The following is a 144,179-nucleotide window of genomic DNA, read 5'->3' as shown; positions in this document are numbered from 1 at the left end:
TTCAGCTGATCCATATACTGTTTCATTGAAGCCAATTCAGAAATGCAAGACTGGCTACCAGGAAGCAATTTTTAGGTAAGGGAAAAGGCTGCAATATGTTGAATTACACAAGAAGTGTACTAAAATCAGTGGCTGCAGTTCTTATGGAGTGATGAATCCAAATGTAAAACTTTTGATTAAAATCGTTATCAATATGTATGGAGGAGGTCAGGAGAGAAGTACAACAGTGAGTGTCTACACCTATCTTTTAAACACAACGGAGGCCCTGTCATGGTTAGGGGCTGGATTTCAGACAGTGGTGTTAGAGATCTTGTCAAAACTGTTTGAACTGTGAATGCAGACGAGTACTGTCAGCGTTTGAAAGTGTCTGATTGGCAACAGCTTCGTTTTTCAGCACGGCATTGATCCCAAACATATTGTCAGTGCAGTAAAAGATTAAAAAAATGCACAATGAAACACTTCCAGTGATAGTCTTGCTTCCCCAGAGAATGGGCCTCAATGTTATTGAAGCAGTGGACAATCATCTTGGGAAAGAACAGAATAAAAGGCAGCCACCATTGAAAAAAAAAGTTTTGAATGACCTTCAAGAAGCCTGAAGAACTATTCATGAAGTCTACTTAAAGAAATTACAAGTAACTTTGCCTCAGAGAATTCAGTGGTCAAACTACATATTGACTTCCAAGTTAGTTAAATTATAAAAGCTCAATTTTAGCCTTTCTGTGTATGTTTGCACATCCCAAAAAACTGCATCAACTTCCCATTTCCTGAGCAAAATGAATAAGAAATTGAGTGTTGTTCAGCATGGTTGAACTTGCATTGTAGTGCAGGACTCAAAACCTTAGTGAAACAAACAAACCAAAATACAACAACTAAGCTCTGAAAGTAACCCAAACAAACCTGTTCAAAATAAAAGGCAGCATGGGTGGTTGAAAGGTGGAGAAGTTTATGAATCCTCTATCCAGATGGCAGCCCTATGTTGGCTTGGCTCCCTATGAAGCTTGCAGCAAATCATGTCTGAGCTGTGGAGTGCTGCTCCGATCAAAGCGCCGGTTATACTGTCCCTCACTCCTTAGTAAAACACACTGTGCAGACCTTATAAAAAGATAGAGAAATACATCAGCACCACATAACAGCACAGAAATTCAACAGCAGTCACAACACTATATGTTAGAAAACTAAATAAAAAATTATGTTTTTAGCTCACACCGCTTCGTTTACATTTAAAAAAAAATCATAAGCATAATCACGTAAAACACCCCAAACCTCCTTCAGGTATGAGCTCTCTTACACTGATTCTTAGGCAACCGAGCCTTAAAGAAACGGGCAAAATTGGTTCCAGTTGGCCGGATACTACACATCATTTAATATATTCCAGTCTATTACCACTTTTGTTCTGACACCTCATTCTTTTCCACCAATATATGAGAGGGTCATTCAATAGCTGACACCTCTCTTCCATACCGTAGTCACATCTCTGTTGCTTTTTGAGCATGTGTCACAGCTGAGAGGCTTGAATTTCAAGAGATAGATTTGCTGACAGAGACATACCATCACTCCTTGCAGTGAGGCTAGCACAGGAAATGCTTCACTGTAGAGGTGCAGTAGCCTTGTCACTTTAATCTGAGGTAATTGATCATGGCAGACAACAGCTGATGTGTGCAAGTCAATTGTAAGGGGCAAAAGGATGCTGCTTATTCAGATAAAAGATCTCTAGCATTTCACCAGTCACTCCCATTGATACGTTGATAGCATGATTGACAGCAAATCAACCTGGCAGAAAATACATTTAAATGTTGGACAAACATAATCGTGGATATCGTGCATCATTTGTAACTGCATAACATTTCCTCATTAAAGCATGCAATCCCTAACCAGACACTAGACAGCCTTTGGAGAGTCATTTAACTGTCAGAGTGCAGGTGCACAGGGAAAACCATTCAGAATTATAAAAAAAAAACAACAACACACATACCCTGGGACTTCTCAAATGCCACTTAGCATTCAAGGACTTTGTGATTCATTAGTAGCAGCAGACTGGTTAGATAGAAGCATCTGTTATCTGGTTCCAGTCCTTATGCCATCAATGTCACAAATAATCACATACAACAGGCGGCTTGCAGCAACAGGTCTTCCAACATCCAGTAGCCTTGTGCATTGCATTATACTATTCTGGACTGTTTTCATACAGACCTTATTGGTGTTTATTTAAATGACAGTATTACATTTTCCTCTCTGTTATTTTTTTTTATTTTTAGCTTTAATTTTTAAAGCTAAATATATAAGTACACCTATTAGAAGGAAATTTGTTTCAGTTTTTATTGGACTGCAACTCAAACTGTCACTGACAAAGTTGCCATCAGTTAATCAGGATCTGTTCTGCACTTAATTAGCTGGTGGATGTTTGCTGAACACGACCAGCCGTTATACACTAGTCACTTTAGGTTTCAAAAGAAGGTTTAACCGATAACTGCTCAATACAACAAAAGGAAAAGAAAGAAAAGGAAATAAGAGCTGCATTATTTGTGTCCCTCAAACCCCCAGTGCTATTGGAGGGGAACAATAGCAAAAAGAAAAATGAGAATATTGTGAGCAAAAAATAGCATAAAACATCAAGTCAGAGTTTGGAAAATTAATAAGAGGCTTTTATTTTGCTAGGTTAAAAACATTAAAAATAGACCAAAGTGTATCAGCTTGCACCTTCTTCGGGGTGTAGAGAACCCTGTAGAGAATACTGGAGGTGCAAACTCACTCAAAAAAAAGGCCAGTTAAAAAAGGCCTTTTATTACCTTTTCTGGCTGGTGTTGAATATTTCTGTGTGCTTTTTTGGTGATAATCCTCATACTTTTTCTTCATGAAATTATATTTTAGTAGCTGTCTTTTAATTAATGATTAGATACAATCTGTGTATGCAAACCCTTAAAAACTAGATGTAACATTACAACTTTGTCTTTTCTATCTCTGTTGGAAGTATTTGCCTCAATACACAGCATGTTATACAACACCACAACACTAGATTTTGCAGAATTACAACCAAATATAATATGAATCCACACATTGCTGCTCATTCTCCATGACAACCAATTATGTATTGGACTAGAAACTACAAATTAGGATATGGCAACGTGTTTTGAACAGCCTGTTTATTGGTTATTGATTCCTCGGTCTCTATGTGGGACGGTAGGGTAAAACAGGAGGTGGGGGGTTTCTGACCCATTTCAACATGCCTGTTTTCGCTGAGAAGAAACACCATAATTACCAGAGACCGTGAACTTGACAGTTGTTCTGTTTGAATTGTGGAAATGATGGAAGTGAGGATGGAAGAGCAAAGCCTCCTGTGGACATAATCACACTCTTGTAACTTAAAAATTATTGTGAGAACACACAACGGGCAACATGTGGTGAGGAATGGACAGCTCTTCTAAAATGGGAAGTAGGATTCTATTTTTACATAAGAGGATCATCATTATTGCTGAAGCCTTTTAGCCACTTTCTCTTCTGCACAAAAGAAAGGACAATGCTTCGGGGTAATCTGTAAAATTGATTCAATTTAAATTAAATGTTGAAATATTCTGTTAACTTTATTTTTAAACAAGAGGACCGTTTTTTTTTTCTTAGTTTCCAATTAATCTTTTTTTTTTTCAGATCTCATCCTCTTATTCTTGTACTACTTCAACTGTGTTTACAACTGCTAACTGCCATGTCAGTCAAGAAGCAAACTGTTCCACTTACGTCCATGGCTTTGCTTCACAGACACCCCCTCATCAGTCATAATTTGTGATATCAGAATTAAACATCTGGTGGTCCGCCCATCCAAGCTGTTTTCAGTGTTTTTGATGTTTCGCTTCAAGTATCTTGTATCATGTACGCAGCTTAGACACACCTTACCAGCTGATGCTTCTCTCAGAATCTCTTTGTTTTCCTTTTTCCCCCCCTCTGATCCATATGGTTACAATACAACTGGAATTTACTGACACATATAATTTCCCTATCATTGTTGTAGTTTCATTTTTTTGATATTTGCTTTAGCCCGATATTACTGTAAATCTCAACAGGAGAGATGCTCATTTGTTTGTGGGTTTTATTTTCCTTGTTTTCTCACTCATTTTTAAATATGAACCAAAAAATAATCAGAAGTATTATAAATCCTACTTTCTGCAGGAGAATGAAGACAATGAACATAACTGCACAAAAAGACACATTAAAGGCTATGGGGCAAGATCTGATTTCCCAGATTTAAATTGCCGTGGACACAATAGCAATTTCATGGTTGTTCAAGTTGAGACGGTGCAAGAGATCTCTCAGGCTTGTCGACCTTTATCTCAGCAAACATCAGAATCCCTATACAAAAAAGCAGAAAATGAGCTATTGATTTTCCTTTTTTCTTTTGCCCCCTCACTTTCTCATCCCCCTCCGGTATTGTCATTCAATTCTCTAAATGAAGGTCAACATTGGTTTCCTTGTCACTGCCACAGAGACGTGGCAGAAATATAGCAATCTGTGTTTTTTGAAAGAAAAGGGTCTTTCAAAATAGGAAGGGGTTGCTTTTGTCTGTAGGGTTTAATTGGCTCAATAAAACTTCTCTTTAGAGCACAACAGTTTTCAATATGAGCAAGATGTGCGCACACACCATATGAGCAGCATGCCCGCATACTGGGAGAAAAGAGGAACTTTCAAAGTAAACCAGTGAACTAACTAACTAAAAGAAGAAGAAGTCACTGAAGACAAAATAAAGGTTTAGATTCATGATTAATATAAAGAAATAATGTCTGGCAATGTCAAAGCTGGAAACAGTTAAATCATTTTGTACACTGGTGTTAATTAGTCAGGCTATTTTCTATAGACTATCTCTCTTAAATCTATGTCTTTGGAAATGCCTTTATATACGAAACTGCCCCAGGAAATACGGATAACACTAAAAATCAATTATAAACTTCTATATTCATAAGCCATTACGTGTATCTGGAGTTACTCTCCCAGCAGAGGCTCTCTAAGATGAAACCCTTGTTACCTGTCTTGTGTCATGTTGTGCATGTAATCATCTTAGCATCTTTGCTATCTAATATCACTTGAAAGAAAAGAACAAAATCTGATGTTTTCTCGCACTCGTTCGTACCCACAGTGCAAGCCAAACCACAACATCCTGTTTCATTTTACCCGAGATTGTTTTTTTGTCATCTGATAGGCGGTGGCAAGTGCTCCTGTCATGTTGTTAGGTACATCAGTGGGATCAAATGCTTCCTTAAATCTGCAGTGACATCAGTGCATTTGACTTGGCATGCCTCTCTCATCTCAATTCATCACCTCCCCAAGGTGAACGTGCTATCTTGCCAACTCCAACTCAGCGTACAGTACAGAAGCCTTTTTTGCATATTCCTCACACTTGTTTATGGTTTAGTGAGCAGGTCACTTCCCCTGCTTGCTTGAACAGCTGCTTCAGTGATGACCTCCCTCTTCCGAACAGGGCTTGGAAGACTACTTGTGTGCTGCTCCCTGTCAAGTTCTCCTTTGCTTGTGAGGCCTGCAGGTGACCTCACGCACAGCATTTACTAGGGCCATATGAATAATTTATCCTTTGAATTTAGCCCAACTCTGACATTTCGATGTTTGATGCCCACAGGCTTTGGCATTAACAATATAGATAGTGCTCCTTTCCTCTGCGCACCATCAGATAGAGTCTCAAAGCACAGCCAGTGCGCTCTGTATCAAAACCATGGATATCAGGCTTGCTGCATGTTCCACACTCTGGATTCCTCTATTATATTAACTCTTACTGCAGTATCTCGCTCTATACAATGGAATTCTGTATAGGATTCAAACATTTGGAGTGAAAATATTGTGCCTTATCTGTGGGAAGACAAGATAAGACCGATGTTTTATAATTACCATAGGGCAACTTTAAAAGAACCAAAAAGCAAAATAACACATCTAAGAGGAATATTGATAAAAAAAATAAAATAAAATACAAATAGAGCAAAGCAGATAATTTAAACATCAGGTACACAAAAAAAGCAAAACAGATTCTAAAGAACTGACTCTGGGTAGGTATGTATAAATTCTCTGAATCTGAGTCTGGCTAAATATGCAATAAGAGAAGAAAGAGCAGCGGTAGTTAAAGCAGAAATAAATCAAGAATTAAGAAGGAGCTGTCTGAGGTGGAAAGGTGGGTGGCTGTGGCTCAGGTAGTAGACTGTTTGTTGGTGATTCAGTTCAGCTCCTCCCATTCCTCATGCTCAAGTGTCCTTGAGCAAGACACTGAATCCAAAGTTGATCCTGATGAGCACCAAGCACCACACATGACAGCTGTGTGTAGTAGGAGGTAAAAACCTCTATTTCTTTCAATGCAGTCTTTATTTAAACCGCTCAGCCCGTCTTTACAGCCGTAAACTGAAGTGCCCTGGGCTCAGTCGCTGGATTAAACATGAAGAGTAGTCTGTTCCATATACAGTAGCTCTCTTTTAAACTGCACTGCCCTCAGTCATACAATGTCTCTTTTTTGTTGACTCAGACTCGTATGGTGGTGTACACACACAGGTACTCGTTGGTCTGCAGCATCTTCACTTCTTCACCCTGAATGATGACATGTGTCAGTAGCTTCTCGGTCTGTCGGAAATCCACCACAAACCCCTTGATCTTACTGACATTTAGCTGCAGATGGTTCTCCTTACTCCACCAGACACCCACTATAACGAAATCATCAAAGAATTGCCGGAGGCTGCAAGATTCAGAACTGAACCTGAAGTCGAAAGTGCAACTAGAAAATCGTGAAGGAAAGTGACCCTTTTATATTTATGTGGGTAGTATTTGTTTCCTCGATGATCTCTACAGCTAAATGCAAATAAGACTGCCAATTAAAGTGCAACAGTGCACTGCAGATATTGCACTGTAAATTACCAATCTTTCTATCTTCGTCACAAAACTGCATTACTAATAATTTTTCAGTTATGTTCTTAATGTTTCTGACATTACTATGGGAATGGTAACAAATATTTTTTTTATGATGAATGATTAAATTCATCTGAGGATGGATAAATAAGATTCTCCAAAGACAAGTGTACACGCTGCTTTTATTTGAAGTGGCAGAACTAAACACATTTTCATCAAAATTATAAAGTCTTACAGTATATACTTTTCTACACCCAAGTCTAGCTCTGCATAAATATAGAAGAGACACTCTTAAATTTACAAAGGTAGTGGATCAACCACACACTACATCTATAGGAGCTGTTCGGACGTGGAAACCATGCTATAAAGCTCCTGGTGAACAATTTGAATGCCAGTGCTAATGCTAGAAGAGGTTTGGGACTCAATTACAGATTGTTGGTGATTTTTACACACCATGCTTTATAACATTACAGAGTCTGCTCTTTTATGGCTGAGTTTCTGTGTTCCTAAACATGACCCCTTTATTGCTATCAATATCACTTAAAGTTGATCATGAAATATCTAGGAGGGAAGAAATTTAACAAATTGGCTCGTTGCAATTGTGGGATCCTAATGCAACACCATGCTCCGATGCAGTATGATCAAGACATTCTTTCACAAATTTTTGTAAAGACCTACTATATGGCTAGGTGCAACTCCTGAACTAGATGTGGCCCAATACTTTTGTCCGTATAGTGTGTTTGTAAAGTGTAAAATTAATGGTAAATTAACTATTATTTTCAGAAAGATAATCACAGATTACAATTATTCAATGTGCTTCTACCAAAACAGGCTCACTGATTATTATACATTATTTGTACCCTCATTTCTTCCAAGGCACCAAGGTAGAATAATTACAATGTTATTGTAAGAAATTGCCATCTTTAAAACACTGTTGAGTTTCTGTCATGGTTTGTGGTGGTACTTCAGCCAGTGGTGTTGAGGATCTTGTCGTGGATCCAGAAAAGTACTGCCAGATTTTAATCCACCACGCAGTAATATCTGTAAAGTGTCTTATTGGCACCAGCTTAATTTTTCGGCATGGCAGTGATCCAAAACACACTGCAGTAAAAGCATACCTGCATAGAAAACCACACATAGACTGGCTTCCCTAGAGCCCAGACCCCAACATCAATGTGGGAGAGAGGAAAACAAAAGTTGCCAACATCCAAAGAAAGATTTTGGAATGTCCTTCAAGAAGACTGGAGAATTTAAAAGAAATTACAAGAAAGCTTGCCAAAGAGAGTTCAAGCTGTGTTGAAGAATAATTGTGGTCATACAAAATATTAACTTTCAAGCTTGTTGCAGTTTTAGAAATTCTGCTTTTGGCTTATGTGTTGTATTTCCTTTTGTGTTTGTGTATGTTTCAATTAATTGCTGTATCTTTTTTCCATTTCCACTTCTTGTCTGCTGTTCCCCTTTTGCAGACGAAATCAGATCTTAAATTCTGTTTTCTGTGTGCTTTGTGCATCCATCTTTTCAAAGTTTGAATGTAGCTTGGTTCAAAAAACATGTGACTGAATACTTCAACCAAAATATGGCAGAAATAAACACACTTCATTACTAGTCTTTTTTTTTTTTTTTTTACATGTACTTCACCTTGCAAAGCTAGATGATTTTTATCAATCAAAAATTCCCATTACATACCCAATCTACCCTCTCATACAAAGATAGAATTTGATCGACTGCTTGCCACCTCTTAAACTAGCAGGCAATTGGGTGATAAAATGAAGTTCAGTTTGCTTCAAGTATCTGCCTTGCATCAATAGCAGGCGGCCCCTGACAGGCTCACATGGATTCTTTTCTTCTGTGTTCTTTATATCTAATAAAACTCCCACTCAGTTTACTTTCTGAAAAGACTTTGAGGGACATTTTCGAAAATGTTGGGCTCTGGCATTTTCTCAGATCCCCCACCACCACTATCTCCCGGCCCCCCCCAAGGACGTCTTCTCCTGCTGCCAGGACCTGTCAGGCAGGAGCATCTCAAAGTAAAAGGGTGAGAGGACACCAATTAGAAAGCCATCCTCAGCCAAGAGAGCCAGTGGCACAGCTTGCCACAGGAAGTGGGATGTCTGACTTCCTGCATGGGGTCACAGCTGTTTGCGGGGAGGTTACCGCTACAAGCCAATATGCGGTACAGTTTAGTGTCTGATGAGGCAGCCCTCATTTGAATAGCAAAGAACCATCTCAATGTCACCAATAAATTTACATGATTTCTGTCTTGCTACAGCTGGGATCAGAGTGGGAACTTTGCTGAAATTAGGAGAGCATGACAATGTCAAAAGAGCGGGACCAGTTCATTTCAAGTTGGCTAGTTTTGAGGTAAGGATTAATATGTCATTTATATATAGTGTATAGTAACACAAAAATGCAATTACTATTGTTTCAACACAAGAATAGCATGTTGTGTACCTACTGAGTATCTATTATACCTGTAAAGCGGGAAATATATAACATAAAAAGCATTTACATGGAGTAGAGAGAATGGGAAGGAGGAGATGGTGTCCAGAGAATTAATGGAAATTTTGCAGTAACATGGTATATGCACTCTTTTGTGAGGAAATTCTTTCCATATAAGCAACAAATAGGTGCTTCTATTAATGCAGCTTATTTAAAGTAAATTCAAGTGCTTGAAAAGAAGCTCTTTTTTGGTATATGAAGATGTTTCACCTCTCATCCACAGGGTTTCTTCACTTTTAAAACAACCAACAGAGAGTCCCAGGTATTTAACCCCTTATGAGGGTTGCACCCTTGGAGGTGGTCCTGAGAGGTGCTGACCTACTATTAGCCATGTAAGCTGTCACATGATTCAAGTTTATCTGAAACCCATACACAGACCAGTACTTACTCTTTAATGCCCACCACCAACGACACAAATTCGGGGCGATCATGACCCAGCACCACCGGACAGAGACTACCAGGACCTGGGTGACTGAGAATCTGAATAGTCATATTTAAAGTACATACATGTACTGGAAATATTGTACACTGATGCTGCAAACATTATAAAACTTCCTCTAAAATATTATTTGTGTGAGTAGTTCTTTATAGTGGTAATAATCCCAGTGATTCTATTTCACAGCAGACGAGAAGTTTCTAAGATAACAGATGGTTAATTTTAGAAAGAACCTCCTTCAACATGAGAGTAATCAGAATCACAGTCTCAAGGCGGCTTCTCTACAGCATAAGAGAATCTCTTATCTTTACCTGAGTTGGTGAACAACTGGAAGCGTGGCAGAGATGAGATCCTGTGATTGGCTCCTGCTATGAGCAGCTGTCTAGAATGCCCATATTTGGTCTCAACCCAATTACATCCTCTGATCCCCAGTCACTGGGCTGATGCAGTCAGAACCATTAATCTCCCTGGCTGAGTACCACGCCATGTGTTAACAGCCAAGAAAACCCCAACCCCCATTTCATTGCCAAGCCCCACCACCAAGGTTGAAAGTCATGCCAGTCATATTGACTTTTCTGACTCTTATATTCCCTTGGGCTCATCAAGATTATGTGCGAACCCATGATGACTGTAAAAAAAACATAATGTACAGTACAAAGAAAACATTTCATTCAGCCCTGTCAGCCTTATATTAACGGACCAAAGTTCAAACAGGGGTTACAGCATGTGCTTTCAGAGTGTAGCAGGTGATCTGTGATGGAGAAGGAAGAAGGGAAAAACAAACACTTTTGAATCTGGGATGTTAACAACAAAATACCTTGGAGCTGTGTCAGAAACCAATTCCAGCAAATCATTTTCAAAAGGGACAGTAGTAAACAGTAGGCAGTTTTTTGCAACTGCCTATTTCAGAGAAACGAAAGGCACCTTTAGCTCATGGTCTACAAATGGCTCTCTGGACAAAGAGAAAAAAAGAACAAAAGAAACCAAAGCATTTTTCTCTTTACTTTTTGCTTCTACAAATCTTCTATTTCAAAGACTAAAAAAGCTTCTGATTTTAGCTTTTGGCTGTCTGTATCTAAAGCAACCAATAAAAACAAATCTATCAGATTCATTGTTTTGACCACTGATTGGTTTGTATAACTGCGATTAACGGTCTTAATGAAGGACTAGAAAGTAAGGCTAATGTAAAATTAGAAGAAGTGGTTTAATCAGGGTCTGAATTACATGGACTCTGAGTTCCAGTTTGGTGAGCTCTTTTTGTTCACAAAGATTAAGGGAGGAGTCAGGCAGGCCCCCATTGTTCCTTTGAGAAAAGAAACTCATTTGCTTTCAAAGATAAATGTCTTTCGAGCATAAATCATGTCTCCTAATCCCTTTACCAATGACACATAATACAAACTGTGTCTCATTCACAGATGAGACAAAAGAGACGCAGAGTTTGTAGCACTGTGCTTCCTGCTGAGGACATTCCCCTAAGATTGTAAGATTAACATTGATTACATCATGTATATTCATCTATCTGCATGCTGAATAGACATCTATTCAGCATAAACATTTAAGAAGTGAGGGAAATAGGAATCCTGATTTTTTTTTTTTTCTATTCTATTCATATTTCTCATGGGACACTTAGAACTCGTTTTATTTTTACATTGAAATTTAAATTATTATATTTTGTTTTGTAATTTATTGAATAAGAATAGAACACTTTTGGCCAAAATGTTAGTGTGACACATTTTAATAGGCCATCTACCACCAATTTTAACTTTGGTCCAATGTGGGTCTATTAAACACCTTTCTATTCCAGTCTTCAAACACCATATGAATCAGTTACCCAAGGGAGGCAGTTGACATTTAGTTCTGTGCATGAGTGTGCTCCATTTCTATTCCCATGACAATGGTGACTTTAGAAAACATGCAAGCATCTGAATTTCTAAATGAAAACAGATATCAGCAAGGAATAAAAAAAGATCCCTTGTGAGCTTCTTCTTCAGTAGGAAGAAGCTCTTAGATTTATCTGGTTTTTAGAGCATCATTGTGTGTGGTGTGTTATTTCAAAAGCACCACAAACAAACAAGCGGTTATGTTTAGGTTACAAAATGGCTTTGTTAGGGTTGGTTTAAATATGCCCTTTCATAACATATGTAATAAATCAATATTTCTTAACCGAGTATTTTAACCGTAGTATGATCCCAGTGGATACGGTCTAAGCTGGGGAAACAGAGCTCTGTACTCTAAAAAAAGATACCTACATGCCCATGGTATCTTTGCATTATTTGGATTCACTTATCGTAACATCAGGACAAACGATCAGTTTAAGAACAGACTTAGTCTTCCAACAAAAAAGACTAAACTATACTATATGAAGAGGTTAAACATATCATATAGACAGAAAGCAACACAGCTGCTGCAGACAAGGCAGCATCATGAGTGTGTGAGAGGATAAGCACTATACTGTAGTTTAGTATTAAAAGTGCTGTATGCCCCTTGTTCCTTGGTAAGACTGGACATACTGATGAAGTCTAGCCTATTTGAAGCCAGGAAAGAAAGCTGGTAAAAGGTCAACTGTGTAAATTCACAACTCTGTCATTAAGAGAATTATAAGAAAATCAGATGGATTACAATCAAATATTAATTGAAATAAATATTTAAAAGACAGTTTTAGTTTTTATTATTTCAACTGCAGCCTTGGTGGTGTTTAAGGGTGTGAGAGAAAGTAAAGAATAAGTATGATGCTTAGACAATACAAAGAAATTTGATTCCATTAAAAAAACTTTAGACTCTCCTAATATATCCATAGATGTCCATGTGGTGTTCCAGGAAAGGTGACTATGTTTCAGAGAACCGATTGGTCAGTAGTGATCTCATACCTGTTGAGCTCTAATCTTGAACATAACCTGTTCCAGAGAAGGTTAGGTTAACAACATGGCAGTAACAATGGCAGTATACCCCAGTAACAAGTGAGTGGCCTTCATAGTTGAGAAACCTTGGGTTAACCCTGAAGTTATCTGGATAAGTAGAAATTTTGCTTTGTCAGACAGACCTCTGGTCTGGTGTCACACGGAAGTGAAATTTTCCTCTTTGAAGCTGTGTTAAAGATCAGGTCAGCGAACAAACTGTTTTCCGTCATGAATAATGCCGACCAACCTCTGCACCTCTGACAGACTGATTTAGCTTCCCCACCAGAGAGAAAAATACAGGAAATCTTCCATGCCTCAAACAATAACTGCATAACAGTGCGACCCATCTGTCAAGGAGAGAATCAGCTAAAGTTTCATTTTAACATTTTATTTCCAGTTTATATTCAGTTTTGCATTTTTGATTTTGAAAATGCTACTTAAATTATTATTATATTATTATTATTACAGTACATGTCCTTGCTATTCTATTATTTGGTCTGTTCATAGTGTTGGTAAATTGCTTTACTTAATCACACTGAGAAAACTAAAAAGAACCATGGGAGTGGTAGATGCTGTTTACATAAATAAACACATCAATATGGGAGTCATTGTTAGTTTACGTACCACAAAATGTACTTACATCTGTGTATGGTAAAGAGACTACATTGTTTAAAAAATAATTGTACTTCTACACTCATCAGCCAGAGACTGTCCACCCCCATCAAGTATATAACAAAGAACTGTTATGTAAGATTTTTTAATCTAATCTAGTAAAACAGCATTTCACAACTTAACTTTCATTATGACTGCATATCTAAATATGTTATGGTTGTCCTGTACATATAAGTATATATATATATATATATATATATATATATATATATATATATATATATATATATATACAGTCAAATTAACTTCATAATTAATCTCTCAAATTATGTAATGTATTATTGTTACATATTATCTGATATTGAAATTTGGAGATATCAAACATGGCTCAAATCCTACTGAAATAGAAACGACATGATACTTTCATAAGGTGTTCCAGGTACATACAGTAAATGCTACAGATGAGTCATTTTAGCTAGTTAATAGTGGTTGCTGGGCAACATGATGTCATCGTAATATGTGATATAGAAAAGAACCTTCAGCAGTCTAAGATGTACCTGTGTACCACCATTGGTTGCTCAGCTCATGTAGGAGGGGTTCAAGGGCAAACAAACAGACACAATTTTAAAATATATATATATATATTTATTTAAATTTATTTCAGTTTTATTTATATAGCACCAAATCACAATGGCAGTTGCCTCAAGGCACTTATTTATTTATTTATATATTTTTTCATAATAGCTGCAGTAAAAATCTTTGAATTTTCTTTAATGCACTGCAGTGGGATAAAGAGAATATATCTTATTTATTTCAGTAGGAAAAGCTGTAAATTCAAATGTGAAGGTGAAATTAGGACCTGAGGGAAGTATTCAGCACTAAAATGTCTTTAATTAATCATATTTAAGCAGATGAAATATCAAATATGAAAAATGTAATGATTTTTAAAATTGCATACTGTTAGTTTGAGATTTTTCTTTAAGCAAACAAACAAAAACAAAAATATGATACCATCAAAATAAGGATTAATTGTGATGTGGCGACTATAGATACATTATTTCTTATAACAGCACCTGAATGCTTGTCTGGATGTTTTCATGTGAGCTCTCCATCTTTTGCTCCAGACTTAAACAATGACAATAAGACCTCAGAATATAAAATCAGTGTTCAACATATATTTACTCAATAGGAAATTACTGTCTGTAACCTGGCATGACCTTAGCTGTCACACTAAAATAAACACCACAAGGTACAGTGATTTTATTGAAAGCTTTTTGCAATGTTATGTCTTTTCTGCTATAATGGAGCAAGCAAGTTTTTTGTAATATATTAACATTAGTGTGTGTTAGTGTGACTTTGATATCTGTTTGTGTCTGTGTGCACTTAGTTAGTTCTGAAGGATCACATTGTTTTCGAAGGACCCTGTGTGTGGTGACAACATCTGCTTTGAGCGGGTGATCCATCTCCGCTTAGCTGCCATATAACAAGTCATGAGGGATTTTATTTAGTGAATGCCCAACACAGGGGGCTCCATCATAAAATTTACTGTCTCACAAGGGCATTGTAGAGGTTGTGCTTTTTACCTTCTAGTGCTCAACTTTTTTAAGTAATTGATCCAAAAAATACAGCAAATATTTTCCATCTTGAGCATAAACTGTTTGTTTCTTTGTTAAATTTTGTACATTGTAAAAGCTGCATTTTTTCCCTTACAAATAAGATATTCTCTGTAGTATGTGGTAATAGCAAAATATCTCCTGCTGGTTATTGTCATTAGTGTCATCTACAGCTGGTGTACATTTCAGCATGTTTGCACAGAACATAATAACAGTGTCAGAATTGCACTTTCAACAGTGGTAGCATAGCAGGAGTTAAAAGTAAGCTTTCATCCCTTCTTTGGAAAGAAGACTGTTTTTTAAATGCCCCTGGCTGTCTTCCAAGCTTCTAGCCTCAAGCCCATGGGTCTAACAAGCATGATGCTTTGAGGATTGACTTGTGATTCAACCCAAATTTACAAGCTGATTACTATGCAGACACTGAGACAAGTCGAGTACAAAAATGTGCTCCTTATTTTTTACCAACAATCTTTTAGATGTCCAGAGAATGAAATGGCGTGGATGTGTGTTTGTATGACTGCATGTCTGCGAGAGCATGTATTTAATGGGCACCAGCTGAAACTTTGATGTAATTGATAAAAGAAGCTGTTCTCCTAATCCTAATGGCACAATTCCTTATGATCCTTTATGCACTGACTTGCAGAAGATCAAAGAAACAGAGTTTTGCCCCAGGCAATAAAATATGTATTAAAGATGGGTTTGAAGGATATATTAACAGGATATAAATCATGCAATTTATTCAATTGATAAGTTTGGCATTGCCTGTAGTTCTCGAGTTATTTTCCTCACACACACACGTACACCATAATTCTCCAATAACAACTAACCCAACTGCTCTTTGTTATACCCAGGAATATACACTTTTCTCTGCCTCTAATGAGATGTTTTTCAAAGTAAAAGCCACTGTAGGCGTAGGTCCATTACATCATTTGTCAAATGTTCTCAACTGCATGATATTTCTGGAATCCATAAGAACTACATGTCAGCATAATTTGGCAACACTTTCTGAATGTGGTGTTTTTTGTCACCTAGACAAAGCACAACATCAGACATGAACCGTAACCAATGATAAAGTTCTCAGCAAAGTTGGAATCTTCTCCCCAGTTAGGATCCATAACAAAATAGAAGCGTCAAGAAAATCTAAATGTGTCCAGATAAGTGCAAATATAAGGACAAAATCCCCCCAAATACAATTATGAAAGACAACTGTAACTGTAAACAAATTACTTGTTTGGGTGAAAGATTATCCATCCTCTGATTAAAGAACATAAAATGAGATGGGGTCAGGTGGCTTCACTTCAAATGAAACTTGTGAATAAGGAAGCAGCAAAAAGTAGCAAATGAGTTAGAGGTCACTTAATATTCCTATATAAACACGATCTGATTATCAAGACACAAAAGTTGCCCACTGATACTATCCCCTACACATGCAAACACACACTACACGGGGAAGAGGCTTCTTCTTCCATTTTATCAGTGCTTCACTCAGACCATCCCACTTAAAACTCATTGATTCCCATGCAGCTATGACTGGGTTTAGAATAGAAAATGCAGCAAGAGACTGACAGTAAAAGATTTAGAGCTTTGCTGAAAACACTCAGGATTTAAGCCCTGTAAGCCCGACCCTGGCATCACCCATGCTGTATCCACAAAAAAGTAGCTTCCATTAGAACTAAACTGTGTGTGAGGGTGAAAATCACGAAGTCACACAAAAGGCCCGAGTTGCAGTTTTGTCTTTGGTAGAGTGATTCTTGTGGCTGAGGAATAGAGTGAGACAACTCCTGGTGAAATAGGGTGCTGCTCCCTCACAGGTGATCTATAGTTTGTCAGCACCAATCAGCCCGGAATGGGAGAACAGTCCATTCATCTGCTCATGGCTTATTGAAGAGGGTGGGCTGCTTTTGAATGCCTCAAGCTCACTGCTCCTTCCAGAGGCATTATTGGATTGAGCCTATTTATCTTCCTCTTTATCACTTGAGAATGCACTTTTTGATTTATACGTCCATATGATTCTTTTCAATGTGAAGAATTCGCCTATATGCAGCCCTTGGGCTAGAGCTCCTGATCATGACAAATAGTTGCAATGAATATGTCTTGCTAAATATCAACAGGAGGTCTCCACAAAACAGATGTAGATGGCATCACCTGAGCAGTTGTTCCAGACTTCTGTGTTTAAGATATGGAAGACTTTATGCTAGGGAAAAAAATAGTTTTTCTTAGATGCTCTGATATGGAAACATATCTGTATTACTTAGATTTGCATTAACACAAAGGTTTCAAGGTCAGCTGAAAAATCTGGTAAAACACAGCGATAATAACCAGAGCTGCAGAGTGGTGTTAGAGTAGGTCTATTGTACCTATACCCCAAGATGCTTTAGATTACATGAGTCCTAGTTTTATTGTCTCAAATCCAGCTGTTCGCCTTTTTGCCTGAATGAACTAAAGCATGTTACCCATCTACATGTTCAGTCAAATAAAGCAACACCTTTCACCACGGGCAGAGTGAAAAAGACGTTAATACAACTTGAATTTTGCTGACTCATAATTGGTGGTTAATACACTGTTAAATAATGTGTAGTTTGGGCCAAGCAATTTGGTCAAAGATGTGCTCCGGTTGAGCCAATAATTCCCATAAAACACAGTTAAGCCATGCTTTATTGGTTTCCATGGCAATTCTTGTGGAAACCAGAGAGGATGTTCCTGTGGTCCTGTTTTTATATTATTAGTATGTGCTATCCTTCAAAAAAAAGCCTTTGACATGGATGTGTTTTGACCCTCTGCATTAGTCACATGACTATTTGTTATAGAATAGTAGGATTTTTCTCAGTCTGTATGTAAGCCTGATTTTGATTCCAATTTAGATATTCAATTTTCAAGAGGAACCTGCTTTTAGATTTCAAAGCCAACACTCAGATTCAGTTAAATGTAAAGTTCCCAGTTAAATCAGCATGTGTAACAACACGTAATACCCTCATGTAATAATGATTACACTTTTAATATAAAATTTGCTAATTCTAAATGTAAGTGTGTTTGTCTGCATACATCAACATGTATTTTTAATGCACAGTACATGGGTGGACTGAAAAACAATAGACAGCAGTAGTAAATTAGTGTTCAATATTATTGTTTAACTTTGATTTAATAAGTAATTCATTCACTGGGATTTATGATTCTTTAATAATGTGTCTCTAGAAGAATAATCGAGAGAAAACAAACCAGAGATGCTAAATAAATAAAATAAAATATAATAATTATAATAAAAGAAGACAAAGAGATTTATGTTAAAGTCAATATTCTGCTCAAATACATATTTTCTGACAGTTGAATTAAAACAGAGTCACTGTCCTGCATCTTTCTGTTTTTGATGTTTTCTTTCCATCCTAATAATAAGTTGTCTAAACCACCTATAAACCTTTAAAAAGAAAACCAACAGAAATGCCAAAACTGCAGTTCAGAGTCAATCTCCTCAAATGTCCATGTTAAAATGCTTAAAGCAGAGGTGAATTATTTATTTATTTATTTTGGGGAGACTCATTTAAACTCTATTAAGTCTCAAAGTTATGCATTAGATGTGGCTGCTAACTAGCAGGTGGATGCTGACACAGGCTATTTTGGCCAGTCGCTATCTGCTCTCTATCTTTTATTTACAGTCTGTACATGTTACTCATAATTAAGTGCACCTAATAAACACACACACACACACACACACACACACACACACACACACAAACACACAAAGCTGTTAAGAGTGGTCTCTCATCTATTAACTGATTTCTATTTATAGTCTTGTTATCTTCCAAATTTGGAATGCGTTCATTTATGATGTTAGCTAAACTGTCGTCAGTCCTCAGCAGGCATTTTCAATCCTGAGCCACACCATGGCAACCTTCATATTCCGCGTGTGCTTGCTAGAGGATGTTTCTAGGCAGAGAAAGACAACCAGTGTGTTTTGTCCATGTCATTTTCAAGTAGTCAGGGTAAAAGCATGTTCTTAAATTCAATTCAGCTGCTTTTCTGCTGTTGCAGATTTCAGTTAAATAAATTCCACTCTGCCACAGTTAACAATTACATTCTGTGAATCTGTCATTTAACCACTTCTCACTACACCACATATTTCTTTTAGTATATTCCTTTTGTGCAATTCAGCACCAACTTTTCAAAGTAATTTCAGATTCCATCTTAAAAGAGTGGAATTTACTGCAGTGCCATAAAAGCAAGCACTACCACAGAAGCACAATGCATGTTCAATAAAACAATATGAGATCATAAAGAGTGAGCATTAATGCATCTCGGAGGCAGATTAAATGAAAATCATGGAATCAATAAGGCTTGTAATAATGTACTCTGACAGGCTGGCTCTAAAATGTGGCAGGCACTTTTACATTTCAGCAAGGCATACCATGTGTTCTCAAGAAATAAACCATACAACTGACGTGACTTTAGATAACAACAGTTAGCAAAGAGATATGTTTGTAAAATAACAGCAGTCTGATAAGGAAGTGTTTTCAGGTTTTTTTCTTTTATTAATTTTTGACACGACACAAATCTAAATAAATGTTACCAATATCAAGTTACTTGCAACAGGACAAAGGTTCTATTTTTCCAGTATGGCAATTCAGAGACTACAGAGAAAGCCAATGGCCAAGGCCTTAGTAGGGCATTATGTGTGCAGTACATACAGAACTTTCAGTAAAAGATAATTACTCAGATGGGAAAAAATGTTTAACTTTATATTCAACAGGTTTGAAGGTTTCTTTGTGGATGACAGGAATTTAAATAGCCGCTCTTTTCTCAAGGTGCAGAGCTGAGATAGAAATCCACAAAGTCTTTCTAAATCTTCATCATCTGATGCCAAGAGTTATCAAAGCCCTTTTTTCCGTTGTCATGGAAACCTTTTACCCTTTACATTTCCTATTGTCGCTTGTGTTTTTGCCCTTGTCCATCTGAATAAGGCAGAGTTCTGCTGGTATTCACCATGAAACTCTTACAACATGTTTGTAAGAGTTAATGAAGTCTTAGACATACAAGTGGGACCTTGGATAATCTATCTATCTATCTATCTATCTATCTATCTATCTATCTATCTATCTATCTATCTATCTATCTATCTATCTATCTATCTATCTATCTATCACAACTCTCAAAAAGCAAGAAGGTGCCACATACTTTAACATTTCAGCAAGGCTTACCATGTGTTTTTTTCTTCTCAAGGAATAAACTATACAACTGAAGTGACATTAGATAACAAGAGTTAGCAAAGTGATATGTTTGTAAAATAACAGCAGCCTGATAAGAAAGGGTTTTTTTTTTCTCTTTTATTCATTTTTGACAGAGCACATGTATGGGTCAGGAATTTAACATATAGAAATCCAAGTATATGTTACCAGGCACTGTTTTAAAAGAATTATCCAGTTACTTGTAACATGACAAAGGTTCTGTTTTTCCAATAACACAATTCAGAAACTACAGAGAAAGCCGATGGCCAAGGCCTTAGTAGGGCATTATGTGTGCAGTACATACAGAACTTTCAGTAAAATATAATTACTCAGATGAAAAAAATGTTTAACATTACATTACATTCAACGGGTTTGAAGGTTTCTTTGTGATTGACAGGAATTTAAATGATGGCCGCTATTTTCTCAAGGTGCAGAGTTGGGATAGAAATCCACAAAGTCTTTCTAAATCTTCATCATCTGATGTGAAGAGTTATCAAAGCTTTTTTCCGTTGTCATAGAAACCTTTAACTCTTTACATTTCCTATTGTCGCTTGTGTTTTAGCCCTTGTCTATTAACTGAGGTAGAGTACTGATGGCATTCAACATGAAACTCTGACAACATGTTTGTAAGAGTTGAGGAAGTCTTAGACATACAAGTGGGACCTTGGCTTAGGTATCTATTTATCTGTCCAGCTATTTATCTATCTATCTATCACAACTCAAAAAGCAAAAATATGTTTTGTTGAACATTTGTATTGGCATTTCTCTGCCTTGGAAAGAAAAAAACTCTGGGGTTCAAAAATCTATGATCACAATGACATGAACAATAGTTAAGCTGAAAGACAAATGTAACAATGATTACATTTTTTGGGAGTAATGAGCTAATGCTATGATTCATGGCACGTCCCGTGGAGATACATTTGCATCTCACACTGTCTGAATGGTGTTAGCTGCCTCAGTTGAGAGGAGGTTATGACTGAACACAGAATGGCTGCTATGTATTATATGGACATCAACACCCAAATTGGACCAGACAGCTTTTATCTATTCACTGAGATGTCATGTATAAACTCACACTGTGTGCTAAAGTGAATGCTGAATTTACAGGTTTCCAGAAAGAAGGCTAATGAGACATCCACTTAAGCTCCAATGACAGTAAAAACTAAAGCCTCATTGATGTCCATTTGTTTTTCAGGCCTACTTGCCCTTCTGGCCAGTAATTTTCCACACAGTTTTGTCAAACTTGATACCTCTTGGTCTACTTGAGCAGATTGTTATGAATGCTGATGACAAGCAGTGGAACTGTAAGATCTGCACAGTGTTGATTTGCCACTGCAATCAGTGCTCTCCCAATTAAAGCAACAATCCCTTGTTTTAAATGTGGATTTAAGTTAGAGGAAGGGTAAATTAGATCATTTTAATGAAGGTATGACAGAAGTAAAACATGGGGATAAGGGATGTTTGAGGATAAGAAGCACATTTTTTTTTTTCTTCTAAATTTCTAAAAAGACTTACCTTTACATAGACATCATCCATGCTATGGATTATTTTTAAATAGAGTAACGGAGAAAAGTAAACTCTAAAATAATTAGTTCATTAAAATCTCTCCTATATTATATACAGTGAAATATATAAGAAATAAAGAACTATTACATGTGAACTAGTACATGCCAAATGCACAGCAAGACAAAATGCACATGAGGGATGCTTTGGTCTCAACAATGCTGATTTATATCTGTTCTCTGCAAAGGAGACACATGCTGGTAACAGGTGGATACAATGCACCGGTGACCTACTTTTCTCCTAAGAAGGGGAAAAAAGTCAACATTAAAAAATTCCACAGTAATAGGAATTGGTTACTTTGTTCTTCATCTCAAAGCTTTCTGTGGCTGCACCTTTTGTTCTATTCCACCCACTACATTTTAAAACTGCTCTACCAAAAGAAAAGAAAAGAAAACAAAACAAAACAAAAGAAAAGAAAAGAAAAAAAGAAGATACTGTCAAAAAAGGCTGTTTTTATGTTGACTTTATGAACTGAATGATTGTACTCAGAGCTTACCAGACAGTGACATTTACTATAACACATACTAGAAATGCTACAACAAAAGCTACATATTGCTTTGTCAGTTAAAAGCTTTGGATGTGAAAAGTATAGCAGATACTGCATTTGTAACTTAGCCCCAGTACAATAGGAGAGTGGACAGTAAAAAAGTAATATAAAACTCACAGCAGTACCACTGAAATAAATCCAAAAAACTTTTCTTGTGAAGCCTTTGTGCACATGGGCTGAACGCTTTATCCAAGTGTGTGAATGGAAGACTCTTGTAAAATAACATAAAGGTCTAATCAACAAAATGTGTTTGATTTCATGACAACTTTATGATGTTAGACTGGATCCTGGTGCTAATTTTCCATTTTGTGCAAATGAGTGTTAATCAAAGTTGATCATGTTACAGATTTACAAGTCACAGTTTTAATCTTAACCAATTTTTGCTAGATTTTGTTCATTGCTTCGTCTGTGAGATAGAAAAAGAAGGTGACTATAGAAATTGGGTACAGGAAAAGCTTTGGAGAACTCAGCTCAAGGGTAGATGCAGACCTGGAGATAGTTGCAGGCAGGGGGTCTATTAACACTTAGGGGAGCCAAGCTTGACAGCTCCTTACTCATCTGGGCCCCACAGGGAAGCTTGTTCTCGCCACAGCACTGTTGTGATGGTCAATACCAGTGCTTCCAGGGACACCTGGATGTGGGCTGGGATGCTCGGTCACTGTTATGATCCTGCTCCATCTGGGATTTGAACCAGTACTGGTGCAGCACATTATTTTGGTTTTTCTTTGTTTCTTTCATGTATATTTATTTGCTGAGTTCAGACAAGTAAAGGAATCAGCCTTTTGATATAACACCACCAACAATGCGTGTAGATTTATGTTTGGCTTAAATGAAGCCTGTGCAAAGTAATATGCAGTAATTATTAGATCATCAAGAAGATTGTCCTCATTGTGCAGATACTGCTGGGGGCTATCACACCATCAATGCAATAATGTCAGTGTATGCTAACTCAATTTGCTCATTTTGCCCTGTATATTACAGATGTGAATGGAGAACAATGAGGTAAGTTCTTGTTGCTTGTTACTGTACAAAGCAATGCAGCCCTAATGAAGAAGGATTGATTCTTGAAACATCTTTGCATGAGTTTGTTTTTGTTGCTTGCTCATGTTTGTCCAACTTTGTTAAACTTTTTTTATTCAGATTTCCCACGATGCATTTTTAAAAATATTTATGCTATTGTCGGTTTTTGTAGTTTGATTAGCTAACATAAATTCTGAATTAGCCAGCTTGATGCCAATGGATGGTGAGAACCGACAGTACAGTTTAAAACACTAGTTAAGGTTCTCTAAAAACAATTGGGGTGCTTTGATGTAAGACAGCATACTTTAATCCACACATAGCATCTTTGTGTTTTACTATTTCTACTTACTTTTGCTTTCCCTTGCAGCTCTACTGGGTTTCGCCACTGCAAATCACTTGGTTAGGTTTATGAAGTCATTATGGACTGGCAAATAACACCAGTTTATAATGTTAACCCTGCATGTTGTAACATATTGCTTAAGGGTACCAGTGCTTTAAATGCCAAGTGTCCATATGCGATAAGTTGGCTGTCAGACTAGTCTGACTATTGCCAGTGCATCAGAACACCAATGCCAAAGGACACCTTGTGTGTGCTCTGTTGTGTTACTGTGTAGTGGCAAATGTGTGATGGTAGGACATGGTGCCATGCAGAATTCTGGATGTATGTCTGCCAGTGAATGTCATTTGGGGATACTGGAGAAATATATGAAATAATCAAAGATGAAGACTTTACTTGGTCACATTTATATTTTAACTTTAACTGTGTGACAGAAGCTATAAAGTACAAAAATGTCTTTGTAGCGGAGTGAAACTCAGTGATATATATAATAAACTATTAAAACTGCCTGCTGCAGCCATGCTTGGTGCTTCCCATCTGTCTTTTATCTTGGTTGTTTTTGGTGCTTCTTCCATTTCAGTGGGGGACTCTGCATTGTTCATTTCATTTTCTCATTTTTAACCAGTTGCTAACAGAGTGCAGACGACCACTGGGCTGCTGGCTTGTTGGAGAACTTCTCAGTAACTTTGCAATGTTTGAATTCCCATGAAATATTTTTCTGTATAGATGGAAAATTACCCACACTGACAACAAATCAAGTTTAAGACGACAATAGGTTTGACAAAATCTGAGTATTTGATGACTGACATGACATATTTTCATGTATATGCAAAATACATGAAAGGGGTCCTAATCAATACTGTTGTTGCATGGCTACATTACCATTAACTTGATCATAGGACATATTCAGTAGTATACTTTTGGCATGTAAAAATTGTGTGTGCTGTGACAAATGATCAAAATTCAGTGTGCTGCCAGGGATACATACAGCCTTCTACAAATAAATAAATCACCAAGGTCATGATAAAATCAGTTTAGGGCAGGGGTCCAAGAAACTTTTTCTCATGTCTTGGGAGATGAGGGTATGAAATTCAGACACTTAGATGACATTTTGGAGGTGGTACCTATGAAGACAGTTTGCCAGACCCATGGCATGAAAGGTGTGTGCCAAGTTTCAGCGCTTTAAAATATAAACACAAAGTACTGATGCCATTAAAACCGTAGGAGTAGATTGAAAAATTACAACCCGTAGAAACGGCAAAAATGGCACTAAAATCACCAATAAATTACAAAATGTGGACTTCCTGTTTAGTTTAGGGCATGGCTCCAAGGTTGTTTTTTTTTATAGCATCTTGTTATTTTACACATGTGAACCAAATTTCATGACACAAAAACACAGCAGTGGGGTTCGTCTTTTGCAACTTTCATAGGGGTGCTACAGAGCCGTTTTGCTCCATCCATGTGCGAGACCCATAAAATACTGAAATTTACAACAGACCTGGACTGAGTGCAAAAAAGGTTTAATCCTTCAGATAAGCAACAATTTTTTGTAAATAATAATTAGCAGTGCAGATACAGTGGGTCCTTCCCAACTGTCAGTGCTCAGACCCTGAATAGCCAAGGTATCAGCTAGCCATATTTTTTTCTACTTTGTCTCATCGTAAAGATAAGTTTCTGTGTGTGTGTGTGTGTGTGTGTGTGTGTGTGTGTGTGTTTCTGGACATGTATGATATTCAAGCGCATATACGTGTGGGCGATATTTTACCTTGAGCCACTGTTGCAGTTCCCAGTCCCACAATGGATTCGAAAGGGAGTTCATCCTAGTGTCATTCCAATCTATCTCACCAAGCTGCTCCAGGAAAACTGATATGCCGATGAATATTTGCTCCCATCCTTATGTAGATGGGTCTTAATAGACCCTGACAGCTGTGTGGCCATTATTGATGTCTTTGTGAAGCATAATGAAAGTGAAATCACTCCTCAACAATAGGTGGCAGCTAAATGGTGAAAACATTCACCCACACTGACAAGTTAACGTGTATAAAAAAAAATCACCCCACCATACCTGGGCTGGAATCATTAGTGAACTCGGAGCATCAAACTCATTTTATCTGAGGCGCCTTATGGAGATATCAATCTCATATGTGCAATGAGAAAGAAGATTTTTTTTGTTGTCCGGGAGGATTCTTAATGGCAAATTCCTGCACAGACCTTTGTAGCTGAATCTTGCACTGAACTAAACAATAATGCTCATTTGTAAATTTCCTCCATATTTCACTGGAATGCTGGTAGCAGCATTGAAATTCTGGACACCTCCTAGCTATGGTCATTGTTAATTAAGGCGGCTGTGTTCTGACTTATTGACCCCCTGTAGCTCAGGGGATTTTGATGGGTTATGGAAGAGCTCATGGAATCTGGCCCGTGGCCCAAGTTCTTTCCGTTTTGGTCAGCGGCAGTGTTTGATGCATGGCAATTTAAATCCTCTCATCTAATTAAATGTGATCTGCACTTGTGCTAAATGACTTTTTTTTCCACTCGCTGAGAGATATCAGCTGCCTCTCACACAAGGTGACATTCCACTTTTCCATTATGCAGGATTATAACAGGTAGGTAGGACTTGGAGGATATAGTGTATGTAGAGAGACGCTACCACACTGGAAGCCCCGTTTTTATTTCTGGTGAATAAGTAATGGTGATGAGCAGACTGCCAGGCAGGGATTTGGGGCTTAATTCAAAGCTTAGCTTCCCCATCTCTCGTGTCAGCACAATGCAAAGTTCAGTGAAAAATCATTAATAAAATAATGCCATCAGTCAGTCAACAGTCAACTTAGAAAAGCGGAATTCTAATACCTTTTCCGGTCAATATTTGAACTTCAAGACCCAGCAGAGAAGACAGAAGTGTCAGTGTTAGTGACAAATGTCTGTATCAATATAAAGAAGTTATTTATTTATTTTAGAAATAAACTGCTCTAATTTTTACAAAACCACAACATTCACATAATACCTACATTAGATTAAATTGCCTATGTTAACTATTAAAATAAAATGCAGCAACCATTATCGATTAAAATTTGGCTGATCTCCCTCCCTACTAATAAACCATGCCTACCTCTCAAGAGTTTCCTGTTGTCTTTCTGCCTTTCTATTCTCCCTTCCTACTTGCACTTGAAATTCATGGGAGACCGCATTCAAAATTGGTTACTATCAAACTTGAATTTCATCTTTGAGAAGAAGACAAATTCATGGGGAGCCAAATCTGCTGAGGAGGGCAGGTAATGAGGGATGATTAGATTGGTAGAGATTGGAAAGATTAGGTTGGACCTTCCACTGATGTCTCAGGACATTATAGTAGAACTCTGCTTGTGTAACGTCCTGGGAGACAAATTTACCATACACCACACTGTAATCAATGTTGAAAAAAAAACCTGACAATGCTCATATTCACAGTCCTGACCTGATTCCCCACATTTGATTTTTTTATTGAATTTATTTTATTGATTTTATTGAAGACTGCTGTTTTGGCCGCAGAGCTCTAGCGACACTTTATTGGTTGACCGATGTGTTGTGTCTTGTGGGGCTTGGGGTGGCTGTAACTCAAGAGGTAGTGCAGGTCATCTACTAATCAGAAGGTTGGTGATTCGATCCATGGCTGCTCGAGTATGTATGCCAAATATCCTTGGGCAAGATGTTAACCCCAAGTAGCTTTCCGATGCTCCACTGGAGTATGAATGTGTGTAAATGTTAGATAGAAAGTACCTACATAGAAAAAGCATAGGAAAAAAACGCTTAAAATGCTTGTGTGAATGAGGCAAGTTGTATAAAGTTCTTTGAGTGCTCAGAGTAAAAAAGTGCTATATAAGAATCAGTCTATTGATATATATGTGGCTTTATATGGGCAATTACTAACTAAAAGCATGATTTTATGAAATAGCACACAGTTATGACTAGGGATGGGTACCGGTGTCATGGCACCGGTTCTGACATAAACGGTAGTAACCAGACCGAAAAGCAGCGCACATTTCGGTGCTTTATTTCGGTGCTTTTTTTTCCTGAGCTGTGATACACTTCTAGCCAATCATTTTACGTTTCCGAGGATAGTAGGCGGGTCCAGGTACGTACGTTCTTTTAGAGCAGAGCTACAGATTAAAAATGCCCAAGGCGAAGCGGTCAAAAGTCTGGCTGTACTTCACAGCAAAATATGCAAACTCAGCAGCCTGCAACAAGTGCTTTAAGCTGATACTGTGATACTGTCAAAGGAGGTAACACCTCGAATCCGATGAAACACCTGGCGACGCATAGCGTTTTTTTTTAAAAAGCCAAGAAATGCGCCGTATTTGATAGCTTGCTGCGAGACCTCACACCGAGCACATCTACTGCGGGTGTGGTGCCTTTTATCAGACCCGGAGTTAGCAACATCCCCAAAAACAGGAAGAGCAGAGTCCTGGCCCCTAGCCCTGCCAGTGTAGCAGAAATGATGACGGATGATGATGGCAGCAGCAGCCGTTCTTCTCTGCGTGAGTAGCTTAATGTTGTTCGTGTGTAATTTACGTTGAGTAGGCTCACCACATTATTACATTAATGCAGGTAAGGTGAACTAGCAAAAAATCATCATAGCTACATGCGGCTGTCTTCTTGTTTGATGGCAGATACTCCCTTCACCCTGGCCAAAAAGGCTAAAATGACCAAAGAAAAAGAGGGAAACGGCTAAACATGAGAGGTTTTTGGATAAAGTTTGTGTTTTTTCCATTGTTTAAGCACTGCTTCCAGCCAAGAGTGATACCATATATGCCCCATAGCTGCAGAAAAGGCTAACATTGTTATCTTTTTACAAAAACCAGCTGAACATGAGAGGTTTTTGGACCAATTTTGTGTTCTCCATTCTTTAAGCACCGTTTGAGCACCGGCACCGTTTCAAAAGTACCGATTTGGCACCGGTATCGGATAAAACCTAAACGATACCCATCCCTAGTTATGACCTAGAGGGTCTAGGGGCAGAGGAGGCATCATATAATTAGCAACTTAGAAAATAACCGGGGGTTGAAAGAATGAGTCGGAACAACAACAACAAAAAAAAAAACATATCATACCTAATTTTGGTATGATCCGAGCTCAGGCACTAGGCGACTGAGCAGCACCTGAGCGAGGGGGGAGAAGCTGCTGCCTGCGAGTTTGCTGCAGACAGAGGAGAGCTTAAGTTTGACCAGGTACCAAAGCAAATCATTCGTACTGTACAAATAATGTAAATATGACGGTGTATCACAAAAGATTGATATCAAACTGATCACTTGACCCATATTAAGTTACTTGCTCTTCGAGTGAATCAACGAAAAGCCGAACAACAACAATGCTGTTTTTTTTTAGAGAGTCTTAGCTTACATGTGTGTTTATTTCATATTTTCAGTTGTTATCCTCCACTAAACAAAGCACTCTAAACCAGTTTCAGTAATGTACTGATATACAAGAATGGACATCAGGGGCTTCTTTCAAAGAAAAAACCCAGGTAGATGTTATTTTATATATTATGCTTTGTATGTTGTTCAGTATATTTCTATGCAAAACAAGAGGAATACACAGCAGTATATTCACAGTTAAAACCAGATATTTACATACACTTTAGGGAAAAAACAAAAACTTTTTTTTTTTTACTGTTAAACATCAATTTAGAGTAAACATGTTTTGTTTTAGATAAATAAATATTGAAATATCTTTTGAATTAGTTAAATGTCAGAATAAAGAGAGAGAGGGAGCTGTCTATTTTTTATCACTTTCATCAAATTTTAAGTTTATTGTTAATTAATAAGAAAACTCCAGACGATTCCATTCTGAGCTTAAGAAGCTTCCGATAGTTTTGTAGGGACCGCACGCTTAAAGTACGCATTTTGAGTGCGATTACGTCACCGCCACACGACGACGGCTGTCCTAATTCGAAGTGTACTTCAAACGCATACTCCAAATGCGCCGTCGATTTCCCCAAATATCAAGCAGGGTCCGGTGCACGCTTCGTGGTCCCATATATCCCACAATCCATAGCACGGCGGTGGGTGTGGACAGGGCTGGACTGGGACAAAAAATCGGCCCGGGCATTTTGACTAGAGACCGGCCCACCAAAAATGTGACGTCATTCAGGGGTAAAACCGCAAAGGATTCTGGGAACTTGTGGCAAGAGACATGCAGGCTTTCAATTGAACTCAGTTACACAGCGATAAAAAGAAACACAAAAAATGGCAAGAAGCTGTTGTATTATTAAATGCAATAGCCGGTGTTGTGCCAAAAACCGATTTCCGGTATTTGCCAAAAACTGATTGCTCGTATTTAAATTGCTATAAGTAACTTGTTGGGCTATAATATGTGAAACATATGTCAAATGCATCCCTCATGGATGACATAAAGTCATCTCTCCATCTCCATCTCTCTCTCCTGCTCTTTTATTTCTCTCTCTTGCTCCATCTCTCTCTGCTGCTCTTCTGTCTCCTCTGTCACAGACTCCACTTTTGGTGATAAATCAGCCTGGTGCAACATGTAAGGATTGGCACAATTTGTTAAGATTTTGAGGAGTTTGAGAAACTAACCTTAAGCATAAAATAAAATTTACTATCAGTAACTTCATAGCACCCGCCCAGCAGTATATAAACTCCGTCATGCTGGCTAGTACGCAGTACCAGTTATTCTAAGTGACTGTAAAAAGTCAGCACAACAAAAACAAACTACAACTAAACTTGGTTTATATCTGACACAGATAGACAGCAGGTCATAACTTCTTACCTGAAGTTCAGTTCCTCTGCCACTATGACCGGGGCGGCCGCCTCGGGTCTCTCCTCCTCTTGCCTCCCCTTTCCCTTATCCACCTGCTGGCCTCCACCACTTGCTGATGTTGCTAAATCTGTGGAAGCTATGCCATAGCTACTGCCAAACAATTCAGTTATTTTTACACATTTGGCAGCGTCTGCCTGAAGGGCTTGTTTCTTTTTGGCCCTAATTTTTTCTGCACCTCCTTTCCTTTTTTTGTTCTCCATTTTCTTTAGTTCGTCTATAAGATTGCTAAACGAGGGGGAGGGTGCACCCGACCTCCTCGGCTGTAATTGGTCCAGCCCAGAGTAGATCATGACCAATTGGCCAATCCAACACCTTTCATTATTTATACCCTTCCAAAAAAAAAAAAAAAAATCGATCGGCCCATAAAAACAAAAAATCGCCAGCGGCCCACCGGGCAAATGCCCGGTATGCCCGATGGCCAGTCCAGCTATGGGTGTGGATAATTTTGCCGCAAAATACGGCAGAAGGGAGCGGCCGAGGAGTGAACTGTCAAAAGTTAGTACTGAATATGATGTCACTTATTTATGTGCGAATGTTTAATAATGAAGAACATTAAAAGATTACTGTTGGCCACATGTCGGCAAGGTTATGTGACATTAGTGATGTTTGTACTTTCAGCGTTAAGTTGGTTTTAAAGCCTCTACTTCAATATATATATATTAAATATGTATATATATATATATATATACACCCAGCACGCCCCTGCGGGCGGTTTATCCTTCAAGCTCGGGTCCTCTACCAGAGGCCTGGGAGCTTGAGGGTCCTGCGCAGTATCTTAGCTGTTCCCAGGACTGCGCTCTTCTGGACAGAGATCTCCGATGTTATTCCCGGGATCTGCTGGAGCCACTCGCCTAGCTTGGGAGTCACCGCACCTAGTGCTCTGATTACCACTGGGACCACCGTTACCTTCACCCTCCACATCCTCTCGAGTTCTTCTCTGAGCCCTTGGTATTTCTCCAGCTTCTCGTGTTCCTTCTTCCTGATATTGCTGTCATTCGGAACTGCTACATCGATCACTACGGCCGTCTTCTTCTGTTTGTCTACCACCACTATGTCCGGTTGGTTAGCCACCACCATTTTGTCCGTCTGTATCTGGAAGTCCCACAGGATCTTAGCTCGGTCATTCTCCACCACCCTTGGGGGCATCTCCCATTTTGACCTCGGGACTTCCAGGTTATACTCGGCACAGATGTTCCTGTACACTATGCCGGCCACTTGGTTATGGCGTTCCATGTATGCCTTGCCTGCTGGCATCTTGCACCCTGCTGTTATGTGCTGGATTGTCTCTGGGGCATCTTTACACAGCCTGCACCTGGGGTCTTGCCTGGTGTGATAGACCCCAGCCTCTATGGATCTTGTACTCAGAGCTTGTTCTTGTGCTGCCATGATTAGTGCCTCTGTGCTGTCTTTCAGTCCAGCTTTGTCCAGCCACTGGTAGGATTTCTGGATATCAGCCACCTCCTCTATCTGCCGGTGGTACATACCGTGCAGGGGCCATCTTCCCAATATATATATTGGGAAGATGGCCCATATATATATATATATATATATATATATATATATTAGTACAGAAATGAAGCCCAACTATCATGTTTTACAGTCCCGTGGTCTCAGCCTCAGATACTCAACTAATCAAAGTGATGTCATGACAAAAATGAATGACCAACCAAACATTTTTTCTCCTTCATTTATGTCACACAAAGCTGTATGAAACATCTCTCACGGTTAGTATCATGGTTGCTAGGCAACCTGAACAGCGTGACGAAGGCTAGACCGTCCCATTTCACAAGCCTCACACTTCTCGTACTTATAGTACGCACCGTACGTAGTACGCGTAGTGCGCGTACTTCAAGCGTGCAGACCCTGAATTGGGACACAGCCGTAGAGTCCATTTAAGTAAATTGGTGGCACAGCGGTGGATGCACATAAGGCACCCCCAAAACACAGAGCCTGTTTCTGTGACATGGGAAAATCAAGAGATATCAACCAAAACACCAGGAAAAGAATTGTGGAGCTCCATAAGTGTGGCTCAATTTTGAATACAATTTAGATGCAATTTGCAATTAAGAAATACAGATAGTTTCTCTCTTTACTCTTAAATGTAACAAATATGTTTTTTATATTTCTCAATCTAAAAAAAGAAACATTTAGTCTGCTTTGATGTTACAATTAAAAAAGTGTTTGTGTTTTTATCTGAAGAGTATGTAAATATCTGGTTTCCACTGTATATTTGATGATGTTGGTGTTTGGCTTGATTGTCAGCACAAAGAAGGAGAGAGAGGAGCAGAGAGGGAGAGAGAGGAGCAGAGAGGGAGATGGAGAATGAGGACAGAACAGAGATGGAACAAGAGCAGGTGAGACACACATGTTAGTCAAATGGTTGTTTGCCAAAACTCATCAGAACATGTATCTAGTACCTAATGTATCTTTTTAGATACCATTTGTTACTTTTCAAATTCTATATTTATTAAGTTATGCAGGCTTGTTTGCACAACAAGGCTAAATAGTTATATAAACTTTTCTGAATCTAAATAGTGTACTTTGGTAGAATTAAAAAACAAGTGTAGTGCAGGTCTATGATGATTTTTAGTGCTTCTATCATCTAGTTCTGATTCTGGTTCTGTTTTGGTTAAGTCCTAAGTAGTTCTGATTTTGAACTGTTGTAGTCCTGTTTTAATTCCGGATCAGTTCTGGGTCTGGTTGAATTGGGGTTTAGTCCCTGTGTCTTGATACAGCCCTGATTTTGTTGTGCCTTGCTGCTTAATTAAAAAAACTAGCTTAAGGTGTCCTGCATATGTGATATATACTTTTTTCCTATATGAAGTCATTCTTTTTTGAACAAAACTCAAAACACAGCCTAATAAATCTTTCAGTCATTTCCACCTTTCCACCCCCATCCCGACATGCATAGTACCATTTGGGCTAATACCCAGGTGTATAAAATGTCTGGTTCTGCCTCTGGAGTCAACAGTATCCATGACACACAACGTAACGTTCAATAATGTGTCATGCACAAAGCATCAGCTCTAAGAGCCGTGCTTAGAGAGTGCTTTGTAGTGAATCAGAAGAGTCGACTCCCATTGAGCAAGAGCTGGCTCCTCACTTAATTTCCTTTCGCTGCTCAGCTCTCACACAGTGGCTCAGCTATGCTCCAATCCCTCCATATTGTGGCCAAGCACATGCGAGGATATAGGATAATATCATTATGTGAAAAACAGAGAGGGTGAGAGACACGACAGTCAAGTGGAGCGTGCGCCTGTCCTCTCAGTAAGTGAGTGAGACAGTAGACAGCGGTGAGGAGGGCTGTGCGAGTGCATCGCAAAAACACATAAATATGCCTGACATCTGTAAACGAAGCAGCATCTGGCTGCAGTTTAAAGACTTTTTTTGTCTCGGTCTTGGTGTTGGTCTCGTCTTGACTTGGTCTTGGTCTTCTCTTGGTCTCGATACCCTCTGGTCTTGGTATTTTCTTGGTTTCGGTTTAGGCGGTCTTGACTACAAGTCTAGGTAAACCTACCCACAGCTCTGTGTGTGCTTGTATTTTCATGTATGCTGGCAGACGGTTCCCTGCACATGGCGCAGCTTTATATTCATCTCCAGACCACAGCAATCAGGATTTTCTTTTCTTTTTATTTGTGTGTGTGCATCCTTTTGCATCACAATCATGTCAATAGCTAAGCTTTAATGACTGCTTTTCTTGATAATGGGACCATAGTGATGCTGAAAACACTTTTTCAGGGTTGCTGCAAAAATAACTCTTGGAATTATTAACAATAACTGTTTTCTTGTCTCCACATATCAGCAGCAGGTTGACTGGCATGGCCTTCTGAGCTTTCTCGCTGTTTGGCCTAAGGGGCAGTGACCTTTCACAGTATACCGGTTCTTGTTGCTCTTTTGGTTTGGCAACTGAGCAGAAAAGAGTCGGCTACCTGGCTTGACCCAGCTACCAAAGACTCTTCTCAACACAAGTCCACACCCACTGAAAAAAAAACATAAATGTAGAGAAAATATCTAACTTAATAATTATTAATGCTTTTTTAATTTGTTTTTATTTATCCTGTTTTAATCATAATAGAGATTAACAATACAAAGCAATAATAATAATAATAATAATAATAATAATAATCAGTCTTTGGCAGAATTTTTCACCATCCTTCTGTTCATTTACATATACACTCATCTTTTTCCAATATGTTGTAACAAAAACCATCACATTAAATCAGGTTCAGGTTTTAATCTCTTGGTCACTTGTTTAGTGAAAAGCTTCAAAAGTATCTCTATGCAGTAGCATTGGCACTGCAACTAACCTGCCTTACCTTACCTTTGTAAATTATCTTAATATCTTATATATATATATCTATATATATATAGATATATAGATATATATATTTATATTATATCTTAATTTTCCAAAATCAACTCTCATTTCAAACTGGTGGGTTGAAAGTGGACTTTTTTTCTCTGAGCATTAAAATACACTTACTGATATTTAAGTCACTAAACTAACAGACACACAAAAAAGATTTTATTTCCTCATATATGCATTGCAATTAGTTAACTCACACTACTAACCTGTTTCATACAGAAAAATTAGGATATTTGAGTTATGTTCCATCTGCAGCCTCCTCCTCATCAGAGGCATGGGAGCTTTGCAGGAGCCTACTGCATTCACTGTTACTTGTGGCCATGTCTCCAATTACATCTCCATAGCCTGAGCTAAAAATCTGTGCAATACTGCAACAAAACACCCCCAAAAAATTCTTAAGACAAATTATAACTGTGTGCACATTTATTGGTGTCACAATATTATTTATTAATAAATAAATAATAATAATAATACTAAAAACAGCTCAAAGGGCAATGCAACAAACAGCTGTGATTCTACTGTAGAAACATGGTTAAACGGAAGCTACAATACTTCGAGTCAGACATCTCATCACTGCTTTTGTTAACTGTTAATGAGCAGTCTCTGGCTGCTTGGTTGAAGTCAGCATACACTCCGTTTAAGCATCACTCTGGGTTTTGTTACTTTGTGTTTGCATCATGTTGTCCTTGCAGATGCTTGTAAAAAGCCACTGCTGTATCAGCAGCCATGGAGTTGTTTGTATCCTGGATGCACTTTGCACTTTACCGATGCGCTCTTGTCCTTTTGTGAATAAAATGAATTAATGTTCACATCTGCTCTCCTTGAAAGTTTAACACCACTATACCATTTTCCTTCTCCCTGCAAACAAACTGAGATCACGTAGTTGTAGCTCAGATGTGCAATGCAACATATGCATCTTCTGCTGGGAGAATAAAATAGTAAATTTAATTAATATTGCCTTGATGGGGCTTTGGCTGCCAAGAAAGTTTGTTAGAATTGCTATTTAATTATTATAGGCTTTTTAAAAGAATTTCAGGAGAAAGTCCTTTCACATTAAAGATGGGATCAAAAGGGTTTCTACTGTCATGGACCATTTCTCCTGAAAGAAACTTAAAATAAATTAAATAACTGTTTAGTTCTAGAGACATCAGTAGTAAAACAATATGACAGCTCACTGGATATATATGTAAAGAATTTAATGATTTAAATTAGGAGAATTAAGAGGCAGTAGCCAAAGTCCTTTGGTGAAGACACTGTTTACTGCAGCAAAGACAGAACAGGAGCTTCCTAGACAAACACATCTGCAGATGTCAGAGCCTGTAACATCTCTTCAATTTTCTGTTTTTATACAACAACCATAACAATATCAAAGTTGTCATGGTGACCTAATGGTTTTCCCCTAACTTCTCAGAACATGTTTCAAAGTGTTGCTGGCTTAATACAACCATGTCCAAACTGGGCGTGCGGAACCCTACCTCCCATATTATCTATCTGCACCAGAATTCTTTCCTTTCTGTGTATGAGTGTGTGTGTGTGTGTGTGTGTGTGTGTGTGTGTGTGTTACCAAATCTACTGCTGACTATATATGGTGATATAACATCCAGCTTCAAAACACTTACTGTAAAGTGCAACCCACAAAAAAAGAAAAAAAACCTTACTGAGCGTGGTCAAGGGAAAGGCTACAAGACCTTCTCCAAGCAGCCTGGCTTTTCTTTGACCACGGGTGGTAATATTGTTAACAAGTTTCGAGTCTGTGGTACCGAATTAACCTTCAGGTATGTGGTTGCAAGAGTAAAATTGACCTCAGATTGAACAGCAAGATACTTCAAATGGTAGAAAAAGAATCAAGGAAAACTTCAAATCTGATAAAAGATGACCTCAAAGATCAACTGTGGCCAGTTGCATTGTATGTTGCTTTCTGAAGGGGACTTTTCTACATGGAAGGCAATTCAGAAAGATCTCTTTAAAAAAAACGCAGAAAAGGAAACATTAAACAAGCTCAAATCTACTTTAAAAAAGTCAAAAGATTTCAGGGAAAATGTCCTTTGTAAAGATTAAACACAGATTGAATCATGGTGAGTCGCTTAGCTTTATGTTTACAGCAGAAGAGAAATCATCTTTCGAAGGAAAAAACAGGATTTTAAATAGGGGACTTGCTTAATATGAGATTCTGTGACTGGCACAGAGTATCTTGAAACTGTGCTGGGCAGGATGAAATCAGAGGATTATCGAGGCATTCTGGGGTGATACATACTGCCCAATGTCAGAGAGCCCTGTCTCGTTTAGAGGTCTTGGCTACTACAAGAGGATAATGAATCTTATGAAGATACATCCAAAAACATCCAACTCTTTTGAAGTGGTATGCGGTTCTGATGTTAATCCAAATTAATATCCGGCAACAAGCTGAAATTTGCTGTTGGGAAAAGGCAGTTAGCTAAAGAAGACTGGACTAGATTACCAGTTGACAAGCATTTGATTACAGTGCTCAAAAGACTTGATATTTTTGTTTTTCATTTTCTTGTGTTGTTAAAAATTGCATTTTTATTTTCTTTGTTTTTAATCAGCATCTGTTATATTGAAAAAGGAATGCACACTGACAGAAACCTACTTCAGGAGAAAATTTGGAAATAAGTGGAACGGTACTAAAACATTTGGACCACATCTACTGAAGAACAACCAGCTTTGATCTTCACCACAAGGCAAGATGCAGGTTAACAACAAATCAGTGAGCCTCCCAAACTTTCACTAAGAGCATCCTGCAAATGCCGAGGATCAAGATAAGGGAGCCCTTATCTCCAGCGTGACCAATTAAAAAAGACACTGATCCTTCCACCTTTGACCTTTCAAGCCTCTTGGCGCTCAAGAGCCTGCAGCCCAGAATGTCTGGTTCACATCCCACTGTGGGCTCCATCAACAATGCGGATTAACTTTAACCCTCTCATCACTGACCTTTAGAAGTCAGTCAGCCACTGTGTTTGGTTGCCATCAACGTTAACCTTGAATGGGATTGCATGCAAGAGGCAATTCACTTAACAGCCATATGTAAGTTACGTCGTCATTTTTTTACAATTTGTTCTCGTACTGCTAAAGGCCTCTGCACATACACAGTGATTTCCCTGTCAACCATCACTAATGGGGAAGTGGACATCTCAGGCTCTGGATGCAAAGATAACCTTAATATATATTTCTCACCCTGTAATATGTCCGTCAACAACATCCGCCGTTCCTATTGGTAGCCACTTCAATCGCTGGCCCACCGACTGAGCATTGGTAATTGTTATTTTGCCTGTCAATGCTACAACTGAGCCACCACATCACTGCCACTCTTTCTGTGTTTACGCTCCTTAATACCATTTAAGCATCACAATTCCTGCAGGCCCTTTCCAGCCCATTTGACACATTTCTCAAGTCACTAGCAAATAAGATGGTGTGAGTACTTGCTTTGCCCTCCACAAAGAAAGAGTATTTGTATACCTTTTGTGAAAGAGCATCATATTGAAAAGGGGAGGTCTAAGCAGTGCCTCAAACAAAATACAGCCCTCCTTTACCTTTAGCTCTAACACATCTACACAATGCAGTCAATCCTCCCACCTAGAATTGTGACAGGGACAGTGACAGAGAGGTTGTATAATTTGTGCCGGGAAGATGGCATATCAAAATGGGATACTCCTACAGTTGTTTGTGCGCTTTCCTCAAGAGGTGTTCAGGCCTCAAGTACTGTTCACTGCATTCCGGGTGGAGGAGATTTGTGGTTGATTCCCATGCTGAATCATCAGCCTTTACCTGCACAGTGTACCACAGCTTCTAAAGGGCTGTGCTTAGCATTAAAGGAACTTGGATGAGACGCTTTCTGTGTTAATGTACTTTTGAAGGTTCAGAATACTGGCCAAGACTGGGCCATCTAGTTCTTGGCCAGCTTCTGCTAAGGAGAGGATTGGAGTGACAAATCATTACTGGCTGACCTAATGCTCTGTGTCAACTGGGATTTGATGCAATGTGTGGGGTCAGGAAGCCCCCTTAGGTATAGCAGGATAGATACTGCAGATTAGAGTATCACTGCAGCACTGAATGAAGCCAGTGGCCTCAGCCATTTAAAGAAGTATGATCCTATTAAAGGCTGATGGCAATAGTCCTAGGGTGTGTTCAGAAAGAGTGCAATCTGAGTGTAATGTTGAAGCTAAGACACATGTGAATGTAACCAAGTCATATTTGCTTTGGGTGAACTGGGATGAAGACATATTTAAGGACATTTTTGTTTCACCTTGAAAGTGAAACTCACGTTTAACCCAAGGTTGCATGACATTGTATAAATACATGGAAATAAAAAGAAGAGCAAAGTCCTTTAGAGAAAAGTAGAACAGTTTGACATCAGTCTGAGCTGTCTTAATAACACAGTCAGGGACAGTGTGTAGGTTAGTAGGTAGCTTCAGCTGATTTTCTTACAATTAAGTTTAGCAGGACAATGCTTCACTTTGTTAAAAGGCATTAGTTCTCAAAGGCAATGTAAGTGTTAGTGTCAGTGTTTGGTTATATTTTAGCTACATGCTAAAACAAACATTGACAGAAATGTTTGTGTTTAAAAGAAAATCATACATTGTAAAAAAAAAAAAAAAAAAGGTATTTCTTTAAAAATTTAATTCAAACTTTCATATATTTCTTATTCCTTACAAGCAAATTGAACTATTTCAACCCTTTTTGATTTTGATGATTTTGGCTTAGATGTAGCTTATGAAAATCAAAAATGCTCAAATTAGAATATTTCAGATCATTTCGATTTTCATTTTTATTCTCATAACTTGGTTGGAGCTCTTTTGACACAAATTACTTCTATGCAGCACGGCAAGGAGGCAATCAGCCTGTGGCGCTGCTGAGGTGTTACTGAAGCCCAGGTTGCTCTAATAGTGGCCTTCAGTAGTTTTTGGTTGGGTGTTTCTCATCTTTTTCTTCACAATAACTTGGAGATTCTCTGAGGGATTCAGGTTGGAGGGGCTGGTTGGCCAATCAAGCACAGTAATAACATGGTCAGCAAACCATTTTGTAGTAGTTTTGGCACTGTGGGCAGGTGCTAAGTGCTGCTGGAAAAGAAAATCGGAATTTTTTTCATAAATCTTGCCAATAGATGGAAGCATGAAGTGCTCCTGGTAGATGGGAACATTGACTTTGGACTTAATAAAGCACAGTGGACTAGCCACCATCAACACCAGGAGATAACATGCTACTCCAAATCATCACAGACTGTATAAACTTCACACTGGACTTCAAACACCTTGGATTATGCACCTCCTGACTCTTACTCCACCAAATCAGAACTCTAGCACCTTTACTTCCAAATGAAATGCAAGATTTCAATATGTTGTCTTTCCTTACTTTGGACCACTGAGCAACAATGCTGTTCTTTTTCTCTTTAACTCTTGTGTGCTGTTCATATTTTCATTACTCAGGAAATCTTACTGCCTGTGGTGGACAAATCAATGAACCCATAACAATTTATATAAAAATACTTAATACTTCATCTTCGCCACCATTTTTGGGGGCCTGGTTGCACCACATTAGCAGTCACACGAGGCGGCTGTAGTGAGAATGCCGTTCAGCACCACCAGACTTTAAATTGATGGTGCCGCTGTAGCTCACCTGGTTGAGCAGGTAAGTCTTCACTACTGAGCCTGATTTGAATCTGCCCTATAATATTTCCTCTGTGCCTGTTCTTCTCACTTTCACCCTTTGTCTGTTGTCTGCACTGTTCTATCAAATAAAAGCAAAAGGCCTCATGCTCTGAAAAATCTTCCAAAAATCCTCTCTCTTCTAAAATCACTGAGGTCCTCTAATCAGAGAATCATTTTGTCATGCTGATGGACAAGGAGCCACACATGCAAAGCTATTTATTCGCTGTGTCCCACCACTGATTTGCAGCTGGGATAGAGAGTGAGAAAATAAAGTGTTTCCCACAAGACAAAGACTAAAATGTGCGGTGGAAGCAAGTGGGTGTAGGTGCTTGAAATTTAACAATGTTGGAGACTTGCGCAGGAAAAAAAATAGAAGAAGAAAGACAAAACACACCTACACACACGTGCAAACAAATACACACTACTCACACGGCAACAGCAAGGCCTGTAGCAGAAGGGCAGAGTAAAGGGACACAGCATGTCCATTATTTAATGAGATAGATGGGTCCAGTGGACCTAAACACCACATGTTTAATATCAGTGTGTATGGGAGGGGTTACAATGTGAAGACATTGAAAATATGTTGTTTTAGGTTTTCTTCACAGAAAATGAACCAAAGGCAAGGAGTCCGAGGGTTTAAATAATCCGGCTCTTAAGTCTAACGTCATTAGCCATTTCGATTCCTAAATTCAAATAAACACTGTGGTATAACTGTGAGGTTCGAATGGCCCAAATTCTTTCATCTCCAATAAAATGTTCTGTGTGGCTGCTCTCCCAGCTGTTACAATAAAGTTTAATGACCAGGCATCCGTGAAAAAGAGGATTTACGAGTTTAACAGAGTTTGAAGTTAGCAGGAAGTTAGCTCGCTAGTTTTTAGCTAAAAATTATATACCAAGTTCTTACCAAGGGATTTCTAAAATAATAATAAAAAGTACAGTTTACTTTATCACTTCAGACATAAATGAAGACAGAAAACAAAACAGCAGCAGTGTTTTTAGGATTATTGAAATTATAATCCTAAAAACATATAACTGTATATATAGCGCTACTTGATGGTTAGCTTCAGAGCTATGGTTAAGATAATATAAACAGATTAGCACAGCGAAGATGGCGAATGAACATGAACTTTTTCTGCCTCAATAATAGTTAATGTGAGAGTGCTCAATGGGCAGAGACGAATGCAATCATATGGCAGGGAAAACATGATGGAAATGGACCAAATTTCAGTCAAGAGAACACCTGTGATGATTCATCAACAACGTGAGGTTAGTCATTAATATGCTGCTGCATGGTTTGGATTGCTTGCTATGAAAAATCGGTGATCCTCAGCTTCGTGTACCCTTTCAAATCTTATTTATCCTCAGAGTGGTTAGTTCTTTTTTGAAGCATTCAAATGTTTGGTGTCTGGCAAACTGTGAGCTTATTGGCTGTAGTTACATTGTAAGGTTTTAAAAAGTGAGCTTAAAGATGCAATGCACTTGAACAGTGCTAATAAAAAGCCATAGACTCCTACAGCGAACATGGATTATTTTTAGAGGCTTGTTTATATTAAATAAAACAAAATACAAAACCATTACAACACGTTTAAAAGACAACAAACTTAGCAAAAGGAGAAGGAGCTTTGACTTGAAAGCAGGGTTGAGATGTCATCACTTAACAAGCAATATTAAATTTCATATTTTGTCTTTTGGTAAACATTTATTTATTTATTTATTTATTTTGTTTCACACATGGTACAGCAGTAATTCATTTCCCATACACAACCTTCCTTTCAATTAAAGTAACACTGTTTCTATGCATGAAAAGGAGCAGGAAGAAGAATAAATTCTTATTGACACCCGCCCCCTACCTGTGATAATACAAGTAGGCAACCAAAATTACATTCTGACAATATTCTGCACATAACAAAACAAAACAAACCAAACAGAACAATATACTCAACAATGAGCAATACCACTAAATATCAAACTAAAAGGATAATTTATCTACAATTGAATTCTATTATTTTCAACTTCTTCATATTGGTTTATCATTTTATTCTTATAGCAGATTTTAAATTGAGAAACATTTGTACAACACTTAAGATGATCACTGAGAGAATTCCAGTTTCTTATGCCTATGACTGTTGGACACATTTGCCTTTGTGTGGTTCGAGCAAACCGGTGCTTAAAATAAAACTTCCTTCTGCCGTCCCCATTTTCTGAACACAATACAAATAAACTTTGTAACTTAAGAGGTAGTGTTTTATTTTTTGCCCTAAACATAATAGTTAATGTCTGTAATTTCACTATGTCTTCTAGTTTTAATAATTTCGATTTTATAAACAAACTATTAGTGTGTTCTCTATATTTAACATTATGCATAATTCGAATCGCTCTCTTCTGAAATAAATATAATGGTTTCATATTAGTCACATATGTATTCCCCCATACTTCAACACAATAGCTCAGATAGGGTAGAAACAATGAAAAATATAATATTCTCATTGTCTTGTAATCTATTATATATCTTACATTACCCAGGATATAAATACTTTTAGCCAACTTTTTTTTAACATGTTCAATATGTGATTTCCATGTTAACTTGTCATCCACTATTACACCCAGAAAACGGAATTCTGTCACTCTTTCAATTAATACTCCCTCTATAGATAATACTATCTCTTCCTCCTTTACACGGTTTCCGAATATTATAAACTTTGTTTTTTCCAAATTTAGCGATAACTTATTTACATCAAACCATTTATTTTTATTTTTTTCATTTCAATAACCATAATTTTAGCCAATTCTTTCAAGTTTTTCTCCGGAACAATAAAAATTTGTATCATCTGCAAACAAAACAAAATTTAACATTTTTGACACATCACAAATGTCATTTATATATAAATTAAAACAGGTCCAGCAGAGTGGAAGACCACAAGGGTTAAGACACTGGCATCACCTGTTATTAGGAATACAACAGTTACATCCCTTTCCCCAAGATAGCTACAGATGTACTGATGCTCTGTCTGAGACTGTGCTTTAGGAAGAGCCCCAATCAACTCCTCGTGATGCTCTCCCAAGTCCTTGAATTGCCTTTTTTGACAATCTACACAAGGCCACCCTCATCCCTGTTGCTAGTGTACCTTTTCCCTCCTTGTCAGCATTAATGTTTTGATGCAATGCTCTGTGAACAAACAGGTTTTTCACCAATAACCTTTGGTGCCCCCCCCCCCTCCAAAAAAAGCAATAAATCAAAGAAATATTGTTGTTTGGCATCTTACTAAACCTTACTCTACGAGGAAAGTCCTAGTCCCAGAGTCCTAATCCTGTAGAATCAATGAGTTGGGGTGTTGGTGCTATTGCCCCACCAATAAACACTGAACTATCATCGGTACATTAATGATTACATAAGAGCTGTGATGCAGAGAACAAGTAATCTTTTGCATTTTGATGGTCATTGTTCAGCAGCACATTTCAGAGGCATATATGTGCAGTTTGTTCAAAGACCAGAATATCAAAGCTTGTTGGAACCATGGAAAGGGTAGTCTTTGCCTCACAACACCTGTCAGTTGCCTTTAATCCATTTCAACTAATATTACATCACAAGACAACATTTTGAAATAGACAAAAGGAAAATTTTCAGTGAATACGTCTCTGTTTTTTTACAGTTACGGTGTATTATTTGATGTGGCACACCTTTTCTTTTCCTTTGGTGCTTCCTGTCACTGTCCAGTAAAGGAAAAAAACAAAACAAAACTTGGTTATCTTGATCATCCTTGCTTTTTTCCAACTTTACATGAACAAAGCAGATTTTTATTCTCTTAGGGACTGAAATACGCTGTCAGCAACAACAGAATGGTTACCTGATGCACAAAGCTCTCTGTTGTTATAAAACCATTTACACAAAGCAAATGATGCTGACTAAATGGAATGGCAGTGTAAGACTAACTCAAAGGAGACACATCAATTGAGTCAGAATGTGTTACTTTTTAGCAGCTGTACATCCGACCAAAAGCACTCTTAGCTTGAAGTGTGCTTAGTGTCACTGCCAATTTCGAAATGAATACCCTCTCTTAGCGTCCGATACCAACATTAGTAGGCAATTGGCTAGAGTAAATGGGAAAGTGGATAAACATTATCTATTGCTTTTATACAAACATAAACAGTCTGTTCACATTAGTGCTACAGCATTTAACAAGATTACTTCTCTCAAACTAATACCTCTAAATGTTAAAAAGAGGCAACACTGGGAAGAAAAAAAAATGGAATTATTAAAATCAAATTAGTAATTTTAGTTATTGCTTGAACTTTGAATGACACTTGTTTTTTAGTAGTTAATGTCATCCAGACAAAGGGAAATCAATTTTAATGAATGGTCAGGTTAATTTTTCGCAGAGAACCTCTAAAAACAAAAGTGTTGGTTCTTCACATGGTTTGATTAAACTTGGCTGTCTCTGAGCATACTAATGTGATGAAGTGCACCAAAAGTGTCTATGCTTGATTGCAATGCACTGTGATTATTTTTTAATAGATTTTCATCTTTTACAGTTGAAAGGGGAAGTTACAGCTGACACATATTTATGTGATATTGTCGGTATTGTTGCACTTAAAATGGTCCTGAGACGTTTTTGGAGGCAAAGGATTTGAATCAGCACAGAGTGCCCAGGGAAACAAAACAAATGATCCTAATTCTAACAAATTGTTGTAATGCCAGTGGGCTTCTTCCCAGTGGTTCTTTTTATAAATTGGGACATAATGCAGCAGTAAGTCAAAGCATCCCTCATTTTTTATGGGACAAACTCGATGATCTGTGTGCCGAGTGTGGGCTTGAAGACACACACAAGTACACTCAGACTCTTGCAGGCACATGCAGACACTGCACCTGCAGAATTGTAGGACTAGCTCACTGGCGATAGTGGGAGGGGATATAAATGGCCCATAGCGGACCGTTCCCAGCGGGCAGATAGTGATAGTCAAGCAAGTTCAAGGTATAATCTCCGTTGGCCCATGAGGGGGACTAATGAGTGACTGGAAGAACGGGGAGGAAGATGATTATACTTTACATACTAACCTTGGCAACTGGGCCTGTCCTTTAATGACGGCATAATTCAGCGTTCACCTTGGGAGACTGCCATGGGTTTTGGTTTATGAGGTCACCCAGGTAACCTCAATCATTCAAGTGCACGCTCTGTCTTTGCTTCAGTGACTTCCCTCAACACACACACATACCAAGGCACGCGCACTGCCCCCGTGTTAGAGATAGGCTGCCTGCCGCCGCCACCACCAGCGGCAGAACAGGTTAGATCACAATCGCGCTTTACTATACCCCCGGTCTGAGATCCTTGTGCCGGGCTGACTTGTTGTTACGAGTGGATTGACAGATGCGCATATAACTCAGGATTAATCTTCCAGTAAAAAAGAAAAGAAAAAAAATGAGAGAGAGTTTGACTGTGTATGTGTAAGTCCACATGTGCCTCGTATAAGTGAATAAATTTGTCAACTAATTAAATGTATCACATTTTACTTTTACTTGCTTTTTTTAAAAATGTTTTTTGTGTTGTTTCTTTTGTTTTTATTTTGAAAATATCTCACAGAGTTAAGATAAATGTAATCACCGGATTTATCACTATACTCCAGTCATTTGGCATTTTGCGTCACCTTTTCAGCTGCTATCTTCTTACATATGGAAAATTCTTTAAGCACAGAAGATGTGAACAGAAAACGAGGCAGCTATACTTCCTCTGATCAATAAAGAGGTTTTAGCTGAGCCACAGCGAGCTGACGCCATAAATCTAAAGATTTTAATTTTCTGCTTTCTAAATGGTACTTTTAAATCTTTATTGTGTGATTTGTTTATTCTTGGTGCTGCAGTGATTTTACTGCAATTTTATTTACCTTTTAAGTTACAATTTTTCTGCTGCTAGATCTCTACCCCCGACCATTACTAATTGATACTAGATCTTATTACATATTGATCAAAAAGAGGCTGTGCCACGTCCGAGAACATCGTCTAATTAGATGATGTATATTTCATATGGCTCTTTTGCAATACAATACAACACACTGATGTATTAGAATATCCATTATTCATACAGAACGCCAATACATTTGACATATTTATTTTTCAGTCTGCCTTGGCAGTCAAGCTATTTCAGAAGATGCATGCATTTGACTCTAATTTTTGGATGCATTGTGCGGGTGTGGCAAAGTGGATCTCTTGTCTACATTATTAAAGGCCTCAGATGTGTTTTTCCTGTTTTCAGCTGATGGAAATATATTATCATGAAGCTGTGGAGAGCTGGAACGGCACATTGTATTAACAGCTCCCGACTTGCTCTGGTGCAAAGTACAGGATGAGTATGCTTGACTCTACAAATATTGCCTGTGCTCCCCTTGTATACTGGAGAGGAGGCAATGCTCGCATGTCTGTGTGGTGATCAGAGCAGAGTTTATATTTCAAGTGTGTGAAATCATCATTCGCACTTGTTATGTTAAGTCTGTGACGAGTGCAGAGATTCAAATGACCAGAGGGTTAACATATAGGGGTAAAACATACATTTAATGGCAGCAGTAAAATGAGGATTTAGTCAGCAAACAAGGCGGCTGTCGCAGCAGCAAAAAGCACAACGAGTATATTCTGCAATAGCTTGGATAAAGCAGGTTTTCATGTGAAAAGTTGCAAAATTGATCTAGACTGCACTGCTCAGACTAAATTTTACAGCTGTCGACCTTTGTCCAAAGTACAAAGGTTAGATTTGGATTTTATTTCAGTTTTCAAAAATCCTCTTATGTCTAGCATAAGTTATGTCTAACATGGTAAACAGCTTACTGGCTGTGTAACTTAGGAGTGATGTGACTGATTACAGTCACATCGTGGCAGTGCATGACAGTTACACTGATGGCATTCTTTGACAATGAACATACTGTACAGTGACAGTGAGTTTTGTGAGAAATTACAGCCACTCTATCATTCAATCTTCTGCCTTCTCAACTACACTCACTACTTAGTCTTGTCAGATTTAGCCATGCAGAGTCTCTTTAATGACGACTTTTTGAATTTACTGTGAGCTTTGATGTGAGTTGGCAACTCAGACTGCATTCAAGCACCTGTCACTATTTCACATTCGGAAGAGGGAAGATGGGGAGACAGACAGACTGAGAGACCAGCAGGTGTGTGCTAAGCCTAGCAGCGTAGACAATATACTGTAGCCAGACAAAAGCTTGGAAACCGATACGGGCAGCCATCGACAAAGATGTTGTTATTATTATTGGCAAGTGTTAGTTCTCAACCAGAAGTCGTACTTTTATTTGGCCAAGGTTTGGGCAAAACAGTGGAATTGATCTGGAATTGATCAAAATGCCTGTATGGCTCCTCTCATCTAAAGGGGATTTCATTGATCTGCCAAAGTCCTTCTCTATAATTGCTTCAGTGAAGTGTAGGAACAGCAGTTTCAGGTGGATAGGTATCAGAGGAAAGAACACAGCTTGGACAATTTACAGATCCTTAAACTTAAAAAAAAAAAAAGCCCGACCCACCATCCCCACCCACTGCAGCCTAGACTCCATCCGTTACAGGCACATCGGTAAATGCTGATCTATAAAAAGAGAAACTTGATCACCACAGTCAAATCACCCGAGATAAAAATTGAATTTTTTTAAAAAACACAACTTTAAATTATATATTCTGATACAGCTGTAAGACAGACAAATCTTGTTAATCCATATTATCGCCTCATCTCTCTTATCTAGATGTATGCATGCAGGCTTATGTCAGTCTGTAGGTTTAATGTTACTAGACTGCCACCTAGTGAAGGCTCACGAAAGGTCCCCACACTTTCCACAAGAGAAGTGAATGATGGATCGATTCAGCTGCTTTGAGCAAGGTGTCAAAGCTTGTCTTTTACAGACTCTTTTGATGGCAACACATTTAGGATCTTAGTAGCAGTGACACAGTGAATGATGATTTGCATAAATCACTAACAAATCCAGACACTTGGTTTCTTTGTGATACATTCCAGTTATTATAAAAACTGAACAGAGAGTTTTTGAGTAATTAAAACTGCAGAATGCTGGTAATTTTTCTGTCATTGCAGATTAGTCAGAATATAAGTTATGGATGTAGACATCTCTATTTAATAAATAATGGAGGTCTGCAAATCTATGATCCTCTGCACTCAGCTCTCCCTTCCTCCACTTTCCAGTTTTTCTTCGTCCTTCCAAAGAATGCCAAGAAATTTACTGCCATTAGGGCAATCTGCAGCCAGTGGATGAGTTGTCTAATGTAGAAAGCAGAGCCAATGGCTGTTGTTAAGCCTTCAGAGAAAGTGAAACCCCTCAATTACTTAGCATGGCTTTTAAAAGGTACATAAACCTCAGTGATTTGGATTTCTCATGTGTCTGAATCATTTTCAAAATACAAAGATGAAGGTTTCGCCAGTTGAATGAAAGAAGGAAATATTGAGGAGTGAAATGGAGCACCAATATAAGAAAGGTCACAGACCCTGTATCTCCCAGTGGAACTCTTACCCCTCGTCTAAAGCACTGCTTTTTTATCCTTCCTCAGAAAAGAAAATGCATGTAAGAATTTGTATGAACTAGTTTATGGTTAGTTGAGCTTTTTTTTATATCAGAAAAAAAGGGAAGAAAATCAAAAAGAAAGGAGAAGACGGAAGCAAGACATTGTGATGATTTGTATTTTCCAGCCTGTCCCTGCCACTTGGCAGTGCAAACAGAGATTTTGTGTTTTTTGGCCAACATTTGAGCTTAAGTTGACAAGAAGAGAAAGAAAGAAATAATATGTAGGTGGTTTCACCAAGAGACGAGACCATTTTCAGTCATGCTTGAGGAATTTGGAAAAAATTTTTATGTCTCTTATTCTTCATCAGAAGCCATCAGATTTGGATCGTTTTTATCAGACCGTACATTATGTCCCCCAAATATGCAGATGGCAGTCCCTGTCTTGTAGAACTGAGTAATGACTAGGCTGGGTAAGTATTGTTAAGGGACTGTTACAGCAAACCCAATGAATTGCACAGTGGGGGCTAATTGAGAGAGAGACAGACTGGGGCATGATTGCTGCATTCTCCAGAGATGGTTTTGTCTGAGGCCAGGCGAAGGAGAATGTCGCCTTGTCTTTTTTGTGATTACCATGCATCAAAAGCAGATTACACTCATAAGTATTAGTAGGTTACAGATATTATTTATTCAAAAGCAACATTGCCTGGCAACTGGATTATTCTCTTAAGACTAATCAGACTTCTTATTCATTTACTATTCATCTTAGATTCTAAAATGGATATTAATAATAGATGAGCTATAGAACGACAAAAAGAAAAGGAGAAAATAACAGTGAACTGTCATAGCAGCTCTGGTTTTTCAGTGTTGTGCTGCAGTGATGGGTTATTTGTGCAGGCAATGGGTTATTTTTGCAGACTTAAATCAATTAAAGCGCTTTAAGGGATGAATTACCCAGCTTTTTACTGTAAGCATATATTCGGGCAATCTATTGAACAATGACATTTGTATAGACATAATTTAATGAACATCTGGTTTTCAGTGGATGCCTAATGATTTCACATTCATCTTCCACTAAATGGCTAAAGTGCACACAATTACGTTTTTAATTAGCTGTGAATATGTTTCTGTCAATTGGAGTGATTCATCTCTGAAACATGAAATGAATCACGTGATTTCAAAAAGACTGCATTTGTTCTGATTTTGGAGCACTAGAGTATGTCTTCTGGGTTAAAAGTTCTGTCGTTAAAAAATAGGTCTCTTTAATAATTCTTGATATTGCTTTGTTCTCCCCTCTGCAGAGGAGACAAGGGGATTATCTTAAAGCAATATTCATTTTTCTCCCAATTCACAACATGAAAAATTTGGAAAGAACTCACACATATATATATATATTTTATCATTGTGCTTTTCAGCTGATAAAGAAATGTCCGGCTCCCTAATGAATACTGTTTGGCACTTCCCAGTCTGCAAGACCTTTTAGACTCCTCAGTGTGCTGCTGACAGTCATTTCATCTGGCCCGATCACTAATTCCTCATTAGAAATGATGAGCTTCTTCATCACCTCTCTTTGCAAAAGGTTAGGCCTGGGCCCAGAGGAGGGGAACGGAGTCCTTCACTCTGGACCTGACGGAAAGCTTCACAAGGCTGCAGCTATTGATTGGGGGCTTCAGGTTGCCTCTCCACCAATGTAGGGGCCTGCAATGCAGCATACTAAGCTGATGTGTAATCAATGACTCATACCACAGCCGCACTCTGCACGGACCCGTCAAATTATACAGTAGTCATCCAATATCTGACACAGTGTGTTTTTAAAACTGCCTTCCGGAAGAATGACACACCAACTTACACAGGTAACTGCACACAAGCTAAAGCCGATGTGAATACGTGTACAAAATCGTGCACACTCTCAGACACAAACAACCACTGAGTCCTGCAGGGCTACTTTTGATTTTTTTTTTTTCACTCTCTCTCTGTCCAGATGAAATGTTTATCATCTCAAATACTCTGTGAAAAACATATACAAGTTATAAAATCCAACCCCCTTTGGATACGGTTGCTTTTCGAGTCTAATAGGCAGCTGTGAGATGTGGCCTGTCTATGCACTTGGCCTGGCAGCAGCTCCAATGTGCCCTCCTCCTCCTCTTCATGGGGTTTAATGATATGCACAAGCACACTCCGGGGCCAGCTTCCCAGAGCATTTAATCCACAGAGATATGATACTATGCTGGATGTTGTGTCATCTATCAGAATCTCTCTTCTCTTCTTATTCTCTTCACTTTTTCCCTCTTTCCCTCTATAACATCATGCAGTGCTGAAAGAGTTTGATCAGATGTCTACGATATATTGACCTGTACAACTATCTGTGTTTTCAGCTGATAAAGTAATGTTACTCCTTTTAAAGTTTAAAGACTGTAGCTTTTATTGTATTGTTTTACTTTGACTCTGTATTCAGTGCCAGTACTTATTGCTGAGGTGCTACTGAACTAAGCTCCCCGGAGATACCTTTTAGTAAAAGAGTGGGCTTAGTTCCGTTATCTCTTCTCATTTATAAAGTTTAAATGTTAGTATGTAGTTTTCTTTTCTTTTTTTTTTCCCTTTTGTCTACTAAAGCTTAGATGCTCTCACCGCTCATTATAGCATGTTAGTGCTCAGTTTTTTCTCAGTTTCTTCTAAACAAATGTTGGGACCGGTGTAAAAAAACATCCCAAACATTGCCTTCTGTGCTTTCACCTCTTACATTTGTGGTGTTTGGGCTGGAACACTCTAAGAGCTCTCAGGTTACCCTAATATTATGTACTGTTAATGAGTACTAAAACAGACATCTATGTCTGAGGAAATATCACTTATTATCACTTTAGCTCTGTGCTACTCGTTGTAAGCATCACAGAAACTGCATTAGCTTCATGCTGTAAAATGCTTTTACATTTATCAATATAAATTCTCCAGATCAGTTTTGTTAAGGCAAGAATGCCCATCAATACCATTCTTTATCCATTACATGGTCCATTACATTGTCCCTATGGCTTCCTAAAAAGCCATTAAGTAACAAAATCTCATGGAGGAAACCTAATCTCTCACATCACAGGGAGTTCAGTTTGGAGCCTTTATCAGAATATGTTGCCCTACTTTCCCCTAGGTTTTACTTAGCAGCATGCAAGACAAATGGACAGCCATTAGCTGTGTATTAATTACATGTAAAGAATTACTTTGTTAATCAATCACACGATTTTTCCCTTCACTTGTCATATTAGCTGATGACAAAAACAATAAAACCTGGAAGGCCTGTTCTGTTCTAATCTCTGTGTAGTGCAAACAGGCTGGAACACTGAATGCATCTGCTTCTTGTTTCTTCTGGAGATGCACGGTGCCGCGCCACCCTGCCGAGCAAAGGTTCACAAAAACACCTCAAATAGAACAGACACAAATTATCACGTCAAGATAGATTAATTGCAAAGATTGCTGAAAGACCAATGATTACCACTGTCAGAATGCATAGACGCGCAGACACAGCAGCATAATTGCTTTTTAGCGTGTATCATATAAAATTATCTGTTCCTCTCTGCAAGAATGAATATCAAAGTAGCAACGCATCTAATCCAAGTACTGCAAATGATTAGAATGTGTTCAGTCGCTGTCGCAGAATAATGGGACACTGGTGACAAAGTGTTTCTAAGCTCTTTTTATTCAGTTCAGTTACTCATAAAGTGATTTACACTACCTTCTTTCTTAGCGTACAGTACATGTGTAGTAGCTGATTTAATATAATCATCATTGGGTACATCCGGTATGGCATAACAAATATAACTAATATTCATAAAAGTAATTGATGTATTGAGTTGTGTTGGGGCAAAATGTTGTTATACAATATATACATTAGTTATATCAAGATAGTTATATCAGGATACTCTGGAAAGGAAGAGATGGAAATAACAATACAGAGTAAAAAAGTGATCTTGAAGAATGTGAAACGGTCAAACATTAGATGTCATCTATCCAATTCAGTTTACTTTAATCTCTGTTGGTCTGTCTGGCTTTCCATAAACTCCTCCTACATAATCAGGTGTTGAGCAAACAAACCTGACACACAGGTACATCTTAGACCTCTGAAGATTGTCATCAATATCACATATTATGACGTCACCTAACCTAGCAACGTACCAACAGGCTAAGATAACCCACTCTAGCATCTATGCAACTATGACACCACTATAGCATTGTGTTTATAATGTTTATTCCCTGACAGTAACTTCTAATTTATTAACAGAGAACTCGAATTATACATGATATATCATGTTGCCAAGCAACCATCTATGATACAATAACGTGCTTTTTTCCCAACTATGGTGTCGTTTATAGTATCTATGATAGTTTACCTTATTTGACATATGAACTTATGAAGCCAAATTTAATGCATCTACAATTCGTAGCGTAGCCATGTACTAGTATTATAATAGTATACACTTTCTGTTACTCTGAAAGAGTATTAAGTGGAGAATTTCATCATCCCAATATTTGCATCATTTCTATAAACACTGTTACATTTCTTTTGATTGCATTTAAAGCTTTGCAGAATAGTAAGGAGAATATTGCATTGTCTCTGCTGGGGTATGAGTAACTGTGGTGTAGGCCCTAAGGCATGGGTATGACAACAGAGGTAAGAACAAACATTTTTACCTCCTCTGAGCTTATGCACTGCATCCTTGGCCAGTTTAGTGCGTGCAGGGCCCCCTGTGAATACACCGTGTGATACCATTGACACAGATTATGGATTTTACCTGCTTAAAAATATGCTATGTGGAAGCGTGGAAATGTCAGGGAAGGTACCCAGGCTCTGCGATTTAGTGGGAATTTATAGATCACCAAATGCTGCTCTCTAAGGGAAGAGGGAGGGAAAGTCCATGCAGAAGGCTCGTCAGAATGCAGCCACTGTTTCCCCATTTCACCCTAAGCAAGAACTGATATCTGGTAAATTTGCATATACATGTATTTGCACAGATCCAATCAAACATCAAGGTGCTGACACAATTCCGGGATTCAAAGCGGAATACCAACCAGTGTTGCGGCTGTAACTAATACCCACTGCCCAAGGAAGAGGAGGGAAGGGTGCATTAGCTTTGGAACAGATAACATTAAAACTACAGAGGAGTTTTAAGGAGACGGCATATAGCAGCACAGGTCAGGTCACTTGTTCTTGTTACAGCTGGAGTGTGTCAAGCAAGTAAAATGGATTAAGGGTGGACAAGCTATCCTGTCATGTACCATTCGGTTCAATGGGGCATCTGTTACACATAGTGTGAATAATTAATTATTTCTCTCAAAAGCATCTTATGTCCATACAGTATGTCTGGTAAACATAATCTTAACAAACTGTCATGGTAGATGTGTGACCAATTTTGGATCAAAGGTTCAAGGTTACTTGGAAAACTCTGTGGGCTTATTGAGATAAGAGATTTGTCTGCATAGAAAATTTCAAATCCTGTGTTGCATTTCGTGTTTTTGTGCTCATATATCTGCAGCCAGCGAGGACTAGCGCGAAACCAAAATGCATCAAACCTCAAGAAGTCAAAGTGTAATGATTGCAAAAAAGAGTTTTTTCTTTTTCTTTCTCTTTTTTCAGAAATGCAGTTAATGAAAGTGGAGAAACACAGTGGAGGAAAGGAAATAGAACAGAGGTGTTTGAAAGAATATATTAAGACCTGAATGGAGAGATAGAGGAAAAATATTCCTCATCCGCAGTCCTCAGAATGTGTTATTAGGGAATGATTTCAACAGGCTCTTAGTAGCTCTCATTAGATGGTGTATCAAACCAGAACAAAACTCACTTCTCCTAACTATGTGGAGGAAGTGGATTGGAAAATTAAATGGGGAGAGGAGAGTGAGGCAGCAGTCTTTGCCATGCTCTTGTCACCGTGCCCCTGCTCCCACTAACAAGTCCGCTCAGTCGGCTCGCGCTGAAAGTCATTCACATGGTCTTTAATTTCACTTCATTGATTAGAATTTAAAGCCCCAGAATATAGCAAGGAAGACATTAAGATTATCTGTTCCCTAAACCGTTCACTGAACATTTGTTTTTAAATTGTGGCACAGTATGGCTGAAATCTTGTCTTTTGAGTTTGTGGCCCTAAAACTTCAGAAACTTTCCAAACTGGGCTTGCGTTCACAGTTGGGCACTATGTGAGTGTGTTTTCTAAAGAAGTATATATTTATATACTGCATGCAGTAGATCAATAAAAGTAACATTTCATTAATCTTGACATGCTGTTCCTGCTTGATGCCAGATGCTGGGGACACAAGCTGTCGAAACAATAGACATGCTCTTCAGTGCTTACTTTCCCCTTCCCTGTTTTCTTTGTTTGCACCTCCAAAGACAGCATTACATCTGTCAGCAAGATATGATTTACATAAACATCAAACTATTCTACCGAGTATCTGTCAGGGAAAGTCTTGAGACTAGCAAAATATTAGCATTTCAAGGTTGTATTTACACCATGTTCATATCTATTTTGCATGTACTATTTTTATGTGTTCTTAATTTACTCTTATATGGTTTCCTATATCTCTGACCAAAGCCAGAGGGTTGATATTTTATACATTAAAGCGCTTGGACATTAGATACCAATAACATCCTTTTTTTGATGAAAAAAGGACAAAATACACAAAAAACCTCAATACGTGACACTTGTGAAGTAAGATGCAAGAAAAAAATAATCATGCAATCATGCGGTATCATGATAGTGATGAAAAAAAGTCACTCGAGAAAAGAATTACAAATAACTTCAGTTCCAATTTATTCAGCAACTGTATGTAATCACATCTCTAAATGGAAATTATATGTTGGACAAGTCCACAGCTATTTTACAAGGCATTTTTACCGCTGATTGTACACCAATCATGTCCCGCGTGTACAACAGTTTCTACGCAGTGGAACTGCTGTTAATGTTAACTCTATGAAAATTTCCTGATGCTTGTCGGTGGTATGTATGTTCCTCTATAAGCTTGTTTTTGGAGTTGTGAAGAAGAGTGTTTGCTTGTGTAAATGCTTATTTTGCGCGGACACACTCAAAAAGAGACCAAAGTGGCACTCTTGATGCCATTTGCATGATTAGTTGTTATTGCTTAACAGGGCAAAGCGTTAGCCTGAAATTACAGCTGTAGAGAGTGAACCAAACGGCCAGTTTGATTGGGGGGTTTTGCACCTTAGAAGAAAAATCATGATAACACGATTTATATTTCTGTAAACTAATGATCTCTGTTTGTTTACAAAAACTTAGCTGGTTTTGCTGTTATTTTTCTCTACAAAAGTCAGAGTCTATATGCTTCTGTGCATAGAAATAACACACATGTAAATACAGACCTAATGTCATTGTTCCTGTTTGAACTAAAAAACCACGTGAACGCACTTTTTTGACTGTAAAAAGCTTCTTATTTAAAAAAGAAAAAGATATAGTTTGTATGTTGGTAAGTAAGGTTGGATGATTGCAGTTCTCTTTAACACTATTTCCAATCAAAATCTTTCAGATGTGACTCAACTATAAAGAACGTTTACAGTCAAGGTGTTTTTAATGTTAACTGTTACCCTATAATTAGATGACTACCTAAACAGATACTCCTTCAGTCCAGGAGGAATCCAGCAACAATACAATATGCATTAACCTGGTGGTTGGTATTAGCAATTGGGATATATTCCATTGACAGGTAATTTTAAAAACACCATTATTTTGAGTATGAAGAGCAAATTAATACTTTTCTAGGATTGAGCATTGCTGAAAAGATCTGCTATAATGTAAGAATATAACTAAAAAAATACTATATATATAGATAGATAGATAGATAGATATATATAGATATACATTGTCGTTTTACTTTTAATGCAGAAATTATTTTCTTTGTATCATTAAAGGATTTCAGCTTCTGATATCTTTGTGGACCTGCAATAAGCTATATAGTCTTCTGAACTTGCACCTTGTACTTCAGGTAGTGTATAGATTAATACTGCCTGCACTATTTTACTTTGCTCAAGTGTAAGGATCAATACTCTATGAATTTCTAAGCTCATCTTGGCTTCGGGGATAGCCTGTAACCTGTGGCACTGACACTCTCATCTATGCCTTAAGTCTTCTCCAAAGCTCTGAATTTGTACTACAAAACTTCTCTATTGATGAGCCACAGAAAGGTGATCTGCAATGTGTTTAATAATGGACACAGATTTTCCTGCCTTCGTTGTTGCTTTAAAACAAACTGCACTCTGTAGGCATTGTACATACACATAAGACCACTGTATTCATTACGTCAGCTCTCCCCTGTGTTCAGACTAATAAGTATTAAGTGCTAGAGATGGATTTGTAAAAAAAAAAGCTGTAGCACTTCTGCCAATAATTGAAAAATGGCAGTGCAGAGGGTTTGATTTAGTTTTACGTTGTTCCAGTTTAGTAAAATGAAAAGTGAAGCATTATAAATTGCAGGTGCAAGCTTTAAAGGGCATTGGAATACAGTAGTTTTTCAATAACATACTGGAGGTGAAATCTTTTCTTGAATTGTTTTAAATGCTGACCACTGCAGATGCACCTTAAATTAAAGTTTGGCAAACTTACAGACAGCAACCAGCACAATTGTGATGTATTTTTGGACCAACGTACACAAACTACATAATTAGCTGCTTTGCATTTTTTTTCATTTCAGTTTGACATCCTCAACTCTACACATCGAACTCGCTGCAGTGACACTGTTTAGCTATGCAACACGAACTTTGAATGCTGGGAATTACTCTTCTAAACTGACATGTGATACAGTGAAAAAAGTTCTTTCATTATTGAAGATGAAGATTAATAATGTATTTTCTATAAAATTTGAAATTTCATCTAGTCTTTGTATAATAAATCACAACATTTTAAGCTGTGGAAAATGTAAAAAATGAAATAAATAAGATTATAAATATTAAACTACAGTACAAAAAAGTAGTCTAAATATGGTTTCATCCCAATAATACATTTTATAATTGCTAACTGAAAAGTATCACATGGTCAATTTAATTTGTTAATTTTCAAATATAATTCTGTTTTTGCAATTTGTCGTGAAAAGCCCTCAAGTTACCTCGAGGCACTGGCAAAAGAACCTGCCCCTGATTTTAAATGTCATGCAGCAAGAGCTAGACATAAAAGATTTAAATAGTCAGCACAGCTCTTAATAAGAATAATTTTGGATCGGTTTAAAATTAATGAAAGTTAAACTAAGCATTAACACCCTAAGTCTGTTTTTTAAAACTTTCAGAACAGCTGAAAGTGTGTAGATATTGAAAGTCTGCCTGAACACTAACAGCATCAGAGTTTTGTGATAACTTTGAATTCCTAGAATGTGACACATTGTTGATGCAACAGAAGACCAGAAGAGCCAGACAGTTCTTATTCCTAGGGTGGCAAATACCACCATTTCATCAAAGGAACTAGCATTTCAAAGTTATGCACAAAGAGTTCTTTGGCTTTTGTGGCATGATTTACTGGGACTAAGCTCTAGTGATGAGTGTTTCACTCCCAACTTATCACAATTTATTACTTCTTCCACATAAAGAAGCTTTTTACATTGCATTTAAATGCACTGAATAATTGAAATTTTTCAAACTCCATATAAAAGTTGAGAAAACAACAAAGCACACGAACCATCTATGGTCAAACCTGTGACTTATCTAACCTAAAGTAAATGTTATCTCTCAGTGTCTCAGTGTCTAATAACACCATGGTTTCTTTCAGATGCCTGTAGATTGCAACAAAAAAAAGCTCTTGTAAATTACTTTTTAATTTACTTTGTTAATTAAGTCGACTTAAAAGAGAGGCACATTAAGCTTAATGCAGAAAAAAGGAATACAACCTGTGATTTAAATGCTTTAGCACATTCATTACAAGTTACATCTTGTCTCATCAGACATTGATTTTTGCAAATATCACTGTGGCTAAGCTTGCTTTCTTAGTGTTGTGCTGAAACATCTTATTGGCACCCCTCAATAATAAGCTGCACAGGCTTTTTTTTTTTTGTAAATTCAATTTTTTTGCTGTTCCAAAAGTCCTTCTCTACGGCTCAGAGGCCCAATGCCAAAAAGCAGTCTTATAGTGCTGATGTTTTCTTAAAAGCCACCAAATTGTATCAAGGCAATATTATTTATACTCAGCTGAGCTGAAGCTTAACTTTCATCCTGGGCATGTCAACATCACAAATATTTTTGAGGCAGTGCTGCCCCAGTACTAAGAGCATCAACGTTTTTGCAGGGTATGACTGAATATTAAGTTTCATAGAACATGTACATGCACAAGAAGCACGGCCTCAAAGTGAAGAAGGTAAAAAGCACAAAGAAAATCTGAGAGGTGCAAAGATAATGATAATGACTCACGAACCAGCAATAACTCGCATAACTATTTTTTTTGCATTTCATGTTACAGTTCTTGGTCGTATTTCATTAATGGCAGTAATCTTTTTCTCAAATCTCCCATTTTCTCAACCACATGTCCATCTGGGGTCACGGAGGGGAACCGGAGCCTATCCCAGCTCACAGTCTAAGAGATACAAGGTACACTCTGGACAAGTTGACTGTCCATTGCAGTAGTTTGCAACACTCTTTAGTTTTCTTTAGTTTTATTATTTTCATTTTATTATAACTCACCTGTAATAATTCAATTAAAATCCAGCTAAAATTGTTTGGTTACTGCTTCATGTGAAACCAGAGAATAATCAAAGAGTCTTCCCCTCCATCTCGTGTTTGAGGGTTTTAGTTGGGAGAAACTGATGTGGTCAAAAATAAGATCTACCTCTCAGAATTTGATGCAGTCTGAATTTCATCTGACACACAAGTTCTAGTCCTTATCATCAGCTCAGCCTTCCTTAACTTTCCTTGCTGGAGAGAGGTAACACAAGCTGGAATGGGTTGGACTGTAATCCCTGCGGATACAGTGAATCTACATTGGCAAAAGGACAATAGTAATGATATTCACCTAATCTCCGTTGACAGATTCAGGACATGCTTTTCATTAACACAAAAGTGGATAAGAGAGCAATAAGCACTGTTTCAGAGTTTACCTAAATCCTTTAAAGCTAACTGAGATTCATATTCTGGTGTCACCTGTCTCCATCTGCTCTGTCTGCCTGGGCTTAAGCCAATGCAGGTATCATATTTACTGAGCTCTTTGACATACTTTTTCAGCTGTATTTTTCAAGGAGCGTGATTTCAACGATCACAGGGACAAAGTTAATTTCACCGCCAGCCACATAAACTTCAACTACATCAAGAGTTACTAAAATAAGTCAGATGCATGTAAGAAGACACTGTGCCTCTGTTTTGGGTTTAGTGAGTGCTTTGACATTTAGTTTAAATGACCCAAAAAGTAGTTACTTTAAAATCTTAACTGTGAAGAGGATGTAGAAAGCACTTCAAAAAAAATTTCCTATTTCCTAATATGCTAAGTGGCTTCGTGAAAAGGTCTTTATATAATCCAATTGTTCATGCAGGAGAAGTGTTAAAATCCCAAAGCATTCTAAACATATTGAGGTGAGAAAAGCAGTTATGAGCTGACTAAACCCTTTTTGTTTAATTAAAATACAAAAGTTCCACTGCAAGCATATCTGCTTTGTCAACATCCTTCTTTCTTGTATGAAAGACAAGCATCAGATTGTGCTGTCAGTCATTTCAATAGAACAGGTGTTTTTCAAACGCCGGCTATCTCACGCTATAAAGAAACTTTTCGTCTTGCCTAGTGGAGGGATCACTGAAGCAACCTCACAAACAACTTTTTTCTCTCCATTTTTCATGAAGTGAAAGCGTGTCAGAGGAGTTTCTATTCAGATTGCAAAGGAGGTAAGAAGAGGGAGGATAGCACTTATTTTTCTTTTTAATTAGCTTCATCTGAGGAATTATCCAGCACTAATATAATGGCTCGATTCATCTCCCACACCATCTGGTCTGAGAGTGGTGAACCTCTGGAGCTGATTGCTTTCCCCTGGTGCTGTGTCGGGGTAATAGGCTGTTCAAAGGCTGCTCTGGGCTCAGACAGCTGAGCAGAGGTGGGGCAGAAGCAGCTGGCCTTGGCGCCATCACCTGCTGCCTGTCAGAAGGCTTTGAATATGGTCCATCCATGCCCTAAGTGTATGTATCTATGTGTGCGTATGCGTCTGCTTGTGTACGTGTGCAACATAACTGAGAGTCAACTTGAGACAGAGTATCAATTTCATCGTCTTCCTTAAAAAGCTGTAGAGAGAAACAGTGAGAGTGCAATCATTAGAGCTCACGTGAACATCTGGAAGAGGTGAGCCACATGACGAATAAGGAATAGTGAGTGGCGATTATACCAACACTTCAGTTGGTTTCTGGTTCTGCACGACATACGACACCCATCAAGGAGACACATCGTTTTCTGTATATAAATTGCTTTTGTTACCCAAAAGCAATTTATATACAGAAAACGATGTTTACACTGTGTACACTGTACACAAGCCTAAGTCTCTGCAGTTTTTCAATCATTTTAATTATATTTTAACATATGCACCTTAATTTTAAAATCATATCACTGTCACTCAAGCTTGAATCCAAACACTAACTGTCAGAATAGCAGGGACTCATTTGGACAGTTTGACAACATATGGCTTGACACACGTCCTCCAAGACCTTACACTACAGTGCACCGAGTCCCTGCATAGCTGACACCTGTTGACTGTGACCTATTTTTGGCAGTAATTTTCTGTTTAGAGAACATGCTGTGGTTATAATGGCACCTATCTATACTGTTAAACAAAGAATATGAAAATATTAACTTTTTAACAAACAGAAAAATCTATTTTGAGTCTGCAGCATATAATACTAGCTAGATATTGAGTTAGATTTTTACAGTTCTGTTTCACTACACTGATTTTTTTTTTTTTTTTTTTTTTGTGAAAAAGCTCTGACACACTCTGTGTAACTTACCAGGTCAGAACCAAACAGCTGCCAGACAAATTTCGTGACTTACATTTGACAGCTAGTCAAAAACTTACTGGCACCTCAACTCTCCAAAAGGTCACAGACTCAGTTCTTAGAGCCAGTTATGCATCCAGCCATTTGGCCCACCTTCAGCTCCCTCCTTGGCTGCCTTTTAGCTGAGTCATTCCTTGCACATTCACCAAATGTGTAAATAAACCTTCTTGCCTCTCTGATTTAGTCTCTTGATTGATTGAGTCTCTTGAATGGGGTACACTATTGACAGTTTGCCAGTCTAATACAGTGCTAACACTTTGTGACAGAATCACACACTCACTCAAACATAAATACGACAGTCAGTGTAGAATCATTTAGGGATGTACACATCTAGTAAACTGTATATTTAAACATTACTGCCCTTGCTAGTTGATGCCAGAAATGCCAGTTGGTTAAATGCATTATTTTTATTTCATTAATATATCACAGCTTTTGCCAGTTTAAAGCTGTTACAAGGCTACCTGTCACTACCATTAGCTGCAGCCCTGAAAGCCATAACCCTGCACCTCTTTCTTGCTGATGTTGTTTGAAAGAAGGCAACTGGACTTTTTTCGGTTTGTGAAGATGTTTCGCCTCTCATCCAAGAGTCCTGGGTAATTAACTCTTAGTAGGAGCAGTCCCCTTTAGAGGTTGTCGTGAGGGTCTTTGGCCCACTAATGCTCATGTAAGTCGTCATATGATCCAAGGTGTCAAAAAAGCATGGGTATGGGTCATTGTTACTGGAGTGAAAGGTTCGAACCTCTGTGAGACACTGAGGTCACATGAGGCAAGGTGTGAGTCGGAGTTGAAAGTGGAAGGGATCTCAAGACTGCATTGTTGCTGGCCAATAGCTGATGTTGTAAGTCACCACCTCTGTTCAGTGGTCATTCACAGTGGACATAGATGGCCTCTGAGAACCAATGGTTTGAGTTCTTTTAAAACTGAAAAGGTCTTGGATGAGAGATAACTGAAGAGATGTGTAAACAAGAAAAAGGAAACCTGCTGCTAGCACAGCTACGGTTAGCTTAACAGAAACATGATTAACAGTTTCATATAGTTACTTAAATACAACAGAAGAATTTGGTTGGCTGATGGTTAAATTTGACCATTTGATGTGTTTTCAGTTCTACATGTTTCTGAAGCTTTTCTTTCTGTTAGACTAAATTATTCACAGGAAACATCCCTAGTTTGGACTGTGTGAGGAAGCCAGAACACATGTACAAGAAGGCTGCGTAAACTTGGTAAAAAAAATGGCCCGAGGCAAACATCTGACTCGACCCAAAAACCTTCTTTCTGTGATGCTACCGTTCTAACCTGTTCTAACACCATGATGCACTCACTTCAAGTCAGTTTCATTTTTATTCTGCTGCATTACGTTTTATTTATATGCCACAGTTTTTGTGTTTGGCTTTGTATTGTAAGGTATAGCCCTACAACAGTGGGATGGAACATCTCATTTTTAGAAGACCTCGACCTTTGATGGAGCCCAGCTCAGGCAGGGGCAGCCGGAAGACAGAAAAGAGCAGCATTTAGAGATCACAAACAACATAGGTGATAAGACAACGGGTGGAGAGCTGTGTCTCCAACTATGCAGGTTTTTGATCACTCTGTATGTGAAAAGGCAGGGCCATAAGCTTTTTCTACCTCCTTTAGGGCAACAGTAGTATTCTTGAGTAAGCTTTCTGGAGTCCTGATGTCTAACCGCCAAGAGGTGTTTGATTGACCAAAGTCACCAGTGCAATTCAAGACATATAACTCCATATGTCTATAGTGTTTGTTCCATTTTATTACAATATTTGCTCTCTGTCCTAGCCCTTGCTTTGTCTGACCAGTAGGCCCAGCCAGATTCTCCTGACCAACTTTTCTTTGTTCCTCAGGTGTATCGTTACATTGCCCCAGTCTTCAATAAACAAACAGGCCTTGCCATCTGTGTGACTGCACTACTGACAGCAACAGCAATTACTATGTTATCTACACCATATTTTCTATATGGCAGCAAAATTGCATGAGTGGAAAATACCCCTTGAAGCATTTTGGGTTCCCTGTTTGTATATGATATGGTGTATGAATTTGTCTTTGTGTCCAAATCACATTTTGATCTTTTCCCAGAACTTAGAAGCACACGATCATGTTTCCTCATTACAGTTCTTATGTTACATCATTGTAAAGGGCCGGGTATTCATCTTACTGGGTTGATCGTGACCGTGTGGTTCCCTAAACCTGCCAATGATACAGCTACAGATCTGATGGCGTACTAGGGAAATATCTGGTTTTTCTTACTCCAATGTGTGTTTGCTACAAATAACAACCCAGCCTACACCTGGGCTTTTAATTACACTTACAATGTTAACACTTTCATACTTGCAATTATTGATCATGTTTTCAAAGCTACCCATTTATTGCCATACCCCGTTAGCTAGTGAAAGTGTGGGCCTCTGGATGAATCATTTCTTCCAGCTTTGTGAGATTTTATCTGACATAGTTTCTGACAGAGGTCCTCAGTTCTCTTCTCATGTCTGGTAGGTGTTAAGTTCAGCCCAGGGAGGCACAGTAAGCCTCCCATCCTCAATATAATGGCCAAACAAAACAGGATAACGAGTAGAAGGAGGATGCACTGTGCACAGTGTTGACTGCATTACCTCTGATAATCCTTTCACCTGGAGCTGCCAGTGACCCTGGGTGGAACATATCGGTAATACTCATACGCTCATATTCCTTGTACATTTCACAATTTGTTAAATAGATCTCTCACTCAAGTCTATCATATAAACAGTGTAGTTTACTTTTTCACAAATGTCGCTGTTTACATTTGGTTAGTGTCTCTCAAAATAACCCTCCAGCAGCAAAAACTGAAATTATAATTATTGACTAGAATCAAGGGTAACAGAAATAAAGCCCTCCAAGAAATCCAGGAATCTCTGTATGTCGAGCTATGTGATGGCCATATATGTGTGTGTTTTTGTCTATTTGTGCAGCCCACATAAAGTCTTGGCCGATGTATTGCTGGGGGCATAAGAAAGCACAATGTCGACTTTGAGGTCATTGGAATAAGCAGTAATCTTATTTTAGGCATCTTTTCTCTGTTGCTAGGCAGTCACTATCAATCAATACACAAAGCATGTCACTCATTTTGCTGGGTCAGAGAGTCAATATAAAGATGGACATAGCCAACCTTGACATCATCAACTGGTATGCCAAGTCCAGTTTTTGACGCTTCAGGCTAAAGCCATCACCATCCTAGGTTTTTCAAATCTAGTGTCTCAAGCATACCAGAATTTACTTATTAGTACTTTTGTATTAATAAGACTGAGCCCATAAACTCAGCAGACCATCGAGTGTCATTTTCCCCTAATAAGACTTCTTTTTGCAACCTCAATAATCATCTTTCCATTCTTTCATGGAAAGAACGCAGGTTTAAGGCACTTCTTCGTGGGATTTACTTTTCAGACTTGGAAGCTACATCCATGTTTTATATACAGATGTACAATGAATATGCTAGGATTTATGATCAAAACACCATCAATAGAGTCTTGACATCCTTTGTGCAGAATTATGTTACAGTGATGTCTAGAATTTAGAATTAGGATGATGACTGAAAAATGTCACAGGGATATTTGAGAATTTTAGTTTTTGGTAGTTACTTTTAAGATGTTTAAAAACATAGTGTTTACATAAAGTTCACAGTAAATTAGAAAAGATACGTCATTTTCTCTTGTAATTAGAGTTGAGGCTAATTCAAATGGCTTGTTAACTGAGCACATAAAAACAGCAAGCTCAGTTTACTACCATTGATATTAGACAGTCTGTCTTTGCATTTGTTTGTTTGTATATGCTGTTGGTGAGCTGTCACACCAATCAAATGAGATGTTGGGACCAAATGTAAAGTTGACCTTGTAGAGTGAAACCGCAAGCTGCGGAGTGACGCTAGACGCACAGCAGATGTACGGGGTGAGCATTGTCAAAGCTGCCGGAGAATATATGCTAATTAGCCATGGGCCAATGTTGCCTACGCTAATTAGTCATGTAGAGCTATGGTGGCTAATGCGGTTAAAGCATGCTAGTCTGGTTTATATTGTTTAGTAAATAGTAATGTGGAAATACATCAGAGGTCTATCTCTCACTCATGATCTAATGATAAACATGGGATAGTGGCTTTGGCTTTCCCATTTTGTCTTTGTTTTCTTTCTCATGCGTGTGGGTGGGTATCATAGCTCGTGATGCTGTGATTGTTATTAGACTACACACAGACCCTCGTAGTTTTTCTGTCCTTGAACACAAAGCCTGCGTTCATCTTCTTGAAAACACGAATGACCTTGTGTTTTCCTTAACGCTAAATGATATCTGCATTTCCCAACTTGACGAACTGTCAGGCGCAAGTTCATGCTGGGACACTCCCTCCACATTTTCTATTACAATATTATCCATGATGTCTAAATCACATGCATCAAAAAATGCAGAGGAGTAGATTGAAAAGGCAACAAGCCGGAATATGATGAGTTCTCTGCTTGACTGACTGAGCTGAAAATAGTAGCATGCTAATATGTATTTCTGACAAGTACTTTTGGAGACACTTTGATTCGCTCCTGAGGATGTATTTTTGGGACCGTCAGCCCTTTTTTATTCTCGTGCAGCACCAACCCTGCTGTAAAAGGACTGCATATCTACATACAGGCATTGCTCTTAATCAAGGAGACTTGGAATTCACAACATGGAGAAAACATGTAAAACAAATGAGGACATACTTCAACTTAACAGCGTGTACTGTAGAAATTAAGAGTGTGTGTGACTGCAAGGGGGTGGAGGTGAGGAGGGGGTTATTGAGGGTATCTTATCTAACAGTTGAGCAGGTTTATGGCTTCTAATAGGCACCCTGTCGGATTGAATTGTAAATATGGAGCACCATTGTGCATTCAAAGGTGTGTACATCGTCTGCTTCATTTACCAGATGCTAAGTCATGACCAGCTCGTTTATTACACCGTGCAATCCACAATTAAAATGAAGAGAGGCTCACAAGTAAAAAGTCATTTACCTCAGCCCACGCTGCACTTACACACCAGACACAAATTTCACTGTTACTTGAAAACTTCCCATGCATGGAGCACATTATCATTTGATTTCCATCCAGGGTTCTCAATTAAAATTATACAGAGGTTGCATTTCATTACCTGAGCTCGGGGCAATTTGCAGGCCATTAAGCTTCTACCTGTATCAGTGGAGATGTTTTTGAGGTGAACATCTGGGGTTGAGGAGGTAGAGCATGAAATGAAATGCCCCTGGCTATCTGCTCTGCTTTTTGTCCAAAAAGGGCCAAGGGTATTAGAACGCCATGCATAGTAAAGAGTGTGTTTCTATGGACTGCAACAAATTGGTCTGGGATCTGAATAGAAATAGAAAATCAACCTTGAATGTTTGGCACCAAGTTTGTCAAAGCACTTTCACAGAAAAAGTGTTTTGTTGTATACTGTTGGATGTCTTTTTTTTTTGTTTTTATTATTATTTTCACTTTGAAACACATCTTATCAGTGAACCTTTTTTTTTTTTTTTGCTGTCAAAATCATCGAGCCCTATAAAAATGCAAGGCACTCCTTAGTGAATTCCCCAAAAGGGATCGTGATTCTCTATAAAACTGTAATTGATTTTTGTGCCGTGTAATAATAAAGACTTACCATGAAGAAAAATACTCTTATGAGACCTTTTAACAACCAGACCTCATTACACCTTGGATCTAATGTTTTTCTTTGTTTGTTTATTTGTTCATTTTCTTTTTTGCAAAACCATAATTTAAAATGCAAACTGCAATTACGCTGCTTAATTATATAATATAATTTGATTGGTGATGTACTAAAAATTATGGCTTACAACAATTATTCTCTGTAAATCTCTGTTGGAGTGCTGATATGTATTCTGTGTGCGCATTTTGCTCGGATGAGATAAGACTGAAATATGTCCACAGACTACAGTGGTAGATAAAAATAATCAGATTTTCATTTCAAGAGATATAAATGACATACTCATGTGAGTTGTATGAGCAAAATTTTGTTCTTAGATGTTCTGTTTATAGAAATGCTTTAACCATTTGCTTTAAGGCAGCAACGTGTTCATCAGTTTATTACTGATCATGTTACTGTAGCAGACTTTTAGAAAGAGCTGCATATAGTGTGGCATCTAAATATACAATATAAATCCACGCTGTGATCACACATTGGTATGTGTATTTTATTTCACCTGAGTTAGCATTTCTCTTTATATTTGAGCGTACGCCATTACATATTAAAAAAATTGCACTGTTTTATATGTAACAAGCAATATCCATGCTTTTCAGGTGTTATCAAGTTTTCCTGTGCTTGCTATAGAGTCCCGACCTTTAATCTTCTGTAGTTGAAAGACATGAAAAAATTAAAAAGCCGGTCTAATATCTTTCATGAAAAAATGAGGAAAAAAAAAGATCAAACCCCAAAGCGAAACCTATACTTAGTACGGGGCAGCTTTGGTGTGTCTCTTTTCACACTGTTGTGAATAATGACATTTCTTTGTTGGGGATTATAGGTCCTTGCAACAGGGTATTCCAAACAAATTTTGCTTGTGACAGCCTGAAATGGCTTTCAGTTTGTCAAATAACTGCAGAGTTGCTGTCTAAGTCATGCAGTGAACATCAGTTTCCTTAACACTGTGAGGCAGCTGCGTTAAGAGAGCCCCAGCACATACTAGCTTTTCATTTCTGTTATCATACTCCAACAGTATGGGGATCTCGCTGGAGATTTGTATGGTACAAGTTGTATTCTAGATGATATGCAGTAATCAGGCCCTTTGAGTCTCCTTCTGTCTCTCTCCCTGTCTCTCTCTAGTCTGTCTCTCCCTTTTTCCCCTGCCCTGACTAAAGCTGGTGAGCATGGAAGTTTTGCAGTGTTTTAGCATTACATCATTCCACATGGCACACTATTAAGCTTTTGGGAACTGGGAAGACAGCCCAGGCCTTCAGATTTGTCATAGCATTGAGCTCCATTGTTGCCCTGAACAGATGAATCGCATGTTGACCAAACCAGGACTGAGCTGGAGGAAATAATTAATGCACAGTCCTCTTTGTTTCCCTCAAATGCAGTGCATGAGCAAGTGGTGACTACTGCTCAGATTTTGTCCCTTTTGTGTCAACACTGGGGACACATATTTATTCTGCGAGAGGCATGGCCTCTCTCCATCTAGCCCTCCATCTGCCCATATGATATTCCATCCAGGTACGATGTCATGGTGACGCTAAGTTATGCAGTGGAATTTATTGTCTGCACTGCGGCAGATTACCGTTGCTTAACATGCCACACAGGAGACTTAAAGAGGCAGCACTTTTTGCAGTGTTGCATCCCGCTGGCAACTGTATCCTGGAATGGCTGAGGCATGCTGGGATACCTAGTTTCCTATGCAGTGCAGGACATAAAGCATACAGAGCATGCAGTACGCTGCAAGAGAGGACAAGGGAAATTAAACACAACAGTGAATTTTTATTTTACCTGTTAACTACATTTTTGCTTTTAGTTTTTGTAACACTAACGCATGCACTGACATATTATCCTGACCCTTTTGGCAATTTTTGTCAAATATCTGGCATGTGCACTGACTATTAGAGCTATTAAAAACCAACTCACACGCTCACTCTCTTCACACTTTCTCTTTCTAAAATAGGTTGTGCTTAGGGGTAGTCAGGGGAAACATTAAGTTATGTAATGATCAGGTGTGTAAACCCACTGTTTACAAGGTCAATATTTTGTATTACATTCATTCCAAGTGGCCTTCAAAGCTGGTAACTAAGTATTAGTTAGTATTCCTTCCAGCCCCATTCTAAAATAAAATACAGATTCAACCCTAAATAATTTAACACCTCTGCATTTCAAACAGGGGTATCAGGAATGAGCCTCAGGATGAATTTGAAGGGAAAGTTTCTTATGAAGCTAAAGGCTATGTAACAAAAGGCTTAAGCTACTTTGAGAACAAGAAATTTTCCTGTTAGAAAAATGTCTAGTAAGAAGAGAATTAATCTTTTGAAGTTGTTATCTGCATACATACGCTATCAGATTCAGACACCAGGCTATAGGAGGATAAGAAAGGTTCAACTTTTGTCCACCGTGGGCAATCCTCCTGGCAATATGACTGCTCTGTGGGTTTTACCAGTATGATGCTTATTGCCTTGGGTTAAGCAAGAAACAAAATGTTCTAAAATTGATAAAATCAACCCTGGTATGCCTCTGCTCAGACCCCATCTAGGTTCTTAGGAGTATTCCCTACAGCTGAAATACTGGGCTTTGCAACATAGCTTTACAGCACTTACACAGTGTTGTTACTTTAGAACTGTCACACTTGTATCACTTTCACGTATTTGTCTTTTTCAGTGCCCATATAATGTGTTATGTTTGTACTGTAATATGTTTGTATTGTTTATATATGTGCAGAATAACATGTATATCAGGATAAGGTGCATCACTGTTATTATGTTATTTTTATTTAATTTTATTTGATTACATCCTGATGCCAAACAGTCTATCCATCATTTATCGTTTTACAGCTTGTCCTGTTTTTCATGTTGTGTGTGCTTGTCTTGTGCTGTTGTTGCTTTGTTAAAATAAATAAAATAAAATAAAAAAGTTACAATTTATGTGAAAATAAAATGTAATTTATAATTTAAATAAAATGAATTAATTGATAGATAGATAGATAGATAGATAGATAGATAGATAGATAGATAGATAGATAGATAGAATGTGTGCCTGCATGGATCTGATTCTGTGTGTGTGAGCCATGGAAAGGCAAAACAAAGACAGCAGCTTTAGCCACTATTGTTGAAGGGAAACAACATCAGCTTTTATACCAATTTCTTACCCTCCTTCAAAGAAAAATATCTGGGAAGAGTTGCAGAAAAACACAACAGGCTGGTAAGAAAGATGATACCAGAAGAAAACATCACTAACAAGTTGGATATGTCATGTAGGTTTCCACTGTGAACTTTTGTTTCTCAAAGATGACTCGCTGTGTTGCCACACACATGAATTTCTACAACTTGCGCTTCCCCTACTGTCGTGATATTTATGTCAGGAATTATATCGGTTCCATTTAGACCGAGCAGCAAAGCAGGAAGCATTCAGTTTACAGCATGTTTTTTTGTACCCAGCAGCTTTTCATCTTTGATATATCTCTAAATATAGGAAGGTGGTATTAGCAGCACAACAATCTGTGAAGAACTTACTATTTTTAAAACTAATGTTTAGCATTTTATTAATATTCATTTTGAATTGTTCATGTTCAGAAACCTTTTGTGGATGTTATGGGAGTTAAAACCAAGCATTAATATCATTAATAGTTTTTTCTTTTATACTTGCAGTGAGGTCTGTTCAAGGCATGCTGCACATTTCCAAATTATTCTCGATGCAGTAAAGAAGCAATTTTTAAGATTCACTTATAATTATGTAAATATAATTGGTAAATACATACTATATGAGTGTTGAGTATTAAGGAACATGTGATTTTAAGGGAAACCAGTTTAGAAGGGCTGCAAGTTAATTTAGAGTAAGAAAACATATTTCCAACAGTGTTGTTTAGGTTAAATCCTATCAATAACTCATTACTTATCACTGACTTGAAGAGTAGTTGACTAATTACTCTACAGAAAACAAATTAGTTGCCTTTTGTCTCCAAGGAAACAGTGACAAAGATGCCTTCAAACAACTCTAAAGGCTGTAGGTAATATGTATGTGAGTTAAGATAATGGGGTTTTAAGAATTAAGATCGGGGTTCAGATTCTGGGAGTGACATTTTTCTTTTTTTGACTTTGATTGCATCAAAAATACAGACTGTTAGCTAAACTCTGAGCATACAGTATTTATCTGTTTAATTCATGGACATTTCTGTTGTGTTGCACATGTAGAATTGCTGCACAATTGCCACCTCCGTTTTTTGTTTGCAGTTGGCCACATGTTTTTAACTGAGTTTTGTCAAGTTTTTGTTATAATCTCACCCTCTATTCTTCAGCTCTGACAAACCCACATAGGCCTGACCCAAAGTCTGCAGGGTGTTGGACATTTGTTGGCTCTTTATCCATTCCAAGGCTCTCCATTATGGCTCTGGATGACAGATGAAGATATGCCGATGTTCTCCCTCAGGCTGTAAAGCATAAGGTCTAACCTTCCGTACAGCAGAAGTAATGGTCCACACCTTTAATTGTCGTGGGCTGTTCATCTTCACTAACAATAGCAGTAAGCAATGGGTCTGGGAAAGAAAGGCAGTCGTGTCTGACAAAGGAAGTGATTTAGTTCTGGAGGCAATTCGTAAGCGGTCGTTGCACGGGCAGCAGTAATGTGCAGAGAAAGATCATATAGGGTAAGAGGCATAGCAGACACAAGAGTGGCACACAAGGAATGCTAGATGGTTTTTTTCTCCTATTGCAAGGATTTATAAGGAAAAAAGCTGTTAAAATATATATTGTGTGTGTCCTTCAAGGAGCTATGCTTGTGTTATTGAAGTGGACATGATGTTCTCTGAATTATGGCTACTGCAAAGACTTAGAAAGTGAGTTGGACAGAGCAACTTTGTTCTCATGTCTGTATCTGTCAGAAAACAAACAACACATCTCATTTAAAGAATTGAGCTGCTTGCGTATGTGATCTTTTTCAGGTCTTGATGTTTTCTCATTATTCCATTTGATGTCAAAACACCATTTGATGCTCAACTTTCAAAGGTCTGCGTTAGGTTTTGTATTTCTTTATGCCATACGAGCTTCCGAAGAAGCAAAACTGCTGCGAAAAAAATGTGCCATTGATGGGTGACTAGTTTGCTGTCTGCATTAGACACATAAAATAAGGAATATACAAGTGCAGTTACCAAATTAAAGTGTGTTCCCTGGGAAAGTTGAGGCCCATTAAAATGATAGATTGCATGGTGTATGCAAAGGGATGCTTTACACCCACAAAACAGTCTAATTGCATTCATTCCTGTGAGAAGTCCGTAAATGTTGAATCTAGATTCTCAGGCGTATTGGCAGCAAGCTGCTAGACAGCAGATGACTAGCTTCAAACGAGTAGCGAGGGGGAGGGTTGTAAAATCTTGACAAACAGTGAGAGCCAGCGTCCACATCATCTCTCGCCCCTGACAGGCTTCCCCATGCATGAATTCAAAGCTGGTAAAACCATGGCTGGATTCATTTTGATCTGACATCCATCATGTAGATCAGTGTTGTGGTTTCACTGTACTGTGTCCACGATAAGATGTTTTGGCAATCGGCCCATGACATCTGTTAGAGTCAGTCAAGAGAATCTGGGACCAATTTAGCATTTGTGTCAAGTTATTGTTGACTTTTTGATTTGAGTGCCTTTCATTCATTATACAATAGTCACCAAGGTATGTGATCTAGGTCTGATTGAAAAACTTGCTTAATTTGAAGATGTCATTATCTGTCCACGAAGCTTGTCGCTGTGTCCTAATTCTCCAACAATTATACACACACATATATATACATATATATATATATATATATATATTTATATTAGGGGTGCAACGATACACAAAATTCACGCTTCGGTTCGGTTCGATACTTTGGTGTCACGGTTCGATATTTTTTCGATACAAAAAAAAAATGTTCATGCCTTTTTAATTTGTCATTTATTAAAATTATAAATATATATTTTAACTCAAAAGTACAGTTTTTAAATTTAATGTTTGTGAAACAAAAAAGTAATAAAAAAATATATATATATCTCAGGGCTTGCAAAATTTCAAAATCCCTGGTAGCCCTTCAGGCAGGGACTCTTCAGTTTTTGGGTGTCCAAAATAAATTTAAGTAGCACGAATAAAAAAGAGAGCAATTTTTTGATTGATGTTTTGTTTCCTGTTTTGTTTCCGTTACAATATTATACTTTAATGTATAATATTGTAACGGAAACAAAACATTAATCAAAAAATTGTTGAAACACAAATTACAACATTGTATAAAAATTACAATCATCAACTCAAATACTTGGTTCTAATTGAACAGAAATTTCTATGAACTTGTAAGAACTGTGTAGGACATGAATCAGTCTGTGTCAGATCCTGAATTTGAAATTTCCACTGAAGTCACGGGTAAGAGGCAAGTGGAACCAAGATCTAGGCCATTTGCTTTTTGAAGTTTGCAAAGACTGCTAAATTTTGCCAGTGGTAGTTCACTCTTTGCAACATAGTACGCTGGTCTAAACAGATTTTTCACGTTTATTTTTAGTATGTTATTTGCAATTGGTGTTTGTTCTGGGAAAGATATTGCAGACTGAGCAATAATGCATTTCTTGCATTTCTAATGGGGGCCTTTCTTAAAATGACTGGTCCCAGTAACAAAGGCGCTTGTCGACTCAGAAATTGAGGGAAAACCAACAACACACCCGGCAGAACATTATGTTATTTACATAACATCACTCACCAATCAGTGCTGTCGCTCTCTATACACAGTTCGCGCGATTGCAAAGTGAAAGCAAAAAACAAGCGCAAATTCAAACGCGATTTCAATATGTCACATATTGACAGTGGCTCACCGATGCCAATGACATAATTACCCAGCTACATTTCTGAAAGAATGCAAAAGCATTGACATATATTTTTCCTTCCTATGACAGCCCGACGGGCAGGGCAGAGAGAGATTTTGGTAGCCTGACTGGAAAAATGATTTTGCGAGCCCTGTATCTGATTGAGGAATCACTCATCTTTGGAAAAGAGAGTTTATTACAGAGAAATGGCTCTTTCCAAAATAAAAGCTATACTATATGCTTCTTCTGGGGTAGCAGCAGCATATTAAACATATCAGGTCCCCATAAGGAGAATCATGTGCTAACAGCTGTCTAAATGACTCGGGTAAAGTTTGTAGCATGCGTGCTTGTTGTTTTTGTCTGCTTCCACTTGTCTTTACACTAGGATGCTGTCGGAGTAAATGTGCAGTCATATTCATTGTGTTCCCACTAGTGCTGTCAGCGTTAATCTCGTTGAAATGACGTTAACGCCACAACACAGCAAATCTCCGTTAACGAGCTACCGCGGATCGCGCCGTGCGTGGGGCTGGACGACCAACACGTTAACGAGCTAACTGCGCTAACACACTAGTTCCCACCCATGTAATTGAGCATTGCGTGGCACATCCAACATACTGTTTTACTTTAGTCCATGACGCGCTTACCTTCAGGGTCATACGTCACATGAAAACCAAAATAGTTCCAAACGCCACATCTGAATTAGGGTGGGGGAGGTTCAATTTGCCATGTTGCAAGGAGAGCTTAACTTCTGTCTCGCTAGCTTGCCCTGCGCTCAGTGAATCTGCGTTCGACTACTCCACCTAGGCTGCACTGTCGAGCGCAGATCCACTGAGCGCTCAACACAGACAGCATCGGTCAGAAGGACAGTTAATAAAATAAATTTAAAATTTTGTATTGTTCGATACATATGCGTACCGAACCGAAAGCACTGTATCGAACGGTTCAATATCGATACGAATATCGTTGCACCCCTAATATATATATATATGTGTGTGTGTGTGTGTGTGTGTCTGTCTGAATTAGGAGGGCCTGCAGGAGGGACTGGCAAAAGTGTTATTTATTGGAGGTAAATGTGTTTTGTCTTTCGTGTACTAAAAAATCCATTAAGAAGTAAACGACACAAAATGCTGCAATATCAGTGATGGTGTGAGATGCAGCCTAGAAGCATTTTGAAGAGTCAAGGGCTCTTTGATGGTTATTGCTGTAAAAAGAAAAAAAAGACACCCATGAAAGTTGGTGGACTGAGACAGTTAACCATGCAGTGGTTTCCTTAACAGCGCTGTCCAAATCCACTTAGAGAACCCGTCTCATATCTGCATTATAGAACTATAGCATAACAGTACCAGCTTGTATGGCTAAAGCATGGCAGCATGTGTGTGGAAGGCGTTAGGCAGATGGGATGTGTCTGATATTTCTCACTCAACATAATGAGACGGGAATGCGCTTCACCAATTTTAGGGCCCGACTGATGGCAAGAGACACAGTGCCCACTCATACGGGAGGGATCTTTCCCCTCTTCAAAGATAATGAGATGACAATGTATTCAACTATCATTAGATAGAGACAGGGTTTGGGGGGAGGATAGAGGGAGAAACGTTCTACAGCACTTGTCTGCTGCCTTTGATCAGCCTGAAAAGCAACTGTCACTCTCTGTATCAGTGCTGGACTCATAAAAGCTCAGCTAACTACTTTATCACTGTCAGTGTCACTAAAAGGCTGTAGTTTGTAGCGTACGTGCATTCTCGAGCGGGTGATTTTTCAAGCTCACCTGGATTGTTATCTGAAAATGAACACACATCTCAGCGGTTAGATATTGTCCTGCTGCCCGTGTGATGTGTTAAATACATTGTCTCTTGCTGAATTCAGTCGTTTGACAAAAAATTGTTGCAGTGTAAAATCAATTTGCCATCACCTGGGAAGAGAAGGCATACCATTTTGCCTGACATGGCACTCTATTGCAACATGTCAAAAGTGCCATGTTAACAGGCTTATTTAAGCACGCTTGACGGGACAATCTTATTCTAAGTTGACAGTTTGTTGTGGCACTTGTAGAGGGATCCATCTAGTCTTTAGTCCCCGTGGTGAAGATCTCTCGCATGCTGGTTTTTTTTTCATTCTCAGTCTTTTAAGAACACTGTGTTTTGACATATAAGCCGTCAAAATCCTTTCTTTTTTTCCCAGAAATTCTTCATTTAGTATTAGGCTAACTGATTCGTTCTGAAGTTATCAGACTATATTTTGACAGAAAACAATTATGCAGTAAAATTATTTCTCTGGAGAAAAATGTGTTTGGCGAAATCCACAGTTCTCTCTGTGTAAGATTTTATGTTTGTGATGCAGTGGTTTATGACTTACAAGAACTCGAATGTCCCCTAAATCCAAAAAGTACTTATTATATAAGAAAGAAACTTTGTAAACATACTCTGTCTCTGCAACCAACAATCAATATAGTAAAATGTTTGCAACTCATGCTGTGTTGTTGCATCTTTCTCCCATCACTTTCCATCTCTGTTTGCTGTCACAAAAAGAATAAAATATGAGGGAAAGCTGCTTCTTCAGTCCTAGAACTATATATATATATATATATATGCCCCAAAAGCTAGGCACAGACCTAAAGGAAAAAAATAGAACAGTCTGTCAAGCTTTGTCACACAATTATGAGACATTGTTCAAACTTTTGTGAAGCCAAAATCCTTTTAAAACCTGACAAGTCAGAACTCATCTCGTTCAGAAGCTTCAAGCTCCCCTTAAAACTCAGCAAAACGCTCATTCGAAGGTAAGAGAACAAGTTGCCTTAACATCCAATTTCCAAACATTTCATCATCATGTCTCAATAATTATGCAGGGTTATTAGCTCAAGTATTTGTCCTTGGCATCCTTAATGCCGGTTGACATTTATTATGAACAGTAATGGTATTGGAGATTTTGATTTGCCGTTAGCCTCGGTAAGTACATCCTCTGCAGTGCAACAGCACCCTCTCTTGATAATTTATGATAGAATTACATCACCGTACAAGAGCCTACAGTATGTGTGCAGGATACTGGTGGAACAAAACTCAAGCAAGGGATGCATATTCCATATTTTGTCTGTAAACCTCATTGAGAAAACAGTGAATTAAATATTGCATTGCAAATGCTTTTTGGAACATGTGCACTGCAAACCGATCCCCCATTACTACCTTGTGCTGTGCTTTCTCATGGTGCATACAATCCACTTGTCTTTTTCTCAGAGCTTTAAGCACATTTTATAAGTCATACATGTTTTATCGGCTCTTTCGCAATGCTTCAGAAGCAGAGGAACCAGGCAACAAAGCATGTATTCGAGTAGAGTCAGCATGGAAATGTGCAGCGTGAAAATGCTAAACATTGCATTTCAGCTAAATGAATGCGAATTTAAACATTTCATTGTTTAAATCTGCATTGAAATCTGCACGAATCTCGGCTGAGCTCAGAAACAGTCAAGCTACTCCACCCATTGGGATCTTAATATTTTATATATTTTTCCAGAGGTGTTCAGCAACATGTTGTGGCACAAACACATTTTCTTGGGCCCTTGAAACTAGAATTAAATTTTGATTTGAGGCAGTGGATCTTAGTTCAGTCACGTAGCCAATTCAGTGTGTATCCATGTGTGTACTGCAGCTGTTAACCTGTTAGTAGATTGACTTGGCAAAGCAGCTTAGTCTGACGGTGCTGTTAAAGATTAGGCAATACTGAGGTAAACTATGAGATGAGTATACAGAAATTCTGTATATTTGCATCTTGTTACAATCTTCGCAGGACCAAATTGAATAAAGCAATTCTAATCATCATGGCCCCATATTTCCACAGCACTGCATCTCAAATTAATGTACAGATATATACTGAGGAATTCCACATTTTACTTTGAGAGGTGAGTTTAGATCAAAGCTATTATCCTTTTATTGATTTCCCTCATGAGCTCTGGCAGGAAAAGATGCAGATAAACAAAAATAGAAAGCTAGAGAAGACGATTAATCTTTACATGATGTGAAAAAAAGGAAAGTGCAAAAGGGATTTTTTTCCTGTTATGTGTCTACTATACTGTGTATTTTAAAATCACCAACAGGTTCCTGAAAATTAAAAAAAAAAAAAAAAAGTGCACACGTGGACACATAAGCCAATATTATGTATGCGAAAGTGATTGAAATCTTACCAAACAAGCTAGAGGATGGTGGGCTGAAGGGACTATTTGAAGGGTAAACAATGGGGAAAAAACAAAGGCAAGCAAAAGCATTTTGGTCCTCATTCTGTTGATGGGAGATTGAAAAAACACAGCAATATCAACAAACATGCTTGCTTGATTTAAGAAGAGGGCACTGCAGTGAAAACAAAACTAAGGTTAACGCTGACAGACATCAAAGCAGCTTCCAAGCCTGTTTAGTCAAAGAATCGGTTATGTTTACTTGAAGCAGAACAACAAGAGTAATGAAAATGTGCCCGGTGTGGGGCCACAACTCTAAACATGGATTTGATCATGCAGAGAAGACTGAAGTCAGTTTATTTATTGGTTCTCATGCTGTACAAAATTATGATAAAAACATTAGCATTTGGCCCCAGAACGTGTTCGAATTACAGTTACAAATTATTAAGAAGAAGGTCGTAATGTTTCGTTTTTCTAAACAGATATACCAACTACAAATGTAAAAATTCGAAACATTTGCAATAGTGAAGTGCTGTGGCAATCAGGTTTCCTAGTGCTGCAGGTAACGTGTAAAATAAAAGCTGTCATAGATTCACATAGCTGGTTTAGATGCACCTGATTCCACTGCAAGGGTTTGTGATGAAAAAAAAAAGATCTATGTAACTCAGAAGGTCTTATATCCTTAAAAATACAGACAGGACGGTAATGATCGTCATATATAATATTATGTAAATCAAACGAAACATTCACTCGGCTAGCATGCCCAGGAAGGAAGCCAAATGAACAGCAATGACTGTAGTGATCTGAGGGCGCTGGTTTAGGCATGATCCTATAAACACAAATGTCATTTGAGAAAGTTCACAAAAATCTGTACAGCAATGTGAAATATCAATATGATATATTTTTCTGTAATTCACAAATTTGTAAACCTTTAGAACATGTAACTAGTAACAAGACATCTAAAACAAGCAAATGACTTTGGTGTTTTTTAGCTACAGGCTTAAAAAAAAGCAAAATAAAAGCAATAAAACGTCTAAATATTTTATTCAGAAAAAAAAAAATCATTTCATTGCTTTACTTCAACCCTTGGTGTTCACAGTGGTCTCCTATGCTTCAGAAGTGATTCTGACCACCCATGAGGAAAGACACTGGTACGGTTATTTCTATTTGTTACAACAATTTTCATTATAGTGGCTATAAATGGAGATTTAATCCCAAAAATATATTGTGTGAGATGGTACTGGTACGAAATGTTTGCGTAGAAATGTAAACTAACCTGGAGTTTGGCTTATTTGTTCAGACTGTAAGTTTTAAATGTAATCTTGCAGACATTCACGTCACTTTTCATAAAACTAGTATAACAAAGCCGTACAACAAAGGCCTGGCGCTGATTCTCCGCAGCTTGGCCGAGTCTATGAAAATTCTTGATTGGTCGAGAATGTGAAGAATGTGCAGTGCATTCCAGTTTCTGAACAAGTCCTTCCCAGTGGGCAGGCATGTCCACTAATGATAGCAACACTGGTTTATGGGCAAGGCTCTGTCTGTGTTTCCCTCTGAAAATTCTGGAGAGGCGAGTTAAAGTAAGAAAAAATAAAAGCATGACTCTCAAAGGAACCGTCCTTGATCTGTTGTTTTGTTTGTCCACTCTTCTTTGCTGCTCCCTCATTTGTTACCCATGCTGTTTTGAGACAAAACGCTCAAGGCAATTTCACCACCACCACACAGGCGCCTGCCCTGCCAATGTTAAGAGGGACCTCCTACAGGAAGACAGAGAGGTACACATCAGTCTTTCATGTAAGGATGGCTTTTTAAAAAAATCCTGTTTTACTTCATGCTGATAAGGAGGTCAAAGGGTCAAGATTTAAACCAAAAAAACATGCAAAAAGAAAAGCAACTATAAAATATTGATAGGCTTCAGTCACTTCAGATTTAACTGAAGCCATGATGTTGGTTGTAACTGTTCTAGCAAAATATCTGCAGTTCTATTAAAGTTTTATTCTTTTTATAACTTTTTAAACTATTTATTTTTCTCAGCTGGATTTTTTTCATACTTTTTCTAATCTAAAATAGTAGGAATATATTTCATAACTTTGTTTTTGCAGTTTCATTAAATTGAGTTAATGCAATTACCTCAGTCCACTCATTGTTCTGTGCATCGTAGGACTCTACAGTGTTCAAATACGACTGGCCGTCATATCCGCCCACTGCATAAAGTCTGTCACCCAGCAGGCAAACACCAACCGCATCCCGGGGAACACTGAGGGGAGCCACGGTGGTCCAGGTGTCCGTCTTTGGGTCATACCTGTAATTAAAATATTTGGTTGAACAACTGGCGTTGCATTACATTACTCAGTATGGCGAAACAACATTTTCTCTAAAAGTTCATTTACTCAGTCAGTCTAACAGCATCTCATCCCCACTAATTGGAACGGCCTTATGTTCCTCCTGTTTAATCACAGATGTCTGAATGGTCACAGAGAACTAAAGTGAAACATTAAAGCAAAAGACAAAGCTGTCTTTCCAAAAGCAGCTGGCAGATGCTCGGTCCAGGGAGAACTTGACTCATCAGACAGAATTTTCCACAGAAAGATTTTTTTTCATCTGTTTGTCCATATTGGAAGTTAAGAGGCATCATTTGATTTACTTTTTATGCTTATGAACAAAACAGTCACTCAAATATTTAAAAATCCGTCCACTATGGGAAAAAAGTGTGAATTGTGGTTGTTATTATTAAGTATTGTGTGCTGCTTGTTAAAAGTACATCAGTAACAATGTATATCGAAAATGTGAAACAGCCACGATCACATGATAATGCAGCTGAGCAGGTACTACATTCTATATTTGAATTTAACAGATGAATAACTGCCTGTTCTTGTAACGGCTCATCCAACTTATCCCAGTTGGCAAAGTTAAAGAGGCAAGGTACATCCTGAACAGGTCACAGGGCTAACACAGAGAGACAGAGAACTACACACTACCATATACACAAGTACATAATCACCACTTAATCTACCAAATGTGTGTTTGGACTGTAGGAGGAAGACTGAAGACTGAAAACTTCTACTCACAACTTCATCTGCTAATAAGGTGCAAAGAAAAGAACAAAAGTTTAAAGAGGTTGAAGCTCCAGCAACACATGCGGTATGAAGAACAACTTTATTGCCTGACCAGCACATTTCAGCCTGTAGCCTTGCAACATTTTATCTTTTTTAGACTTGCTCTTCATGGAAGAACAACACTGTACCGCTTTCAACTTTTGCTCTGCTCTGTGTACCTTGAAAGTTGTGCCAGACATCTCTACTCTGTTTGCACAACCTTTTATCTTTGTGAGACACACTCACCGTGGAAGAACTGCATAATACCAGAATGCTACAGGCTGTTTCAGCTACAGGCTGAAACATGTGGGTAGAACAGTAAAGTTGTTCTTTGTACTAGGGGTGTATCTGGAGTTTCAGCCTCTTGAAAGGACCTACTCAACCAGTAGGTATAAACCTCTAAAGTTATACAGTACTCACCAGTGCATCACCATGACAAGAGGGAATATATATATAAATATCTGAGTAAAATGTGATGTCCTAGAAAAAATGATGTCTGTATTTTATCCCAAAAAAAACAAAAAAAAAAAAAAACAGTTACGTGTATTTAAATCACGCCAATGGGTTTACCTCAGGTTTGGGCTAAAGAGGATATTGTGGCCACCAGATGGTGCCAGATACTATAACATAAAACCATGTGTAGCAACAGTGGTCTCTACAATAGGGTATTGCGTAATGTAGACATGTCTCCAAATGCAGGAACAGGGTGGGGATCAAGAGGAATTCCTTTTTGTTCCTTTGAGAAATTTTCCTAACTTGACCCCACCCATTACTGAGTTCAATGAACATCAGTCCAAACACACCATTGTCTTCTGTGTACTCTGGAGATGAGGACGTGCATTTACTGACCTCTCAACACAATCGGAGAGTCTAGAACAGTGGTTGGAAGCAGGGGCATCGTGTCCTCCCACGGCGTACAGGAAGTTGTTGTATGTTGCTACACCCACTCCTCCTCGTCTCTTGGTCATTGGTGCACACATGCTCCACTTGTTGGTGTGTGGATCAAAGCACTCCATCGACCTAAGACAGGAGCTTCCATCTCGACCACCAACTGCAAATAGTCTGAAAGATTCGAGTAAATTAAGCAAAATTATGAACGAATATTCGACAAATGAGTAGCCGCTGCGTGCTTCGAAACAGAATTGTTATCTAAACATTATCAGAACAGTGATAGTAAGACAGATTGTAGATGATACGGTGCTGAGCAGAACATTTTTCAAAGATAGTTTTCTTAGATAAGAAAAGATAACATCAGTGGGTTAAATGTAGCTTGTAGCTCAAAGGAGCAGCAGCTTCTTTTCTGCTTCAGCACACAAACATATTCAAATTAGGCCGAAAGCTGGTCTGTTATTTGCCTAATTTACTTTTAAATTGTGTTGTAAGGTATTTAATACATACAAATACATCAAGTGTTTTGCATTTATGGAGTCTAGATTATACTGTATAAATTACCACACTAATCAGAGCAGCCTTTGCTCCGAGCTGCACTGTTGCACAGCCACCTTGGAGTTTATCTGACGCAGACCACAAAGGAAGTATAATGTTGTCGAACTAATAGTGCATTAATACTGTGCTCCAGCTTTTCCTGGACCACTGCACTGTGAGTTACACAACCATGCTTGTTTTATTTCATGCTCAAATCCAGCTGCAAGTTTACTGCCTGCAAAAACATTTGTTCCAGCAAATAAATAGCTAAAACTGACTAAGAGGTGCAGGAATAAAGACTAACTGTGCTATCCTTATATGCAAGTTTACTTCAGTCAAGTAGAAAAGTAGAATTTATGGACGGCAGCACCCTAAAAAAAGAGCATACTCCAATTAGGCTTCCTTTTTAAGTGTGAATTGCCTGCAAATGTCTGCCTTCTTAGTACTAATTTGCAGAGGGCAATGGCTTCAGAGGCAGGCAAGCGGAAATACAATAGCACACTTTGCATTAAAGTTTAAGGTTGCACATTTTAATTAAAAGGCTATGATGGGATAGTCAAACAGGTTAGACAAAGATGGGGGTCATAGCAACTTACTTTCCATTAAGTGCTGTGACTCCCATAGTGCTCCGTGGTGTCGACATGCTGGCCACGTAGTTCCACTGTCTGGCCTGTGGGTCCCAGCGCTCCACCGTGTTGAGATAGCTCCAGCCGTCATGGCCTCCTACAGCATACATGGGACCCTCCAGCACAGCAATACCTGCAGAAATAGAAATAAGAAATGAATGCTATCCAAACAATTAATGCTGTAAAGATAAATAAGATGAATTGTCCCATTAGATACTGCATATGGAAAAATCAAACGCTATAAATATTTGCTACTATAAATTTAACGAAATAAAGAGAATATTTAATATTTTATATACGTGTTTCGATCATGTGTGATTTTGTCTGCATAATTATATTAAGTTGTTTCAAATGTTCATGTGTTTACTTCACTGAGGTTAAATGAAACAAACATTTTTGCCAAAATTACATGAAAAAGGTATTCGAACACAGAAACCTTAAACACATCTAAGAGAATAATCAGTGAAAGAAGTCCAAAGATTTCCAAGTGAATGTTATTCTTAGAGAGTCTGAGCAGAGATACGTTTCTCATTTTAGAACAGAGCAGAGTGAGTCAACCAGCTGGCCAAAGCTATTCAGAAAACAGGAAGACTATAAAACTGCTTTGTTATTCCTCGTCCCCCAGTCACATAGGAATGGTTATTTCCACCAGCGTCAATGCAGAGGGTGCTTTAGCACAATGGATTTTTATATGAAAACACTTATTTCCTTTGGTGAGAGTTCAATTATTTAGAGGAAACACGAGGACAAGACCGCATTCAGAGAACCTCGAGTGACATAAACACTGTCAAATGAAAACTGGTCTTGTAGTGAGGCTTCTTTTTATTACTGGCTTGTGGGTTGGGGATAAAAAACAACACGTTTTTTTCCTTTTCTTTACCCATAAAGCACACAGCAGGAAATGGCTATGCGGGGGATGTTGGTAGACACTAAGTTAAAACATATTCAGAATGAAAATATGCACAAGATAAGCAAAGCACCAAGAGATATTTGGTACGTGAAAGATCAAAGACAGCGCAGGTAATCTGTACAGTGTGATCTCCTGGGCTTGCTGATACCTCCGACCACACTGTGTGAGTGAGCTGAATGCTTTGACAAGATCTCCCTCCTCTGTTACCCAGGCCTGTTTCAACTGTGAATCAAAATGCTTCTGATATGAGATTTATTGGGCAGGGAAGGGTAAGGAAGAGCAGGGCCAGCACAGCTTGCCAAGCTTTGATAGTGGAATGGAAAAAATATCAAAGGTATATGTCAAAAAAAAAAGATTTTCTTAACAGCCTACCAATTGTGGCCTTACTAAATATGTATCCTCTTTGGTGTTTCAAAAAATCTGCTTGGTTAACTGAGCTGAAACCTGAAACATATAGAACCATATGTGTTATGTCTTTGTAAAAAAAATTTCATCATGAAATAAAAGAAGTTAATGAATTTTTTTTGAAAATTGATGGGTTGCAGTTTGTAATGAAATGATCATTCCAGTTAGTTGGCATTAGGCAGGATAATATTCAAGACAAAGTCACAAAGTTGAATTCAACCACAGTCCTGGCAGATAAGATGATCTCAGTGCCAGCCTGCAGTAGCAAAGAGTTAAGCTGATACCCTCTATGCTTTCATTTGCGAAATCTCATATGCAATGTGCTATTTAAATTTTTTTAACTTCCTACAGTTGTTGGGCATTTGCAAGCTACTTTGCAACCCACCTCTACCCTAGGTCCTCCTTTTATACTGTGCCTGATTTAACCAGCATCAGAGCTGTTATCACTGCTTCCTGTTCTGTTCTGTATGGAAGGCTTGCTGCTGCTCTTCCTACCTATAGCTTTCCATTTGAAAAAGAAGTATGGCACGTTTTTCCTACATTATTCTTTCCATGTATGTGCATGGAAAGGCAAGTAAGTTTCAGAACACAGACATAGTACCAATTCTACTAAAAATGCATGAATGCCAATGTAAATAACAATATGCTGTTGGCCAGTTATATGCCAATCACTCACCAAGCCCATGTCTGTGTGTTGACATTGGGGGCATGGTGGACCACACTTTGCTGATGGGGTTATAGCACTCCACCATGTTGGACGTCTTCAGTCCATCTCTCCCTCCAACCACGTACAACTTATTATCTATCACTGCCACACCAAACTGCAGCCGGCGCCCATTCATGACTCCAACCTGGACCCAAGTGTTTGTTCGCAAGTCATACTTCTCTATGGTGGTAGAGCCTGAAATAAAACAAAATGCCGCAATTTAGATAACCTGTGTTGCCATACACTTAGAACAATTGTGTATAAGCTAACTCTCTCTTTTTATACATCTGGCAAAGCCATCTTCTGAGTCTTTTCAGTAAGTTGCTATGTCGGATACCTTTGGTAGCATCCATTCCTCCGACAGCATAAAGTGCACCAACAGTGGATTTCCTAGGTTTTGTTCTTGGGCTCTGAAACATTGGGCGTCTTTCAGGTAGAAGGTGGTACTTCATGGCTTCCATTAGTAGCTTTTGACATTCCAGATCATCAGAGAACATCTTGTTGTTTTCCAGATCTGCAAGGAGCTATATTTCAAGAAAATAAAAATTAGCTGCATTATAATGTGTGCCGAAAATTTCTAATGTTTATGGTATTTATAGAAATCTCTGTTGTGGAATGGTATTTGTAATATAATGTGTAGATTTTAAATCCCTTTGGAAAAGATGTCATATATATATATAACTGCAAAACAGCATTGAAAATTAAGATTATGATATGTTTTAATTAAAATGGGGTGAAAGCAAAAACAAAATTATCTAATCTTTGTCTATCATCAAACTATTACTTTAAAGGAAGTCACTATATAAATTATTGCAATTAGATAAAACAGCAAAAACATAACAAACACACTGTATTTTAATGATTTTACTTCTTTTTTGTAAATGCACTGCAGAAGAGCTAAACTTTTCTTTCTATTCTGAGAAATAGTAGCACTCTTACATTTCCGCACATTACAGAAACTGCAGTGAAGTTGCTTTTTATGTGGGTTTTCTCAGACATTTCACTTTCATATATTTTTGCATTTATTCATTGATACCGCTATGCCTGCGAGACTTAAAAAGAACTTTACCAGTTTTGAGAAGAAAAAAAAAACAATGATTCATTTCTGTTGTTTATTTGCCTCGCAGCAAATGGCATCTCCCAAGCCATGGATGAAAAACCTTATGTATCATATCTTCCACATATTTTTCATTTTGCAAACAATAATGCTGCAGGTTACTTTCCTGCATACTGATAATAATAAAAAAATAACTTGAGCATAATTACTTTTGGAAAGCAATTTGTCAGTGAAAATAAAATAGCATTTAAAAAAAAACAGATATGTTCATGCTTCATATCTGTCAAAAATGCTTATCTGTTTCCTGTTAGGTTATTTAAATCAAGATGACCAAGTTGTGAGTCAGTGCTTACTTGCAGAAATACAGCATAATTTTACATCACATAAACTGTGTTCGTGTTAGTTATTATTTCTATTCATTTCATTATTCATTTTAAGTTAACAAAGTTATAAAATGAGGAGTTACAACCTGGACAGAGTATCAAAGATCACAAATCACACCTTCTGTAATGAAGCCAAGCTGACTTGTACCATCTGAATCATCAGTCACAAGCTCTAACACAAGCATAAGCAACTTACAGTCCTGATCGGCTGTCTCACCTGTGGAGGAAGTAGGGGTAGGCGGATGTAAGCAAGAAGCACCCCGAGGTCCTGTTGTCGATTCTGGACATCATACCTCACCCACATCATCAAAGCTTGGAAGATCGTCTCTTCATCAGGAACATTGATGTCATCGCTGGAGAGCAGCTTAACAATTTCAGCTGTGGGGAGCAGCAGGAACTCCTGGTTCTGAATGACCTCGAGGAAGTGTTCCTGGAACATAGCGGAGACGCAGAGGAGACAGATAATCATCAGTTATTAGCCGAGGAGTACGCTTGGTGCAGCATTTTGTGTGTGTCTGTGTATGTTTCTGCATCTCTGAGGTCCAAGTGGCACAAGGACAGAGAGGTGAAGAAAAATGAACGTGAAGAGATAGAGAGTGCCAGTTTGGAGGTCTTTATCTCCAATAACCGATAACCGCAGTGAATCGCTCTCCATTTCTCAAATTATTTCTTTCCAAAGAACAGATGAAGCCATCATCTGTTTAACTTAGTTCAGTAAATAAAATGATCCACATAACAACAGACTACAAATCAATCTGGTATAGAGCATTCGCTCCGAAAAGCCTCCTCTTAAGCTAATATGGCATTTTTTCTGCTGATCATACATGATACCAATAAGCCTTTATAAGTCTTTAATGAAAAACAGGCTCTGGAAACCTCCATTACAATCCCACCAATGGCGTATCCAGTTCCAAGTTTGATGGAAGCTGTTTTCTATTGCCTTTCTAAAGATTAATCTTCCATTTATTGGCCAGAAGCCCAGGCAATATTAAAGCACTGCATGGCTACCTCTTCAAGGGCTTTGTCTCTGGGCAGTTCCATTAGAGATGATATATAAAACATTCCTGCTCATATGTGCATCTATGGTATGTCCAACATTTGGCCATTTTTCTGCACTGTTTATGCTTTAAACAAAGCAGTAAAGGATTCATCATTATAATCTTTAACAAATCGAGTGCTCACTGTAGAAAGCATGAAACAAGAAACAAGCATGCTATTGATCATCAACATGCGACACATTGCAGTGTTAGTCCGATCTATCTTTTGAGGGCAGGTTTTAAGAGCTTAGCAAGGAGAGCCTTAATGAAATGAGGGACATCTATTGATCTCTGGTGCTAAAGAGAAGGGAGAAACTCAATCCAGCTCTTTGACATTGCGTTAAACCAATAAATTTGTAACTGCAAATGCTGAAGAGCTTACAACAAAATTGAAAACTTAGCCAAGTTTGTTTCATAACCATTTAAAAGGATGTGTTTGTAGATACTGGCAGACTCACAGCAGTCAAGTAAACTCCTCAGAAAACGAGACCAGCGGCACAGGATATTAACTGGTTTAATTGAAAGAGTAATTGAAAAACTAATACTTAAACTAATGCAAGGCTGGGAAAATTACCTTCCAAAAACTTTTGATTACTATGTAATTTGCACTGGTTTGCAACAAAGACTGCTCTTTATTCTTTCCTGAGATCAGGATTAATTTACAAAACCGAAATTGTCAAGTATTAATTGAAATCCTGTGTGGAAATCAAAGTATTTTACAGCTGGAAAAATATTGCAATATGAAACTATATAATATTAAACGTGTATATACTGAACATTAAAGTATTCTTTCATGAAGGAAAACGGTGTCGGAAGCTGCCGTGCTGTAATGGGGAAAAAACAAGCTTATCAAAACAAAAATCTTCAGCTGAGGGGATAGAGGATAGTCTTCCAGGAAGCCCGAACATCCCTGCTCATTACTGACGTGACTGAACAGGAAGCTGGGCCTCTTGTGCAGTTTTATGATTAGATTAACCTCCTGGTCTCGGATGGGGACTGTGTAAACAGAGTGAGCAGATGTCCTTTAGGAGATAACGCCTGTCTTGTGCTGTCAGTTCTGCATGACCAGCAAGAAATTATCTGACGAACATGTGGGTGAATCCTAATCCAACAGGAATATTTCTCACAGAAATGTAGAGTAATTGCATATCTTAAACAAATAAATCCTAACAAGCGGTGTCAGGAACTCGGTTGGTTATTACTTCCTGTGAGTGCACAGTAATGAAACTAAATTTTTTAAAAATTCGTATTAAAGTTATGTCTTTTATGATTAAAGAATCCCCTGTGTGTGTGTGTGTGTGTGTGTGTGTGTGTGTGTGTGTGCGCGCGCGCGCAATGATGAGTGCAATCCCATTATTTATTATGATCTGAATAATGCAGCCCACCATGAAAATGTGGTCTGGCTCTGTTCATAGTCCTACCATGGTGTAGTTATGAGCCACATTAAGCAGGTCCACACAGCCCTGGGCATCTGCAAAGGAACGGATTCCCAGGCAATTGGAGGGATGAAGCTGTTTCATCAGAAAGTTACAGCAAACCTGGATGACTTGTGAAAGCTGGAGGAGACAAGCTGCTGCCAGTAAACTCTCAATGGTCTCCTCTTTCAGCTCAAGGACACCTGCAATGTCACAACATGGAAACTACATGAAAAACAACACATGACCGAAACTGCATGGAAGCAGTTTTGCGATTAACATTTGAATCAAATAAAAGGCATCAACAGCTAAATTATAGCATTAATAATGAAATCACTTAAAATCTTTTACAAGGATAGCCATTATTATGATTTTTACCACACAAATTTTAAACTGTAAAAAGTGGATATTTTGATTTAAGCATATTTCCCAAACAGCCATTTGCCCAGTTTAAAAAAAAGAAGCAATTTTGTGTTGAAGTCCTGCCCAGTCTGCCAGCTCTATGATGAATTGTCTTATTGATCCATTTTAATCATGCTGCATTTCAGAAGTCTCATAACTACTTACAAGGGCTAGTGAATGTCTTTATAAGCACTCACCAGTGTAGGCAAAATGAACCAGGGATCTGAGGGCTTCTGGATCCACTCCCTCCATCTTTATCTCTTCTTGCTTCGCCTCTCTCACGTCACTCGTGAACATAGCAGCAAAGTAGTCCGACACAGCACTTAAGACCAATCTGCCATAAAGAAAAAAGATCAATGAATTGGGTTACATGTTGGTGGGAGATCTATGGTCTTGTGGTTTTAAGAATGCCCCCAAATGAAGCCCTGCTTCCTAACAAACAGCATGCCTCACATGACTCAATACACCATATTCATAATGTACTGTCAGTGTACTTATTCCATTTTACAGTGATTTATAGCCCCCTTCCACCACTGTATGATTCCACTTTGTCAGCCTGTGATAAATTATTTTATCCCACATACAGTATGTTATGTTAATAGCTACAATGGTCAGACTTGTAATTATGTTAACTAATTTGTCTAGCAAGCTCAAGCAACAAGCTTGTGGATTCATGAAGGAAATGTGAATGAATAAATCAGTCAGCATACATTCACACGCGCTTACGGTTTCTAATATGGATTTTTATGGTTTAAACTTTGCTTTACATGATTGTATCTGAAAGTAGAATTTAAAAATCCAGCTATAAAAATTCAGGCAACTAAGTTACTAAGATACTTCTTTTCTGGCACTGTGGAACGTACCAGATCCTTAACATAATATACCGTGTGGATAGACATACAAGCAGATCCACACAATGGTTCTCAGCAGTCAAGAGATGCCATGCAGTGGATCACAATATTTGTCCATGTACAGATTTTAATGTAGGAATAAGGCTGGGCAATGGTGTAATTAGATCACACTGGAGGAGATATTAGAATGCAAACCAGTGAACATTGAGTTTGCATAGCTTTCTTGTCACCGGAAAATCAGAAGAGACTTTCTTTGAATTTCAAAGCTCATCCAATTATCCCCCATATAGATCAAACTGACCAAATTTATTGCAAACTGTGGTCCAGACCAAAGTCTGACTGCCTGCATTGCTATCTTAACGAAGTGCATCCAGATGAGCTTCTTTTTAACTCGGTTCTAAAGCAGTAAGTAATTAATGAAATCAAAGCAGACAGAGGCACAAACACCAACCTGTGAGCCGGTATCTTGTGGTCCCCTGCTATCAAGAGGACATCACACAGTTGCTTGTGCTGGAGGTAGGTCTCCATTTTCCGGAATGTCTGTTCCGCATGGTTTGTGGCTTGGAAAAACTCATCTGAGGAATTGGTATTCATTCTGGAGAAGGTGCTCAGAACCAACCTGTGGAAGAAGAGCAAAGAGAGAGGAAGAAAAAAGACGTGGTGTAATTTAAAAATATAAAAACAATTAACCCTGACTGTATGACTGCAGTATCTTTACAGTCTGTGCGGTATAATCAACATGTTGCATTTTTAACACAGCATTAAAAATAGTTTGCCCCTCCCTATAGGTATGGAATCTAGGCATGTTTAAATGTTTTGTCTGTTTGTTTGTTTGTTTGTTTATGATGAACTAACACAATATGCAGGGAGATCCACTGAGGGAACACAATGGTTCTTAGCATTCAAGAGATTTCATGTGATCTCTTTAATTCAGCCATTCAACTAAGGGCTCCAATATTGACAACATCATGCAATGGATCACAGGGTTTGTCCATGAATAAGCTGTAATGCAGGAATACGGCTGGGCAATGGTGTAATTAGATCACAGTGGAATAGAAATTAGGATGCAAACCAGTGAACACAGAGTTTGTATACCTTTCCCATCATCAGAAAATTAAAAGAGACTTTTTTTTTTTTTGAATTTCAAAAGCTGCCTAGGCAACAAAGCAAAAATATTAATCTACTACTTTTAAATGGAAAAAAAAAAGATTATATTTTGTTTGTTTGAGTTGAGCTAACACAATATGCTGCTGAATAGACGTATCAGCAGATCCATTGTGTTCACTCAGTGGATCTGCTTGTGATCTGTTTAATTCAGCCATTCATCTGGATTTTTTTATTATTTGCTTTTGTTTATTTATTTATTTATTTTTTGCATGATTTTGTCATTTATGAAATCTAATACCAATGTAGGAGCAGCGACTCCATTTCTAGAAGACATGAAACACAAGTTAGCAGCGCTGTGACAAATTATTCAAGAAAGTGTATTACTCTCACTTGCTGTTAACTCTTTCTGTCCAAATATGAACTAAAAACAAAATTAAATAGCTGTACACAGCAAGATAAACAGCAAATTACCAACGACACAAAAGAGCTTATTTGGACACATTGGACTCCTGAATCCTTTTTTCCCTGCAGTGAATCTGCATCTTTCTTGCCACTCTAAGCTGAAATTAAAACTCTTATGGACTAAACTCCATACATAAGTGGATAACTAAGCACTGCAGTCCAATGGGACAAGCCAGCAGCACAATCAATGCAACAGCTTTGCAGCGAGAATGCGCGCATGCCTTTTTGTCTGTTCCTGTGTGCCTCTGCATATCTGGGTGTGCATGTGTGTTTTCCAAAAAAACAGCGACTTAACAAGTGAACCAGCCTGTTCCTCACAGCATTGTGGTAAGGCTGAGTCCCCGTCCCCATAGGCTGCTAGATTACATGCTGTTTTATAGGCATCCGAGTAATCCCTCACACTCATGGCAAATATTGCAGCCCAGTCACTTTGGTGTCCTTCACAGGAAAAGTCTACTCAATGACATTTAGAGTTGTTTGTTATGCTACATAAACACCCAAGCCGTCTCTCTGGGGGAATTTACAGTCATCTCATGGCGCTTCTACTGTGTAAAGACTGATAGTGCTCAAGAAAAAAAAATGTCACTGCTATTTTAAGCAACACTTTATGTCCCCCGCTCATTACTACTCATATGCTGATATGAGAGCTGCATAAACCAGTGAAGTTACAGATTTGTCAATACAAATGAACCGAAAACCCTGTAAAGCTTGGCAGAGCAATATATTGGCATGCAGTGGGATTGATACTGCAGGAAAGATGGAGGGCGTTTTATTGACATCCTGATTAATACGCTATTATAAAAATTTTCAGCCGAGCGTGTGACTTTCTCCTCTTTCACTATTAAAAGCTAAAACATTTTCCATCCAGGCATTGTTTATACAGCACACTAGTTATACCATATCCTATGGTCTAAGCTTTATTGGGAGACTTTATGCTAAATTCAAATGTAATTTATTGCCCCGTCATGATATTCCCCACTGACTCCAGAGTCTCGGAGAGGAACACCAAACAAGACTGAATAAACAGTTGGGCCATAAAACTGAGATGCATTGCCTTTGTATTGGCTCCAAGGCATGCTGTAAGGATTTTTCATGCCTACCAATCTCTCCGACACTAATTGCTTTGGTATCACATTCTAGGGAGCAGTAAATTTGCTCTGAGGTGTATAGTTTGCTTCCAATAGTGGGCTGGATCATCACAGGTATAGCCCATTTTTATAGAGGCACTAAAACCCTAGAACACCCATCTCCAAAGAAGCTGCTGTACAGACAATGCTCTACATTGCACAAGGCACACTACAAAGCAATCCACATAAAGCCGCATTGTCAGCGAGCATCCAGATTTCTTTTGTACTGTACAAACTGAAGCATTTTTTTTTTTTGCATCTACTTAAAGTCAAAATTATAAGAAGTTAAATAATAAGACAAAACGCAATAAGAAAAACTAGAACAGAATTGGAGATTCTGCCTTATTTATCATCACACCTTATACTACATCAGTTTTCCTTCACTGAGCGCATATCACCCCAAGTCTTGTCATATGCTCCTCACACCCTCTCAGAGCTATCACACCACAGTGTGACTAATTGCTTCTGAGACACTGCATATTTAAAAATTCCACTATGCAGGTGAGGCAGAGGCAATGCAATATTTATTGCATTTGTCAGGACTTGTAGCCCAATTGTGTAACTTTTGACCACAAGATACAGATAAATACATGCAAACAATACATGAATAAATAATAATAGAGAGCAGGTCATTTAAAATACCTGAAGGATTGTTAGACTGTTTATGTAGTTTTGTCATCAGCTTTTAAAACCCTTTAGCTATAAAAGTTATGTGTCAGATATGTTGTTGAAATTTTCGTTCTTATTCCAACTGATGTCAACTCCATCTCTCTATGTGAGTGCCAAATGTGAAATGAATCTTTGAAAATGGATTAGAGCAGCCATTTTCCCCAGAATTCTACTGAGTAGCTTGAGTTGTGTGGAAAATCCAACAATTCCTACAAAGCTTTATACAGCTTGTGCCAGCTCTATATATTCAATGAGATCCTTTTCTTTCTGTACTCTGACAGTCAGTATACTGCCACTGGGCTTTATGTTGGAAAGATTTTATACACTGGCTGTAATAACTTGATCCAGGCATCGAGACTGAGATGATATTTTTGCACAAACATAGTTTTCTCTCTGCTTTTTTTCCCCGTGTCACTGAAGATTGCAGCTTTTTGGTGATGTCTTTTTTCCTTCCTGTGCCATTGTTATTGTGGGCATACCCATTACCACCATAGCTTGTGAAATCTGCTCTGACTGTAGTCGAATGGGCCAGGGTGAATGCAGTTAGCAGAAGGGTGTGTGGGTGTGTGTGTGGGGGGGGGGGGGTCACAGCAATAATATTTTGTCTCCCTAAATATTTTCAGTGATCCCAGAGGTCATGAAAGCAAAACAAGAGAAAACAAAAAGGGTAAAAGATGAGTGTCCTCACAAATGTAGAAACACACGCACATGTGTGTATTAGGAGCTGGGGGCGTCCTGTAAGTGAAAAAATGTGCAGATCTTAGCAGAAATCTCCTTACTGCTTTGCTGGTGGCAGGTTAACTTGCATAAGGTATGAGGATGTCATATTGTGGATTGTGCATAATTTATATAAATCTGATGTTCGTGGCTAAATAAATTAGTCAGTGATCTTACAGCAGTGTCAGTGCGCCCCAGGGTGGCTGTGGCTACAATGTAGCTTGCCATCACCAGTGTGTGACTGTGTGTGTGAATGGGTGGATGACTGGATGTGTAAAGCGCTTTGGGGTCCTTAGGGACTAGTAAAGCGCTATACAAATACAGACCATTTACCATTTTACCATTTCAATGGAACCTTGTATATACTGGATATTTAAAGGCACTTGTTATATAATGTTTATAGTTGTAACTTTAAAGTTTCTATACTTTACAAGGGGGCCACTAAATGTGGTAAACGTGGCATTTTCCTAAATCTTACCAATGCTATGTAATTGTGCATATTGTGATTGATTTATATTTTAGTCTGTCATAATTATAAAACTGATCGCAGTCTGCACCTCCTTAATCTATTTCAGTGCAAAGTGCTATGAGTGAAACTGCTGAACCAAGTCATGGCCCCTTCTATGGTATCCACGGAAAATTCATAAAAATTCATGTCTCATTTGAACAGAAATTACCAAATGTGGGCGGCACATAATGCGTGTCTTCTCAGTATTGCTCAAAGCCTTGTATAAGCACAAAGAAATTTTTTATGATAATTCTGGCTTCATCTTTAGCTTCCATCTAAGATTGCCTTTGGCATACAGAACGCTGATTGGGCAAACAACATTCACAATTTATTACAGGCAATAACACAATCACCTAAACCCTCAGGGTGTAATTTAAAGATTACAACAGAAAGTTTGTGTTTTGCAGTTTACAAATATCTTAAGGATGCATCAACTGGATGTGTCACACAGAGACCTAATAAGCCTTGTGCCATTATGAAGAACTGGACAAATATCTGAATTACTGCTGCTGACAGGGGGTAAGGTGGTGGTATTTCTTTTCCAAGGTGGTGGAGAGGGAATTGAGATATCATTCATAGTAACAGCACACTGACTCAAGCCACTGTTAGTGTTTATGTGGGAAAGGTCAGGGTTTCCATTCCATTCAGGTTAACTTCTGCCATATATTTTCTGTCAACTGTAGAAAGAAGCTATTTGGATGAGAGTCACGAGGACAGAGCAAATATACAGTATGTAGATGCAGCATTTGGGGCATTAAGAGCAAGTGTGGGAAACAGCAACCCATTTACTATACTACATTTGATTCAATAGCTTCCACACACAGTATGTAGAAGTAACTTGGACAGTAAATGTTTTGTAACCACAGCATAAATGTGTCACTGACTTTTTGTGTTATTATCTAAATACTCATTGCATGTGTCAGTTTTTTTTGTCTTTCTATACGTTTTGGTATAACCACATTACATATAATCTTGTAAATATACAGCCACAAGAGGTGCACAGTTTTCATTGAATTTCCCAGATAATTCAGTTTGACAGTAATCTGAGTTGAATTCTACTATGAATGAAAGAAAATGGTGGGACGAAGACATTATATGAATGAAAACTAGTCACTGAGTGGCATATATCTCAAAATGACTGACAGGTATTTCCTAGCTGTAGCAAAAGGCCAAACTTTTGTGTTTTTCACTGCCAGCAGAACTCATTTGTGAGATTCAGCCTGAGGGATTGTCACAAATTATGTGTCAAGGATTTATGATGTGAGACATAATAAGGCCACCCAGCTGGTAGAGTAAATGAATGTGCATATCTCAGTGACATCCATACATCTGCTTAGCTGCAGATGAACATGTGAGCCATGATGTGTGACACAGCCACTGGTGTAATTCACCAGGCTACATCGTACATCCATCCCAAAGTCATTTCCAGAAAGTACTCCTTCACAGTTATTGAGTTGGTGTATTTCCATTAAGCACAGCCGTGACTGAAAAGTGGCATTATGCAATGCAACTATTTATTTCTGCAATAACTGCTCACGACTAAATTTTACTTTCCAACTATTTATTGTACTGAATGATCAAAAAATATTGGACTCGTCATCATATAAAGCATTTGCTCACAGGGCGAATTTTAACATGGGAAATGATGAAATGTCTGTCAGTACTGAAGAGTCGTGTTCTGTTTCGATTTTTCACAGGTTAGGCTGGCAAAACAAAATGTAAAATAATTCACGATAATGTCTTAAATGAATAAGGCTACAATCAAACACATAAGAGCAGAGTATATGCTCCAACAAAAACAGAACCATTTTAATATTTCAGAATTGTGTGAATGTGACGACTGTGCTGTATTTTACATGACCAGCGTGAACTCAAGGTCCCCGAGAGCCAGACCGTTACACATTTTTACTGTGAGTCACATCTTTTATGCATGCACTTTTCACACATAGGGACTCAAAAAATATGAACATCTGCCAATTATGCCAACACACAGTGCAGGATGTTGAATTGATTCCAAAACTGTACCTTAGCTGAGAATTATTCATGTTCTTCCCCGAGAACCAAACCATCCACTGACTGTGATATCTATTCAATTCATATTGACACGTTTTTGGCTGTAGGTAGAGACTATGTATTGGGAATTAGGTGCTTTTTTTCTCACTGAGCTCTGTACAAAAACATAGGGGAAGGTTTACTTTCATTGTTCACTTCCTCACCAGGTGTACAGAACAAAAGCGTACAGAAATCAGCAATGCTTAAGGACCAATTCACCTTAGAATGTCACAGCCGAGATAAAAGGAAACGTGGTCTTTTCATCTTTAATATGACATGCTTTTAGTCTTCTGCCAGACAGTGTGTGCACGCGTGCAAACACACACACACACACACACACACACAGCAACACACATATAGAACTCTAACCTATTTACTTCCTGGAAGAAGCTGTAGGATCACATGGAAGTCAGAGGAAAAACACAACATGAAAAGGCAGGGGGAAGGATTTATAGCTATAAAACTCACTTCAGTATAGGATTTGTAATAACATTCTGCTAGAAAATAAATCAAACATCATATACCAGCCACTAGCTTGAATAGCTTTTAGCTCATAAAGTGGATGTAGTTGTGCTCGGCAGTCTAGATAATTCATGCGATTGCACTGCTTCTTCTTTTTATAGGTCCAGTACTTGTTATGTGATGTAATCACTCCTTCCAGCTATCCTTTTATATTTCTATAGTAGAATGCCATAGTGTGCCTTGTTAAAACAAAAACACTCTTTCAAAGGAATACTGTGCATGTAACCTGGACCACAACACAGTCAGAGGAGCAGGAAAAGCCTCAGCTTTCAGTTCAATGAATAATTAAAAGGATGTTTTATTGGTTCATCCTGCCTAACATGCTGTGGACAATGAGAGTGAGCTGTCCCCAGGTGAGCCATGGTAGAAGCTGAATAGCCTGAGTAAACTGGAAAATGATGGCTGTGCAGTTCATTTAATCTTTGCATAATTACAGGATCTACATGCATAATGGCACAGCTAATATTTAAGTTAAAATGCAGTTTCACAATGTTTAGCCATTTTTAAGTATGACTGTTATATCTTTATTATTTAAAGTTGGGTTGTTCTCTTTTTTTTACTGATAACAACAAACACTTTTTAAAAATTTAATCAAGGGGATACTGCCTAATGTGTAATATTTCTTTTTTTTTCAGTTGCTTATTTTATTCAGTAGCTATATTTTCACTGTGAAACCTGAAGAAACCATGTATTTATAAAAGAGCATCCCATAACCAGTCTCTGCTAACTGAGCATATGATCAAAAGTGACCGTTATAGCACTTTACACAGTCTCCTAATTTCTAACACCTAATAACAGTCATACCTTTCTCTGGCCTCCAGCTCTGCAGGGTCTTCTGTGGAACTCTTTACATCTTCTTGGCCAGTGTTTGTGTCATCTTTCCTTGTTGTACTGGGAGAAGAACTGTTCTTTGAAGAATCTTCGCTGGCCTGGGAACCTTGGATGGTGCTCTGCTGATGATGCCATGATTGATGACCTGCTCTGACATAGACAGGTGTGGGGCCTGGCGTTGGTGCCAAGATGCTGTGTACTGGGCTGTTAGTCTTCCGGAGACCTCCAACACCTCTTTCCCGCGAGTGACTTTTCAGTCGTCCCTGGACAGGCGTTCCTCTGTGGTCCAGGCCATCCTGCTGAATGTAACCTCCTCCACCACCAACCCCACCGCCTCCTCCACCAGCCGAACCTTGGGATGAATGGCTGAACCAGCGCCAGCGAAGCCTAAGGATCTGTTTCACGTCAAATTCCTTCTTCCCTGACACAGACATCCTCCTCTGGGTTTGGAGAATAAGGCAAGGGAACGTTGAGTCCCCAAAAACATGGAGAGCAGAGAAGAGAAGAGCCTTGGTTTCAGTCCTCACTGACTACAGTGTGCCTCTTCTCTTCCGTTATTGTCTCATTACTATCATGACCACCCCCTCCTCCTTCTATTACTCCTCCGTTGTTCTTTTAGTGGAGATGGAAAGCAGTCCTCTGCAGCTATTGTTCTTGTGCCTTAGACTACAACCCTCCCTCCAGTTTCCCCTCTCTGTCTTTCTTTCTCTTTTTTCCTCCTGTGCTGCTGTTTCTGTTTGTTGCTGCTGCTGCTGCTGCTGCTGCTGCTGCTGTGCTGAGTTAATGCACATGCATGATCCACACTCCCTCCCCTTCGCCTCGTCTGTTTCGCTTTCTCTCTCGCTCTTTCTCTCTCTCTCTTTCTCTCCAGCTCTGCGTAGACCCCTTCGATTCTGTTCTGTGTGTGACCATGAGTATGTTCTCTGTATGTGTATGTGAGCTGGCTGCTCTTGCTGTGAGGTGGAGGTGGGGTATCGTAGAACCTAGATGATGAGGTCACACCGTAACAAAGTAAATCACTGCTTGTTGAATGAGGAACCCAGGAAGCTAGCTAACTACTATATACTAGTTCTACATGCTAGGATCATTTGCAGGGGCTCTTATTACATTAATCTACGTGGATGCACATTCATGCTTGTCTATAAACAGAAAATATGAGATACATTAATCTCAAACAAATAAGCACCACATATCACCTCACGCTGTTAAATGGCAGAGAAATTAATTTCACACTAATACACACATTTATGCAGTCTGCCATTTTCACATCAAACAGAATCTCATGGGAGAATGTGTCAATGTAGGTGCCCATGCAGAAAAAATATATTCCCCTTCACTGTCTGGAAAGCCCCCTGTAATTACAAGTGAAAAGACTACATACTGATGAGCCTTCAAGGTCATTACAAACCTTCTTCCGCAGTCAGGCATTATATTTTACTGTTCCTTCCTAACATATACTTGAACATATTTCAAAGTAAAAGTGACAGAACAACAGTGTATATGTTTGGACAGCATTTATAGATTTTTTATTTCATTTGTTACCCATTGTAAACTAGGAAAATTAGTGGTGAATACTTTATAACACCTTTTTTTTTTTTATCTGAATAGGATCAGGATGTTTTATGTATTTCTGCAATGGAATAGCTCAGTCAGATTTAATGTTTTGCACCTTAGCTTCCCACTACTATTTTCACAGATTTTATTGCTGTATTACAAAGTTACAACAAGTTTCACTTTTACTACTGTGAAATAGATGAAAATGATAATGCAGCAATGTCTTTGTGTATTTATGCCCAATATTTACTTCACTAAAAAAAGTGAGAGGAAACCCTCTCAAAATGCCTTTATCCTCCTTGATCAGCTCGAGCTAAAATATGGGTTATTTGTTGGGGCAGTTGCACATATATTAAATTTCTTTTTACCTCTAAAATATGCTTAAATATATTGCTCTAGGAGGTTGTGCATTGTCAATGACATTATCAAAGGATTAAGAATTCTAGTCTGTTTCCTTTGTCTATTTCAAAACAAGCTCTTTGAGTCTTTAAATCTACCATAAAATTCCACTGTCAGTTACCATCAGTGCACACAGCTAAATGTACCTTTACAAGGAAAATACATGTATTGCAGAAACAAAACAGAGGTCTGCCATGTACAATATTGTATTAGTTTTTCTTAATTGCTTTGGCATTTTCTCTGATCAAACATACAGCCATACACTAAAGTTAACTTGCAAAATGCTTTCTCCAAACCTTTTCATCTGTTAAAATTAGAGATGGCACAATACCACTTTTTTATGTCCGATACCGATACCGATATCATAAATTTGGATATCGGCCGATACCGATATGAATCCGATATAGTGTGTTTTTTAATCAATAAAAACGTTTTTTTAATATCTTGCTGCTTTTTGTATAAGTTCATACTCAAGTTAAAAAAAACAAAAAACAAAAAAAAAAAAAAACACTAAAGCTATTCTGTTATACCTGTATGCAAAAAATGCACTGCACCCAAAATATTTCATAGTTCAGCAATACTGATCAATCTAATAAACTTAAACCTACTCCATCCTCCCTATTCTGGTATTTTAAAGAGTAAGCAACCTAACTAATAGGGCTCTAAAACTCCCAGCAAAAAAAAAAAAAAAAAGAAAAAATAAGGAACCACCCCCCACCCTCCACCTCATGATGCTTAATCGAAGTAATCAAATTTAATTTGATGCAGTGTGAAAAAAATTGCACAGAAATAAATTATTTTTCAAAAATAATTAAAAAGATTCAACATCTTTCTTCAACAGAACTGCAGACTGCACAGATGGTACCTTCCCAAAGGAAAAAGTACTATAGCTTACTAGGGTATATTAGACTTAATAGTTACTATATACAGTAATGGACTTCTATTCATTTTACAACAGAGTAAAACTTTGGGTGTAAGATTCAGATAATTATTTAATAAAAGCTCAACATTTTAAATGAGAATAAGAAAGAAAAGTATGTCTTTGTGCCCCCTTCTCCCTGTTAATGCCCTATCGGCCCCCCTGGCTAAACTTTGCTAGATCCGCCCCTGCACAGTTACCAGCCGTCAGCTACGTAGAAAAGAATCCTGGTCTAGAAAGTAATATTAAATAAATTCTAACAACAGATTATCAAGCTTAAACGTGCTTCTGTTATTCAGCCGCTGGTGTCCTCTTTCTGGTGCAAAGTGGGAGATAAACAAACAAGAGAGACGGACTCGCGACAGAAAAGCCGATCAGCTGATCACTGATCAGTTTCATGATTGAAGTAGCAGCAGAAGACGGAGGGGGAGAGAAGAGGCAGTCGCTCCATATATCGGTTGTTAAGCTTAACGCGGGAATGCTTTACAAACATTCAGAGATGAACTTACACACTTGCTTTACTTCTCTCTGGGATCACTTCCTCGGAGATGAAATGCCGGATTGGTAGCGAGGCTACAAATACACACAGCCGCTCTATCACCACACTGCTCCCACGTGCTACGGTTATGAGGAGAGTTACGCCTTGTCGAAAGTTTTGTGAGGTGCTTTTTTGATATTTAATGGATCGGATTACATTTTTTATTTTTCTCCGATATCCGATACAGTAATTTACGTCAGTATCGGACCGATACAGATACGTAATATCGGATCGGTCCATCTCTAGTTAAAATTAAGGTTTTGTGGATTAAAAGTTCCTTAAATATGTTGTCAGATTTGCATCAGTATATTCAAATTTCCAGGTTTTCACTACCCTTTAATGTACTTTACAAGACAAGAGTCATTTTTATAAGAAAAAACAACTTTTGATGTGTACCAACAAAAACTACATTGTGCAATTGTGTCTTTCAGTAGCAAAACAGTGCTGGAAATGAATGTTCTCCTTTGCAGTTTAACATGAAAGCGAACTAGCATGCAAGCTAGAACTACCTGCGGCACTCTTCTTCATCACCCTCTACCATATATCCTTACAGATGAAGCTTTCAAAACACTATGCAACTTTCTCCAAGACAGTTTCTTACTTGAATACATCAGACAGTGATTTTCTCCTAATTTGAATGCAGAGGCTTAGACAGGACTCAGTGAAACTTTAAATTTTCCCTTTTCCACTGCAAATATATTCTCCACATATTAATTCATCTTAGTCTAGAAGCTGGATTTAATGTTTTATAAGATATTTTTTTTAAATCAAGGTGCAGATGTGGGGAATTGTATCCTGACTAGATGTGTTAAAGGAATATTAAAACAGTTGTGTGAAAAAAAAAAGTCTCATAAAACATCCAATCCAACAGTTTTTCAAAATGCTACCAATAATGCATCATGACAACAGAATGGATTCTTAATGAAAAAAAACATTAGAAAGTCCAAGTATGCTATAATGCACAGTGACATCGCAATGGGTCATTTCTTTTGTTTGCACAGAAGTCAAGGGCACAGTCTAGCTGTACACTGCACAACACATGAAATGTGAGATGCCAGATTGGCGTGGTCAACTATATTATCGTCCAACATCTGTCTCCCCACTACACATACCATAGCTGCATGCCTAGTCAGTCACTGAATGTAAGCGGTCGGTTTAGAGCAGCAGTCACATTAAGATTAGACAGTCAAATGTCTTAAATGATATATATTACATTAAATTGTGTAAAAATTCAAACTACTAAATTAATGTAATGCCTTCCTTGAAATCCCTTGATCTTTTCCTTTGTTTGCTTGTTTTTGTTTGTTGCTATCTAATTATGTATCACGAATGCTAGCTAATTATTTCTTTTGAAAATGTAAGAACGAGCTTGTATCTCAACATGTGTGATGTGATTTGTTGGGCAGAGACTACCAAGATCCAATCAAAGAAAATGCCATCAAAACATAAAAAAACACACACTAACACACTATGTTCTCTCTTCATTACAAGCACTCAAATGACAATCATGAAAGTACACTTATACGTGCACACACCAAAAGCCACTTCGATTTTCCACACAATAGAGATTTCAACCTTTAAAACAGAAGACTACCTAATAGTTTGCTATTACATTCTTAACTCAGTTTATGTAGAAAGGAAATTCGGTTGTCAACTTACTATGAAAGCCAGAAAATTGTGTTTAGTCTGTGATTTTATGGCTGAAGAAGCAGACAAGACTGCTGTATAGCAAACATATGGACTATGGCATACTATTTAGGAAATTATTAGACAGGTTTGAACACAGTATTTAATTCTGTCTGGCAAAGGAAAGACAAAGGTCTTTCAATAGGCAGTCTGTGAATAATTTCATTTCTTCAACATTCACTTCACATATTTTAACTTTCCATATGTTCATCACAAATATATTTAACTTCATAAAACATATATTTGCAATATACGTCTTGTTTATGATTGGCCCTTCTTGCATCTAAACTAATTTATGCTTTCAGTTTATATTGTTTGGCAAAACGATCATCTGCCAAAAGGGACAGTGTGAGTTAAATTACAGCAAATATCTACAAAACAGTAATATTTAGTAATCTTTCTTCTTACCTGAGAAACTGATTTGAAGTATATTCCTCAGCATTCAAATGGTGGAAGGATCTTTTAAAATGAATGGCCAACAGGGATGATCCTCATGACTGCTCAAACTCTTTCACTACAGAATTGTTTGCTTCTCCAGAAAGGAAAGGGGCACTTTCCTCTTTTGAAGGAAACTCCTGATAATTTCCTTCCTCTGTACGACAATAACAACTGCATTCAAGCAACCAGGTCCTATCCTGTGTTTAAAGCAAAGCTTTCACAAAGCCCTTTTCAATAAGAGGCGTCTGTTACGTTTGTGTTGATGAAATTTAATGTGTCATAGATTTTTAACTATAACATATTACAATTATTATATAAAACCATTAAACATGGTATTTTTGTGAATTACCAGTAAATTTTAAGTATTTATAGTATATATTTATAAATATTGTATTTCTAATCTCATTAAATAAAATAGTCAGATATAAAAAAAAAAAAAAAGGTTTAAAACATCTTGCAATAACGTAAGTCCTCGTGATATCATTACAAAAACGCAAGTTAAAAGTGTTTTGAAGAATAATCAGTATCAGTGATGTTGTATTTTAACTCAACCACTGGGGGGTGTAGTCACATTTTAGTTTTATATGGCCATACTCAATATCATAAAGGTTAATGATTTAATATTAACCGGAATTTAAGACTGGTCCCCATAAGATATAAACCACAAGGTTAAAAGTAAGTAAGTCTTACTGGGTGAGGATGTGGGTAATTATAGAGGCTACAAACCCAGAAACATGGGGTATAGTACATCAGTAGTGAAATAGATACTTGGTTTTACCACACAAGTTCACTTGCAGTGTTTCAGTACAGTGTTGAGCTATTTTAAAGTGTTAAATATAAAGATGGAAAAAATTCTTCATTATTCATATTTTTTCATTATTCATTATTAATAAAACTGTATATAATTCCATTTTTTGTTGCTGGATGATAAATATGGCATTGTGATTTGAACTCTTTGAACAAATGCTACTTCCAGATGATAATACATGTTAGCATAATAGGTCACTACCAGCGTCAACACATGTTACAGTGTTGTAGCTGTGTTTGATTTGTTAAGGTGTGCTGCATAAGTTAGTGTAATTGGTTTTTTTTTTTGTTTTTTGTTTTTTTGTTTTTTTTTGGGGGGGGGGGGGGGGGCTTTTTTAAAGGAAAATGGGGAAAGAGACCCCTAAAAGCAAAACCTCAGTATTTTTTGCTTATTTGTTTGTTTTTGGTGTTTTGTGAAACACAGTTGAGGCAGGTAAGGAGCTTTTAAGTAAAACAGTTTTATTTTATTTTATTATATATTTCTGCTTTCTGTACAATCCATAGTATCACAAGCAGTGACACAGGTCTGCAATTATTTACTTTTTTCATTAATATAAAAGGCCTTTGGTTTTGTTGAAGAGTAAATGTGTGTACTTTGGTAAGCTTCATTTTGAGAATAACTCCAAACTAATAATAAAAATTGAAGACACATTACAGACCTTCTAAATTTGAATTAAGAACTCTGGAGTCAGGTATAAATTTGTTGTGTTTTGTTTTTACATCAATTTTTGAAAAGCTCATCATTTTTACTAAAGTATATTATTTTTTTTGCGGGTCGTATTTAAAATTTAAATTAAAATAAAAATAAAAAAAGGTTGGAAATATTTGAATTTATATATAATGGATATAAAACAAATAAAAGTCAGATTTTTTGTTTTTGTTTTGTTTTAGTAGTGATATTGAGTTGTACAGTATATGTTCAAGGTTCAAGGTTCTTTATTTGTCACATGCATAGTTATACAAGTATAACACACAGTGAAATGTAACCTGACACGCTCCTCGACATGTGCAAAAAAAAAAGGGGGGGGGGGGGGGTAGAGGAAGAACATTATATATATAGTATATATATGTGCTAATCTGTTGACTCTCTCTCCCTCAGCTGGTCGACACAATGTAATTTAAATTAACAGAGTTGGCAAAGGCCAATATAAACTAAATGTGACAGGAGGCATTTGGTGCAAAACCCTCCATTATTTAAAAAAAAAAAAAAACTACTGTTAACTAAATAATGAAACTAAGCTTCCACTTCAGCAACTTATCAGTGACATAGGTGTTTTTTTTTTAATTATTGTGTTTTTTAAATTAATGTAACTTATAGTTTAAGTATATCAGTAGAATATATAAGAATAATTACATAAGAATCATTTTACTGTCAACTCTCTAATTCAATTCGATTATATTTATTCCGTGCCAAATCACAACAACAGTCGCCTCAAGATGCTTCATATTGTAAGGTTGACCCTACAATAATGCATACAGAGAAAAACCCCAACAATCATATGACCTCCTATGAGCAAGCACTTTGGCGACGGTGGGAAGGAAAAACTCCCTTTTAACACGAAGAAACCTCTGGCAGAACCAGGCTCAGGGCGAGGTGGCCATCTGCCACTGGCTGGGGTGAGAGAAGGAAGACAGGATAAAAGGGAGCCAGAGCCATAGGTGAGTAAAGAAGAAATACTCAATGCATCATGGGAATCCCCCAGCAACATACACCAATTGCAGCATAACTAAGAGAGGATTCAGGGTCACCTGATCCAGCCCTAACTGTATGCTTTAGCAAAAAGGAAAGTTTTAAGCCTAATCTTAAAAGTAGAGATAGTGTCTGTCTCCCAAATCCAAACTGGAAACTTGTTCCATAGAAGTGATGCCTGAAAACTGAAGGCTCTGCCTCCCATTCTTCTTTTAAATACTCTAGGAACAACAGTGCAAGAGCGAAGTGCTCTAATGGGGTGATACAGTACTATAAGGTCATTCAGATAAGATGGGGCTTGATTATTCAAGACCTTGTATGTGAGGAGCAGGATTTTGTAATAATAATTATGTAACTGAGTAAAAGTTGACATTTCCTTTTTTAAATAGCTGAACTGCTTTAATACCCCAACAAAACTGGTGATCTGTCAGACCTGTGAACGCTGGGTGAGTAAAAAAAAGATACAGAGCCCTACGAAGATAAGAATTTCAGTTGTTAGCTTTTCCAATGAAGTATATAAGCAAGTTAAGATATTACATATCTGTAAAAACTACTCTCTGTTTCATTATGTTTTATTCACCCTTATTATGATTTTTTTTTATTATAATGATTAAACAAACACTATTAGAAATATATTTTCTGTGTGTGTCTTTCTGTGTGGAATTTGCATGTTCTCCCCATGTTTGTGTGGGTTCACTCCAGGTACTCCGACTTCCTCCCATAGTCCGAAGACATGCCGTTAGTGGGGTTAGGTTAATTGACGATTCTAAATTGCCCATATGTGTGAATGGTTGTGTTACCCTAAATAGCAACATATACTGATTTTCTTTTAAAACACTTTGAATTCAAAAAGTTTTTTTATTTAGTTTATTTGGCAGATTGCACACAAAAAAATAGACCCAAATAATGATCTCTCTTGCATCTAGTCAATACTATTTCTTTGTCTATCAACAAAGAATTTGTATGCAAACAAATTAACATCAAGGGGGTACTATTTGTGACACTTAATGCAAGCATATGGTGTGTATACAAAGAGAGAGAGTGACAGAATGAAATAAAATCATTAAACAGACCATTAATGAGTGACAATAACACATGATTAGGAAAGAGATCCTGTTTAAAATAACTGAACCAAATGAATATTTGTGGTAAACGGCAAATTTAAGCAAATACATTTTGTTTAAAATGAACAGAATACTACTGACAGCACTTGAAAATGTAAAAACAGTTGCAGTATTGGTATATACATTATCACTCTTTACAATGTGTTATAAAAAGGCATCTTTACTTACTGATTATATATTATTAAAGTTTGAAAATAAAATCACTCCCTACTTAAAAAGGTAACTGTATTTGAGTGAATACACAACATTTTAATCTTTAAAAAAAACATATTGGTTCTGTGCAATAGACCCCTGGACACAAATATACCACAACCATTCATTAACATTTATTTAATAGAATGAAAAAGAACACAGTGAGAAAACCCTGTAACAAACTATTGATGTGAGATGGCATATATTTATTAAATCTGGACTATATACAAAAAACAATATTTATTATTACAAATTAATCTTATTTACAGTTTGAAGGGATTTTAAACAATCTCATGCACTTCTGTTTGATTACTAAAAGATATTCATAATTAACCACACTGAGATGATTGTGCATGTCTCCTTAGGTTTTAAAGAAACAAAGAGCAATTTTCAATATTAGGAGAAAACATTTGGTTGCAATTGAGGTTTTAATTTGTCTCTTTATCACTTTGTGGGTGAAACTGATAGCTCAACTTTGGGGAACCTGAAACCACCTCTTGAACCACTATCACTGCTAGAGGATGAAGACAGTCTTGATTTTTTAGCAGGTAGCGAAACACCTGCACTCCCCTCCATTCGTGCTTCACTATCATCTCCCAGTGTCACTTCATATGAGCCCTTTGACTTTGAACCAAAACCTCCAAAAGTACCAAACTTAAGCTTGCCTTTCTTTCCCTTGACCTTGCTTCCGAGATCTAAAGAAATGTCACCACCTTCAGCCTCTAATTGAGCTGAAGGAGAACTAACTCCCCCCTCATCACTGAAAGAGGAAGATCGATGTCTTGATTTCTTAAAAAGATCAAGTGAGGCCGATTTGCCTTTAGTTGACAAACCCAGTCCAGGATCACCCTCTAATTCTATTTTTCCACCCATCATTTCCCCAGAATGTACACTTAGCTCTTTAGAGGTCTTACCTGCTTTTCCACTGCTACTTAATTCTGCCTCTGATCCGTGAAGGTCACCTACACTACTGCCCTTCGCTTTTGATTTGCCAAAAATTTTTGGCATCTTTACCTTAACTTTGCCTTCCTGTCTCAGCTCTGGACTGGGAACCTCAATATTTTGAGAACTGACTTGGCAACTAATAGATGGAGATTCTGTCTTGATGTCTACACTAGCTGCAGGTTCTGATTCAATATTTCCTCCACTTTCTTTGGTTTCCACCTGTGGCAACACAATGCCAAACTTTGGCATTGTGGTTTTGGTAAATGTGACTTTACCCTCTGGGTACTGAAGGCCACCACTTGCACTTCCTCCTGAAGCACTTGCGTTTATTTCTGAATCAGTCCCGCTTTGCATTTTAATATTAGAAGATTTTACTTTCATGTTCGACCCTTCCAAGTTAACATTTGCACTATGACTGCCAGAGCCATCAATGGCAGATAAAGATCCATCTCCTTTTAGTTTTGGTGATTTTATATCTAATTCTACATCAGGAAAATGAAGCTTTCCAAACCGAGACTTCTTTGTTTTTGTTCCTTTAGCATAACTGTTTGTTATGTCTGCATTGATTTCTGTTGCTGGTGTTTCTATGTCAACATCAGGTTTCTTTGCCTTTCCTTTAACTTTTGGAAGTTTAAATTTTCCTTTTTTCCCTTTTACATTGATGTCAATATCAGGGGCATCAACACTTGCGTCAGTGTCTGGGAAACTAACTTCTGTTTTGAGACTTTTTGGTGCTGTACTGGGCATCTTGATATTGGATTTAGACTCTTCGAGAACTGGGGTTTTCATTGCAAACTTAGGACCTTTAAACTTAGGAAAGGTAACAGCAGTCTTTTCATCATCATTAGAGATGTTAGCATTTGGACCTTTTATGTCACTTCCAAACATGGGCACCGATGCATCCACTTCACCTTTAACTTTAGGCCCTTTTAGGTCAATTCCAATATCGGATGTTTTAAATTCATTGTTGGGTTTGGGAATGTTAACGTTAATGTCAGGGCCCTGCAACTTAGGTCCAGACAATGATGGAAGTTTCATTTTGGGTCCTTTTGATTTTGCATAGGAACATTCAACTTCTGGCACTGTAATATCAACTTTCGGTGTTTTTACATTGATATCGGCCTTGGGAAGGTGTATGTCAGCATCTGGACCCTCAACTTTTGGACCTTTCAAACCAAAAGATGGCATTTTAATACTGGGCATATTAAGTGCACTTTTGGGTCCTTGAATGTCAATCTCTGGACCTTGGATATCCATCTTGGGGCCTTTGATGTCTCCCTCAACCTTTGGAGCTGAGACATCTCCCTTAACTTTGGGGCCTTTCAAATTAATGTCGAAGTCTGGTAGACTGGGTCCTGAAAGTGATGGAAGGTTGAACTTTGGCCCTTTCAATTTTACATCAGGACCTTCAAGTTCTGGTCCACTAATATCAACTCCCGGTGCTTTCACTCTTCCTTCAATCTTTGGAACATCCACCTCACCTTCAACTTTGGGGCCTTTCAGATTGAAATCCACATCAGGCATGGAGATTTTGGGCCCGGATATACCTGGCATCTTGAATTTTGGTCCTTTGATCTTTCCACTCGGACCCTCGATATCGAAGTCCGCTCCTTTAATGTCAACTTCCGGGGCTTTGATGTCAATATCCCCTTTAGGAAGGCTGACATCAACATCTGGACCTTCAACTTTTGGACCCTTCATACCAAAGCCTGGCATTTTGAATTTGGGCATTTTAAGCCCTCCTTTGTGGCCCTCAATGTCAACATCTGGTCCCTCAATGTCCACCTTGGGTGCCTTTAAGTCTCCCTCAATCTTTGGAACGGACACATCAACATCTCCCTTGAGTTTGGGCCCTTTCAAATTAATGTCAAAGTCTGGTAGGCTGGGTCCTGACAGTGATGGCAGTTTGAATTTCGGTCCTTTTAGTTTGGCATCAGGGCCTTCGATTTCTGGTCCGCTAATATCAACTTCAGGTCCTTTGACATTGAAATCAGCTTTGGGAAGGTTTATGTCAACATCTGGACCCTCCACCTTTGGACCTTTAAAGCCAAATGTTGGCATTTTAATTTTGGGCATTTCAAATCCACCTTTTGGACCTTCGATGTCAACCTTCGGTCCCTCAATGTTGACTCCTGGTGATTTCACTTTTCCTTCAATCTTTGGAATATCCACTTCACCTTCAACTTTGGGGCCTTTCAGATTGAAATCCACATCAGGCATTGAAATTTTGGGCCCGGATATAACTTGGCATCTTGAATTTTGGTCCTTTGATCTTTCCACTCGGACCCTCCACATCAATGTCAGCTCCTTTAATGTCAACTTCGGGGGCTTTGATGTCAATATCCCCTTTAGGAAGGCTGACATCAACATCTGGACCTTCAACTTTTGGACCCTTCATACCAAAGCCTGGCATTTTGAATTTGGGCATTTTAAGTCCTCCTTTGTGGCCCTCAATGTCAACATCTGGTCCCTCAATGTCCACCTTGGGTGCTTTTATGTCTCCCTCAATCTTTGGAACGGACACATCAACATCTCCCTTGAGTTTGGGCCCTTTCAAGTTAATGTCAAAATCTGGTAGGCTGGGTCCTGACAGTGATGGCAGTTTGAACTTGGGTCCTTTGAGTTTGGCATCAGGGCCTTCGATTTCTGGTCCACTAATATCAACTTCAGGTCCTTTGACATTGACATCAGCTTTGGGAAGGTTTATGTCAACATCTGGACCCTCCACCTTTGGACCTTTAAAGCCAAATGTTGGCATTTTAATTTTGGGCATTTCAAATCCACCTTTTGGACCTTCAATATCAACTTTTGGTCCCTCAATGTTGACTCCTGGTGCTTTCACTTTTCCTTCAATCTTTGGAATATCCACCTCACCTTCAACTTTGGGGCCTTTCAGATTGAAATCCACATCAGGCATTGAAATTTTGGGCCCGGATAAACTTGGCATCTTGAATTTTGGTCCTTTGATTTTTCCACTCGGACCCTCCACATCAATGTCGACTCCTTTAATGTCAAATTCGGGGGCTTTGATGTCAATATCCCCTTTAGGAAGGCTGACATCAACATCTGGACCTTCAACTTTTGGACCCTTCATACCAAAGCCTGGCATTTTGAATTTGGGCATTTTAAGTCCTCCTTTGTGGCCCTCAATGTCAACATCTGGTCCCTCAATGTCCACCTTGGGTGCTTTTATGTCTCCCTCAATCTTTGGAACGGACACATCAACATCTCCCTTGAGTTTGGGCCCTTTCAAATTAATGTCAAAATCTGGTAGGCTGGGTCCTGACAGTGATGGCAGTTTGAATTTGGGTCCTTTGAGTTTGGCATCAGGGCCTTCTATTTCTGGTCCACTAATATCAATTTCAGGTCCTTTGATATTGACATCAGCTTTGGGAAGGTTTATGTCAACATCTGGACCCTCCACCTTTGGACCTTTAAAGCCAAATGTTGGCATTTTAATTTTGGGCATTTCAAATCCACCTTTTGGACCTTCGATGTCAACCTTTGGTCCCTCAATGTCAACTCCCGGTGCTTTCACTTTTCCTTCAATCTTTGGAATATCCACCTCACCTTCAACTTTGGGGCCTTTCAGATTGAAATCCACATCAGGCATGGAAATTTTAGGCCCGGATATTCCTGGCATCTTGAATTTTGGTCCTTTGATCTTTCCACTCGGACCCTCGACTTCAATGTCTGCTCCTTTAATGTCAACGTCGGGTGCTTTGATGTCAATATCCCCTTTAGGAAGGCTGACATCAACATCTGGACCTTCAACTTTTGGACCCTTCATACCAAAGCCTGGCATTTTGAATTTGGGCATTTTAAGTCCTCCTTTGTGGCCTTCAATGTCAACATCTGGTCCCTCAATGTCCACCTTGGGTGCCTTTATGTCTCCCTCAATCTTTGGAGCGGACACATCAACATCTCCCTTGAGTTTGGGCCCTTTCAAATTAATGTCAAAATCTGGTAGGCTGGGTCCTGACAGTGATGGCAGTTTGAATTTGGGTCCTTTGAGTTTGGCATCAGGGCCTTCTATTTCTGGTCCCTTAATATCAATTTCAGGTGCTTTGATATTGACATCAGCTTTGGGAAGGTTTATGTCAACATCTGGACCCTCCACCTTTGGACCTTTAAAGCCAAATGTTGGCATTTTTATTTTGGGCATTTCAAATCCACCTTTTGGACCCCCGATTTCAACTTTTGGTCCCTCAATGTCAACTCCCGGTGCTTTCACTTTTCCTTCAATCTTTGGAACATCCACCTCACCTTCAACTTTGGGGCCTTTCAGATTGAAATCCACATCAGGCATGGAAATTTTGGGCCCGGATATACCTGACATCTTGAATTTTTGTCCTTTGATCTTTCCACTCGGACCCTCGACATCAATGTCTCCTCCTTTAATGTCAACTTCGGGTGCTTTGATGTCAATATCCCCTTTAGGAAGGCTGACATCAACATCTGGACCTTCAACTTTTGGACCCTTCATACCAAAGCCTGGCATTTTGAATTTGGGCATTTTAAGTCCTCCTTTGTGGCCTTCAATGTCAACATCTGGTCCCTCAATGTCCACCTTGGGTGCCTTTATGTCTCCCTCAATCTTTGGAGCGGACACATCAACATCTCCCTTGAGTTTGGGCCCTTTCAAATTAATGTCAAAATCTGGTAGGCTGGGTCCTGACAGTGATGGCAGTTTGAATTTGGGTCCTTTGAGTTTGGCATCAGGGCCTTCGATTTCTGGTCCTCTAATATCAACTTTAGGTGCTTTGATATCGACATCAGCTTTGGGAAGGTTTATGTCAACATCTGGACCCTCCACCTTTGGACCTTTAAAGCCAAATGTTGGCATTTTAATTTTGGGCATTTCAAATCCACCTTTTGGACCTTCAATATCAACTTTCGGTCCCTCAATGTCAACTCCTGGTGCTTTCACTTTTCCTTCAATCTTTGGAATATCCACCTCACCTTCAACTTTGGGGCCTTTCAGATTGAAATCCACATCAGGCATGGAAATTTTGGGCCCGGATATACCTGACATCTTGAATTGTGGTCCTTTGATCTTTCCACTCGGACCCTCAACATCAATGTCAGCTCCTTTAATATCAATGTTGGGTGCTTTGATGTCAATATCACCTTTAGGAAGGCTGACATCAACATCTGGACCTTCAACCTTTGGACCTTTCACACCAAAGGATGACATTTCAACTTTGGGCATTTTAAGTCCACCTTTATGGCCCTCAATATTAACATATCTTCCTTCAATGTCCACTTTTGGAGGTTGTAGGTCTCCCTCAATCTTTGGAGCTGATACAGTAACATCTCCCTTGAGCTTTGGCCCTTTTACAGTGTTGTTGAACTCCTCCAATTTGGGTCCCCGTGATGATGATACATCGACTTCAGGTGCTTTAACATTAATTTCAGTCTTGGAAAGGTTAATATTCACATCCTGACCTTCAGGCTTTGGACCTTTTATGCAAAGAGATGGCATTTTAATATTGGACATAATAAGTCCACTGGTTTGGCCTTCACTGTCAATTTCTTTTCCTTCAATCTTCATTTTTGGAGTTTTTATATCCCTCTCAAGGTTTGGTACATCAACATTTCCCTTCATTTTGGGACCTTTCACACTCATGTCCAAATCTTTCAGTTTAGTTCCCGACAATGATGGTAGTTCTATTTTTGATCCTTTGAGATTCACATCAAGGTCTTCCGTGTCCACTTGCAGTCCTGTAATATCAAAATCAGGTGCTTTAACATCAATACCAGTCCTGGGAAGGTTTATCTCTAGACCTTTGACATCAATCTCGTGTGTTTTTATCTCCCCTTTTATCCCTGCTTTATTTTCAACTTTTGGTATTTTGGTGTCAGTTTTGGATTTGGAAAGTTTTAGATCAACATCTAGACGCTCTGCTTTTGGAACTCCAAATTCTGCAGCAGGCACTGTGACATTTACTTGTGTTCTTTTAATATCAACACTGGGTCCTTTAATTTTTACGTCCTTACTGTCAATAGAAGGTTTTATTGCTTTAATGTCAGCTTCAGGAATTTGTACATGAGCGTTTGTTCCCTCTTTCCTCTCAGTGTCTGTATTTGAACCTTTAATGTCAAATTTCAGTCCTGCTGTTTTTCTCTCACCAGTTAAATCACCTTTTCCCTCAACCTTGTTCAGCCCAGATATGGATGGAACATTAACATCCATTTTGTATTTGCTATCAGTTGTTGGGAGTTTGATTTGAATATTAGAGTTGATTTCAGCACTTCCGATGTCACTTTCAGACTCTGAATGTCTTACACTCAAAACTGACCCTTCAGTGTTGGCTCTGGGGCCCTTGATCTGAACACCGGCTCCTTTGATGTCCAGTTCAGATTTTTTTGAAGAAAGTCCCGAGGTAACATTATCTAATGTTATTGTTGATTTTTCTATCCTGCCATCTTTCAAATTTGCACCAGTATCTGTCGACCCTCCTATTCTGATATGTGGAATGTCAGTACTACCTGATCCTTTCGTCTGCAGGGGACTGATTGTAATTCCAGATATCTTAACTTTTGTCCTCTCATCTAAAGTACTGTCTGAACTTCCCATCTGTGTTTTCTCTGTGGTTGCAGTCAAAATTTTCATTCCTTTTCCTGGTAAAGACAGACTACCCGACCCTCCGTTTTTGTCAGTTGAAATTATCCCAGCACCCCCTGACCCAGCTGTAACATGGCTGCCGGCAGTGTTTTTGTTGTCTCTTAGTGTCACAGTTATTTCTGAATCCTGAACACTTTCATCTCCTTGCTCGCTACTCCCTCTTGGAGTTTCAGTGCCTTCATGGCATTTACTACCTGTTACTCCAAAGCTAGGAACCTTAAATCTAAGATCACTTCTTTCTTTTTCCTCTCCTATATGCGTTGTAGTTTGAACCCCACCATTGCCCCAGCGTGTCACAGTGGAAGTGATATTTGGCCCAGTGTAAGTTATGTCGCCTGACTCAAAAACACCTTCTTCTGCTCCCATTTTACCTGAAGGGCTGCCATGTGAGATTCTGATATGAGAAGATCCATCTCCAGATTCGTGCCTTAGCCCTTTGACGTCTGGGCTTGAAAGTTCAAGTTGCTCACTTATGCCACTTGGCATATCTACTGTGTAAGTAGTGATACGACGAGTGATGGTAGTAATTGTGCTGCCATCGCTGCTTGTGCTGCTGTGCCGCTCCGTGCGAACATCCACTCCCTCTGCAAGGTCTTCAGATTTCAGCCTTGGTTTTATCTTTCTTGTGTATATTCGCTTATAATCTTCATCATCCCCACTCTGTTGATTGAATGACACAAACATGCAAGTGTTACAGCACACCCTGTTTTAGTTCACTAGCTTTCCTGCAGACATATGAGTGATAATGTAGTTGGTTTTTCTTTTGTTTGTTTGGGGGGCTTTTTCCCCTTTTTTTTTTTTAAAAAGAACTTACAAGAATGATATCTGGACTGGAATCTCCAAAGCGGGTCTTTCCTTCCCATGTGAGGGTGCTGACTGGTGAACGACATGGTGTGCTCAGCGGTGAGTAGTAAGGGGATTTGTCTCCTTTGTTTTGTAGTTTCAGTCCAACCTTGTGTTTGTTCAGTGTCTTTAGTAGCTCTGCTGTTTCTTCAGAACTCATATTTTCAAAGTAGATAGTGGCACCCACAATTTGGTCACCTATGATTTAAGTGGAAGCAGCACAAAAAAACAAAACAAAAGTCAGCGTGCACATCTTACTAAACATTTGGTGAAAGCTACATATTTGAACAAAAACTGAATTTGTTACCTTCATATACTTTTCCAGACCGTGCTGCTGGTGACTCTCCTTTCACCTCCTTAACAAAGAGCTGTCCTCCACTTGTCTGTTCAATGGTCATGCCAGTTTTGTCAGCACCTTCCCAATCTGGAAAGAGTACCTCCCTTGTCTCCTCTTCGTCAGCCATCTGTAAACATAGCCATAAAAATAGCAGGTTCAACAGAAAAAAATCATAGTTAGTTGGCAAAAACTCTTTACAACATAAAATATGGAATACTAGTCTTAAACCTTAAATTCCTAAAATACCTTGTTTTTGTTTTCTTCAATTCAAGCCTCGTTGTAGCACAAATTCTCTTTGTTTTCCTGCAAAAACAAAAGACAGACTTTGAACAAATTCTATCCACATCCCACTTTGTAAGGAGCCTGGGTTAAAAGACCCAAAAGTGAACACTAGATGGTGTTAAAACTCCTTCAGACAATATAGCCTATCTAACTATAAGTGCCTTCCCTTCCCTCCAGGATGCACTACGTTTTGGAAACTTGGTTGAAGTCAGACCACTCCCTGCCCTGAGGAAACAGCCAAATCCCCTGCGTACAGATCAACTCAAACATCAATAGAAACAAAAGTGAGGGTCACAGGTACTTTATTTAAAGAAAAAAACCAAAAACACACCAAGGTGGAGAAATGTATGGTAACAAATACATCACCTAAAAGAGTTACTACTCTAATACAGATGTACAACCACAAACACTAATCTAATAGGAAAACAGTTGCACCCTTGTATAGGATCCCACATTAAGCTTGTAGTTCTGTTCAATAACAAGAGCTATGAATTCCTTTTCAGCAGTTAACCATAGATTTGTTATTAATTTTTTTATGACTACAGCTGAAAGTTTTTACAAAGCTGATGACAATGATCTACCTCATTACGCTGTAGTAGCACACATTAGGTTGGGTGAGGCCATCAGAGTACATAAGGTATACATTATACCTTCAAATAATTACCAAATTTACCATATTTATATCACTTTAAATTAGGCCAACTGAAATTCATGCTTAGCTTTTCAACAACTGTCACTATCGCTGTTTGCAATGTAAAAAGATCATCACATCAATGATAAAGTTTGTTGACAACATTACTAGACATGTGTCCACAAACATGCTGACTGGTAATACCCACTCTCCTTTTTGGAACACAGAACCTATTGTTTTGTTAGTACCAAGCTCTCCACCACCCACTCCTCGAAATATACAAAGCTGTTCCACGATGATGTGTCTCTACCAATAGAAAGGGATTTTTATGTTGTTGTTTGTTTGTTTTTAATTCGAGATAATGTAATGTGATTGGTGACAACACTATTGGAAGTACTTTTTGATTAATGATGTTGCACCACAAGACAGTAGCAAAGCTCTAGTACCACAGTCATTTCAGTGAGACAATCACTACAAATGCCTACTGTAACCATTCAGGAGGATTTAACAAAGGTTCTATCGGCCAACAGAAAATGGCAAAAGCCTATTCATAGTTGTGATGAATGAAACAGGATATGAGTCACTTTGGTGATTAGTTTCCTATGTTTATTGTGATTGTGATTAAAAACAAAGATTTAAGGAATAATAACTTGGAAAAAAAATAAGACTGATAATCTTGTCTGACCTTACAAATATATGTATTTTAATGTTAATGTCAATGTGCTAGAAATAATAATATTAGCAGTAAAATTAATATAATTTTACACCACAGTCAAGAACACAGTTATCACATAGGCCACGAATCCCTTCCTCATTCACTGATACTGCCTCTCTGTTATGCAAGATAACAAGTTGCTGGAAACAAGAGGAACCTGAGACGAAGCTAAAGAAGCAACAGTTTTAAGAGGTTTTGTAATATGCATCACTTATTCAGCAGCCATATGCCACTCCTGCCATGCAGCTAAAATGCAGTGTTTCAAACAAATGAGATCGTTAGAAGAAAACAGTTCTGGTGTTTCCTGCAATGTCCAAATTAAGACTGCAGATCTAGGTGGTGCATACAGTTCTGTGTAATATGAACTATTGTCTCAGTTATTTGTAGTCAGTTGATGCCAGTCCTAGGTCACATAACAAGCCCTCTGCAAATTAACACAAGTCAATAAATAGACTGGATCTGCATGGTTGGGAATACTGAAGAAAGCATGCAATGCTTTGAGGTAAAATTAAAATTCTTTGAAAAAATAGCATTTAGCCACTGAGCATGATTATGCCGGAGAATAGGATAATGCTCATTCCAAAGGTGATTCCAGCCGCTTGCAGGTATATAAAACCTGATCTTCACTTTGTTGCTTCATCTGTCCTCCTCCCTTCTTTCTATCACATTGTGCTTTTCCGCATGGCCTCATAGTACCTTGAAACACGAATCTATCAAGACCTCAAGCTGCAACATTATATGCATCAGTTATAGTTGAAATGTGTGAAAACTGAAGGGGCAAAAAAAACAGTACCAAAAAACACAGCTTTATTTAATTATCTTGGGTAGAGCAAATTCAAATCAGGCCAACTGATGCATCCATTTACAAAATCTTTAAAGTGTCCTTCAGATCCCACACTCACAGCATTTGGGAGAAATCAAAGGGAATTTGTCTTCCCCATGGGCTCGAACACAGCTCATTTTGCCCGAATATATCCTGTCCTAATCCAGTCAATAAAAACAGACCCAAATAACTGACAAACCTTTCACATGATCTTGTTTTTCTCTTTTGCTAGTCTTATTGGCATTGTCCAGATTACTGCTAGATGAGATAATTGTTCAGAAAAAATGTTCACAGGGGAAAGCATAAGAAACATTATTGGGTTTATAAAAACAGAGTGAGAAGAGTGAGAAGTTAAGAATGCATCCACACTCATACGCATAATCATGGGACACAACTATCCCTTTATCCCTCAAAGGTTTATTTTCAAGCATAATCATATAGTTTTGATAAATATTTTGATTTTGGCCTAGCACACAGGCTTACCATGTTTGAACTATTTGGGCCATTGTGTCCTAGACGTTCTGACATATTTCTGGCAGCAAGCTGTGGGGGGAAGCTGAGGCACGCAACAGAAATCAAGGGGGAATTTGAAACACACAGAAAGAGATATAAGGAAAAGAGGAAGTTAAAAAAAATTAAAGTGAGGCAATTAAAAAAAAGGGGGGGGGGGGATTGTTGTCAAGCTATGTTATAGAACATTAAAGAAAGGCATCCAAGCAGAACTGAAAAAGTGGGGATTCTCTTCAGAAGCTTACAAGTTCAGAGATATGCATACGAGAATATTTGCAAAAAGTCCCTGCACTTTTTACTGTCATTACTCAACTTAATCACAATTATTAATTTCTTTGCTTATTTTAAGATAAACTTAGAAAGTAGTGTAATTAAGTATAAACGAAATTAGGAAAATTAACAATTAACCCAAAAAGACCTTATGATTATAAACATATGCCAAATGAATGAGCCCTTGTTCTTGAAATCATAGCAAATGGTCTGGGACTCCAGGAGTTGACAGTACATGACAGTCATTCAGCTCTGTATTCTTTCTCTTTCATTTCTATAACGTGCCTGAGTACCGCTGATCCAATGCCAAATACGAAGGTAGATCAACGGGCTTGTCTGTCATGTTTTATTATGGCTTGGTATGTCTGTCCAGAAGGGGATATGAGCAGCCAGCCAGACAAACAAAAGCTTCTGTTACCTCGAATGCAACCACAGAGCATTTCTGGATATGGATCATTTATACAGTATCATTGGCCTACAGATTTAACACTAATCAGTCAAAGTACTGCTAGTTTTTCCCTACACACAAAAGAAGTAAATTATCTTTGGCGGGCTCTTGACATGGTCGTTTCTCAAGAAGGGAAAAGGGACTTGAGTGAAGCAGGTGGTCACTTTGGGAGGAGGGACGGGATACCAAAAGGAGACACATGGAGCAGAAGCACCCAGGTATCAGGTTTCCACAAGGCAGGCCTTTCACAGCTGAATGACGGCGGCATGACCTTCCAGTTACGTTGGAGGCTTTGCAGCAAACATTCCAAAAGTGGTTTGCAGTCTGACCATAAAAGAGATGCTGCTCTGTGGTAACACTGACTAGTTAGTGTTTGAGCAAAGTGATGGTAGTAAGAAAATTGATTTTCTTTTTCTCTCCTTTTTTTTATGTAGTCTATCATAGATTTTCTTTGTATCATTTCCAATATACCTAAGGGCACTCACTTACCTTGGATTGCTCAAGCAAAGCCAAGGAGCTTCAGTTTATTGCTTCTGTTCTTGTATTCTTGACTTCTGTTGAGAAAAAAAAACACAATTAGTATGATTTGTACACAGATTAAGTATTGCTAAGACAGAAAAGAAACCTTTGCTGCTCTCTTTTGCAATAACATTCCATGTTGCTATATAAAGTTGAGTTTCAGTCACATGCTTGACAGATGACAAAAAGCTATGCATGTCTTTTCCACATAGAAGTCCCTGCTATGTTACGAGGTGCATCTCCATATGAATGATAAAGTCAAATGCTGTGGTAGGATTCAGTATTAAGTGATGAAATTTAGCTGTGCTATAGAATGTTAGCCTACACATTAAGAGATGGGAAAGGCAGAACTGAAAAAATGGGGATTCACTTTAGAAGCTTACAAGCTTACCATACTTATGCATAAGAAAATATTTACAAAAAAGCCCCTGCACTTTTTACTGTCATGACTAGACTTAATCACAGGTATTCATTCCTTTACTTCTTTTTAGATACGTTTATAAAGTAGTCTAATGTAGTAGACTACTGATGCTGATCAATCATCACCTTAAGAGGCTTTAATAATTAACCAACAAGTAGCTGGAAGCAGTGTTGACACTGGTAAGGAAATATGTCTTTTTAAATAAATGTAACCACTTGTTTGTCTCCAAACTAGCCAAACTACAACAAGTAGGTTTGCTAGAGATTGATTAAAAATGAAGAAAATTTGGCTATAGAGGAATTCAGAGAGGAAGTATACTATTAAAAATGCTAATGCATTGATCTGCCTTAGTTTCACTGCTTCATGGAAGACTGTAAAAATATCAAACCACAACAGAAAGGCAGAAATGCGAAGCAATAATAGCAAATATAGCAGCAAAGTTTTGTTGCCTAAATTGAATCTATCATTTAAATTCTGAGCATCATTCTTTACACTAAGTCAGTCTTGTGTTTGTGAAAATCAAGGCAAAGCTGAAAATGTGAGACACGTGCTGTAACTAGCCCAACATCTTACAGGTCTTATGCCAATTATTGTGTTATTGTGAAACAAAGCCCTCTTTTTGTCATCTCCGTACAAACAGAACCAGACTTGATGTGCGCCGAGACATGCAGCACCAGTGGGAACATGCCCTTCAGGAAAATTCTTCTTCAACCCCGTCATTAACTTCCCCCTTCCCAACATTTTATGTTCAATAACCTAACCTGCTCATTACTATATTTGTGAGATGGAACAGTCAGATTTTAATACCTGTGCAGTGTAACAAAGCCCCTAACAGTGATGCAAAGTTTAAAAAACGTAGTAAAGTTTGGCCTGTTTTCTGTTGCACCAATAGAATACATAGCTGAGATAAAATACCAGCCAGTAATGGGTTCGCATTACATGTGTGAAGTGAGACTTGCACCACAGCAGCTGTGTATACTCATGCCCCTGTTACTGATTCAGACTGTTATGTCACAGAATACAACAAGGTAGACTAAAGAAAATGTGACACTGTGTTTGCCTTAGTGATAAAGTTATTATATGTGTAAGCTTTTAGGTGTTGTGCTACAACGTCATGATAGAAAATGACGAAATAGGCATATCGGATTTAACAAAATCAAAATATATGAGACAGTTTGCCCCACCCTCTTTACTCAGTGTCTTGGTAAGACCACACACACATAGCACATCTGCAGGTATTTCTGGAAGATAAAATGTGGTCAACAAACAGTGAAGGAAGGAAATAAAAACACGCAGTGCCCAGAAGTACCATACCACAGTCCACGACACAGATCGTGTCGCTTTGCCTCTCGGCTTTACTTGCAGAGGGAGTAGCACAGTGCACAGCCCCACCCAGGCCTCCAGTCACACACATTCCTTGATAGAGCCCTCAGGCCAGCTGGAAGAAAGCCCAACCTCTCCTACAGTGACTAACTCCAAAGAAATGTCCTCCTTCTGACACTAACTCTAGCTTTATTTTGTGCCGCCCACCCCGCACACAGCTGGAGTGCCCACCCACCTGCAATGAGTCCACCACACACCCCCAACCTCCAGGTTCCACTCAAACAAGCAAAAATGCAACGTTAAGTCAGCAGTGCATCTGTGATGGCACCCTAAGACGTGTGTCAAATGTGCATTGAGAGGTTACATTTGTGTCTTTTGGCTTAACATGCGCTTCACTGACGCAGCGAACAGCAGCCAGCTCATCACCCCGTCACTTAAAAAGAGACATACCTCCAAACCTGGACTGTTAACTTTCATACTTTGTGCTTAAGTAGGTCAATACATTCTGGAAACTGATCAAAGCAGCTTTAGTCCGTCTACCAATTTGATTGCCAAATCCAATCAATTTAGTAATGAGAAAAGAGGAGCAATGTGACAATGATTAAGGCTCAATTTCAGAGTGTATCACACAGAGTGGAGCTCTGATAAAATTTGATTATGAGCAGATAAAAAGACCTCAGTACAGCAAGGCAGATACGGAGAGAAGACCAGTGACCTAATCAGTCTTGTTGTCAAAACAAAACAGACTCTCTTTCCCCCCCTGCTGCATTGTATTTAGACACAGCAAAAGCGAAGAAATACCAAAGAAGACAGCAGTATCTGGCCTTCAATGTTCCTTCACAAAAGCAGATAGGACGTGCACGTGTGACGTGTATAAAAGGAACGAGAGTCAAAATAATTGGTTGTTTTCTGCACTCCATAGTCCACATAGCCCTGAAGCAAACCACAAGTCCAACATAAGACTAAAGCCTGCCCACTGACGCTAACTTGGCCTGCTTCTGATTAAGCCATTGTGACTTTGGCAGGAGTCATGCACCAAATGGAAAAATTGAAGAAACTCTTAAAATCCTCCTCTCTTGCTCTTAAAAAATCAGAAATGAGGGGTTGCATTTGAAGCATACTTCAGCTTTGCCTTGATTTTCACATATGTTTTAAGCTCCGCACAGTTCTGTCATAACTGCTTGTTCTCTATTACACACCAAGACATTTAAGACCTCAGTTTTAATTTCCTCTCTCGAGGGTTCTTACAGGTTTTTTAGAGATCCTGTTCCTTTGCATTCCTATTTTTTGCATTCCTATTATTACACCAAGAACTGCCTTTGAGATTGTATATGTAACACTGTGCTATAGACAAAAAACTTGATTTGATTTGAAAAAAAAGCTTATTCAAACTATTTTTTAAGATCTGTTCTGCTATTAAATGAGAAGTGATCCTGAGCTGATGCCCAACAATAGTTTCAGTGGCATGACTATCAAGCAGCTAGGATGTAAATTTTGAACTGGCATAACAAGTTAGACCAAAGAGAAGCGCCAAGTTTGAACAGATCAGCCATATAAAAAGAACATCAGAAGAGGCTTACTGACACGTTAAACAGGTCACGCCAAAAAATTGCCACGCTTAGTTTAACATGGCAATATATTCAGCTGCTGCTTGAATGAGAACAAATACAAGTCCATTCACGGAACAGGGGACAAGGTTATGAGTAGGAGTTAGGTGGCAACCATAGCAGCAGAATGTATATATAGATGTGAGACTTCCTTTGCTGTAAGAACCTGAAGCATAAACAGAGCATCAGGATTGTACTTTCAATTCACACTTCTATTTAGACCACACGAGAGTTCCATCCTCGAATATCTTGTGCCAGATAAAGAAAAACTATGTTGAATGTATTTCTCAGTTTACATTCCAAGCATGGTTGCCCTGACATTTAGGGCATGTATCTCCAAGTAGTGCTTAGTAACAGATGGCTTTTGATATTTTTATATAGGAGATGTTTGGAGGAGTACTGGTGCGAGTTCTTGCTTTATCAGACAGAAATGATTCACGCCCTTTTTGAGCTCCATGCTTGGGAAGGTCCCACATTGCTAAAATCTACAGTGAACAAGTCTGAATTGCATGTAGGTGCGCGGTTGCCACAGAATTATTTGTGATTTATTGTGACTATTTCATCGCAAATTTAAAATAACTGTTTCTCAAAAACAAGGCAAGCTAATGATAGGCGCTCCACAGAGAATACTGAGTACACACTGAAACATTCCAGCAGTGGGTGAGTGAGAAGGGCGTGGCTGCTGGGTGGATTGCCTAGAAAAACGTTCTGAAATTGCACACTATGGTTAAATTTTTATTTGCAACTTTAGGGAAGAAAAATGTTGCTCATTGAAAATCTTCTCACTCTATACATTTTGCATTGTTTTATCCAACCAATATCCAGGGTGTGCGTCTACGGAGTCGTTCAGAATGCTTGGTTTCGTAATGAAAGCCAAGTGTGAAAAGGATACGCCATAGTTTGTTTGAAACCACCACGCTTTCTTTCAGCTTACTGAACACCCCCCACCCCTTCAACCACCCGCTCAACAAACCCATGAGGAAATAGCAGAGGAAGCATGCCAGAGACCAGTTTCCTTGCATTTTATACTGGAACATATGAGTAACACCATTCCTCGCGCCTGTGCTGTCAGTCAACACTGCGAGAATACGCAGTTGCGCTGGCAGAGAACTGCGATAAGCATCTCAACACTGTCAAGGCTCCAAACTGTCATGCGGCATGCTCTTCTTCCAGTTCTTCCTACTAACGATGCTGGTTGTCACATGGGTGAGAAGAGCCGCAACATCGGAGTGAAAGAAAAAGAAAAATGTGATCAATGAAGCTTTAAAATTTCAAGGTGTGCTTTTTGGAATTCCAAGTGACCTACATTGCTAGGTGACAAAATAATGTACCCTCTGTACTGCTGCACTGGTAGACAGAGCAAGTATTTAGACAAACAGTATCCACCCCAGGCCAAGATGAGGCCCTGTTAACTGACGAGCATTTCAGCTTTGGGGCGGTTAGGAGCAGCTCTGAATGTTTGAGCAGCTGAAATATAAATCACGCTTCAAATTTATTATGTTTAAGGTCCACACCCTCTCTTGAAGCAAAACTCTACACCTGAAATATCATGTTTAGTTTGGTTATTCACACCATATTATCACCAAGTAAAGCTAAAAACGCTAAACATGATGTCGATTAAATGACAATCACTACTCCAAAACCTTTCAGGGCTATGTTGCCGTTTGGCCCTTTAAGCAGCCTGTGTTATAATCAATCACCTTGACTAGAGCAATTTGAGAAATGCCACACATGTACAGCTGTGGGTCACCCAGTGTGAGTTAAGTGCACGTTGTAGAAAAGACTACACAGAGCAGGGCAAAAATCAGCTCTCGCTAACACTCCTCTAAAGTGACTTTTGGGTGTGGCAGGAGGGAGCTGCAGAGGACACGCAACAGCACAATGAAATTTGACTTCCAAGTGAGATTAAACAAAGGATCTTTCTGAACTCCTGTTTCTCAACTTATACACCCGCTTCACATAAAATATAGGCAGCACTACATGTAGTGATTCTACTTTAAACCACAGCTGAAATGATGCCATTTTAGGCTTTAAATATATTATGGGAAAGAAAATAATCCCCTGACTTTAGGGTTTCAGAAATGCCTCTTTTTCTTTTCCCCAAACGTGCAAAGTCTCAGCTCTCCCCCCTGCTCTGCCTCAAACCTGGTTTCAATTAGCTTGTCTTTCCAAACCACTACATTCCATTACTCCCCTCCTCAACCCCCTGCCCCGCCCATCCCCCCCTCACCAACTCACTCCATGACTCGCTTTCCCTGTCTTCCTCCCTTCTTCTCCCCCTGCACACCCTGGCCAGGAGCCCAGGTTGAGAGACCCATGGTAAAATAGACAAAGACAAATCTTTCTCTGCTCAAGACCTTAAAAAGTAAGTCATGAAATGCATATATGCCTCAGAGCCAAGCAGCAGTGAAAGTTTTCAACTTCATGTTACGCAACACAAACCAAAAAGGTTTTGTTCAAAAGCTGATACATATTTAGCCAATAAACAGAAGCAGTTTGCATTTAAAAATATAATACTTTTTGTATCTCTCTCTCTATATATATATATATATATAGAGAGAGAGAGAGAGAGAGAGAGAGAGAGAGAGAGAGACCACCAACCAACAACACAGTGAACCCAGTGAAAAGACATAGAAAAAGCCATAATCATAACTTTTCTGTCTTCGCCAGCACACCCTTAGTATCCCACAAAGGACATTTAAATGTAATTTGCTGAGACCCACTGCAAAAAACTGTCTGTAGCGTGGATGGTTTTCCTTTTTTTCACTGGCACTAAAGGGTGTGCCACTGTGAGGAGACAGCAAACAAAAAGGGAGGGAGAGAAAAAAAGAAGGGGGAGGAGAGAGGGGGGATCCACACCCAAAGTTGTTGCTGTACACTCTCATAGGGAAGTAGTAGTAACTTTTTAAACTTCCATTTCTTGGCAAACAACATTGGATTAGATAAGAGAGACATCTGAGCGATAACATCAACACTGTCAACAATCATTTCGGCACCTCTTTGATATAACTTTAAAGTGTGGGTTATTGAGGTCCTGTACAAAAGAAAAAGTCCCACTCACTATGCAAAGTACATCTACACATCCACACTGCACAAAGGTGAAATAACTACACAAATGTAGCTATTCTTATTTGTTATCTCTAAGAAGGATCAAAATCATCTAAAGGCAATAAAGTATATAGCCATGAATGACTTATATGCATCTTAGTAAACTGCACAACTTCAATCTAGTCTGCATTCATGTGGTGGGTGTGTACCCACACCCTCATCTCCTGTCCTGCTCTACTTTAATTAAATATTTATCATGTATGAATGTTTTCACACAAAGTTACTGCCACTCTACATATTTACAGTGAAAACAAATAACACTGTTTAGCCAAGATGCTCCTATGCAAAAACATTCCCTTAGGGGAAAATAAAAAGTCCTTGAAAAACTCTGGAGACAAGTTTTCTAGTCATATAAAACAACTCATAATAATCTTACAGTGATAAACACGCTCACTGCAAGTGCCTGGTGCTATGAACAAGAATGCTGGACAGATAACTGTGACGCCTTTGCAAGTTAGTTATTTAAACTCTGGCCAAGTTGGAACGACTGATTTGTTGTCTTGCAGCAGAGTTGTTAAAGTTCAGAAACCGAAAGAACAGTTTAAAAAAAAAACTTTTAACTTCAATTAAAGAAAATAAAAAAAGTGTGCAGCTTTACCTGTGCGCAGCCTTAGCGCCCTAGAAGCCTCACGCCTGCTTGAGCATCCTTGAAAACTTCTCCACTTCTCCTCACTCCAAGAAAAACACTTTCACACTGTCACGCCTTCGCAGTCTGCTAGGACTCTGTCAGTCTTTTTCGATTTCTTGATCAACCAGATTTCCAGGGCGTTTTCTGCCCCCTCTCTCTCCCTCCCTCCGCCGTTCTGAGTTGATTTTAACCTCTTTTTTTCTGAGTGGCTGCTAGTCTGGGCTGAGCAGAGTGGTTGGACAGGGAGCTGGGCTGGGCTCCTGGTTAGCAGAGGGAGGGGAATCCAGGGGAGGGGACCCGTGTACGGGGAGTGGTCCTTAGTGTTCATGGGACCACCCACTGCTTCACAAAGAGGGTTGCAATGACATGCAACAGGAAAAGTGAGCTCTGCTTGAAAAAAAGAACTTTCAACACTTAAATGTCAGGTTTTCAAACTCTTGTTATCCGGATGTAATCAGCACTATGTAACAAATTATTCAGGCAAGAAACTTGTACTGTTTTTATCATGATTTTTCTGTTTAAAACAGTTTTTTGCCCACTTCAGTTTTTGTTCTACAGTATAACAATGAAGTACACAGAGAAGAAGAGATGCACTCCACAAAATGGTTATCATGACAGACAATGACATCAACATGTTATTAAAACATTTACACTGCCGCACATAAACTGACACAAAGCTATCATTACCAAAATGGTTCGGGAGGACGGCCTTTAGTTAAACACAAAAAGCAAGGTGTCTATTTACAAGACAGGATTTACAGAAGTCTGTCGCTTTAATGGGGCCCACCCTGTGCTAGTGAACTGCAGTAGCAATATAATTTATATTAAATAATTTTTGCATCTAATTTGGACATTAAAATGTATTCCACAATTTTCACTGTGCTTTACACAGGTTGTTGTTGTTTTTAGCTCACTTTCATACGCTGAAAACTGTAGTTGCAGTAGTCATTGCTGTAATTGTCTGTGTGCTGTATGTTGTGTGTGTCACATGAAAGTTTATTTTTAGAGTGAAACTGCTAATGTTAAGCTTAAAGTCCTAGCTTAATGAGTACTTCTTTTACATCCCACTGTGTTAAAAGTATTGCAAAGCCAAACACTGAACGTTATGAATTAAACCCAAAACAATCTAAATGATCATAGCTATGAAATGTTTCAATGTGGTATGCAGACACGCAAAGCGATGGCATGATAGCTTGTTACGAGAGTCACTGGGCGGTTCCTCTGACAAATCATACTGGGATTATGGGTATGGCTGTGTCACCAACAGGCTTATAGATGAGAACATCTGATAAGCCATGACTAACACTATGTTTTAAAAAAAGGTATTCCCATCCATTTTTGTTCCCAGTGTACACCAGCAGCTTTGTTAAATGAACTTAAGTACTCACCTCAAGGACATGTTTCGAAAAGTGTTTATTTGGGCGTTCCTAACGCTACTAATGCAAGTGTGAAAGCTGTTACTACAGTGTTTAGCAGAGCAGAATTTATAACTTATGTGCTGGTTTCTTGTAGCTCACCACAAGCTAACCTTTACCATCACGTATCCATTATTTTTATTTTTATCCTATTGTATATATTATTTTATTTCATTTCATTCTATTGTATATAGTATTTTATTCTATTCTATTCTATTCTATTCTATTCTATTCTGTACAGTTGTGTACAGTATCTTATTCTTATTGTATTCCAGTGTTCTCTAATTTTATATATAACTATATATAACTTTGCACTGTTCACTTTCTGCTAGACAAAACAAATTTCCCACATGTGAGACTAATAAAGGTTATTTTATCTTATCTTATCTTATTACTCTTGGCTGCTTTTACCATCTAGCATAGCTGTATATAGCTATGGATATTTTGTGCCACATGCTTTTATCAAACAGTAATTTTGGAGGGTTGTGGATTTTTTGCCAGTCTTGGTAGCTGGGGACCTCCGTCAGGACCTCAACTCCTGGCCACCACACGGCTACGGTGCCTCCTGCGAGTGTTGGGCCTGCAGGAAGATGGGTCCATGTCCCTTTTTCGGGCTGTGCCCGGCCAGGCCCCATGGACTAAGGCCCGGCCACCAGACGCTCGCCCTCGGGTAACCTCCCCAGGCCTGGCTCCAGGGCAGGGAGGGTGAACTGCTCCCTCTGAATCGCTCTTTGTCTGGTCCCTCACCCAGAACCAATTTGCCATGGGAGACCCTATCAGGGGCCAAAAGCCCCCAGACAACATAGCCCCTGTGATCCCTGGGACACACAAACCCCTCCACCACGATAAGGTAGCGATTCACGGAGGACAGGAGGCAGGGAGGAGGCCCCAGGGCAGACCTACGACACGCTGGAGAGATTATATCTCTCGGCTAGCCTGGGAACACCTTGCTGTTTCCACGGACAAGCTGGAGGAGGTGGCTGGGGAGAGGGAGGTCTGGGCTTCTCTGCTTGGGCTGCTGCCCCCGTGACCCCGCCCCAGATAAGCGGAAGAAAATGAATGGATGGGATTTTTTATTTGGGTTTTTTAGGGGGAGTATATGTGTGCATCCAGTTTTGAAAATAGAATTCATATGTGGGTTGTGGATGCACATGTGTGTTTTAAGTGTACACATGTGCGTCTCCCCTTCTCACAACAGTGTCTAGTGTCTTTCAAATTCCTGCAGTGTCCTTCTCAATATGCCACACCCATACTCAACGAGATGCAAGGAATAGATTACATACAGAGGAAGTTACTGTGTTGTTTTTGTGGGGAGTGAACCGGGGAGTGGTACTCACACGCTTGTGCTTGTGCGCGCACACACGCATATTTTAATGTTACTACACTAGAAACTTTGAGTCAGGAGATCTCAGATTTTGTTTTGTTGCAAAAACAGGGTGCAGCTCTCCCACAAAAAAGAAGGCCCGCTGTTTGTGCGCAGACGTGTGTAGATGTCTGTAATTGTGAGCACACTGAGATAAAAGTGGAGAAATAACACCAAACATGTGCAAGACATGCAGAGATCCTAAAGAACTGTGTATAAAGTGGGGTAAAGCTTTACTCTTTGGGATGGAACAGTGTTTAAAAATGTTCAGGGGAAGTTTCAAAAAAGGTTTTTTTCAAAAGTTTCAAAAAGAAAAACGTTACTTTAGTGCTTAAAGTATACTGTGTGTATGAGTGCACAACTACTAAAGCAATTATCTAGTGCTTATAGTATTTTCCACAGAATTTAACGTTTTAACTTTAACAGAATAAGATTTCACCCACTTTCGAAGTACAGCGCCTATTTGATTCCCTTTCTTGCCAACGGGGTGTGGCCTTTAAAGAACGGCCTTAGCTACCAGAAAATGCTGATTCCAGACAGACAACTCCTGTTATGTGTCTGCTAGCAATCAGCATTACTCCTGTCAAAAACGATGCACTGCTCACAAACTTTTCAGCAGGAGTTAAGTATTTACAGTTATTTAATAACTCATCAGTAAATCATATCATTGGTTATTTTTTCAGATACTCATGACGTTTATCTATAATACAGGTGTTCACATATAAATTTCTTATAAATATATCTGCTTTTATTCTAAATGAACTCACTGCAGCAGGTCAGAGGGAGACAAAGATAAGCAGAGCAGTCAGTTAGCTCTGGGACAACTCAAATGTGGACTGTTCAAACTGGATAATTGTGAAATGTGCTAAATATCTTCCATGCTCTTGCAAAGTCAATGTCCTCTGTGTATCACTGTTTTGTTGCAGATCACTCACTTGAATACAAGGATATGTGGGAATGGGTGTGTTTCCTGGCTCTAGGTGTGTCAGCCAGTGTGAACCAGCGCAAATAGCTTGGCTCAGACGCACGATGAGTCACAGCCCATGACTACAATGAAAACATGGGCAGCTCAGACTGCAGAGAGGAGTAAAATCAGAGGATTAGATTGGGATGGACGGTTGAATAAATGTGTGTGTGCTTGTGCGCGTATGTGTGTGTGTGTCTGCGTGTGATTGTTTGTGTGCGTGTTATGAATAATTTCTCCCGCAGGATAAGGGAAGTCACATGCCACTGGCCTAACTGTAACTTGTGATATGACTGAATAAAAGTAACATAACAACCAGACAAAATAACTTTTAATCTATCAAATTTCTTTCAGCAGCTGTTTGGACCTGCCTATAGGTAAGAAGGTGTGAGTAGAACACCTGATTGTGCAACACAGGCTTAATCATACACAATGCTGCAATGAAATGAAAGCTGCAAATAAAATGTAGTATACGATGGAAAAAGAGAAACATTTTATAGTATATCTGTAAAAAATAAATCACAAATATCGAAGGAAACTATGATCTTAGATTCAGACCATGCCAGCAGTGTACTGTAAGTATCTTGTTTATAGGTATTGAGATGATTTTCAAGATATGATAAATGTCTATTCCAGAGCACATTTAAGAATATAACTCAATGTTTGCTGCTTTTTATTTCTAGAGACATTGTCAAAATGCTTCTGTTATGATTTTTTCAAACTTCTGTTAAATAAGTGAATAGAATAGAATAGAATAGAATAGAATAGAATAGAATAGCCTTTATTGTCATTGTACAGAGTACAACGAAATTGGAGTGCCACTCCCTTGGTGCAAGTTTCAATAATAAAAATAAATGTAAAATATAAAAAGTACAAAAAAACAATCGTAAGTACTCAAACAATAGTATGTACAATATATACAGGATAGCAGCATTAATATAATGACAGTATGAACAGCAGCATAATATAATGACTGTGACGGTATGGAATAGGTTCAATTGTATTTGTGCTTATTTACTACGGTGATAGCTCTGGGAAAGAAGCTATCCCTGAATCTGTTTGTCCTGGTTTTATGTGACCTGTACCGTTGGCCTGACGGTAATAGTTCAAACAGTTGGTTGCTGGGGTGAGAGTAGTCCTTGATGATATTGCCAGCTCTGCTGAGGTACCGAGAGTTTGCAGTGACCTCCAGGCTGGGCAGAGAGCAGCCAGTGATCTTCTGGGCTGTGTTGATGACCCTCTGCAGTACTTTCCTGTCCGCAGCTGAGCACCCTGCATACCATGTTGTTATGCCGTACGTTAGGATGCTCTCTATGGTGGCTCTGTAAAATGTCACCAGCAGCCTCTCCTCCAGGTTGTTCCTCCTGAGCACTCTCAGAAAGTGGAGACGCTGCTGGGGCTTTTTAACCACCGCTGTAGTATTTGCAGTCCAGGAGAGGTCATCAGAGATGTGCACGCCCAGAAACCTCATGGAGTGTACCCTCTCCACACAGTTCCCGTGAATGTAAAGTGGGCCGGGTCTGCTCTGCCCTTCCTGAAGTCCAAGATAAGTTCTTTAGTTTTCGTGGTGTTCAGTTGGAGGTTGTTAACCGAACACCACTCAGTCAGTCTGTTGACCTCATCTCTGTAGTCCGACTCATCCCCCCTTGAGATGAGTCCAACCACTGTGGTGTCATCCGCGAACTTTATGATGGTGTTTGAGAGATGGGTAGGGGAGCAGTCGGATGTGTAGAGCGTAAACAGGAGGGGACTCAAAACACATCCTTGTGGAGACCCGGTGCTGAGTGTGATGGTGCTGGACCGGTGGGGGCCGAGTCTGACAGACTGTGGTCTATTTGTCAGGAAGTCCTTGATCCAGAGGCAGATGGGGGTGGAGAGTCCCAGGTGAGACAGTTTCTGGACCAGGATCTCCGGGATGATATGATTGAATGCTGAGCTGAAGTCCAGAAAGAGCATTCTCACATAGCTTCCTCGGTGCTCCAGGTGACTCAGCGCAGTGTGGAGCGCTATGGTGATAGCGTCCTCGGTGGAACGATTTGTCCTGTAGGCAAATTGGTGGGGGTCCAGAGTGGGAGGCAGACCGGCCCTGATGTGCTGACAGACCAGTCTCTCAAAGCACTTCATCACTACAGGCGTAAGTGCAACAGGCCTGTAGTGGACGAAGATGGATGGATGGATGGATGGATGGATAGATGGATGGATGGATGGATGGAGTATTCAGTGTAATGACTAACCATCCCTGGCAGTAATCCCAGAAAAAATGAGAAAAAAAGAAATTCAACGCATCTATTTGACGACAAGGTTACTTTCTGTAGTTTTGCTTGCTTGAAAAGTTTGCTCAAAAGTATTTTAAAAGCCTGGTTTGCATTCAGAGAGCTTATCAAAAGCAGGAGGTCAGTACGCAGAAAGTGAGCAAATAGAAGTTCTTTGTAGCTTCATTAGATTTTTTTTACACAATGCAACATTGTCGATATTGTGTTGAGTGTTTTTCCAGCCAATGCTGAAGACAGAGTGAGATAAACATTGTCAAAGAGGCATTGTCAGTAGTGGAGAATGTCAAAAGAAATTCACCACAAATTCCACTTGTGTTTTTGGTGAATGAATGCACTATTGTAGAAGATGAGTTCAAAATAACTGCAAAAATAATCAGAACAAACAGTGACCTGTCTTATGTTCCTACAGCTGCTGCCAGTTTCTTTTTATTTACTTATTTAGGATGTTTTATCTTTTTCTATGGTTTGATTCTGAAAGCAAATCAAATTGAAGTAAGAACTTCTTTAAGGAAAACACCCACTAAATCTAAAAGAATTGTATACCATTGCACTGCTAAAGAATAAAAGTTTTTTTTATAAAGTTATTAATATAGGCACCCTCTGCAATTATACTGTGCGCAAAAAATAATTAAGTATAATGACAATATTTGTTAAGTTTAGTTTAATAAAGAGAGATCGTGAGAAGGAATTAAACATGATTTATTGATGTATAGAATTAAATTTGAGGTATTTGCCAGTTAGACTCCAATGGCCATCCCAGCTGTGATTTTGATTAGGGCAGGACCCACCGGAGTCTAGACGCTGGTGGTGGAGATGGAGGCATGAATGGAGCCTCAGTGATGAGGGAGAGAGGGTGATGGGGAAAGAGGTGTGTTGCACAAAGGCGTCTGCAAGGAAGAATGATGGATGCGCCGGAAGATTTAAAGCACGCAGAGTGAAAGCTGATTGGCCTGAAGAAGGCCAGCAGAAAGATGATTGGGGTAGACCAGTGATGTCACCGTCACCTTGATTGCCAATACCTGGGAAGCAGTCAGATGTGTGACTACAGATCTTCTTTATTGAACTAATGCATTTCAATAAGGAGAGATCATTAGAAGGAACTGAACATGATTTATTGATGTAGAAAATACAATTTGAGGTATTTGACTGTCAGACTTCGATGGCCAATTACAGCAGAACAGAATCCCAGAAGTGATAGGGATTAGGGCAGGATACCCAAAGAAAAGAACGCATTCTTGCCGTGGCAGGAAGATCTGATCTATAGGGAATGGAACATATGAATTTATGAAGCAGCAGAGTAGAAATTGAGCCTGCGACAAGACTCGAGGGCCATCGGGGGCCAGGAGGGTGGAGAGAAATTGTAATAAGGCATGAGGACAGACTAGAGCTAAGACAGGGACGTAGATCCTTTGATTTGGCTCAGAGCTGAGGTACGACAGGAGAGATACAGAGAGTTAGTGATAAGGCTGAGAGCTGGCAAAGGAGACAGGAGAGATTGAAGGGCAGAGAGGAGAGGCTGCCAGCTTAGGGGCACTGGAGGCCAACCTGCAGCAGAAAGATGATAGGAGACAAGAAAGGGTTGCAAAATGCAGGAAAGAGAAGAGCCTGCATTAAGACTCAGAGCCGCTGTTGGCCAATAGAGAGCAGAGAGCCTACAATAAGACTGAGAGTTGCACAGATAGGAGAGAAAAGAGCCTGCATGGAGGCTCGGGCTGGCCAACAGAGAGCAGAGAGCCTGCAAAAGGCTGAAAGTTGCAAGACAGGAAACATTAAGCCGATAACCACCAACATGTGAACAACAAGAGAGATTTACCTAACCAAAGCTTCCTGGAATAACAGAAAGAGGCTAAGGGTTTTTTTTTGTTTGTTTGTTTGTTTGTTTTTATTATATAAGGCTATATAATAAAAAAAGCTAAACATATCACCCTATTAAGAAAAAAGAAAACAGGCTCCGCCCCCTCACCTGAATTCCACACATAAACTTTGATCAGTTTCATATTACTTGGTATTGAAAAACTGAAACGTCAGTAATTATTGCAAAGACCAAAGCCTGACCTGACCTATCCGGGTCTAGCTTTGCTAAATACAACTCGTGACTCTCAGAGATAAAAAAAAAAAAAAAAAAGACATTTATCTGCACAGTTAGTTTAAGGCATGACCCAACTGAAAATTTTGAAACAAATGGGGGTATGTTGCGAATGCTGAGCGGACACAGTTCATGCTTTAGTAAAGAAAAACCACTGCAGGCGAGAGAATGTCTAACCTGAACACCCCTCTTGCTTCTACAATGGTGGACAGGGTCTGCACCTTTATAACTATGGCTAGATTTCACTATATGTCCTATCTGTAAGGTTTTGAATAGCAAAGTGACTTGAGCCGAATTTGCCCATTTTTTAGTTGGCTACTCATACAGAACATGTGGACTACTGCCACATGAGCTAAAGAGAGGAATCATCACCTTCTGTTTACAGGAGTGGGATGCAATATAATGAGAAAACAAACTTGAATGTGTTGGTACAAGTGCTGCAAACTTAGCTGCGGAGGATTCGCTAGAATTGCTGCAGATTTAACTCTAGATGAATGTGAATGATCGGGTTGAGTGATTCGACTGGGAATTTTAGCTTCTTACCGAGCTTTGAACTTATGAAATCCCACTAGAATGTGTTTTCAGTATCAGCCAAAGCAAAAAGTTTAATGAGATGTCATGCAAATAACCACAACTGAGAATGAATTAACCATATTTTTTAAAAAGCTGAATACAGTTTCACTTGCCAAACCCGGGCTTGATTACTGCCACACCTGCTGAATCAAGAAATCATTTCAATAGAACCTGTTTGACAACTTGAAGTTGGCTAAAAGCTTGAGGGGGAAAAAAACACCCATCACACCACAATCTAAGGAAACTCGAGAACAGATCACCAAGGGACTGACATCTATCAGTCTGGAAAGGCTTACAAAGCCATTTATTAGGCTTTGGGACTTGAGGGAATCACTGTGAGAGCCATTATGCAGAAATGCAGAAAACTGGGAACACTGATTAACCTTCCCAAGATTGGCTGTCCTACCAAAATTACTCAAAGAGCACATCAATGACTCATCCAGAAAGTCACAAAAGAACCGAGGGCAACATCCAAAGAACAGCGGGCCTCATTTGCTTAGAGATTCAGCAAAAATAGATGCGTCTGCCTGATCTTAAATGGGGCATTTGTGATCGAACACCCTCAAAATTGGCTGAATGAGAAAAATCCTTCAGAGAAGATTGGGCAAAAATTCCTTCACAGTGATGTGAAAGACTCATCACCAGTTATTGCAAACATTGCAGTTCTTGGCACCAAGGGTGGCACCACCAGTTATTAGCTTTAAGGGGAAATTACTTTTCCACATATGCCCAGGTGGGTTTGGATAGCATTTTCCCATTTAATAAATGAAAAATAGCATTTTGTATTTACTCAGTTTATCTTTGTCTAATATTAAAATGTGTTTGATCATCTGAAACATTTAATTATGACAAAAATTATAACTAGGCAAGGGGGAAAATACCTTTTCATGGCACTGTAACTATTAACAACAGTCCATAATCATCTGGAAGATAAGCAGCCCTTCATTTCATGATGCATCAAATGTTTTCAATTAAATTCTATTTTATTTATATAGCACCAAATCACAACAACAGTTGCCTCAAGGTGCTTTATATTCTAAGGTAAAGAGCCTACAAAGAAAACGATTACAAATACAAAGAAAACACAGAAAAGTCCAACAATCATATGACCCCTTATGAGCAAGTGCTGTGGTGACAGTAGGAAGGAAAAACTCCCTTTTAACAGGAAGAAACCTCCAGCAGAATTAGGCTCAGGGGGGAGCAGCCATCTGCCGCAACCGGTTGGGGGTGAGGGGAAGACAGGACAAAGTCTTGCTGTGGAAGAGAGACAGAGACTAATAATAACAAATAATTAAATACAGAAAGATGTATAAACACATAGTGAGTGAAAAAGATGACTAAAGAGAAAGCACTCAATGCATCATGGGAATCCCCCAGCAGCCTAGAAGTATTGCAGCATAACTAAGGGAGGATTCAGGGCCACCTGATCCAGCCATAACTATATGCTTCAGCAAAAAAGGAAAGTTTTAAGCCTAATCTTAAAAGCAATCTCAGAGCGAAGAGTTCTAATGGGGTGATATGGCACCATTAGGTCATTAAGATTAGACGGGGCCTGATTATTTAAGACCTTTCATGTGAGGAGCAGGATTTTGACTTCAATTCTGGATTTAACAGGGAGCCAATGAAGACAGGAGAAATATTTCTTCTCTTTCTAGTCCCGTCAGTACTCTTGCTGCAGCATTTTGGATCCACTCAGGGCTTTTCAGGGAGTTTTTAGGGCATCCTGATAATGACAAATTACAGTAGTCCAGCCTAGAAGTAATACATGCATAAACCAATTTTTCAGAGTCACTGGGAAATGCACGCAAGACAGTTCAGCAGCCTGATTCTTCATCCATAAAGCTATGCTGTTTGTATTAGCTGCAGTGTGCAGTTTAGCATTGCATTGGTGGGATGGGAGTATATGTTGCTCTAAAACCTGTATGTAACTTTCAGCATTGATGGTGCCTTTTCCAGATGCAAGCTGCCAATTCCATAGGCACTGATGTATCCCCACACCAGCAGAGATGTAGGCTTTTGAGTAGTGATTGACAAGCCAGATGACTGTTTCTCTTCTTTAAGTCGAGAGGATGTGATGTTGATGTTTTCGAAAATACATTTCTAAAGTCAGTTCATTTGAGCACAAAACAGTTTTCCACTTTGCCTCAGTCCATTTTGAATGAGCTTTGGCTCAGAGAAGGTGGCAATGTTTTGGGATTGCGTTCAATTATGGCTTCTTCTTTGCATGGCAGAGCTTTAGCCTGCATTTGTAGGTGGGATAGTGAAATCTTTGCATAGAAAGAAATAACTTTTGGAAGTATTCTTGAGCCCATTCACTGATTTCCATGACAGAATCATGCCTGCTGCTTAAGGGCACGAGGATCACAGGCATCCAGTACTGATTTTCTGCCTTGCCTTGTGCACAACATTTTCTGCTGATCTTATTGTACTGTCATAAATGAGTTTTTCAAACACTTTATGATTTTTGATAAACATTATTCTGAAATTGTTCCAGACTTAGTGGACAGTTTTGACCCTCTGCCCATCTTTATTTGGGAGAAATTCTGCCTCTCTAAGGTCATCTCACTGACCTTTTACCGATGAACCTAGATGCAAAAAAATTCCTCCAGCAGTGCCACTTACCTATGCAGTCTTTTGTTAACCCCAACCCAACTGAAATAGGGGTCATAAATGAGCTAATACTTTTGGTAACGGTAATGGTCTCAGCTTTCTTTGAATTATTGTGAAAAAAAAATATTTGTTTATGAGATTTGACAGTCATTGCATTCTGTTTTTATTTACATTTCACACAGCATCCCAACATTTTAAGAATTGGGGTTGTATTTGAACTTTGGATATGCAGCACAAATTTTCATCTTTTAAGTTTTGTCCTTAGCTGTTAAATGTTCCATGGTAGTGGAGCTGCAGACTGGCTACAGATGTATGTGTCTGTCTGTTACTTGATGAGCAGGTAATATGTAATGCATTTACAGGGCTATTGCTGAGGAAACAGATGCCTGCTACTGTTGAAAAACGATACTATGAAAGCAGTACTATGAGGAAACAAAAATGTAAGCAGTGAGTGGGGGCTCATGTTAAACTGTCATAAAGCTAAAGGGGGCTGTACCTTCATAATAATGCTCTGCAGTTAGCCTTCACACTGTCATTGTCATGGTAAGAACTTTTACATACAAACCATGTACTTGTAAGGGAATATTTGAATACTGGGATTATGCCTGCTGTTACTTCTGTAAGGACGGTGTACATGGCTTATTCTAATGCTTATATTATTTCCAAACATATCTGCAATTCAACAAGATTAAAATCACTCCACTGTCTTCAACTGTGTTGAGACTGTTCAAGCCAGGGAAGTTTAAATCCTTGTAATAAAAGTAGAATGTAATTCCTCGCCTTTCAAATTGCTTTGCAAGTTGAGTACTGGGTAAAGTCCTGTTTAAAAACCTATTTAACCAATTTAATTAGCACAGATAATTGAATTTCATCTTGTTGGCAAATTAGCGAACCTATGGAATGAAAACTGATCACCCCATCATTAAGAAGTTTCCCCATAACTGAATTACCACATGCATCATTTGTTACGTCAGATGCAATGTATTACCACGTATGCAGTTCTGTGCTACGCTAGCCCCAGAGCGCTGTGGGTAAGTAAACTACAAGCTGCAGCTTCTCAAAACAAAGTGGACCTCAAATAATCATTGAGAGCAGAGTGTATCTATGTGGAGATACACTACAAAGAAATCACTGGCAGCTCATGAATGTGCAGTGCTCAAGATAAACTATCTTGCAACACACGGGTCACGCTGCCTGTTATTTGCTATCACCATAGTAACTCGTCTATTGGTAATCTTTTTGGAATTCCCCTCAGTTCCTGCTCTCTCGCATGCACACGCTGACTTACAGGGCACACACCAGCACATGCTGATGACTCAGAATGGCAAGCTGTTCCTTTGGTAGAGAAGAGAATGTCAGGAAAAAAGGGGAATAAGAGACCGATCGAGTTGTGGTTTCCACTGCAAGCTATGAGTCACAAACACGAGGGAGTGAGTCAAAAAAAAGAAAAAAAAAGACTATTCTGGGATGGCTACTATAGCAACATAATAAGCAAGGGGGCAGTACTTGCAGGGATGTTTCCATAGCAATGCCCTGTGTGTGTGTGTATGGATAAATATCACATGCCCAAAAAGCAGTTTGTTATGTAGTAAGGAACTCTGCCCCACTTTTTTACACAAAGTTTATAACAGTTTTTAAAGAAGATGATTATCCCCCTCCCGTCTTGTCTTTCTATTTCAGCCCGAACAGACCTTTTTGTCTGCACAAAAGAGTCATCTGAACAGCCCGATGCTTGGAACGCCTTCCGCACGTTTGGTCTTGTTGTCACCACCCTACAGCAGGCTTAATAAGTTCCTGGAAACCTCCGGTAAATTTATGTTGTTCAAGTGTTGTAATGCATAGCCCCCAGAAAATTAAGCAAGTGATCTGACACATTACTGACGCACGCCTTTGTGAATCTGATTAGATTACTGTGATCATTTTCTTCACAGAGTCTGACAGCTATTCACTATCAACTGTTTTCAGCTATTGATCTCTCACTCCACTTCCATCCGTTATGCAGGCAGATATGATCCCAAGCTGCACATTCCAGTCATAGCTAAAAATGTTGATGCGCTCACTCACATGAGTATAATGTAAACGGCCAGCAAGTCAGTACATGAAGAACCGATGAGTGAAGTGGGGGGTACCCCTCTGCTAATACAAGTCTAAACGGCTTCTTTCTTAACAGAACGTTTTGAACTGAAGTGAGACAACAGTGGTACCTGTTTTTAGTTCTGCAAAAAAATACATTTCTAGCAACGCACATTTGTTTTTTCGTGTGAAGATAGCCTAGGGCTATTTTAAACACTGAACGTTGAGTACACACCCAAACCGCAACTGTAGAGCTATTATGACTAACATTTGAAAGTAATATTTCCTAATGCACCGTCCTCTACCCTTGTAGGGTAGTGAACCAACTATAAAGGTTTATTAAAGAGAACACATTTTTATTTACTTTGAATGTTTTTCCAGCATGCAATATTTCTGCCTTAGTAGTCATGGCAGTGCATTATTGTAGTTTGGCTTAGTTTGACAACACGCCCCACCTCCAGATTCTGGTAACATGAGACAGAAACAACTCTGGGGTTTCATGTCCAAAAGTGCAGGGGCTGACTGTTTTCTCTCCATACCTCTCTCTTGACTTGTGTCACGCACTTTCTTCTCTACTTTCACACCGACAAACTCTGTTGCAGGGCAACACAAACTCACCAACAAACAACTTATTAATAATCTCTTCACGGATGACAATAACTGCTTCAACTTAAAGCTGGTACTTGCAGCGGATGTTTCGTGTTATGTTGTCCGGAGTGCTTCGTCACTACTGCAAAAGATCTAATCTTTTCTTTCCCTGCCTCCTTTAGCTATTTCCCCTCAACATACTCACCTTTGACCTCCCTCATTCCATTCTAGGGCTGCGTTTTAGAGCTATAGAGCTGCAGAGAAATATGCAGCTCTCACACTTTAACTGCACTAAAGCCATGAAAAGACCCTATCACCAAACAGAAGATCTCAAGGTCACATTTCTTATCTAAGAGGATATAATATGATATACAGCATGTATATATGCATGTGTAACTATCTGTAATGTGTTGCAGTCTTTAAACTTCATATTTTCATTCTTGGCCCTGCCTCAAAAATAGAGGACATTTGACTTGAAGTCGCGCTGGGTGCTGACTAAGAATCCATCTTCCTGACCTCATTTGTATTGCTCAAATTTAGTGTGTGTGCGTGTGAGTGTGTTAGAGGAATTTAAAACCCAGCAACATACTAGAGTGTAGGGAAACCCCATAAAAGTCTAAGGGTGGGATTATGTGGTGGCTGAGTGTTGTTTCTATCCGCCCAGAGATGTCCCTCCAACTGTGACAAGAGTGATGTGCTCTTGTTTTGGCCAGCTGGCCTGTGACAATAAGCAGAGCTGTAAATATGTCCAGATTTGTGTAAAATAGACACATGTAAGGCCTTTAAGGATAACTTAAAGACAGAAAATCTACACACTCATAATCCATAGACATGCTTAACCCACACAACAGGAACGTCAGTGGTAGCTTTCCTTTCATGAAAACTGTCAGATTGCTTCACCTTGCTGTTCCAAGCCCTCCACTGACTACCTAACCCTTTTCCAGATGTGTGTCTCGCAACACCAGATGCTCAGCACATGCATACCATGCCCAGAGCTCCTACTGCGAGCTGACAGCCACACAGGGACCTTGTGTGGTGAAACAATACATCAGCTCTCTGTGTTCCTCCCTTACAGGGCTCCTCGCTGATCCAACTGCTTTCAAGAATCCCCACCCCTCCTCATGCGAGCACACAGAAGAGAGAGGAAAAAAATGTCCAGAAAACGAGGATCAGTAGAGGAAGGAAAAAGTAGTGAGTGTGTGGCCAAGTGAGAAATAAAGACCAGGGGGAGGAAGGTTGGCAGGACTGGAAGAGAAAATGTTGCTCTTTGGCATAAGACAGCTCATTGTTCTCGTGGCTTGCTTCAGTTTAGTTTTTTTTTTTTAACTCTGAGGCTTCTAAATACAAAGCAGGCACAGCATATTGTGTGGACTTGATGCTGCCTCCATCTGGCAGGAAGCTTGCCTCAAAACGATTAAAACTGCATGGGTTCTGCTCAGAGTCATTTCATATTTGACTTACAAAACAGCTTTGGTAACGCCACTCCTTCAGCAATCAAAGGGTTATCCTTCAGCACTTTTGTAACTGCCGCTGTGGTGCGAGTGAAGTCAAAGTTATTTGCTCAAGTTACAGCCCTCTTCCACCGTGATCCACAGGATGAGTGAGTCATGTGTTCAAGGACTTGGGTGTTTGGCTGTTGTGGGAACATTTCCATTTTCTGATTTCCATGAGACTACAGAACAAACTAAAATGGCTTCCCTGATTCCACACCATGGTGGAAGATGGTTGCGCCAAAATGATCTTGAATCACGCTTAGCAAGTAGGAAAAAAATCACACATCTGACTCACTCTGAGATGAGAGTCCTCTCCTGTGCATCTCCCATGAGTGTGTGGATGAGTGTGTCAGAAAGAAAGCCCCTGCATCCACCCGAGAAGTTATAAAGTTTAATGCGCAACACTTCAGTGATCAAACCACAGTC

General features: G+C 38.7%; 2 protein-coding genes and 1 long non-coding RNA gene across 5 annotated transcripts; 1 reads left to right on the top strand and 2 right to left on the bottom strand.

Annotated features, from left to right (window-relative positions):
- Positions 1–78,957: 78,957 nt before the first annotated feature.
- klhl4 (kelch-like family member 4) lies at positions 78,958–104,715 on the bottom strand. 3 transcript variants are annotated; one of them, XM_040015796.1, is made up of 12 exons: positions 104,435–104,715; positions 98,904–99,913; positions 91,387–91,554; positions 90,282–90,418; positions 89,689–89,885; positions 87,448–87,660; positions 86,128–86,314; positions 85,761–85,985; positions 83,740–83,902; positions 82,568–82,780; positions 80,754–80,925; positions 78,958–80,380 (listed from the first exon to the last, which is right to left on the bottom strand). In XM_040015796.1, exons 2-12 carry the CDS (start codon positions 99,362–99,364, stop codon positions 80,321–80,323), a joined length of 2,196 nt encoding a protein of 731 aa, XP_039871730.1. In that variant the 5' UTR covers positions 99,365–99,913; positions 104,435–104,715; the 3' UTR covers positions 78,958–80,320. The 3 variants fall into 3 exon arrangements, with proteins under 3 accessions (XP_039871730.1, XP_039871731.1, XP_039871733.1); XM_040015797.1 differs by having other exon boundaries at positions 98,904–99,370; XM_040015799.1 differs by lacking the exon at positions 98,904–99,913 and having other exon boundaries at positions 104,435–104,694.
- A 3,090-nt stretch (positions 104,716–107,805) lies between these two features.
- Positions 107,806–128,481, bottom strand: ahnak (AHNAK nucleoprotein). The gene is given in 8 exon segments (XM_040015795.1): positions 107,806–111,464; positions 111,466–114,946; positions 116,222–116,510; positions 116,665–116,891; positions 117,001–117,157; positions 117,277–117,333; positions 121,199–121,263; positions 128,286–128,481. Coding segments are annotated over 5 exon segments (6,897 nt in total). The 5' UTR covers positions 117,277–117,333; positions 121,199–121,263; positions 128,286–128,481; the 3' UTR covers positions 107,806–108,721.
- A 12,429-nt stretch (positions 128,482–140,910) lies between these two features.
- LOC120723911 lies at positions 140,911–143,404 on the top strand. Its single transcript, XR_005693831.1, has 2 exons — positions 140,911–141,406; positions 143,336–143,404. It is a non-coding gene; the product is annotated as an uncharacterized LOC120723911 (long non-coding RNA).
- Positions 143,405–144,179: the final 775 nt, after the last annotated feature.

This window comes from Simochromis diagramma, unplaced genomic scaffold (genome assembly GCF_900408965.1).
Source record: "Simochromis diagramma unplaced genomic scaffold, fSimDia1.1 OVJJ01000685.1, whole genome shotgun sequence".
NCBI lineage: Eukaryota > Metazoa > Chordata > Actinopteri > Cichliformes > Cichlidae > Simochromis > Simochromis diagramma.
This window is presented reverse-complemented; position numbering and strand designations above follow the sequence as displayed.

Bases quoted from the DNA above. Each gene is read 5' to 3' on its own strand.
- klhl4 (XM_040015796.1), bottom strand. From the start codon at position 99,364: ATGTCTGTGTCAGGGAAGAAGGAATTTGACGTGAAACAGATCCTTAGG. The intron at 86,315-87,447 runs GTGAGACAGCCG...CTTGAAATATAG, and splicing joins TACCCCTACTTCCTCCACAG to CTCCTTGCAGATCTGGAAAA. The intron at 82,781-83,739 runs GTAAGTTGCTAT...CGAATCTTTCAG, and splicing joins GTCACAGCACTTAATGGAAA to ACTATTTGCAGTTGGTGGTC.